Here is a 144,179-nt window from a genome sequence, read left to right as displayed (position 1 = left end):
GTATCTGCATCACTTGACTGTTACCACAATGAACTGGAATAAAAAAATATGCTCTTTACACAACAGTCTCAGCTGATACAATAAGTTACATTAACAATATTTCCTCACTTTTATTGTGTCCTTGAAAATTAAATTCAAACATTCAAGAGTTTTCATCCTTCCACTACTTTGTTTTGAAAAGTTTGTTAACTTTGTGAGCTAAAAAAGGAAGCTGGGAATTTTTTTGCTATGCGTACAGAAACCATTGATATGTCAGTGTGCAATGATTAGAATGACATAGGATGGCATAGGCAACAAAGAACAATTACTTTCATGTTCATGTGAAAAAAATATATTTAAGATGAGGCTTAAAAGCACATGATGGGATAGCGTATGTGGAGCACAACCAGCGTGCAATAGTATTTATAACTTATGCTTCTTTATGCTTCTTTGAAACAATTTTGTTTCTGAAAATCCAAACAAGTCACTTCAAAATTTCACAATCATTTGTCAAGGTCAGGGGATTTTCAAAATCATCACATTTCTTGGATCAGACTTTAATTTCCTCTTATTTATATATTGCAAGTTTAATCTATTGTTCTTTATAGATATAGGTATATTCTAAATTTGAACTGTAACGTCAAAATGTGATTAGTGAACATAACAAGTGATCTTTCATGTTTGGCAATGTCATAACTCTTTCTAGCACGGATACTGCCAATTCTTTTGAACATTTTTGTATACAACTCTTTGTTATTAATATTTTCTATAGACCTCAGCATTCTGGATGAAGCCAGGAAAAGCATGGCTTGTGACTGACTTTTCATATTTTATGAGAAATCTCTAGATTTTAGTTTTATTTATTCATCTGTGGTATAGCTCATTTTCTTCTGTGCACATTTGTCTGCCATGAGGTGTCCTTTTCTGATCCCTGCCTTTTAATCAAAGCTATATTCTACCTCTGCCCAGGTCTATGGTAGTCAGGCCACGAGGTCTTTGCCAGTAGAAAGTCGAGAGTAACCGGCAACACAGCTCTAACTTCATGGAGCAAAATGAGGAAGGTTTCTTTGTCAGTACTAGGGTTTCTTGGGCAACTGCTTTGTACCACCCTCCCTGTAAAGCTGATTGACTCATTCTCAGACTTGTCATTTAATTCAGCTAATAGCCATTCACTGCTTTATATATGGCACAATAGTATTTTTTTTCTTGATTTTGATCCCTTAATCTAAACCAACCAGCCATCATTCATAATGGCCACTAGCATTTAAATCTATGCACACCACACACACAAAAAAATCACTCTTGAAACCATCCCAAGCTATAAAGAAAGTTATGAATTTGTTGTGATCATGGGAAACTGGCAGGCTTATTTAGGTAGAACAAGTTTCACCTGAATTACTAAAGTCTTTTCCTTCAGGGAAATGTGACCTACAGAAATGTTTCACATTATCCCAGGAAAAAAAGAACCATGCTGAAAAGATTAGAAGCCATCCCATGCACACATACACACATATGCTTGCATGCACGCACACCCTCCAACCCCTTGCAGTACTGTGGGCAGCAGAAGGAGCAGTGCCCTTTCACAGACTCCTGCCTTGTGCTCAAAGGAAATACAGCAGACATTTAAATATTTCCAAACCAAACAAGACATCCTGAAGGATTCTCCTCCTGTGACCTCATTATCTGCTTACATCTGTGTTTTTAAAATCAGAAGAATGACTGAAGCAATCAGACTCACCCTGGACAGGAGCAGAAAGGGGAAGTGGAGATGCAAGGAGAAAAAGTTTAAGACCTTAACTCAGCAGCCCTCACTTTTCGAGGAGACTGAGTTTAAAACATGATGGTTGAAAATTAAAATAATCTTTAGAAAAAGCATCTTTCATTTCTAAGGTGTCACATCTAAGTGTATAGTTGTTAAATATATAGGGAAGACTGATCTTACAAAGACAGTGACAAGACTTCTTGGTGAGTATTTGGTCATTCCTCCAGAGTTTAGGGGCCAACTCTTCCCTAAAGCTGCACCTTGCATTTGTTTTCCTGTAGGAAGATCTGAGGCAGTAGCTCTTCTTCCTGTATAACCCTGGGGCCTCAGCAGAACCTGAGGCTGACGTGATGAGCAAGTTGTTGTGAGTAATAGGCTGATTCAGAGATCTTTTTCAGTGAGTGCCAAACTGTGTCATCTGAGCCCCATCCAAGCCTGAGGAGGACCTTCCAAAGGGTGCTCCACACATCACTTACCTTCACAGTGTCTTCTCTTGTCCCTAATCCTCCCTAGATTTTTGCTTTAGTTTTGAATATCTTTACATCAAATGGAAATACAGCTTACCCCATTCTCTCTGATGGTCTTGTGCACCTACTAACCTGAAAGGGTACTCACTGAACAATTTCCAATTGTTTTCAGTATGTGGGGAAGGAACTGCAATAATGTCTGAGCATTTTGGACTTGCTGCCTGTAAACATTCAACTTTGGGGAAAAAAGAATAATCAGTGAGGAATTTGGCTTCAGAGTCAATGGCATGATACTGTGTGGTCAGGCTGCATTCCCCAAAGCCAGCTGAGTAGTTCTGGAGGGAGGGATTGTGCTTTGCTGCAGCAAAGTGTTTGGTAAGCATCTCCAGAACATTTACTCCAAAGATCATCTTGCCTATAAAGCAGGTTAGTCACAACCTGTGAGTTGGGCCAGCTGGAGTAGCACAGCTACCACCAGTGTCACTGTCACCCCTGGGAAAGGGCTGTGGGTTGAATGTGTGGTTCAGCCCCGTTTCTCATCCCCTCCCCAGCACTGCTGAGAAGCTTTAGTATTGGGACTGGTACAGAACTCACAGAGAAAGGAAACAGAGGGAAGGGTTTCAAATTTGCTGAGCACGAGGTGGAGAGAGAAAGAAAAGAAGCAGAGGAAATGAGAAATGAGAAAATGAGGAAAAGAATAGCATCCTTGTTCCTTGCTCCAGACATTTTCCTCCCACTGGACATGTGTTGTTTTTTCACTTTGAAAACATGGATAACCTCTAAATAAATTCTTTTTATTTTTAAACGTAAAAAGCATCTTTACCTAAGACATGTTTGTAGGTATTTACTTTAGCAAAACCATGAGCAGCTCTTAATGCTGTAATATCACGGCCTTCCTTGTTAGATGTGTGCATATGAGTCAGCCAAGGTAGACTTTTTTGGCAGGTTGTATTAAATGCAGTACAAGCTGGACCAGCTTTGGTATTGCTTTATGTCATGAATAAACCTCCTGTCTTGCATCTGAATTACCCTCCTGCTGAGGCAAAGAATGTTCCAGGCATGCCAGAGAACATGCTGAAGTAAGGGCAGAGGCAGAGCTAAGGATAAAGGCATGCAAGAGGCCATGGGCACAACGACTCTGCTCCCTTAGGCTGGAGAAAGTGTGGGTGAAATATGTTGGCCTAATCAAATAAAAAAAATAAACTACACAAAGAATCAGCCCAAGAGGCAGAAACTGGCTAGTCACTTGGAAACGCTGTTTGCCTTTCCCTGCTCTTCTTCCTGCATCTCTGCTCCCAACAGTCATGCTGAATTCAAATGAGATCCCTCTTCTCTGAACTGGGTGCCTCAAGATATTGTGGATCCCTAAAGTCTTGGGAGTGGTGAGTGATGAACAACTTTCAATTTTTAAGCAACTGGCTTCTGTTGTCTTGCTGAAGTAGCACATAGTTTCCATAGCAAAGTTGTCTTGGGTTTCCCAGATGAGAGCTGAAGTTCTTCGTAAGAGACAACAGGTAGTGTCCCATGTTGGCCACCCTGCTGTGCTGCTGTTGATGGTTGTTGCTGTGACACTAAATCCTAATGGGAATCTGTCACACTTGAGTCTGTTTCTATGGCTGGGAGGCAGTTTCTGGGCACTGACTGTCCCAAGGCTACAGATGAGCCATTTTACAGCCTCAAACTAAACACTCTGTCTTTCCTGCTAGGAGAGTTGCCATCACTGAAGTCCAGGATCTATTGGTTGCTGACATTTACATGAGAATTTATGGCTGTAATAAATCATGCTTTGGATTTTCCTTATTTGGAATAATTTTGGAGTATCTTTTCCTCACATTTTTATGGCAATATAAGAGACTACTTTTTAAAGGACCAGTAAGATGCTAGTGTTACCTTCACTGCATAAAGACCTTAGATACAAAGCTTTCCAAGAATGGAGTTTTTGGACAATGCAATGTTATTTATTTACTTTAGCTATTTTATAATAATCTGGCAGTGTAAAAATGGTGAGGACCCAGGGAACTTGCATTCTCTAATTATTTTTTTTAGTCTCTGTGCACAGGATGTACTTATTTCACTGATAAGACAAAAATAAGTAAATCTATATTCTTTTTCATTGACTTTATCTCTGCAGACAGACTACAGTTATAAGGGAAACAGGAATACTGAGACAGTTATGATACCTAAAGTTCATCTTGAAGGAATCTGCAAATGTTATCCATATGCAAGCTAAATGCATTTTCATGTGGTAGCAAATGGTTTTGATAGGAGAAACCATATATTGAGATCCCCATGTCCCTTTGTGCAGAGAAACCATGTGAGCTTCAGTAACGATCTGATATACTTGTAGTACCCTAGAAACGTCTTAGAGAGAGGGAATTAAAAAGTCCAAGGGGACAAGCAGCAAACGACCTATTCGGGATAAATGAAAAGTCATTTTCACTCCCATGCAGATTTGTCTTTTTCCCAACCTCCTCCTCCTTTCTGTTGTATGCATGTCTGTGGTTCCTTGTCTGTGGTTCCTTTCATGGGCTGAGTTTTCAGGGACTAATAGCTGTTTGTTCTAGTTTGGGCAGCCAGGACCAGCTTAGTACTGTGTGAGTGTAACCAAAACTGTGTATTCTATACCCTCCATGGCATTTCTAATGAACTGTTAGTAATGGATCGTTTGCAGCAGCTGCCCAGGGCACAACTGACCCCTCAGGTTACAAGCTGGGTGTTAGAGAACCCTGTGAGATTGGGTCTTCACACCAATGACTCAGGTGTGAAACCTCTCCTCTGGGGAGGCAATAGCACCTTCACACGCAGCCTGAGGGGTCATGTCTGTTAATGGGCCATCAAGGATTCCAAAAATATCCAATGACTCACAGAGTTAAATCACTCACTGCGGAACTCCCCACCCTGGGGAAGGTACTAGGCATTCCCACCTGAAAACAAGAGTATATAATCTTGGTGTCTGTGGACTTCTGGTACCACTCATTGAATCCAGAGGAGGACCAGAACCTCGACAGGACTGCGACCACCACTCTCGACCAGACTTTGACCATCATCTGCACCAAGAGTTTTTCCTTTCCCTTTTACTTTGGACTCAGAGGATCAGTGGGGCTCAGCACAGGGGCCAACAAACACCATCCTGTTTGTGCCCTTGGATGCTGGGTTATACTTCTGAGTTTTGTGGGTTAAAACCAATTTTACTTTGTATCATTTAATTTATTGTAATATTTTTATTAAATTGTAGCTCTGATTTATAATCTCTTCTTGGTTGGGTTAATTTCTCCTTCTGGTTCTTTAAACCAGCACACTGTTCCTCACTTGTAGTGTACGAAATGGGAAGGACTTCCCCCAGCAGGTTAGCCAGCTTATCTTCCCTGTCATTTGGAAAGGCCTTCCCAGCATTATCATTTTATTCAGCCCTTCCAGCCTCCTCGGCTTCCCTCTGTCCTAGACTGGCTTTTAATGCTGCTTTCCTTTATTTGTCTTTCCTACTCTCTTTCCTTATCTGACCACTTCTCTTCTGGTCTCTTTTATTCATACCTGTTTCCCAGCCCTAACCTCATATATGTTTCCCCATCCTATAGGTCAAAGGTCTTTCTTTGTAGGCATGTTTTTGTAAAGCCACTCTCCTCCTCCTCTCAGGGCTTTCTTGCTTTCTAAAACCACTATATTGGTGACACATGCCCTGGGTGTTACCTCTCAGGACTAAGTGGATGTCATGCTTTCTCCAGGCAATTTTGGATCTGCAAAGTGTAGAACAGCAAGTGAAAAAAGTAAAAGCCCTGTCAGCTGTGATGGACTTGGTCATGCCACTGTCCCATAGCACCAAGTTATGAGGAGAACCTGTATCTATCTGCCCGTATCAACATGATGCCTCTATGGCCAACATGCCTGCTGCCCTCCCATGCCTCTGGAGCCTCTCCACGAGCACCCCTTCCCTGTGTTCTCCATCATTTCAGGCTGGGACCATCCCTTTCAGGTTAGATCTCTGCATTCAGAGCCCCATGTCTTCCCATTACTCATTTTGCTGAGCTGGTTTGTCTTGGACCTTGGCTGGAAGTTCCCCCCTCTTAGGAGCTCTGCAACCAGACAATGCATCCAGTGACGCAGTTTGGCCTTTTCAAAACAAAATAGGGTTTAAAAATCAACAGGAACTGGGTTAAAATAACAAAAGAAGGCCTGCACGTGTGAATATGACTTAAGCTTCATTCTTCCCTCCCACATTCTGGGCAAGTTCCACGTTGTCTTGGCACCTCTGCATTTGGACTGGGAGAGGCAGGACACAACTCTCTGTCTTTCTGTCAGAAATCGTGTTAGATGGAAATGTCTGTCAGCTCTGGGTCTGGACGCGGCTTGTGCCATGCCAGCTTATTGGCCAAACAAGTTAGTGCTGGGATGACCAGCTGCTGCCCCATTCCCTGGGCATTGCTCAGTATTTCAGAGGGCATCTTACAACCCCCCTTATTCCAGTTCCTATGTGTTTCCTCTTACCCACCTTCTTTGTATTACATTGTACAGAAAATAATGGCAAGAAAAGGCACAGTGACAGATCTCATCGAAAGTATGTTTTTTTATTTTCTCTGCGTTCTTCATATTTGCTGGTTTTCTTTCTCATTTCATCTCTTCTTACTGGGTTCTCCAGGTCACTGTTAGTGCATTAACGTGTATTTAGCAACAAAATACTGGTATCTGCAAGTATCTAATGTTCCCATAACACTGAACTAGGTGATTTTATAAATAAAATTGTTATTGATCAAACTAGTTTATTATGTTTATAATACAGTATCTGATCAGATTGTAAATGTCTTAAAACTCTTCCAGTAGGTTTTTCTTTCAGTTACACTGAGTGTGCTGAAGTAATTAGCCAAAACTAATGAAGCCTTTGCTTGCTTGCTTAGTTTGCACTGGTGCAACTAAGATGAGAAGTTTATTCATGGACTTGAAAAACACTATGTACAACCTGGGAACTGATCTTCCAATTGCAACTATATATGTCCAACCTGATTTCTGTAACAAAAAAATGTTAAAAGAAAACAACAAAACCCACCAAACCAAAACTCCAGCACCTAAAATCCTTCCATTAAAGAACTTGATTAAGTGTCTGCTAAAGAAATTAAGTTGGTCATCTGATAAGAAGCTGAGAACCAAAAGGTATGTAAGAATTTGAAGGCAAAAAGTATGAAAAAATTACAGATTTTGGTCTTTGAAAAAAAATGTTAATAGAGAAGTGCCGAGGTCTGGTATTGTTTAACATAGATACTGGCAGCCTGAAAAGGGTAGTGGAAGTAAAGAAGTGAAATTGATAAAGTTATTTATTTTAGTCAAAGCCTGGTACTTCAATGGGGACAGAATGTCAGTGGTACTTCAGGAAAGTGGGTGAAGGCCCAACACAATGGCAGATAGAACTAAATTGGTGGCACATGCAAAATAAGACATATTAGTGGGGAAGGGAAAACTTTTTTGTTACTAGGAACACCTGATATGAGCTCTGAAAAAAGACTTGGATCTTATTGAAGGCACCTTAATATAAACTCCAGTTCCCTGTACAGCTGAGAGCTGCACTTGGGGAGTGATGGGGACTGTGTAGCATCACCCTAGAAGCCAACAGTGCAATCTTGCCTATTACTTGTTGATCAGGACCTGGCATCTTGGCCAGGATTCATCTCAACTACAGAGAAGTTAACTGCACCTGAGCCCATCGTCTGAACTCTTTTACAGTCAATGGAGAGGAGCATGCATGCAGAGTCCTGCTTTCCTAAAGAGGAGATCTCCAAGAGATCCAACCTCTGATGCCTATTTTGACATGTAAAAGGAGTTTTGACAACTAGCTTTAATAGGTATGCTATAGCAAAATGCAGTCTTCTGCCCAAGCATTTTTCAATTCTTGTGAGGTGGGAATTAAAGGAATCACAGTAAGACACTAGGAGCCATGATAGTTGATGAAAATATAATGGTTAACTGCCTCAGGAAGAGGATGAGTGTAGATGTGGTAAAATCACTTAAAAATAGCAAAAAACTAATTCAGATGAATCAAGAACTTCTGTCTTGGAATTAAGGTTAAAATAAACACAGACAAAATGCACAGAAAGAAAGATGTCATTAAAATACCACCTAAGCAGCCTCTGGTATCCCCCAGCACAGGATGCTAGAGAGGCCAAAAGCTAAGTTCAAATCTGAGTGCAAATTTCACGCTCAGAGTCGTTGGTGTGGATGTATATTTGCCTGCTGCATAATTTCTTGCATTTTCTGAAGTACCTGGAGGTGGTAGAATATGCTGAAGATGTTTAAAGAATATCTTATCTGTGTGCAGCATTCACCTATGGGCCTGGAAAAGAAATCAGTGTTGAGTTTGATAGGCAGCTCTTAGACTGCCAAGTGGGTATTTTGAAAAATGAACACCCTGGCAAAATGAGGTGTGATGACTGATCATCTTAAAACAAGAAATGACATTCATAATGTGGATCACACCCTCCGGAGACACTTACCACATGAAAAGACACAAAAGCATGTGCACTTTATGGACAGATGGTTTTTATAGGCTTCTATCCACTGCCTTTGTCTATAAGGATGTGAGAGAGCTATGTCAGGTCTTCTTTCTGGTGGAAAAAAGTGACCTTGTGAATGACAGCTGTGCAGACAAGAGTCAAATTTATTAACATCTTCATAGAGAAGACTATGCAGAACATATGCTATAAGTGGGGGCTTTCCCAGCTCTGGGGGGTCCTCTGTCTGCTCTCCCTGTGCTCAAGTGCCTCCTGAAGTGCTGAGCTTGGAACTTTTGCAACTGCATGTTTCTTCTTCTGTTTTTATTTTACTCTGCATTCAAAGGACTAAATAGTGAGAAAGGGCTCTGGCCGCTTCAAACAGTGTACAGGAAATGAACAAGCTGAATAGCATGTTTGCCAGCACATGGATCTTTTTGGCACACTTAGAGTCTATCTGGACTATGGATTTGTCTCATTTTCAGCCATTACTAGCCAACCATCAAAGGCTTTTCCATATAGAAAGAGAGCCATATTTTGCTGTGGTGCATGCTCCTAACTAATAAATATGTCCTGAGATGCCCCTAGATGGGATGGTCTGTTTCACATGACCATCTGTTTTCTGTTTCTTACCCTTGGAGTGTGGCTCCTGTCTGGGGACCCTGGGGGTACTTAAATCTAGAACCAACTACAGACAGGTGGAAACAACTTAGATGTTTCTTGCCCTCCTGTAGAGTTTTTAGATACATCCCTGGGGAGGCAGCAGCTCCAGGTAATGGGTAGTGGTGGCTGAAAAGACAGGGCTCTCCTGAAACAGACAAATATCAGCTGCTTACAGCAAATGCTTTTCTACTCCATGAGAACATGGCCTTTTGATCACTTTTCCCTCTAAGGCAGAAGGATGGGACCAAGAAGATCTAACCCTACTACTGACTGGTAGAAGAACTAGCCCACTTCTGCTGGGCTAAATTTCATGTTTCTCCTTTTCTAGCTCTTCACCATGCCTTCTGTGGGTCTGATTTGCTGAGTTACTATGCCTGCCCTCATCTATTCTTGCCGTCTTCTCATTTGACCTCTTCTTTCAGAAGCTGAGTTGGAGAGTTCCTGGTATTTCCTTTAGGGAGTGGGAACTTAGAGAATCAGAGAATTCAGAATCAGCAGGCTACAGTAAAAAAAAAAATTGTTTTGGGAATCCTAGTTCTTCTCTTCAGATTTGGGAAACAAGTACATGTGGATGTCTTTGTTTCACTGAGAGATATCTTTAAACCTGGCCCTGTAGCAGGACTGCAGTACAAGCAATTCATCAGTAACAATAAGGAGGAAATCAGTGGGGAAAAGTAAAGGAAATGTCAAGGGCTTGCAGATATCTGCATATCTGGTGCTATAATATTAGAACAGAAAGAGTAATGGATGAATCACTCACAGTCATTCCTTTCCCTCATGGTTTTGGCAACAAAGACCACTGTCTGAAGTAGTATGGGATCAAGGCTTGTGTCCCAGGACTGAAATAAAGCTCACTTGGCAATGAAGAAATCTTCTGGGGTAATCAGTGGGCATGAAAAGGTGAGAGGGGACAGCAAAATAAGGTTGAAAAGATCAGAGTTCTAAGGCTAAAGCATGCTGGGGGAATACCTCTGTGTACTCTGTTGGCCATATTAGGCTTTTGCTGCTGTCATCACTTCTGTTACCATCATAAACACACTGACATCAGGCATGAAGTGCTCCAGCTGAGATTCACCCTTGTCCTCATTATGATCTTCCTGAAAGCAAGCACAGAGCTGTGACGCTTTCCTCTCTTGGGTGCAAGATCAGGCTTCACTGTCTGGAGGCTGCAGTGGGATGCAGTGTGCCCTTCATGCTTCCCTGGATGCCTGGAGGGCTGAGCATTTGCCATCTTTAGGGAAGCCTGAAATTACAAGTATCCAGGGATATAGTAGTCTTCTGAAATTCAGACCATTTGTTGATTTTCATGGAAGAAATAGTGCATTTAGAAAGAAGATATTTAAAAAAGCTACCAGCTCTGCTCATCTCTCCATGCTTCTTATTGCTGGGAGCTTGAGCAAGGCTGGGCTGCTTCACATGTGCCTGTGTCTAAAACAGGTTCCACTAAACACTTTCTACTGCTTTATTGACAGAGCCTTTGAGCCTGCTGAGTAACTTGGCGGAGTCCTGTACCCTGGTTGTGCATGTTCAGTCTACTTTGGACACTTTCAATGGGTAGTCAAGCCAGAATCCTCCTACCCCCTGCTCCTCTGCTGTCCTGGAACAAGCCTCTGTTTGTTTAGAGGAGATCACTTATTTTGAGCCATTGCTTTTTTCCTGTCCGCTTCTCCTTGCTGCCTCATACTAAGCAAAACCAACATATTGATGTATTTAAATGTTCCCAGTTCCAGACACAGTTTTATTTCTACTTCAGAAAGCAAAAATGGATGCACTGCAATGAGGGGAGCTGCTCATGCGTGAAAGGAGTATTAGGTGCATGATGCAAGGAGTCGAACTCGTCTATTTTTAAGGGACCTAGTAATTCTGCCTTTCATAATTACATAGTGGAGCTTCCCATGATGGCTGAAGAAGTCATTCCTGTTCTTGCACCTCTTTTATCAATGACTACCCTGACTTGATAACATTCACATCACTCACTGGAATCTGTACACTCTCTACAATTGCTCTGTACCTGGAATCAACATACACTTCCTTCAGTGCTTTTCTGAAATTTTCCTGTTGCTCTCCAGTGAACTGCTTTGCTCTCCCTTCAGTAACTGCCAAGAGACCATCTAGCTTTACCAGCACTAAGAGATCATGTGCCAAAGGACAGGAGGCAGAATGTGGAAACATTTCTGTGTTCTGCAGTTTTGATATTGAAGGCTCTTTATTCCTGGCTTTAAAAAGAGTGAACCATGTTGCTGACTCTAATCTTCACTGCATCTTCCCCTTCCCATTTGTTCATATTGTCTCCAACACAAAGGATGAGAAGCACGTTGTAACCAAATAGCTTCCTCTAAGCCAGTGGCAAATGCCCTGCAAAACACCAGTGGTCAGCAAATCTCTCTCAGGGGAACCTCCAGATGAAAAACAAACAAACAAACTATGAATTCAAGAAGGCCCAAGGCCTGATTTTAAGGTCTTGATTCCGTAAGTAAAATTGTCCAGGAATTTCTAGTACTGACCATACTTTAGATCCAGTTTCTAACATTCAGCTATCTCACAGGGAAAAGTTACAGCCCTTTAACATAAGGATTTCCTAGTCACAGACACCGTCGTGTTTAATTTCAGTGAGCTTTGGGGAGTTGATACCACTTTAAAATTGGTTGCATTGGCATAGTTTGCAGCTGTACATGTATAAACAAGATATTACAGTGATGGAGTGTCCATAAACACCAGTTATACAGTTTGAACTAAATCACACTTTTCATCATATCAGAAAACAGTTGTGCATGAGACCCACTCTCAGAGAATAATTTTAAACTAGTTTGAAGGGATCCAAAAATAAAACTGAGATATTTTTCATCAAGTAAAATGTGTTTGGTATATGTTAATCAGGACAGGTATAAACCAATCCAAAGAGGATCTCTGAAAATGAGATAAGATTGTGTACATAAGGGATTTCAGTAGCTCAGCTAAATCAGTTATAAAACTTCTAATTTAAACTAATGCTACCTATATTTGGACAGTAAGAATTAATGGGCTGCAACTCTACTGCAAAGAAAATGTTACCAGTGGGGATCCAGTCCAAGAAATCCTGTTCCTCAAAAGCAGCTCAGTCTCTTTGAACTACCCTGAAAACACCAAATTACCTGGGAACCCAATGGTTCTTTGCACACCACCACAAATTCATTTTGCAATACTTAAAATAATTGATGTAATGCAGTTAACATTTCTCCATAATCTCCTAAATAAATCTAAATCCACTGTTAAAATACCTCTAATTTCCAGCTGCAGTTTGGTAGCCGTGTCCCAACAAATTTTAAAACCTCCTCCTCCTCCCTGCATATTTCTTTTTAGAAAGACCTGTGGAGAAGCCAATAGATTTCTATAAATCACTGTTGGATGAAAACAAGCATAAAAAGGAGGCTTGAAGTTGTTTAATATTACAGATGTTTTGGAGCTCTATTCAGTAGTTGGCAAGTCACACGAAGCTGCTCTGAATTCTTTATAATCTAGACACAAAGATCATTGAACTCTGAAAGAACATCTGGGCTTTTATTCAAAAATATGTTGGCTTCTATTTACCTCTTTCTTCATTTGTATCTATCAAATGGCTCAATCTATAAATAAAGCCCGGGTGTTCTTATTAGCTAGGGCAGTATTTCATGCAGATTAATGCTAGTAGGTTTTGTAAAATACATCTCTATTCAAAGCTGGAGTATGTTTTGAATTAATTTTCATCCTGTATATGAATCAGGTATATTCTACTCCTCTTTTTATACAGAGCTCAGCTGCAGAATATAGGAGGAACCTGTAGTGTTTAACTCTAGTCCAATCATCCATCTTCAGCAAAGCACTTTTAACCCTAAGTGTCTGCATAATCCCATTGACTTTAATGGGAATACTCACGTGCTCAGGTATATTAAAATTGTAATTGAAAACAGCACCTTGCTTTCTTGGGGCCTAAGTGACATACCTAGCATTTTATTGAACAGCCTTATTTAAATATTACCTCATGTATAGGTTATGAGCAAATCTTTCTAGTTCAATAAAATCAGGCTTATTGTTATTGAGTTAAAAAAAATCTTCTCTTTGCCTCCAAAGAAGGCTAAAACTCTCACACTAAACTGAAAATATTGTGTTGGCTAAAAGTACTTTGCCAGCTGAGCCAAAACACAGCAAGATATTCATCTGATGTTGGTCTTAATAGAATAATGGGCAAGAAGATTTAATGGGATTGATAAACTGACTGTTTTAAAGAATGCTTTGGTCAACTACCAGCTAGAAATTCAACATGCCACATAAGATATCTCAGCATTTGGCTAATTTTGTCAATGTTAAAATAATTGTTCAAATGATCCCAGCTTTCAAGTGGTTGAGTGGGGATTTTTTCTATGTAATATAAACACCCTCACAAGCAAAATCCCTCCACTGAGGCAGTAAGACTGTGATGAAACCAGAGAATGGAGAAAATATATATATAAGATTATAGCAGGTCACACGCAAACTGTTTGAGGCACTCCAGTGTGATTTCATTCCCATCCCACAGAGACTCTGACTAGTGTGCTCTAATAATGGAAATGTTTGGATTAGTCTGTGTTCAATCCATTTGCCTCAGCACCTCACCAAATGTGAGCTACACCATCAGTCTACATGACTAAGTATTTGTAATTTAATTGTAACTTTCTTGTAGCTGTAGCAGTCCGAGGTCATTAGGGAGGTGAGGTTTGTGGAGACGCATTACTGAGGCATTAGACCAACAGATCTGGTTGGAAAAGCTAATGCAGCTTTCTGAACACACAAGTTTTTTATTGGGATAGACCAGAAATGTACCTAGAGTCTCCCTGCTCTCATCCTCCTTTGTGTTCACCTACAAGGACAAAGTGATTGTACGGGCTGAAGCCCTAGGCTGGAAGTCAGCAGTGACTATTTTCAGACACAGTGGAGGTGTGTGTCTGTTGCTACTTGGACTATAGCACTGCAAAACAGAAAAGGATATCTCACTTAGGCCTTATAATCCAAATATAGACAACAAAGCAGCCAGGGACCTGTTAGCATGCAAAGAATGAAGAGACAAAGAGGAATAGAAGGGGCTATTGCCAGAGAAGAGCAATAACTGAGAGCTGTAGAGACATAGACCTTCCCATGCTTTATATGTCCTGATGCTCATTTCTGCATAGCAACTACAGGTTTCCCTACAAGGTGACTAGCAAATGCATGCTCAGCTTCAGGTCTTCCCTCCTGGACTCTCTCACAATGCTCAGACTAAATATCATATCTAGATTTCTGATTTTGTTGTAACACTAGAAATTTCAGCTTTCTCATACTTCCACTGATACTGTAAGTCTCTGTAAGTCTCAGAGATGATACTGCATCACTACTGTTATGATTAGAAGTTTCAGTGTGCTGGATCTCTAATAGAGAATTTCTTTTTCTGGAATGTGTACTTGAGCATGTTCAATGGCTGTTAGCAAACGTTAAAAGATGCAGAGAATTTTTAACTGTATGTCTGAAATGTAAATACCTCGTCCTCACAGTGGCATAGCTCTTGGTCTTGACTCTCACTGGCTCTGTGGCCACTGGAGTTCTTTAGACTAAACAAGAGCTGAATTCCTAGGGTAGAAGGTACTATAATAAAATCAAATATCAAAACAAAATCAGATCAAATTAACTTAAAAGTCTGTTCAATTTTTTCCCTCCCTGTCATTTAAGTCACCCTTAAATTCAGAAGAATTCAGCCTGAGTTCGTTTTATTGACTGCACTCAGAAACATACTGATGTCTAAAGAGTACTGCTTCTGAAATTTCCTTTGGTTGGGAAGCTTTAATGGGGAAAGGGAACCTTAATAATCTTAAATCACAAGGCAGAACATAGAAGCTCAAAACAGTAGGATGCCCTAGCAAATCCTTTCCCTTCCTTAGAACAGTCACTGGGAGTATTCCTCGCGTTTTCTGGGATATAACAGCACTCAAAAGGCGAGAAAGGATATAACTAAAAAGAAAATAAAATCGCAATGACAACACTGGATGAAGCCGCGGTGCTGAGGGGGCTGCCCGAGCCCGGTGGCCAAGGAGCCGCTGCGGGCCAGGGCCGCTGGAGGGCACTGGCGCCCCACGGCTGGCCGTCGGGGAGGGAAAGGCAGTTTTTTTCTCTTTGAGGTCCTGTCATTCCTGTGTAAACAAGTTACGTTCAAGTGTTTAGGATATAAATTACGACCATGCAGGCTTGCCTCGGAAAGAATGTAAACACAGCACTGTGGTCGGAGCAAACTCTGAAACTGACTTTATAATTTATCACAGGCCCTGAGAAGCTCGGGGAAGAAAAGGGCATGTCTGAGCATAAACGTGTATTTAAAAAGATAAAGAGTTTTATCTCTATGTATATTTACATAGATATAATTTTATACTGTGTATATGTGTTTACACACACACACACACACACACATATACATATTTATATATAGATACACACATACACGTGTGTGTGCACATATGAATGTAGCATTTTTATGAAACTCTCCCGCTTTTCTGCGTTCGGGCGCGGGGCCGGACTGAGTCCGGCGGGGGGACCCGTCGGGGCAATTCTGTCCCCGCCGTAGGACGGGACGGGCTGCGCGGGCTGGAGGCGGCGAGGGGCACCCCACACCCCACAGTCGCGCAGAGCTGTCCCCGGGCCATGCTCATGAAGAAGCGGGCATTGCCGTGCAGTGCGGGGTGCTTTCGGTGGGCATCCCCCAGCCGTGGGGTCGGCATGACGGTGGGCCTCTGCAAGATGCACGGGCCAGCATCTCCCGGCGCTCGGCTCGGACTCGGCCACTCGCCGTTCACGGGGCACGGCGGCATCGTAAGGACAAGGGTTGCTTTGCTTGGAGTGCTTCGGGGACCCTTTTAAATTTTTCTTTTGTTACTTTTTTTTCCTTTTTCTCTACTCTGGCTCCGTTCGCTGGACACACCATTCTCGGTGCTTCCCCATCCCGTATCAAGCCAAGATTTTATCGCGGATCCCTCTAGCCGCCCACCCGTGTCATGCCTTCCCGGCTCCAACCCTCTGCTCCTGCTACCGCACCTGGAGAAGTCCCGTCGGGCACAGAGGGACTTCCAGGGAGCTACATGGAATGGGGACACGGGGTCACCTGGATGCACCCCTAAACAGCGGGGAGGGCATTTCGAACCTGAAGGAGTCCTCGAAAAGAGAAGCATGCAATCTGGACCCTCCTGCTTTTGTGTCCTCTACCGCGGCTATTTCAAAGCCTATACAGCAGCGGGGAAAGCAGAGTAGGAAGTGAGTGAGGGCAGGATTTGCAGACCAGAAATCATGGCACTGGCCTTCTCGGGTCAACCACTCACTCCCCTCCTCCACTTCCAGCGGCTGGAGGATTTGGGATACCAGCTTTAATGATCTCGGATGCTGGGGTGGAAGTTTTCTTAGAAGGAACCGAGGGAAAATAAGTGCCCGTCCAGTGATAGTCGTTTATATACATTTTATTGGAAAAAATTTTTACATCAAAATATTTTGGCAAACTGTAAAAAGTATACATAAGTGCAAATATATTCTCCTTTTAAAGCAATAGTGTGTGAGTATACACGAGACTTATTTAAAATAATTTTTTAAAAATATTGTGGTAGAAAACAACTTCTGTAAAAATAAAAACAAAACAAAACAAAACAAAATGTTGTATTGCTGCAATACTGGAAAACCCGAACTTTTCTTAAAGTCTATACACGAAACGGCTAAACAATACGGTTTTAATAATATCAATTGGTCGGTGCTGAAGTCCATACAAAGTGTTCTTGGTGGGGCTCAGAGACAAAACAAAATAAAGAAATAAATTTCCCTCTAATGCAGTAACGGAAAGGGTAGTCCTCGCAGGTGCTGAGCTGAGAGAATTGATTTTCCTATTCAAACACACTTTCTCGTGTAAAAATATATGGAATTGTTCCCTTTCCCAAAGCTCGATCCTTTAGATCACAGAAAGGCGGTTTATGATTAAGTTGGTCAGACTTGGCATAAGGACACTTCCCCTAATGCAAAACATCACACAAGGCATTTTTCTTTTAGTAAGAGCTTTGGAGCATTGTATTGGCTGCACATGTCCTTCAAAGGTTGGAGTGGGACCGAAAACACTGCTTCCTTAGGTAATTTTGCTAAGTGACTCGTGTACTATCAATGCTACCAGAGTGCACAATATATTTAATCTTCGGTGGTCCGTCTATACCTCAGCTCTGTTCAATGCCACCTGATTGTCTCTGTTGAAGCTCTGCCTTCACATCACGCAGGGCTTAATGTCTTGACAGACGCTTTGATGGTGGTGATGGTGGTAGTAAGATCCACTAGCAGACGGGTGAAAAGAAGAAATGCCATTAAAATTGAGGACAAAATCTTTCCTGTCACACACCGGGGAGGGATGATGCTGGTAGCGAGGCAGTCCCACTGCAAGAGAAGGAAATAACAAGAGCTGCTCAGAAGTCGGAGAGCTCTGCCCGGTCGGAGCGCCCTTCCTCCCACACCCGCAGGGAGGAGAGGCTGCCTGTATAAGGGCTGGCACACCGCTTCCTTACCCTGGGTCTCGCCTTCCCCCTGCAAGGTTTGGTAACTCCTCTTTGGCTTTCCTGGCACCTGACTTGGACGTTCCCTCGGGGCAGAGCCTGTCCCGCTTGCAGAGCAGAGAAACATGGAGTCCCATCACCCCGAGGGAGGAGGGGATGTGGATTCCCCCCAGGTCACCCATCGTCCGCGAGTGTGCTCGAAGCTGCCCTGCGGGGAAGTTCTAAACTACACAACCACGTGAAACGCAGGCTGAGAAGAAGACATGAGGAGATGGATGCCCACGGACACGCGCCCGGCCGCGTTCTGGGCGCACGAGTATCTCAGAGCATCCCTCCTGCGTGGACACACACGCACTGCTGTCTGCCTATCCATCTGTTCGCGTAGTTACCAGCGTGTAGGGTTAGTTCAACCTCTGCATGTGGGGTAGATGAGGGAGTGGGTCTCTGCGTATGTGTGTGGGTGTGGGTGTGGGTGTGGGTGTGTGTGTCCGCGAGGAGACTGTGCCGCTTGCGCGTTTTCCTGCAAGCGTAGCAGCCTTTTGAACCTGATTACCATCTTTCCTGGCTCTCCCCCGTCCCTGTCCCTTTCCTGGAAAGTTTTTGCTTTTGACTTGAACGGTTGCAGGTTGAATTCCAATCACGATCCATTTATGTGTTGATAGAGCATGTATTTATTTATGTGTATGTAAGAGCGCACATGCCTTTTCACGTGTATGCTTTCATAAACATAAGATACACTCTATGGTTCGTCAGTAACATCCGTGGCACTGACATGCAAATGACCTTGCAGATTCTCATTTTAATTTCCCACAGCCTAAGGCAGCCTTTCGGGGACCGCATGGGAGACATCACCCCACCCCCAACACCCTGCGCCGGAGGACCGTGTTGGGATCTTTAGTCTGGCAGGGTTCCTACTGAATCCAGCATGAACAACGCCCGCAGGGTAGAGCCAGAGAGGGTTTTGGTTTGGCGTGTGGATGTCAAACTCGGCTAGCGACATCCTGTCAAATATGACCGAGGGTCAAGGGAAGGGAAGAAAAAAAAGTCAGCAAAAGAAAAAGAAGGAGGGGGCAGGAGGAGAAAAAAACCGAACCCACACACACAGAAAAAAAAAATCCCCCAACCAAATCCAGGAGCGAAACGTCCCAGGTTTTCCTCAGGATGATGGAGCCGAACCTTTGGGCAGTGGCGGCGGCCGGCGGCGCGCACAGTCCGTCTCCTCCGGCATTGTCCCTTCCTTCACCCCGCAGAGCTCACTTTATAAAAGTGATTATTTCGCTGGATTTCCTCGGCTTTCTAATAACCCTGCTGGTATGCTCACCATAAACTGGGGCACTTTATTACAATCCTGATTCAATCATTTAGCAGGATTTAATAGTGTGCGAAAAAAATCCAGCTCCCCCAACCCCCCAGCTTCAAAATCCTTTCAGCAGAACCAAGCCTCCTGTTTCCAATTTTTTCCTCCTATACTTGGGTCTGATGTAAATTCGAGGTTTTAAGTCTGCCCTGACGCTGTCATGGGTAGAGGGTTATTGACCGATCAACAGCGATTGCCGTCGAATGTGCTTTGCATTTAACTAAGAGAAAGGGAAAAGCGAAAATCACTTGTTACTGCTTTTGTAAGGAGAGGAAAAGAAAGATTATTGCTGGTTATAATTATAAATGAAAGAGCTCGGATCCTTTTTCCGCATCTCCTTTCACTCATCTACAATGTTTACGCCGCAGAGATTTTATGTATCAAGCACTAATAAGGACTGGATCCACAGAAGAAAGATTTGTGTTTGCTTTTTTTTTTTCCTTTTCAGTCAATCTAGGACTGGGAATGGCTTTCACTAAAGTCCTGGGCCCAGATACCGAAGCTGTAGAAAATAAGCGAACAAACCCCGTTTTGCAAAGTGGTGGCATTAAATCTGAGTTGCTGGAAACAGACGCTCATCGTCGGCATTAAGAAAGCACCCAGTGGTCCGCCTGCATCTATATCCGTCCTTGAACAGAAACAATTCCTATTTAAACTGCCCCGGCCTCGAAAAACATAGTGGAAGCTCTGGGGAGACCAGAACCCTTGTTCTCTCTCCCTCTGCATTTTGTTTCGAAGAGGTATTCTTGGACAGTTTCTGGATGAAAATCTCTCTTCCAGGAATCGGCTTTCTTACCTCAGATGTCTGGCAGGAGGAGGAGGCAGCTGCCTCCCAGCCACGCTGCCCCTGCCAGTCCCACTCCTGAGCCACGCGTGGGCCCGATGGGCCCTGCATGGTAGACTATGTGGCCGCAAATAGTAAAACAAACAGAGGAAAAAAGATCCAAAGAAAGAAAAAGAAAAGAAAAGTCCAAGCAAAACCAGCAAACCAAAACAAAAATTCCTGACGACGAAAGTAAGTAGTTCGGTGGGGGATGCCCTTGTGAACCCGTCGGCCTCTGGCCTCGGCACTAAAACGCACATGGAGGAGGACCTCTATCTCCGAAAAGTTGCTTTAAACCTCAGCAGTAGAGCACCGTAGGCACGGAGGAGTCCACCTGGGGATGCACTTCATCTCCGCACTCCTCTGCTCTGAAATGCTGGTAGGAGAGTGACCGACTTTGCAGCTGTCTCTCCCCAGACGCCGCATCAAGGCTATGTAGAGGTTTGGGTCTTTTCTTTTTCCTTTTTTTTCCCTTTTTTTTTTTTTAATAAAGAAGGAAAATTTGCAACCAGTTGGTTTCCCCTGACAGCCCACGTTCCTTCTGCGGTGATGGTAAAGTGACTTGCTCAGGGGGTCGCCCTCCCCACGGCGCAGCAGACTGTGAGGAGGCCAGGGTAGACTCCAGCGCTCGCAGAAGGACAGGAAAGTGATTGACAGGCTCCCAAGGAGGGGGCGGGAGGGGACCCAGAGCTGAGGGTCGCCTGTATTTGTTACTTGTTGAAATTCCCATAAAATTGAACAAGACCTCGCTCTCATAGGGGTTAAGTCAGGCTAAAATCCTCTTCGGTGTGGTCCAGCCCAGACTGTCTTTGTTTGCTTAACCTCTGGGACCCACGTTTAAAAGGGCTATTTGGAAAAATTCCCCGTAAGAGCCCAACATCTTTTACCCATTTTTGAGCTCAGATTTTTCTGAGCAGACTTTGTAATCACGGGCCGGGAGGGGGATGAGGGGGTGGGAGACAGAGACCAGAAAACTCTTTCCCTGCTGTTGCAGAAATATACTCGAGCCGCTTTAATCTCTCTAGCATTTTTAAGATAAGCGGCTGGTTTTTGTGTTAGGGATTGGGGTTTCTTACTTTTTTTTTCTCCCGTAGGGTTTAGAGGGTAATATTTGACGCCTTATTTGATTACTCCCGCGACGCGTCTCCGCGGAGCGCGGTTTACCGAGGCGGCGGAGATGCCCGGCGGCGCTCACCGCTAATTGAAGCCGCAGCCCGGGGCGTCAGGGCGAACTCCGCTCCCGCCGCCGTGAACATGTCGCCGGCATCGGGAGAGGGTTGTGCGAGCCGGGAAGGAGCCGGCACGAAGCCGGCATGGAGCCCGGCTTTCCTCGGAGTGTTCCTTCTTGGCTCGGGGCAAGAAGGAGGAATGCTCGCAGTCGTACCCACCGCTCCCCGTCCCAGACAGCCACCCTGTCCCGAAACAGAACAGCTACAACCCACGCGTATTTTTTCCCTTCCGCAGACAATGCATCTCCTTTTCCGACACCTTGGTGGTCTGGGGTTCCCCGTGCGAAACTTTTGTCGCCGGCGAAAACCACCTCCGGCGCCGCGCTCCCCTCCGCCCCCGCCCCTCCGGGCCCCTACCTGAGAGGTCGTCACGGGGGCTCTGGTGCAGGTATCCCTGCTCCAGGGAGTAGGAGGGCACGCTGGAGTGGATGCCGGAGGAAGCAGCGTTGGCGGCGGGGAGGCCCTGCTGCTTTATGTAGGGCGAGGCCCCCGAGGCTGTCCAGTGAGCCGAAGGGCTCGTGTAGGGCGAGTGGCACTCGATGGCGCTCGCCATGGCCGGCGAGGAGGGCACGGGGCTGCTGCTGCTGTCGGGGCCGTAGTCCCCGTTCGCAGTCACCGGGCAGCTGGCCATGTAGGTCGAGCCGGGGTTAGGAGACATGTGTGGAACGTGGTGGCCGCCACTGAGTCCCTCGTAGCCGCTGGCCATGGCGTTAGGCATCATGTCGAGGTTGTAGCCGTTGGAGTGGCAGGCGAGGGAGGCTGGGGGCGCCTGGAAGTCGAAGCCCTGCGGAAGGATGGAGGCGCCGAAGCCCAGCCCGTTCATCATGCGGTACATGGGCTTCAGAGCCTGGCATTTCCTCCTGAAGCCGCGAGGCCGTCGTCGGAAGGAGCCCTCCTCAAACATGAACTCACTGGCCGGGTCAATGGTCCAGTAGTGGCCTTTGCCCGGGCGGCCCAGGCCCTTGGGCAGCTTGATGAAGCACTCGTTGAGGGAGAGGTTGTGGCGCACCGAGTTCTTCCAGCCCTGATAGGAGCCGCGGAAGAAGGGGAAGCGGGCCTGCAGGAACTGGTAGATCTCGCTGAGGGTCAGGCGCTTGGAGGGCGAGCTCTGAATGGCCATGACGATGAGGGCGATGTAGGAGTAAGGGGGCTTCTCGGGCCGCCGCAGCCCCGAGCTGGCTTTCTTGCTCTTGGAGGACGCCGCCGCCGCCGAGGAGGAGGAGGAGGAGGTGGAGGTAGAGGAAGAGGAGGTGGAGGTCTCCAGGGCGGAGGAGGGCGGCCGGCTCATCTGGAGAGCTCCGGGAGCCGGGCTGCAGGAGCGGAGAGGGACGGGGGGCTCCAGCCGCTGCTGCCCGCTCTCGGTGGTCATCTGGCGGAGGGAGGGGAATGGGGCAGGGTGGGGTGAGGCTGGGAGGGAAGGGGGGGAGCCGGGCGGGGTGGGTACTGGGGCGGGGGTGCCCCGCAGGGGGAGCGTGGGGGGGTGGTGGGAGCCGCTGTCCTCCGGGCACCTCCTCAGCGCGGCGGGCGGCAGTGGGGCGGCGGCAGCGCCCTGCGCATCCCTCTCCACGGTCTCTTGCGCAATGGCTTCTCTGCTTTCCGCTGGAGCCAGGCACTGGGCGGGATGGACGGGCCCGGCCCCGGCCCTTGTCCGGCCCCCTCCCTGCCTGCGCCGCGCCGCCCGCGGAGGCTCCGCTCAGCGCCGCTCCGCTTCCTCCTCTGACCCCCACCTGGGGACCATTCCACTGCCTAATCCGGCAAGGAGAGGAAGCAAAAGAGCCCCCTCTCCAATCCCTTCCCCACTGTTTCTCTTTAGTATATAGTTCTTTCCTTGCGTAAAAGGCTCAGCGCAACCGCCTATCAGTTCCTTCAACCTACCTATTATTTTTTCCCTTTCCCCTCAACCCCCCTGAATGTGGCCGAGAAATCAGCAAAGATAGAGAGAGGGAGAGGGGGGAGAAAGAAGCCACCTCCTTTCCAGCTGGCCTCTGTCCACCCGTCATCTGGGCAGGAGGCGCTGCTGCTGCTGCTGCTGCTGCTCCTGCCGCTGCGGCACCATCCCCAGCTCGCTCCCGCTGCCGGCTCCGCACCGGTCTGGCTTACTGCCGCCCTGGCTTTCCCTCGGCGCCACAGGCACCGGTTTGCCCACTGGTTCCCGGGGCGAGGCGAGCGGCTGCCAGCCCGAAGCTCCACCGCTGCGCCCGGGGACACACGGGCGCTGATGAAGTCGTGCGCGATTGTAGATGCGCGTCAGGGGGTCGCCCACCCTGCGGAGCTCGAGGCAGCAGGTTTTGCTGCCCCTCAAGCCTGCTAGACATCTGTTTTTAAAGACTATTCGCTACCCCTTGCCACTCTCCACCGCTCTATAAGATGCTATTCATTTCATGGGGCAAGAAAGATAGAGTCCGAGGGAGAGGGATGCGCCCTCCCTCCGGCCCCCGGGGACGTCTCCCCGGTGCAAAGGGGGGGTCACGCGTGCTGGCAAACGCCGTTTGCCGAAGGAAACGGGGCGCCGGAGGGGGCAGGGAGGAGAAGGGCCAGCGGAGTACCAGTCCTGCTCTCGAATGACGGAGGAGGCTCCAGGATCAAACTGGAGGCGCAAGAAGGACGGCGACAGGACGAGAGGCAGAGTAGACAGGGATGCTGCACAAAAGTCACAGGGGTGGGAAGGACGCGGGTAGAGCGGGACGCCGTGTCAACGTGCCTGCAGTGTTCTGTGTGTGTCTGTGTGTGTGTCCGTCTGTCTCCAGCGCAGCTCCGTGCTGAGAGCTCGCTGGTGGGTACGGGCAGGGAGGGGGTGGGGCTGGTCCCAGACAGTGACCTGCAGTTGAGTGGAAGCAGGCTTTTTCCATCAAACTCTGCCTGGATACCACACACAGAGCCCAAGTGTCAGTTTACTGCCCTGAGCCCGGCTCCTTTTCCCTAAGCTCCACAGTAATTAGACAAAGAAAACCTAAATTAACTGAACAGGCGTCGACAGCTTCCTCCAGATCACCACTGCTACATACATGGGAATGTGTCCGAAAATGGCTTGATTGTATCTGAGGATCAGCTAAGAAAAACACTACCAAGCTCGGCAAAGTTTACGACACATTTTTAATAGAAAAAATAATCGCCCGGTCGATAGACCACGTTTACCTTTCCTGAGGCATTGATTTAAATTGTTTCCATAATAAAAAAAAAAGAAAAAAAAAGGAAAAAAGTAATTAAAAAAAAGGAGAATAAATCTCTCTCTCTCTCTTTCTCTCTCTCTCTCTCTCTCTCTCTTTATCTATCTATTATCTTTTTTTTTCCTATTGTTCCCTGGAAGGGCAGGGAGGCCAACATGCAGTTCCTGATCTTATTGTAATGATCTATTCTGACTTTTTTTATAAATATCCGTGGTTTTATATAAACATCTTTCCTTGCTCTAGATCGGCAAGCGAGGGTGCTTTTTCGCCTTCCTCGGCGGGATGTCTGTCTAAATGTCACCTTTGGATGACATGTCCAAGTAATTTTTGCGATCTTTAGGACACCGAAGGCATTAAAGGCAAGGGGGAAGGTCCTTGCCAGTAAATCACTCTGACCTGCCTCCGTTTCAGACAGTTCGTTTTGATCATCAATACTAGTCGAATGGGAAGAATCATTTACTCCCAGCACAAGATGTCACGATAGGCTAGGGTGTCATTGGTTTCTCGGCGGTGCGAGACAGGACAGACAATGAAGCAAAGCCGGGAAGGGCAGCCCTGTGGCAGAGAGCTGACTGCTGCTTCAGTCGCGACTTGACACAGTCCTGGTACCAGAATCGGGAATAACGTTCAATCAGCCACCTTCTACCTGTTAGCAACCTCATTTTCTTTGCAACAGATGCTTGTTTGAAACATAGCATTAAGAAGTCTCCAATTCATGATCCTGAGACTTTAAAAGTTCGTTTAAATTGCCCATGATTAAACAGAAGTGCATTTGCTGTTTGGTGGATATGTTTATTTTGGTTGGTGTATCCATTTCTGAGCTGATCCCAGTTTCGGAGCACAACTGGTTTGTTTTACCAGAGTATACGGAAATTAAACTTTTTGGCAGATTTGGTTACTCAGATGTTGTTCTATAATCATAGTTTTTATTCTAGGAAATCTCTTCATTATTGCGGTTTCAGTTTCATGTTCATAACACAGTCCCCTCTGCTTCATGGGCTAAATTAAATAAGTTAAACTAAACCAGTTAAGAAAATGGGAGACAAATATGAAAGATAAATGTTTACGGTTATCTTGGAGTCCTTTTTTTGCTCCTCTTTTTGTTCTTTTTCTGTCCTTTTCCTCTCTTTTTTAACTGCGTCCTTCAGGCTCTTTCCTCTCCTCTGAGGTCCTACAGATGAGAAGCGTTTTTTCAATTAAAGCCGAGACTGAAACTTAAACAAATCCCTCCAGTATTGTAAAAGTGCGTTTTCTTAAGCCCTGAAGGATTTTCCTCCAACTGTCAGTTTCAGGGTGCCTGGATTTAGATCTCGATCTACAGCGACTGACAGAGATCCCTTTAGCATGAGGGGCATGCGGGCATTTTAACGAGCTGGAAGGAGCTGAGCGGCCGCAGTGGAACGCCCGGCCCCGACGGCCCGGGGCGACCACCTTGGGGGTGGGGGGTTTGGCAGTCCCGCCGCGGCGGAGGGAGCAGAAAGGCCGGGATGGGAAGGGACTCGCAGCGGTCTTGTCCCGCCCTTTGTGCTGCTCCCGGGACCTCTTGACTTCTCGGGACCTCTGGCAGTAGCCGTGCGATTCCGATGTTTGTTTGGAGAGGTTTTTCCGCCTTTTTTTTTTACGCCCCCCCCCCTCCCCTTTTTTTTCTGTTTTTTTTTTTTTTTTTTTTCTTTGCGTATGCAATGGGTAGCAGGCATGAATCTTTTTATAGATGTCTCTCTGACGGCTGCCATGAGGACCCTTCTTCCCAGCTCCTGTTAAAGAGTCGGTCTCTCCCTGCTTTCCCGAGGCAGGGGAAAAGGGGAGATGAACACGGCAACCCGAGGGGTTGAGAAATCTCACATCTCAAGGGCAGATAAGGACATTCAGCGCAAACGTAGGGGCCTAACTCACCTTACTGGAAAAAAAACAAAACCAGCCCGACCCCAGAAGCATCACCAGAAATGCTCACTGCACATAAAAAGCACCTCTCGTGACATTTTTCAGGGAATTACCTGGGGTATCGCCACATGGGTTTGGCTGACTTTCCGTGAGGACACCTTAGGAATTTTTTCAGCAGGGTCTGGACGTGGTGGGAAGCTAAGCCTGGGTCAGGACACCTCCATGAATGTGGTGATCATAAAGTAGGGCCGCACCTTTCCCTTTCCTCTCTGATACACAACTCTCACGGCCGTGGCAGCTTTGTTCGGTGCCCGAGAATGGAAAGACCAGGTGAGAGACAGTTTAGGCTAGAAGGAGCCGAAGGGCAGAATCGATTTGCCTTTGGGAAAGTGTTTGCAGGGCAAAAATCGGGCTCAGCAGGTGGGAGAAGAGTCTCCATTCAACTCTCCCACGCTGGGCGCTCAGAACCCTGGCTCCTGGGGGCGTCCCGCAGGGAGCCGGTGCTCCGCGGGCTTCAAGGGCCGGAGGATTCCGTGGAGGAGAAATGCGAGCTCTAAACAAGAGGGACGAGAAGATATCCTCCCCCCGCGCCCTCTTCCCCGCTTCTCCGGACAGGTCCTGCTTTCACAGGCGTTTGGTCTCTTCAGCGGGCTGAAAGAGTTTTTCCGAGGGGCACCTACACCTAGGATTTTATTACAATGTTAACCTGCCAGCCCTCCCAGCCCTCCGCCCCCAAGACTGCCTGCATCTCCTGCATCCCACCCCAGCTTCTTCACGACACGGGAACAGTCAGACAGACAGACATCCTGCGAGCCTGAAGCTCCCGCGCTCCGTACGAGTTCTCTAAACCCAGGGGTTAGCAAAGTGGTGTGCTACCCAGCCGCGGGGCTGTGCTGTGGGTACCGACGATGGTCTGCCAGGCCCCAGCGGGCAGCCTGCCCCGAACGCCCTTCCGTGCTTTCCCCGAGGTCTCGGGCTGGTGGGACACAGGAGAAGGGTCGTCCTCAGGTGTGGGATAAAACAGGGGCTCCGACTGATGGAGTGGACCCGGACCCTCTGCAGATAACGTGGGTGTTGCAACAGACCGCCGGAGCTGCATGGGCGTCGCGGAGAATAAACCTGCACAAAGACACGCTCCGCGTGCAATAATAGAGTCGGTCTTCTAAGTGTCAGCCCCCGAGTACTTCCACCAAGTGTTTTTGTGGGTAGACTTTGCGTTTCCTACACCAGATGACAACGTTAAAGATTTTATCCCCTCCCAGCTCTGCATAGCTCCGACTGAACTTCCCGGAGCATCAAAATAAACCCCCTACAGCGGTCAGGATACAGGTCACCTCTCTAAAAGGAAACACAACCCTTCCAAAAATATAAAACATCTTTGACGTAGAGAAAAAAAATACTCTTTTGTCTCCGAGCATCCTCTGTCGGTGTAAATAAAACGTGACAAGCGCGGGGTAAAGTAAGAAGTGGGATGTTTCGAGATCAGAGCACAGGCGAGATTCCGGCGCAGAGCTGGCAGCCGGGTGGCGGCAGTGGAGCAGGCAGCTCCAGACAGGTGGAGGTTGTGCTGCGCTCCCGGGATGGAGGCAGGCTGAGGGCTCGGGCAGACCTCCGAGGGAACGCTGCAAAAGAGACGGGTGTCGGAGCCGATACTCTCCGCCCCTGCACATCCCGATCGGTTCTCAGTGGAAAAGGTCGCTCAAGTGCCAGCAGCGCCAGTACAAAAATATTAGCGGCAGCCCTGGTAGGGATTCATCGTGTCTCTGCAAGGCTGTAGGAAAAGCGCCCCCCGGCTCCAAATTCTGCTCTGCATACCCCATTGACAGCCGCGAATTAGGGCAAACACGCTTTGGCCCGAGATCTGAACACACGGTACCTTTTTGACTGGCTTCTCCCCCGCCCAAGTTTACATTCCGATCAAATGAGATTTCTGACTTTACACGTTGTCAATAATTTTCATACGTGCGCCGACCTTAATTACTTTCCATACCATTTGCAGTAGACAAATAGTTTCAGTGGGGCGAGGGAGCCAGCGGTGCCCCCGGCTCTGGCGGAGGGCTGCGCTTTTCTCCCTGCTCCCCGACGCCCTCCCCCAGGAATCGCGTCCCACCCCGAGCCCTTCGGCCGACACTACTCCCGGCAGGGCGGCATCCCCTTCCCGCAGAAACCCGCGTGAAAAGCTCCGCGGGACGCCCCCGGCGCCAGAAAGCGGTGCTCATCGGGTGGGCAGCGAGAGGGGAGCCCTCACAAGGGCTGGCTGGGACGATAGGCATATCGGTAGCATCGAAGGAGTTGGGGGTTTGTTTGAATTTCGGAGGAAGAAGGGTTCGGAGCAATGCGCGAAGCCACCAGCGCGGCCCCGCCGGGAGACCCTGCGCGCCTCTCACACGCGTCGCGGCCGTGCCCGCGGGCGGCGGAGCGGGGCTCGCCCGCAGCCCCTGCCCCGCTGCAGGGGAAGGCGCTAATCAGGAGCAGGTTTTCCCGTTCTCTCCTTTCCTCCTCCTCGCCTACACCCCTCAGTACCCCCCTCTCTTTTCGTGAGAGGTTTGCATTAATTTTTAAGTAAAGCCCATAAAACATAACGATCCAGTCAAAGGTAGGGCCGAGGTACCGAGTGCCGGATTATTACATGATTTACGAACATAGTTTGGAAAAAAGTAATAATCCAAGATCACACCTCAGTAGCGAGCCTGCCAGGGCCGGGCACAGCTGCTGCGGCCGCGGCCCCGCCACTGCGACCTTCAGTAAGGCCAGTTCGAGGTGCGGGGGCCGGAAACCGTAAAGCCGATTTTATTTTTTTTCCCAATGTGTGTGTGTGCGGTTTTACAGGCTGCGTCTTCCCGACTCTCCCCTCTCCATACACACCTTTTCCCACTGTTGTCTCCAAAGCTTTGTGTCTGCTACGATCCCCCACCAGATCAAAGGGGAAGGAGAGAGCGGTGGTGCCTCCGGGGTCCATGTTCCCCCCATTCCCATCACCCTTTCTCTCTTTTTCTCCTCCATCCGGGAGGCTTTTATTGATGAGCTGCCTCCGAGCCCCCGCAAGAAACGACTCTGAAGGGTTTAGACAGTTCATCAGCCCTCACTTTCGGTATCTGCTTCCTCCCTTTCAAATACAATCCTCGCACACCACGATGGGAGGGGAGCAGACTTGAGACCAGAACCGCTACATAATCAAAGTCAAAGTCATACCACTGACCTTTCGGAATCATGGAGTCCGGGTCAACAAAACCCCCTCATGATTTTTTTCCCCCCAAACTTTCACTGCTGCAGCATATACACCATTATTGCTTGCTTTCCCAAATTCATTGGGACTGCGCGGTATGGCAGATCGAGCTCTCCCACGGCAGTAGAGGTGCAAAATAAAGGAAAAGTGAGGTTTTAAAACGATTCCCCTTGCAAACTGTTCACCACCTTCCCTCAGCATCTCCGAACGAGGAGGGGAGATTCAGGGGGCCGCCGGGGCTCCCGCTCCTCCCCGGGGGGAACTCCTGGTCCCTGCGGCGCCGGCCCGGGCTCTCCGCTGGGTGGCGCTGGGATCCTGGGAATGGGGGCTCTGGCAGCACCTCACCTGCCGGGACAGGGCGGCCGAGACCCCCTACACCCACTGCTACCAGCTTCACTCCCACTGTGTGCCTTCCTCCAACAGTTCCGGAGCCGGATATTTTTAAAGATATTTCTACATCGATATTTTTAGCCCCCTATTCGGATGAATTATGCCACTTGGGTTGAGAGGATGAGGGGGGATCCCTTCGAATTCAAAGGCCCCCTTGTTTGGCTCTCGTGTCATCCATATGGATAACGCCAGCCATGCCTGCTTCTTGACACGAAAATAAATTCCCAGGATGACAGGCGGAGAGGAGCTACCCCCGCCCCATTCTCGGTCCTCCCAGCCACAAGGCTGGCTTTAAACATCATTCCAGAAGTGAAAACTCTCACCTCAGATTTGTCCCAGAGCAGAGTAATATCCTTTGCTTATAAAGACCTGCAATGTCTTTTAAACACGAGGCTGACATCACACTTATGTTATATGTTTGTCTTTATTAAAACTTCGAGAAGAGGCTTTTAATGTTTGGACCAAAGTGAGAGGAAGGGTAAGATTCGTTGCAAGGGATGCTGTGGGTTACATGGACCTAAATAAACCCCTCCCTCAGGGCCTGGGCGATGGATGGGGAGCCAGGGACTCCTTCTGACATCGCCAAAGGGGCAGCTTGGGAGCCAGACCTCCCGGAGTGGTGCATGGCCAGGGCACAGGAAACTTCTCCCCCGAGGTCTCTCCGAGGCAACCGGCTTTGGCTGGAAGGGAAAAATGCTTGTGGCTGTTTGAGTGTGAAAAGCCATTAGAACAGCACCAGAGAAGAGGCAGAAAATGTCCAAGTCGATGCAGTCACAAAGGTGTTTTACTCCTCCTCTTCTGCAAAGCCAAATAGCCTTTAGGGCTGTATGTGACACTCAAAGCAATGGATCTCTTCCAGCACCAGATATAATTTAATCCCCTTCTCTTCCTTGTCTTCAGAAAAACACAAAATGCAAATAGAAATTGAATAAAATGGATTCAAGGGAGAAATTTTATTTACCCTTTATTTTTGCTTTTACATTGTCCTCGTTCTTCTCCTTGATAAGAAAATATTTTCATTTTCCCATTCAGAGAACCTTATCCTTTCTTTCCCAGTGCATGTGAAGATGTATGTTTTCTTAGTGACACTGCATGCAATAGTGGTTTACCTGGCTGCTGTAGTAGCTCGTTATTAGCAGGTGAGTTGCCTTAAACACTCTGTCTGTAAGCTGGGGCTTTTAGACTGCTAGACAAAAAGGTGGTCCATGAAGGAAGAGTGGAGACCTGCACAAGCAGAACACAGTTTTGGGACAGGGATTGAAGTCATACGGGTGAAACAGTGAGTTCCTAGTGTGTGGACCTGGGCTAGATGTGGGCTCCTCTCTGCAGGTGTCTCCCTTGGTTACTGGTTGAGGGTTACTGATGAGGGAGATTGCAGGGCATGAAGACAGACCTTCCCAGAAGCAAAGTAAGGTCGACATTAGAAGGGAGCTGCTGTGCAGTCAGACAAGGGTAACAAGGTGGGCACCCCTAGTTATGCTGACTGGGGAAACATGTCAGGCTGAGTGACACAAGGGGGTGGCCAGAGATGCATGAAGGAGGTCTGGCCAGCGGGTCTCGGGGTGAAAGAATTGTTCTCCTAGTCAGAATCTGGCTCTATCTCAAGCTATCGGCCCAGAAATCCAAGTATCATGCATGAAAGATGCTAGGATAGCAAATTAATGCTCTGGGAGCTTACTGCTTTCTGGATCTTATCCCAGCACTTGCCAAGCTGTATCCAAGGACATACACTCTACAATCACTATATAAAAGATTCCTCTCCTAGTTGTATGTCCAGCCACTGGACATGCAGCAAGGATTGACAGATGCTTTTGTAGTAGAACAAATACACAGTGGGGAATATTGTGTGGAGTCTCTGAGTCAGTCTGCACTTGAAAACAGATTTCTGTCCTGTCCTCCCCTTTATTAGAGGTTCTGTTTGGAAACAACAGTGTGCACCTTCATGGGATAGAGGCTTCATTTCCTGCATTCTGGGAAGACATTAACTAAAGTCTCAGAGCCTATCTTACAGGTAGCCTACAGCTTTTATGGCTAACCATGAATATGATTATTTCAGCAGACCAGACATAGCAGCTTGAAGCCTCTAAAGACATCTAAGGAAGAGTCAAAAAAGAAATGAAACAACAGCTTTGAAGAGGATGAGAGGGAAAGCCTTCCCACAGGGAAGGCAGTGCAGCTCTGCTGCCTCACATGGTACAGATGATACAAGGCCCTGTACTTGTTAAAATCCTGTTATTTTAATCAGGCTTCCCTGCCCTGCCCTCCCCTGCCCCCTGCCCTTCTACTCCTCCTGTACTTACAAAAAAATACTGGGGGGGGGGGGGGGGGGAAGAAAAAAAAAGAAAGAAAAGTTTGTGTGCCTTAACAGACCAGGAGTGTATCTGTTTAACAGAACACATCACATTTTTTGCCCTCCAAATTGAATCTTATTACAAACTCACTCCAAGAAATATCAGACCCAAGAGGACATGCCCTATTCTCCAGGACAGAAGAATGTTAGTGAAGCAAGTGATTGGAAGATTATCTGTTGCCAAAGTTGTCCTGCCAGTAACTAATTTATCCTCCAAAGCACAACTTGTTCCAACTCCTGAAATCTGCAGTGTGGATCCAAGGGGAAATTTGGCTCACAGGAGGTAGCACATTCAAGTCTCTGAGTTTCATGTAGAAATATGATTCTGATGCTAGGGCTGAAGACATGTCATTTTCTTTAAAAGTTTGAGCGCTTGTAGCATTCTTGTCCATTCATCTCACTAGGACATCTGAGTGTAAAAATAACTAGCAGTGATACTTTGTGCATATTCAGATTACTTCTCAATGGCTATCTGCCTTTTCAACCCATCTCTATTTTTTTTTTAAATTATTCCTCCTCGGATACCAGATCTATCCCTGCAAAGTGTCATATTCCTGGCTGGAAGTTAGGAGCAACAGGATTGCTATCAATTACTTAGCTCCTAAATGGGAAACCAGAAAAGATTTTACATATATTGGTAAAAACATACATATTTACACACACATACAACCTTTGCATCTTTATATAGTCATACATATAGCATATAAATAAAACATTTACATAAAGTTGCTAGCAAGTGCAGTACAGACTGGCTAGCTATGTGTTAAAGGAACAAGTGCCACGTACAATTTTTATTTCTCTTGTGGTTTCCTCACCTGAGGCTTGCTGCAGTTCCAGCAGAGCTACTATGTGATGTCAGGGGGACAAACACCGAGGTGAAATCTCTGCCTTCCCATTTTGAAAATTATATTTTTGTATGAGGTCGGTCAGATGTAACTGCGTTTGTCTTGGCAGAGTGGATATATTGGTGATTCTGCTACAGGTGAAAAGGATGTGGCAGGATAAGTATTTTCCATATAGATGAATGGGTGATGCCTTTGGTTTACAGAGGTGGAGGGATGCAAGAGAAACTTGCCTGATTTGTGCCTTGATCACCTTCTCCTTGCATACTGTTGCCTTTTGAGACTTGCATGTTGTGATGGAACAGAGAATTTCTCAGATTTGAAGGACTTCTGTCATCTTGACTTTCGTTATCAGTTGCTATTTGAGTACACCGCTAAGTACCTTGAATTGCTGACAAATTGTCCCCTGCCCCTGGCTAGATATGGCAAAGAAGCAAGCCCAGTAGCAGAAGGAGAGAGGAGAGATGAAAGACTGAGAGAAGAGTAGACACACCAAAATTGCTGTGGAGAGCAAGAAAAGGTGTAAAATTTTATGTGACCAAAGAAGCCAATGTTAAAACTAAACCTCATCTCTAAAACCAGACCAATCTTGCCGGACAGGATAATAGGATTATTTCTCATCCCTTTGGCCTTGATTTTCCACTCACTTCCACTGCAATAAACAAGAAGTAATTCAGCAAAGTTAACGAAACTGTGCTAGTGCTAGTCTGGTATACAGGGCTTATTGAAGCCAATGAAAATTTTACTGAGAACTTGAGTAAAACCAGGAAAAACCCCACAAAACCTGAAAGCTTTCCTCCATTTTGCATGTTATTTGTATAGCAGCATTAATCAGTAGTGATATCTCAGTGCTATTGGAACAATGCAGGCACATTTAAAAAAGTGGAAGTGGTGCAGTTATTTTTGGGCTCATGCCATTGGTGAAGTCCATTTCTGATGCTGTGAGCTGGTTCCCCATGAAACCACAATGAGAGGGTGTTCGATTGGCCTTGCTGTCAGAAGTTGGGGTGGAGTTTGAAGTAGCTGACAAGTGCACTAGAAAAAATAAATATAACTGGAATGCTTTGGAAATTAGCTCATCCAGAGCTAGAAAATCATTTGACTTGCGAGAAGGAATACTTGGAAAAAAAAAAGATTCAGTAGGAAAATGCTTAGTTTGTATTAATCCCCAGTGCTGAGCACATTTTTCTATATTTCTGTAATTATATTATTGCCAGCTACTGTGGGACAATTGACAAAAAACATCTGGTCACAAAGCCTTTTCAGAGTGACAGAAAAATCACTATAGCAGCAATTAAAATGCTTAGAGCCAACGAATAAAACAGCATGGAGCAATCAAGTGAAACAGAGCATACTCTGCAGTCAAAAGTTTTTCTCCCCCAGGTTTAAATACAGCAGTGTCAGTCTTGGCTGTAACAGACCCAGAGTAACTGCTTTCTCAAGTGGTTCCTGCAGACTCTCATGACCGATTAAATTAAGCACCATTTTTGCATCAAACTTTGCATTATGGCATGAGGTTTCATGCATCCACAGCTGCTGCTCTGTTAAAAAAATTACATATTTCTGCTAATGCTTCAGTTTTTTTGATAAAATACCTTTATATTTAGAAAGCTGAAAATATATTTGTTTGTTTCTGGGTTTAATTCTTTTCTGTCTCCCTCTTTTCTTGATTTTCTGACTTTTTCTTTTTTTTTTTTTTAGTATCAGAATGGGGAGTGAAAAGAGGGCATAAAACTTGCTCTAAGTTTGACTTATTTCTGAACACCTTATGCATATGCTTAATTAATAGGTTCTCCTAGACAACTTTTGAATAAAATAAAGACCCCACATTTACCCCATAGATATATTTAATTCTATACCCAACACATATAAAGAAGCAAGAGTGGATGTTTACAAGTCAAGCCATATGATTTTTTCAGTTTACACGGAACTATTTAAAAGATCTGTTCAATAGCTGAGGTGCATACATCAGTAGAATGATTACCTTTAAACTTTTGAAACAATATTTCAGCAACAATTTCCTTGTCTACAACTTTACAAGGCTGTAAATAGCCCCTGTGTGCATAATGAATTCTGACATCATAGGCCAGGGCTCTAATACACAGCAGGTTTTCCAGCACTTTTATGAGCAAGTTACACCTTGAGGCAAATCTAAACCCCCCAACTTCTATTATAAATGTTACAATAAAATGTTCCTTTGAGTTTTCCTAGAGCTCAATGTTACGTCTTTCTTCCCGTTCCAAGTCATTCTTTCTGTGCCGAATACGTATTCAAGAGTCAGATGACATGAAAAATGTGTTTTGCTGCAGACATACTGGATATTAGGTACTGTTACAAGGTGTTCTTTATGGCTAGGCTTGCAAGACCAATGTAACAAGGTGATAAAGAACAAAATCTCTTGCTCTTACAATACTGTACTCATGGCTGTTGCTGTTCCTATGTGCTGCATGTGTGGTGATTTTATTTATCCAAGTGCTGGGTGTAGTGAAGCTCCAGTATGTCACAACCAAAGACTGGGAGGAGAAAGAGTCAAATAATTTTTTTTAAAAAATTGAATAGAGACAGGCAGAGATAGGCTTCTAATAAAACTACTCCTTGTAGCCTGCCATCATTTATTTTTGCCCACTGCTGTAGCTAGCCCACCTAACAGTGCTGTTCTAGGTTTCTATATACACCACCAAGCTGATGCAGCTGTAAAGGTCTTTCTCCTCAGCTTTCCCACAGTAAGTCCAGGTTAGGAGAACACAAACATATAGAACTAGATAAAATAGCGATGCACGTGGGATTTCCTTTTGATCACTAGAGCCAATTGTCAACAGTTAAAAATGATCCTGATTAGAGAAAACGAAGAGGCATCCCTTCTGGCCTCTACATTGTAGTCACTAAGCAAGTAATTTCAATGTCGATTTCTAGGAAGTAGACTAGCTATGGTGATGGAAATACTTAAATTAGTCAAGAAAGCACTTCAAAAGATGTTGGCAGACTGCATACCCAGATGAAAAATGCAAATTATGTCACATCCTCGCTGTATAACCCCCCTCAAAGCTATTGCTGTACAGAAAGGATTTAGTGAGGGTGCGACCAACACCTGACTGTGCACCAGAGAAAGAAACCTGGGCAAGGTGAGTTGAAGGTATACAGGCAACTGCTTACTGAACACATGATGCTGTTAAATAGCTATACAAACAGCCCCTGCTCCTGTTAATGACCTTAATTTCCCCTTAATTTTCAATTCTGTGTCTGTGATTGTACTTTTGGGTCTCTCCTTGCATGAATTATCATATTCTATGCTGAGACTATACATCTAAGGCAAAAGAGCTCAATTTGCACACTTCCTCCTTGCCTTCAGGTTGAAAAGCTTGGACAATGTGGGGCTACTTTCTCTTTGGATTCCATTTCACCTCAGTCTGTGGAAAAGCAAAGTTCTCAGGCAAGGGGATCAAGGCAAGTGTAGGCAGCACAACGTCTCAGTGATAGTGCTTGGATTCCTACAGGACAGGAAAATTCACTGCAAATCTCTGTCAGGAAAGTTTTTCTAGCAAGTTGATACTCTTCTCCTTTTACAGACTCATCAAACAAACATCAAAATGATGACAAGAGTTTTCCTTGGCCCATTTCCTATGGTAGCAAAGTATCTTCCCAGCGCTGCCCCTCCACCTCCTCAGCATACTGTAAGTTTCATTGTTGTTAATGTAGGTTATCTAGAGGTCAGTAGGCTAACAGGGTGTTTGGATTTCCTAAAATTGTGCCTGTCCTTAAATGTGGCAAATCGGATTGTTTACACACCACTCTGTGAACCTGGACCCCACACTAAAAGCTGCTTACAATGCTGCTATTTCTGCTTCTCTGCTCCCTTCCCCCTAAATGCAGGTATTTCAGCTTTCTGTGGGGGGGCTCATTAAGGTTCATAAAACACAGTAAAGAAGCTGGCTGGAGACACTCATAATTCTACAGGTCCACCATGTGGGATATGCAATAAAAACAATTGTATAGCTGGAAAGAGATGTCTTCAATAAGACATCAATAAGATGTCTTAATTGGAAGCAGTTCTGATGGTCAAAATGGTATCAAGAGGAAGGAACTACCATGACACTCAGGTTTGCATTTGTTTCCTCTGACACTGATTTCCTGTATGGCTTTGAGCAAGGCACTTAATTTCTTCAGAGCTCTGTTTCCTACCCATAAAATGGGGATAAGAAAATTGCTTTGATTTTATTGCATTTTGTACTGTGAGTCCTTCTGCACAGAACCTGTCTCTAGCTAGCTAACACTATCTGTGTGGATGGCTGTTTAAGGTACCAGCACTACACTGTCAAAAGCCAGGCAATATCTCTGTCCTTTTCTGCTATTTTGGAGTTCAAGAGGGTTTTATTATGAAGGGCAGAAGTGTGTGCTACATTCTGCTCTTCTTCCTAGACCACCAAAAAAGCCCCTTTGCAAGAGTTCACTTGAATTGCTGGAGGCCCTATTGGGGCTTAATTAAGAACTATTTTACTCTTATTTACCTCAGTGTACTTCCACTGAGATAATTTCACAGGTTTCATAGTTTTTTTACCTTCTGTGTTTTCTCAATAAAAATATAATTGTAAAAAGATCAGCCCAATTCCTATTCTAAACTGGAAACTTTTCACTAATGTCAACAGCTTTGGACTGAGTATGAGAAACAAGAAAAAATCTTCAAAAATAACTTTGACTTCTAAAGTAGTAATGATCACAAAAAATTGCTAATTGCAGGGAGTGATACATCTATGGCTTTTACTCATTTAAATTCAATATTCAAACTCAATCTTTGTCTCTTTTTCCTTGACAGTACAGCATAGCATGAACACTTAATATTCCAACCATGTTTGTTGGCCCATTTGTGTCATACATCTAATATTAAAATCATGCATGAATTCACTTAAAGATTGAAAGACAAACATTATATGTTTGAGGTAAGACTTCAGATACATGGTGAAATTTTGGGACAGAAGAGGACAGTTTTGAAGATGCTGAAAAATCACAGCAATTTTTGAAACTTCTGTGTATATCTCCGGGGTGCAGAAAGATAAAGAACTCTTTCTGGAATATTGAAACACATAAAATAAATTGAAATTCTGAGGTTCACACCATTCTGTCTTTTTGCTGTGGTTTCACATTCTTTCCTTCCTTCTGTGTATGCCTTGCACTCAGCTGGGGACCATTCAAGGTCAGTGTCATGAGCAGCAAGTACTGCAAGGGATCTAACTTCATCTACATGTAGAAGAAGTAGACAAAATGTCCAAGTAGAAACCATTTCAATAGTTTTTGTCCATCACATTACTTCTGATTGTGCCTGTGTCAGACAGGTGCAGGAGAGATGCTATGACGTTAGGAACTACACTGGGGACAAAGGTCCTAACATCCACCCCAGAGTCATGCTTGTATAATAAACATGAGAGACCACTCAAAGCGTAACCATCACCTGCTGTGCTAAAGAAACTGGGCTGAGGGAATGTAAGGCCAAGGTGAGTGTATGCAAATGCTCTAAGCCTGAGCAGCACAGCTTTTTTCAATATACTGCTCATTAAGACAACCATAAAAATGAGGTGAGCCCATAGGCTAGGGTAGTGATAATAAATGGGTGTACTCTGTGCTTTGTAAACAGGAAGGTTGTTGTAGTGCTTCTGGGTGGGTTTTAGAACAAATCAATGTCTGGTGAGTAGATGCAGTGTGTGTTGTTCTGATCCCCTTTGGGTAACCTGGGAGACAGAAAAAAGGGGTTGTCATCTGTAGCCAAAGTGGCCTAATGTATGTTTGCACCTCATTGCTGTTTGGCTTTTGTAGAAGAGAAATCACTGGTGGTCAGAGAGGTTGTTGGTGATCAGTAGCTGGCTTTTGAAGGACACAGGAATGGTCCTCAGACTGTTTCTGCTATTGTTCTGTGTAGTAGGATGTGTTTAAGCCACATTTGGAAATATGGGAAGATGAACTGTAATAGTGTTTCTCTGAATGCTTTTTGTTAATATAGAGGCACCATAGCCAGGTGTGACCCTGACCAGACTGGAAATAAGTCTGGGGGAGTCACAGATTCTGCCATGACCCTAAGTAGAGAGTCAGGCAGGGACAGGAAGGTGTCAGATGGGAATGTGTAGCTGAGCAAAGGGATCCGATACAGTTGATCTGTGTCCGCTAGTCATGAACTTTGTGTGCTTTGAGAAAGAAGAAATAAAAGATAATGTCCAGTTAATTAAGCAGTGGAAAAATATTTCTAGGCTGAAGACTGAACTAGGCTTGAAGAGACAAGAGCCCACAGATGAGTGTTCTGACACCTGTTGAAAGCAGAATAAGGAGTGGTACAAAAGTAATAAGAGAAACAGAACAGAGAATAATAGGGCAGTGAGCTGAGCTCTTGGGATCTCTGTACAGGAATGCCAAGGGTATAGCAATAAACAAAAAATAGTCAAATCCTTAGAACACAGCTAAAGTTATGTTATAAGAGGTATTGCAGAAACCTGGCAGATGGACTGTATGATGGCTATATCAGAGTAAGTTGCCTTGGAAGGGAGACATGGAAACAGAAGGGAAGGATTGCACCATTTGCCAAGAATGCATACACTTTCATCAGAGAAGAAGAGATGAGCAGCTAGTTTACTGGACGCTTCTGGGAAATGAAAGTAAAGATCCAGAAGCCTTCTGAGGTCAGAAAACTGAGTGGAAGAGTTAAAGCAGAATCTGTTTGCGAGTAACTGCTAGAGGGATTTAAAAGGCGGGTCATGGAGAACTTTTAATAGAAGATAGAACTAACTAAAATCTTGGAGTATGCTGAGAATATTTAACTGTAGGAATGTGGAGAAAGCAGTAAAAGAAAATTGTATTTCTGACTCTTATTTAGAGAAACTGACAAGGGATCTGAAGTTCTGAGATAATTTAAGTGAAGAGGATCACCTAAAATAGCTTGAAAATGTTGATGGTGATGCACTTGAGCTCCGAGAAAAGGAATATGTTAAAGTGATGGAAGGGGATAATAGACTTGAAAAAATGTTTGCCTCAACAGGCTGCTAAGTGGGATGTTTAGAAGGTATCTTGTTTTGAAATCAAAGAAGGTAATGAGAGCGTTAGTTGAATTGGTCCCCACTTGTGTGTTCCTTTTCAGTTCCAAGTCTCTATTTTTCCCTTATGTTCCCAGTTCTGTGCAGTTGCATTTGTTTGTCATCTTCAGGTTTTTAGGATTTCCCAAATACATAAACTTCCAAGGTTAAATAAATAATTCTACAAATAGCCTTCACAAAGTCATTCAGTTATTAAGAATGGGGAGAAGGGGACAGGAAAGGTATATCATAATTTCCTTATACCTATGAACAGTCTGAAAAATTTATTTTGGTTTAAATACATAGCCCATTAAAGTGACTTCAGAAGATTCTCTAGCCTGTCATTGCCAGCGTGTTGTGCTCTGGGAGTGGAAGAGTATCCAGGTGTGTCCTGGTGTTATCTTAGAAGACACCTGCAGGCTGCAGTGTTGTCTTGGTTATCTGCACACCTCTACAGAAGCTCTGCTTCATTTCTGTTTTTAATGGGTATGCTGATCGCCACTTGAAGAAACTGGAGTCAAGAGAAAGCCAGCAAACTGGCTTCAAACTAAGATACTACTTAGACTCTCTGATTAGTGTCACTCAGGCTAGGGGGAAGAAATAATATGGGTGTTAATTCTAGTAGTAGCGTGTTTATTCCTACCAAATAGACTTAAGAAACACAAGGTTTGTAGGGGCTGCTGATGTTCCTATTGAAAGGTAAACTCATCTTGCTTAGTATCTATAAAATTCCCTTTGATTGGAAGATGTTTAGCTTTGTGTCCAAGAAGTAATATCAAATTCTGTCTTATCCTTTCATTTGAAAGCATGTGTCTGAAGAATAGAACGGGGGCTAAATATGTTCTGTAAGAATAGTTCCTGCTGTTGTAAGGGTGGATAATAGGAAAGAGTTTTGAATCTGAGATTTCCAGTTTGTGTAGAAAAGTGTTAACATGTCCAGAGACTGCTGCTGAAGAACATGAAAGACTGAGTATTCTGGGAAAGGCAAACTGGCACACTAATTATTTGGGTAGGTGTTGGAATTTTATATGGTATTTCACCTAAAAAGCAAGCCATATGCTAAACTGCCTATGTAAATTAGTGCTGTAGCCTTAAGAACTAATTAATGAAATCAGAAATGGCTGCTGCCGACTTTCTCAGCAGATGTGCATGGTCAGCCAATTATGAAGGGCTTCGTAATATAACAACATTGTTAGCCAATAATCAGTGCCAAAGTGTCAACACCTGCGGAAGGTTACAGTCTTAAAGATGTATATAAGTGTGTGTGCGTATGAATAAAGTGGCCTGTTGCAGTAACTTCTGTGAAGTCGTCTCTCAGGTCCAAAAACCCATCTCCCACGGTTACAGGTAGGGGGAAGAGAAGAATCCCCTCTTAACTGGTGTATGTGTGAGTGTCAAGTTTTTAGTTTTGATCCCTGGTTGCAGTGTGACTTTTCCTTGCACAAGTATCACACTTGCTGGGGAAGATTTGGGCATCACTGAACCAGAAGATGGGGCACTTCCGGTGTCTCTGTGGTGATGAGCTCCCGGGCAAGTCCTTGGTAGGTTCTGTCCCCAGATCTAGTGCAGTCATAGCCCAAGGCATGCAGACCAGCACCTCACTGTGCTCTACTGGTCTCTGCTCTGCTGAGTGGGAACCAAAAAGATTTAGAAATGGAGTTTGGATGCTTTGGCAGGGGCCTGGGCTGTTCAGCACTATGAACCCTTCTATCTAGAAAGCAGTTGAACAAGAAGAAATTATGCTTTACTGAGAGGTACCCTCTGCTACTGTGGACCTGGTTAATTTGCCAGACAGTGTGTCTGTCTTTGGAAAGACAGAGTATGTTGGTGAAGCACTGTGCAGCCCTGGGTTGAAGCTAGGTTTAGGACTTTCAAACTGCATTGAGTTGAGCTATGGGCTAAAGGAGAAGTTATAATCTGTGGAGACCAAGAGGGCTCATTGGTTCTGAGCGGTGTTACTGTCAGAGAGGGATCTGGAGATGTGGATGTTGCAACCAAGTTACAGATTCAGAAATCAAGCAAAATTCCAGATTAGTTTATCCAGTGAGGCTGACCTGTTCAGTTGCAAGGAGATTTTTCTGCGACCTATACAACTTTTATTTTTTCTGTAACAAAACAAAGCATCTGGATCCTACAACCTTCATTTAATGGCCTTTAGGTTATTAGAAAAAAGCAGTTAACAACTGAGCCCTGTCTACTTTCACCCCAATTTCCAAGATTCTGTAGATTTGTTGTATTATGAGGTGATTTTTCTTCCCCAACCCCGGTGCATTGACTCTGACTGTATTATGGTTAGCTGCTGCAGAATAGTGTTTCCACACTGGGATATTTTTTAACCTTATCCTGCAGATTGTTTCCTATCAAGTCAATTTGAAGTCTTTGTTTTGCTTCTTATGCAGAAGTCTTGTGTTTTCTAGATCAACATATATGACCATATGAAGGGTAATGTGTTTTTTCTTTCTTCTCATAGTACTTCTCCACTGACTGGTGTGTTTTCCACAGCCCTTAATGTGCCAGAAGAAAGGAAACAAGTAGAGTCCTCACCTGCAAGCTTACAGGTAAACTGTCTCACTGGGGTATCCACTCTTATCCAAAGGAACTTCCTGATGGATAGAGCTGGACTTACAGCTGTGCACTCTATTTCCATGCTACAGATGTCATCTTCCTGTTGTAACAGTATAGCTGGTCATATTTTTTGCACTTTTCTTGACATAAAATTGCATAAGGATAGATATATCCAGGTAGATCTGCACTGCCTCAGATGCTGTCTGCAGCTTTTGCTAGAGGTGTCTGTGTAGGTCAGTGGTTCCAGAACTGAACTACCTAGAAAGCATTTGAACCCATATTTGGGAATCTGAATTGGTGGCCAGTTGTTGGGTTTCTTTTTTTTTCCCTCCTGAGAGGATGTAAAACAGATGCTACTACTACCAAAATCAGTGCCAGCTTAGATTTCTCAGCTCTGACAGGAGAACATGCCTGCTTATATTTCCTCCACAGCTCCAGTCTTTAAGTTCCACCAAAAAAAAAAAGGAATTCTACAACATGGGAAAAACTGAATGTCTGATCCAAAGCATGTTGAAATGTATGCAAATCACTATCATGGGCTTTGGATCAGGTCCTAAGTAAACTAATTCTTGGATTGTCACCTCTGGTCATAATGACCCTTTGTTCTGTCTTTTCAATGATAAATGATTATGTTATAATAAGCCTTATGTAATTTCTGGCATGAGACATCATATGAGAGGTGTAATCTTAGAAATACTCCAGCTAGTTTCTTGGGTTGTGTAACAAAAAATTATGGAATCTTGCTGAGTCTTGCTTTATTATTTTACAGCTCCAGGCTCTTACCCGTAGTAGCTTTACATGCTTGTTAATATTTAAGCTATCTTGTAGCTTGGGTAATTTGTAATAAGTTTTGTTTGGGCATTTCCTTTTCTTTTCCTTACTTTTTTTTATTTTTAAGTTTTTGTTTGTTTTCTTGTTACTGGAGCTTATATTAAACAAAAGTAGTTGTTGGGGCAAAAGGGGAAAGGTATGATGGATATTTTGTTCTTCTGAAAATGCTTTTCCTTGTTTTAATGACTTTTGACTGATAGAAAAACACGAATGTGAAATAGAAAGCTCTTCCAAAGCCCTCCTTGTGTGCGTCTCTAGTTAACTGGGAACATGCGGAACTGTTTTTCTCAGCAGATTGTACAGTGGGAGACATGTAGGTTTGCCATAAAGAATACTTTTATATAAAATACAGGTCACTCTTAAAGAGGTGGTTTTGCCTACTAAGACTAAAGATCTAGACAAGGTTTATTGAAACAAACAAGGTCTTCTTACTACAGAAAGGCCTCTAGAAAGGGCCCAAGGAATTTGGCCAATCTTTGCTGTAAGAAAGGTGGACAAGATATCCCTTGTTCCTGATTGTTTTGTCCTAACCTGCTTAACCATGAAATCTTTCTTTGCCTGCTAGTTAAGAAATAGGATTTTTCTAGTTCTATAATCAAGACATCTGTGTTCTGTCTTCAGGGACAGAAGAACAGCTCAAAATTAGAAAATTTTTGTGTAAAACTGGAGTTTTGGCAGGCCAGTGCTTCTGCTTATAGAGGTGGTAGGTGAGTCTTCAGGAATGGAATGTGGAGCTAGGAAAGATTCTGATATGGATGGTGTTGTCAAAGATCACCTGGAGAGGTTTCAAATATGACTTATTGCTAACCCCACCTTGTTCCACTAGCTTTCATGGTCTTCAGGGGGACCCAGACAGCCTGTGCTACAAGATCTACCAAATCCTGAGCTGCTTGCTTAAAGACAAAGGGTCAGCGTTACACATCTAATACTGATGACATACTCAGGTCCAACTTACCTGCCAAAGCTGGATTATGTCTGGCTTTCTGATATATAGCAAGTTTAAAGGCAAAAAACCTTTTAAGTAGGATCTGAAACAACACCACACAAGAGTGCTGCTTTGATTTTTCTAACGAAAACTAAAGGTCTGTATTCAGTTGCAATTGAAAAAAAACCAGTAGCAACAAGTAAAGATAATTTGGTCATGACTACCAATTCACTCTATTTGTATAATATGGGGTTGTGGTATACTCAGCTCTGAAACCCTGTATGTGGTTTTACACCCCTGTATATTTGCCACCACCTCTACCTCTCAAAACAACCATGTCCTGGTGGGCATCAGGCACAGCATCACCAGCTGGTTGAGGAAGGTGATTGTCCTGCTCTGCTCACCTTGAATATTGTGTGCAGTTTTGGGCACTGCACTATAAAAAAGATATTAAGCTGTTAGAGAGTGTCCAAAGGAGGGCAATGAAGGTGGTGAAGGGCCTTGAGGAGAAACCATATGAGGAGCAGCTGAGGTCACTTGGTCTGTTCAAGCTGGAGAAGAGGAGACTGAGAAGAGACCTCATCACTGTCTTCAACTTCCTTGTGAGGGGGAGAGGAGGAGCAGGCACTGATCTCTTCTCTGTGGTGACCTGTGACAGGACACAGGGAATAAAGTTGTGTCAGAGAAGGTTTGCATTAGATATTAGAAAAAGGTTCTTCACCGAAAGGTGGTTGGGCACTGGCACAGGTTCCCCAGAACAGTGGTCACAGCACCGAGCCTGACAGAGCTCAAGAAGTGTTTGGGTGATACTCTCAGGCATATGGTACGACTCTTAGGCAAGACTGAGAGTTGAACTTGATGATTGTTGTGGGTCTCTTCCAACTCAGCACATTCTGTGACTCTATGCAACAAGGTACAGTAAAGATAGAACAGCCTCACAAGTATGATCAAAATGAGGAGTTAATTTATTATAACTCTTCAAGAGATTTCTCATAAGGGGATTTAACACAGGTCTCAAGTTGTGAGAGAAGCTTTTAAGGGAATGGTAGCAAACATTTCCCAGATGACAACTATTGATCCTGTAGTCTGTTAACAGGTGGCATTTTCAGAGCAAAATAGCAAGGCATGCTTCTTTACATGAAACAAATCTGACTGTGAAATTGAACTGAAAAAGTTGGCATGGGCTCAAAAACCTGACAGGACAAACTTGTGAAGGAAAAGTTCTTCAAGGCCATTAAGAATAAGGATCCTGTTTGGGCTCAGAAATATACTAATCTTCATGCAGGATTAGGAAATACTGTTGTTGACCTTTCCCTAGCTATGGAGAGTAGATGTACTGGAAACAGGATCTTGTGCTAAGCAAACCTTTGCTTTGATGTAGATCAGGTGGATTTTTATATTGGACATACTTTAAGAGATTTCAGAATAACATAGCTTCCTATAAAATAATGCATAACAATTCTAACAATCTACCTTGGTGTTTCTCATGACATTTTCCACCAGTTACAGGTCAAGTGTAAAGATCTACATAGATTGGATGTAAATTTGGCCTTTAAATGAGATGTATTTGAGCTACACGTCATGTGCTGGAGTTCTCTTGGACCGAGCTGCCAGGGAAGAGGTAATTTGCCTGGCAGGACATGCTGGTCCTGATCTAGCAAACCTGTTTGCCCTGCTTGGGTCATTCAGCATCCCATACAGGTACAGGTTGGAAGATGTTGCCAGAGCTTGCAGGCTGAAGTGAAACAAATGGGACCCTGGGGTGCTGAACAGCACAATGACCTGTGCTACTCATGGTGCAGGTGCACGCTACTGTCCAGAAAGAGACATTCCCTTGCTTTCCCACATCAAAAGGATGGATTCCTTCTTTGTAGTGTCTGGGCTTTTCTCTGATTGCAGAATAAGAAACTGGCTCTACAAGTCTTTTTCCATACAAAACCTTATTTTTTTCATGGTCTGATTTACGTCAGTGAAACTTGGAGGTTTAAGATCAGATTTTTTGTAGCCATGAGCCCCATGCTCATAATTCAAATGTGACCAAATTTAACCCATATTTCTACTCTGTCATATTATGTGGCTTTTAACCAAGACAAACTTGTTTTTTCAGTGAATACAAAGGGGTATTTATTTGTGCAACCATAAACCCATGATATTCATGCTTTTTTGTCATGTAAGTGTAAAAGGTTTTATGAGTTGCCAAATAATTGAGTCTTTCATTTGTAGATAAAATTTTGGTATATTATTCAGATTGTATGTATGGATGGGCCCTTTGTTAATACTTTCATCCGATGATAATTGTAAAAATATTCGTGAGGTATTTTTCCTTATTTTGTGGGGAGTTCCTAAGTAAAGCAGGTACTGGAGTAAATAAAGCAAATGAAAAGCAGCACTATTTGTCGGCATTGCTCAGGTCTCTGAAAAATAAACCAAATTATAGTTGAAATGGAATAATTTCAAGTAAGATTTTCCCCCCTTATTAAAAATATAATTCTGGACCTGTTCTCCCTATTATTCTATGTTAATAAAAAAACCCCCAACACTGAGTTTTATTTAAACACTAAGTTTTTCTGTATGTTTGGTCTGTAGAACTAACAGAGGAAGGAGAGAGAGAGCGACTTATGCAAATAGGTTCACCAGTCAAATTTCTCTACTAGTCTCTATGTATAAATGTCTGAGTTCAGGTATGTTTTCAACCTGATATGGATGATCAACACTGTATAGTTATCACATATCAGTGTAACTTGAACAGTAGTAGAGTTTACGTGATACAAAATGATAACATATCTTGCATTGATGGGTAGAAGGGAACCCTTAGGGCAATACACTCAGAGTTGCACATGGTGATAAGAGTGTTTAGGTTGGAAACTTAGAAACCTCATGACTTGTGACTGATATGGTGTCAGGCAGAGCTGCAACAAGGCCTTCGGGAGACTAAGTTGTTCCCTTCTCCTTTCTCTGACTCCTTCCAGTTGCTTCTGTGTTTAGTAATTGGTTGTCCTGAGAGGCAGGAGTGGTTGGGCAAAGCTGGTATCTCTGCAGACATCCTGTGGAGTAGCTCTGGTTAGAAAAACATGAATCCATGACTCTCTGGACCTCGGGATTGTCTCCAAGGTCTCAGTCTTTATATATGATGGAGCAACTTTCCCCTATTTAGCTAAAGAATGATGAATCCCTGTCCATTGGTATCTGACTAAATCCTGCCTATTGTGATTCTTCCTGATGAATACATGTGTATTTTGAAGGTTTAGGGTTTTTTATTCTACCCATTGGAAGACCTGGTCTGTCAGATCTTCCAAGTGTTGCTCATTGGTTTCACCTCCCATTGGAGTCAAAGTTCTTCCTTTATTTATGGTAAGGATGGCATTATATGGACTTCTGGGTGGCATTGTATGAGGTGGAGACTTTGTTGCCTGTTAGGGGCAAACTTTGCAGAGTCTGTGGATGGGCTGTTAATGCACAAAAGTAGGCATGTTGTTTAACATATTCTTCATGGCATGTTGAGAACTTTAGAAGAATTGAATGCAGCCTGGCTCATGGCAAGCTCAGCACCTTGAAATCCCACTGGTTCCTCACAACCTACTGCAGTTGTGGCCTTAAGGGTTTTTTGCAAGAAGATGAAGATCCAGGAAAATAGTTACTATGCAAGTAATCAGCCTGTTCAGCACCTTAAGATCTCAAATTTGGCTCTTATAAGGTAAGTTTAAAGAAATGCAGCATAAAAATATGAAAACATATAACAAACTATCAGGTGAAAATGAGTTTTATGATTTTTTGGCTTTTTGCCAAAATGAGCCTCTTGCTCAAAATACAGTTTGATGTTAGTGTTTGAGCCTTCTTATTTGAATACTTATTTGGGCTTTTACTAATGCAGGGGACACAAAAATACCCCTTCTTGACACTGGTTGCTCAGTTTGGCTGGGGTTTCCCATTACCTTCTTTCCCAGACTATTTATAGAATGGCAATTAAGATTAATGTATAGCTGCTCACATTTAGATCCTGGCTCAGCTGGGTTTTCAGCCACTCCCAACAAGAGCTTAATGACTGAGATATGTAGTGCCCATGAGAACTCCTGCTGAAATCAGCTGGAGCTATCTGTTATGTAGATATGTGTTTATCTTGAAAAGAAATGTGGTTTTTGGTTTTTTGTTTGTTTTTTTTTTTTGAGCATCAAGTCTTTTTTCCTCATTTTGAAATGAAATTTTGAGGCTGGAGTCAAACAGAACACACTTCTCAGTCAATATATGGAAATATATTTTCAGTTTTTCTGTCTGTTCTTGCCATTGAATGGGAAATTTATCAAATAAATAATTTATGTACATTATGGGCATTCATTCCTAACATTCATTTTGAGGGGAAATATCCACACAATTCAAGTGTTTTACAGTTATTAGGAAGTGACAAAATACAATGATTGGTTTGTGCAGTTCATCATTGCTTACTAGCACTTGTGGTGTGTGTATGTGGGCTCAGCTGTGACTGGTATTGGTAGAAACCAAGTACATACAGCAGGCTGAGTACTGCATCTGTCATTTTGAGGAATGTACTCTAGCAATAAGTTTACAGTACCAACCTTCTTTTCATGTTGCAGATCCTTGTGATACTCCTGTGCTGCACTTGGAATAGTGATGTTTGATAGGTCCTGGTTATAGGCACAGTCTCTAGTTGTAGGATGCTACTTGTTGGCCTTGTGACAGGCTATGGATGGATGGTGCTTACAAAGGCAACCAACCAAAATAAATTGAACACAAACAGTGTTCAATCCTGTTTTGCAATCAATTAAATAAGAATGAGTACAACAATACGGTTTTGTCAGAGCTCATCACATCTGGAAGACCTGTAGGCACCAGCCTGCTAAGCTGGGCTTCTTGTTCTGGTGAGGAAGAGCAGAGCCATGCCAAAGGGAAGGGTCCCACAGCTTAGAGTATTATCTGAGTTACATTCAAGTCTGTGTGCATGTGACTGTTCAGAAATTGCAAAACCTCATTTCTTAAAGGACCCTGCAACAGGGTGTGGAAGACATTACAAGGAGCCTGACTTTTTAATTGCAATGTCCCCTGTACTAGAAAAGCTGCTGGTAAAGTAACATCTGCCTATGTTCCTAATAAAGCTAAATGCCACAAGTAGTTCAGCTGCAAAAAAAAACCCCAAATATGTCTTAATTTACAATAGGTTTTTATATATCCTCTCAAACTGGCTGCAAAGATTTAATGACTTTAGTTCTCCTATGTACATCTATAATACCATGACTTAAATATTTAAAACATCCATTCTCTTTCAGAGGTTCCTTTTCTCTCTTGGAATAAACCTCTTGGCTTCCACTGACTCAGGTCCCTGAGAGCAATATTCCTTTTAATTGCACAAGACTGTTTCTTTTCCACAACAATACTGGACAATGCAGGAATCCTACAGGAAGAAAGAGTGTGGTCCTTTAATTTAAATAGTGCACTGAATTAAAAGGTGCTAAAATAATGGTGTGCGACTGTCCAGGTTTTAAGTTATTAGCTTGAAGATGTTTTGTTGTAGGGGCTTTTATTAATATAACACACATTTATATGAAACTAGAATAGTTACTAATTGCTGATACCGCACTGTGACCTGAAAATGGCTTTTATGGTACTTCAGAGTAAGATAGTAAACTACAACGGATGTTAGCACACACACTATCTTTAGAATTGTATCCCATGTTCTTCTCTCTTATACAGACTCACTCATCCTACTAACAGGGCTTTTGGCATTGTTCCAGTGTTCATAAACCTGTGGGTGACCTGATTGATTTCTACCTTCTTCAGCTGCTTCCCACTTTGAGGACTTACCTCCACCCTGTAGGAGAACCCAGTATAATTTCCCAACATTCAGATCAAGTTATGAAAATTTACACCTTTCATATCTTTTCAGGCTAGCTAGACAAGCTTTTTGTCTTGAGCTTTCATCTGCAGAAGGAACAGAATGGTGTCTAACATAAATTTTACTGGTGCAAACATTAATTAAAGTTTGGGGTTTATATAGTTTGGGTAGTCTTACATATTTCCTCTGGTTGTTTGCAGTGGAGAGGAAGAAGTTATGACAGCAAGATGATAGATATCCTGGGCTTGTCAGGTCACCCGGACAGATTTGAACCTCTCATCCATGGTGAAAGAAACAATAATGTACAGAGGAAATTCTCCCTTGCTACCAGGAACAGTATGGGATGATGGAAAATTATTCCAAACAAAAAAAATCAATCTCTTTTGTATAGAGTAAAGAAATGGGAAGGAATGCCTAGTTCATGTGAAATAGAAAAATTCTAACCTGGATGTTTCTGAAGAGCTCTGACAAATGTTTTATTTTGTTATCTACAGAAGACACAAAAATACTCCACACTTCATTCAGGAACTGTCACAACTAGTGGCATACTTTAATTTTGCTTTGGCCAAGGTCTCAGCAGTGACTTTGCTGCAGAAAGGATGGGCTTTGGTTTAGGAAATCTGGGAAATACAGAGACCAGGTAAAATACAGTTTTACATACCTTATCCTCCCAATTCAGGGTCTAGAAGGAGAGATGGTCTCTGTAAGAGACTTGGGACAAAGTCATCTTACTAAACAACATTAAGGCATCAGAAGAGTCTAAGAAAGTTCTTTCTTTTTCTGCTCAATGTTTTATGGACTAGATTCAAGGGCAAAATTGCTTCACCTTCCTTAAGGATAGCCCTGGATAAGAGTGAGTAAGATAAGGGGGCAGAGGGAGGTGAGAGGGCAAGGCTGATTTTTTTGACTGAACACAACTATTGAAGTGTTACACTGAAGGTTTTTTTTTTTTTAGTTTTTGTGGTTATTGCTGAGAAGGTTGTGTAACTGCAGTCTGTACTCTGGATGCTTGGAATGTAATTTATAACTGCTTTGTCCTTCCTTAACCTGCTTCTTCTGGAGCTGGGGGGCGTGGGAAGAACCTGACATGACTCCAGGTATTGTGACACAGAAAGTTATGCCTTCACTGTGTTCTTATGACTAGTCAGAAAAAGATGCTTCAGAGAAGTTCAGAGAAACACAGAAATGACTAGGGGGCTTCCTGGACTGACTTATGAGGAATAAATTGGGAAAGTTGCTGCTGTACATCTGTACAGTTCTGCTAAGTGATTAATGGGGAATGTGATGATAACATACAGCTAATTGAGGCTTGTACATGTTAAAGCAAGGGGAGTAACTTTGGTGTTGCATGAGGATAAGTAATGAGCACATACCACTGTATTGAAGATGGCTGTGTGAAGTACCCAGCGCAATAGCAGTTGCTTGATATTTGTTAAGGAATAATACCAAAAGTTTGCTACTACCTGGTTGTGTAACTTAACTTTTCTAATGCAGAAAACCACATCTTAGTAGGATTTCTTTGTCATTGCTTAAGATGTTTTAAACAAAGCTACTAGATACTGCCTTATAAGTTATTAAAAATAAACTGAAAGAGACTATGCTGGATGGACAGTAAATTGGGCAATTTTAGAAGACTTTCATATCCACATTTTGGTAGATCCTTATTAGAAACCTTGGGAAACTATTTCTGTAGTAAGATGCTATGATTTTCAACAGTAAATGGTATGGAAGGAATTGAGATAAATAGTTTGGTGTCATATGTCTTTTGAAAAGCTGTAGGTAAACTCTGAGGTTTTACAGAAAAATGTCTTTTCAAAAATTTTTGCTTGGAATATTGAAGTCTATCTGCTTATTCGTAACAGCTGTTGATAAAAATATCAGATTAGGAAATTGGAGTCCCAGGTTTCTGCTGAAATTTTAAGATCTCTTAGCCAGGTAACTAAAAGATCTAGCAAATAAAAAATTAACTTCACAGAAGTAGTTTTGCTTAAGAGTCTTCTGTCCAGTGAATTAGCCTGGGCTACCACATGGAGCCACACAATGCCAGTAGTGAAGCCTAGGTTGACTCTGGTATGGTACTAATTAACATTGTTTCTCTACAGAGGACTAAAAATACTTTAGTAATAGTAAGGATAAACATGAAATACACTATTTATGTGAAGGGTTACTAGCTGACTGCCAGATTAGAGTTATACTCCAGTACCAAATTATTACTTTAAAAAACAACAGCAATTCAAACAGCTGAAATAAACCCATAGGACCCTAAATCAGCTAAATTATACTTATTAAAACATTTATGAACACATAAATACTGATTATAAACATGTACTCCATGAATAGTTATGATCGGGAAGCAACTACAGTGGAATTTTGAAAATCAGGTCAGCATATTTTTCTTATTTTTTCCCCCTCCCATATTTTTCCACCTTGTGGTCCTTGGTGCCACATATTCTGCTCGAGACATACTGAAGAGTAGAATTGTCTTGCTACATCTTGAATATTGTCTGCTATTAAGGAGAGAAAAGACCACACAAAAGCATTGCTTCTCCCTATAGCAAAGGAGTCTATTAGTAGGCCACGCTGCTTTAAAGAGCTCTGAAATTTTGAAATAGTTCATAACAAAGAAAACAATACCATGGTGCAAGAGCACAAATATGACAGTGTGTTCTCTCAATTCTTCCTCATACTCTTCCCCTCTGGTGCTGGAAAAGAGGACAAAGGCCTAGTCCATCCAGATCTATGAGGACATAACTTTCTGAAGGCAATAGTAATGTCTGACTACTGTGCAGGGCTGGAATCTATGCAGATTTGTGGCCTTCTGAAGCTGAAAATACATAACCTAAAGAATGATGCATTAATATAGGTTTGAATGTTTGGAAAAGACTAGATGCTCTGTAGCTATTTGTGTGATTTTATGATGGGGTATTGGGGCTTCATAATGTCTTTCCTGAAGCTGGTTATGAGATTTCTGAGTGTGTCAATGAAGCTAGGAGAATTTATTTAAGAGGAAAAGATTTCCTCTCCAGGATGTGAAGGAAAGATGGAACCCTCTTCACCCCATCATTAAAGAGATACTGTAGAGCTCAGCAAAGTTGGAATAGGATACAAACACGGTTATCAAAATCACAACTTAGTGTCCTGAATTTGTCTGGAGGTGGATTTCAACTTTGTTTTTATGTCTACTTCAGCAAAAAGCCTGGCACAACAAAATGACTGACTCTCTTGCCTGTTATTAAATGAAACACCTCCTCCAGCTCAATAAGTTGTGCAAAATCGAAGTTTGATTCCGAGGCACTACCCTTGTATGTAAGGCTGTGGTTGCTCTTATGTGGGCTTCTTAAGGCATGGTGTGAAAGATGAAGAGCCTATGAACCTGAGTCCTTTATATGTGCCTTTTTCTGTGGTGAAACTTCTCTTTGCTAAGGGTCTTCTGTGCCTGATACATCCTGCCCTTAAGCATCACCCTTTTGGAAAAGAGTTTACAGTAGAAAAATCTGACTAAATCCCAAGACTTAATCCTGTTCAACCTCTTTCACTCTTCTCAACATCTACGGTTGCACTTTTATGCTTAGAAACTTTCACTGAAGGTCTGTGTTGAACCAAGTCTTGTACTTCTGTGCTGAGATGGCTTTTGAATAAAATGACTAATTCAATTGTTTTCTTCCTGAATAAGTGTTAGGGATACTGGTGAACTACATATCCGATCATTGGAAGGGTAAGCTGAAAGCAAGTTTCAGGCTTCATCAGATCTTGTTGGTGAAAAATGGGGTTAATTAATCTGATGGGAAAATAACACCATCAAAATGCTATCACACTGGCATATCTCCACTAAGATACAAGAGTAACACACTTGGTCTCCACTATAGAGGAGAATAGGTACAGTATTACTGTATTATCCTGCTCCATGGACTCTAGGCAAGCAGTTACCTACTGATCACTTTTGCAAGCTTATTTCTTCTGTGAGTTCATGTTTGGCAGCTATTAATTCCTGAAGTGCACAAACTTCTTAGAAATCTCCTTTATATTAATTCAATCTTAATCCATGAAGAAGTTTATGCAGTTCTTCTGCTCACTAGGTTAAAATCTTAAGAGGTTTAGGACTAACATTATTCAGGGTAACCATTTTATCATTATCTGCCATGGAGTGTGTGGGGGGACAGGATAGGGAGAAGCTGCCCAAAGTATTTGATGAAAATATTTTAATTATCAGGTATGATTTTTGTCTTTAAAGCAAGTTAAAACATTCAAAGCCCCAAAGACTGATGAAACAGTTAGAGTGGGGTAAAAAAAGTCTCAGGAACAAAAAATATTTATTTGGAAAGCTAAATCCCTTTTCAAAAATGCACTTAAAACCAGAGGCCAGTTTGACTCTGAATTTGTATGCAATCCTGCTCAGGCTGGGGTTTTCACCAAGTGCACAAAGAAACTGCAGAGGGGTTGAAGGAGCCAGCATGGGATGTTTTCAGGTCCTCTCTCGTGCTGATGAAAAGGCGGTTTTGCTCCCTATTCCAGCCAGGCTTTCTGTGCCACTGATCTAACTTTTGCCTATGCAGCATGTAAAATCTCTCAAGTATCACAAACTACACCCATCCAACAGATGCTCTGGGTGATGCAGACAGTTGTAGGGCTGAAAGAACAGCGTGCCAAAGTATTGGCTTGCTGCTGGTGTGTCAAATATCACAAGGAAAAAGGCTTTGTCTCTTCTGTCATGCTGATTTATTACACATTTAGAAAGACAAAGTACCTAGGCACACAAACATCGCTGTTTTGGGAAGGTTTGCGAAATGGTTAATGCGCTTGTTTCACACAAAAATGTAAAGTGTTGGTTCTCTGATTACCTACTGCGGGAAAGTGTTTGGACAGGTGCTGTGTTTCACCAGCCGTCTGTCACAGCTGACAGCTCGGATTTATGGCTGTGCACCAGGGCTGGCCGTCCCCCTTCGCCGGCTCCACTCCGGGTCCCGGGCGGGGGCTGCTGGCCGGTCCCTCCCGCCCCTCTGGCCGCTCGGGAGCGGCGTGTGACCGCCTCTGCCGTGTGCCCGGGGCGGAGTGACAGAGACACAGGCGGGTTTTTCCTTCCCGTATGTTCACCTGCGTTTGGATTAACTGCTCCCGTCCCCCTGCTCGGGAAACCCGGTCATGGGCTGAGCAGTATTGCAAATGGGGCAATTTCCACCCAAAGGTCAACAGGAGGAAACTCGTCTCTTGTCTTCGCTTTGGAGGATGATGCTCAAACAGGAGGAGGCAGATAATGCTATATCTTTCAGCAAGCGAAAGCCCTGCAGCCCCGCCGCCGAGCAGGCTCCGGAAAGCGGGCGGTACCTGACCGCTCTCCCAGCGCCCCGCCTCGGAACCCCTCAAATCGTCATGTCGACCTTCTGAGGAAATACAAACATGGACTAAGAAGGGACCGCGAGGACACAGATACCCCTGATAATGCACTGTTGACGTGCGCTTCTCGATATATCAAAAAAATCGAATTTCATAGAAAAATACAAAACACTTATTAGCAAGGCACATCTCGAACTCTGTGGGCTTTTAAAATTTTTTTAATGCTCTAAATTTTTAATGGAAAATGGACTTTTTTAAAAGTAAAAAGCCCAGTGTCATCCTATTAAACATACGTTTACACACAAATTCATCGCTATTTGCACTTAAATACATCCGATTAAAATACCCACTTGTGGTTGTAATAACAAATTCCACTTTCCGCCAAGGTGCTTTTAACATACCCTGAAATCTGATCTTTACAGATCGACAAAATCAAAAGATACTGCTAGTTGCATACTGACAGGTCATGTGGACTCCTATGAAAAAAGAGAAGGTAAAATACAAGCTAGAGGAAAGGGTAGATTATAGAAGGGTACATTAATATTTGCACAGAGCCTTGAAGGCAGAATGATGTCGAAATAGCGTGTGTGTGTATGTGTGCATGTGCGTGTGTACATAAAAACCAATTCCTTCAAGGGCTGGATTACTTCATACATTAGTCACGAATCTCTCGCAATGTTCTGATGAATGTTATGGTCTGAGCTAAACACACCGTGAAATCTGCTTGAGCTGTATTGAAACAAGTCAGTGTTTTCAGCCGCAGATTGTTCTATTAGAAGCTTTCCCTTCATAACACACCTTCGCTATTCAGAACTACTTTTGTGAATAGGATAGAACCTATTCAGTGGCTGAGCCTCGGTGCTGAGGGAAGGAGAGAGAGAAAGTCCAGGGTCCGAAATAAGTGTAATTCAAAAAAGAACAACCAGCACCTAAAATTCTGCTTGTCATCCTTTGTTTAGGTGATCTGTGATTACAGAAGACATGAAGAGGAAAAAGCCTGCCGATTTTCATACCTTTTAAAAGTTTAATTAAAACAAACAACCAAACAAAAGAGCCCTAAATTATCATTTCGGAACTCATATAAATTCTTCGAGCCCTGGGACGCCACTAATTTATAATAAGTGCAGTTAGACCCCTAACCTTTCCTTTTTCAGACTTAACCTTTCTGAGGCTTTCCTGATCACTTCAGACAATATGAATCAGCCTTAACATAATACCCGTCGGAAGAAGGTAAAGTGTGCACACTTCTTATTACGAGCAAATACTCCCTAGTCTTCAGCCCGCCGAGGTTTTGCCCGCTATAGGTGCCAGTGGGGCTGCCTCCATCAGAAGCAGCCGGAGCCCCGTAGTACCAATGACCTTCCTGAAGAGCGTTTTCTTTGGACCGAAAGATAACAACAGGATTACATGTCGACTGCTGTCCTTTGTGGGGGGAAAGAAAAGGAAAATAAAAAAGAAGAAAACAAAGAGGCAGATGATCAGTATTTTCACAGGCTGCCCACCCAAGTCGGGCAGTCTGGCTGCAAATCTACCTGCCTGCAAAACGCCAGCTTTTCTGGAAGGCTGAGCTCCGGCGCGAAAAGCTAATCTTACTCGAGGAATTGCAGAGGACTTCCAAACCTGGCATCAGCCCAAGAGGAGAACCTTTCTCACGTCCCGTGACCAAAATAAGGCGGGTCCGTACGTGGCATCTCTACCCGCCGGCAGGGATGGGGATGAAAGGCCGGGCAGTCCGGCTGCCCCCGGAGCCCGGGCCAAGCTTCTCGGCTAAGGCTGTCTCACGACAGGCTTCCCTCCCTCCTCACCAGCACAGACATCACGCTCGTGTCCTTATTACCGTCTTTATTTGGGGGCAGCTTTTATTCAGGGTAAGGAGAAAGGAAAAAAAATTGAAAAAACCACGATGGCCGAGCGTCAATAAAATGCACACGCACATATATTATATACAAACACAGAAATAAAATAAGAAAAAAATTACTCTTCTCTTTCCGGTAGCAGTGGTCTCGACCATAAATCTAGAACGCCAGCCAGTACAGAAAACAACTGACATTTCCTTGAGCTCTTTCCCCTCTCCCATCCCGCCCCCTCCCACCCCAATAATTAATTAAAAAAACTGCACTTTCTTTGTGTTAAAAACACTGCTTTTATAAATAATTTAATGTCCTGCCTTCCCACGAAATGCTAGTTGCCGAACAGGAGAAAAGATTTCTTTTGGCACAGTGATGCATTGCTTTGCAGTACAGACCTACGGTTCCAAGGCAGCCCCCGGCCCCCTCCCTTCCTCTCTCCCTGCTCTTCCCGGCAGGCTCCCCGGGCCCTGTCCCTCCACCCCACCCTCCCAAGCGCACAGCGCATCCCCCGTACCCCTCCGCGGGGCACCCCTCGCTCTTCTACCCAAGGCTTCGGTAGCAGGAGATGTGGGAACAAGAGGAGGGGACAGAAAGGAGATGGCGAGGGACTGGCTGAAGTCAAGTAGTCTCAATGAACAGTAAGAAGCACTTGAGGCTCATGGCTATGTCCAATCTGACAGCTGATTTTTTTCTTTTTTTTTTTTCCTTTTGGTTTAAGTTAAACCCACTGTCTTTTCACTAAGGCACAGTCACCGAGGCTTTTGCTTGGAGGCTTTGGTCGCCTCTGGAGTTAAAGTGCGGGATCCAGAGCCTCCTCCTTTCCCCCTCCACGCCTCCCCGGGCAGGTCCCTCGCAGGGGAGGAGGGGGGCTCCATTAAGCTCGCGGGGTCTCCACGGCGTACGGATGGAAAGAGGCCGAGCCCCTCGCCGCCAGCGGCAGCGGCCCGGCCAGCCGGAGGGGGCCGTAGAGCGCGGAGCCAGGCGGCGGCCCCCGCCCGCCCTTGGCGAGGGTGGCCGGGAAGAGCGGCGCCCGCGGTCGCTCCGCCGCCGGTGGCGGCGGCTCCCCCGGGGACAGCGCCTGCCGCCCGCCCCCCAGCAGCAGCGGCGACGGCTCCCCCAGCCCGTAGGAGCAGAGCTGCAGGAGGCCGCCGCCGTAGAGCGCGGCGGCGGGCGGGGGTTGCGCGGCAGGTGGGTAGGGCAGCAGCGGGTAGGGGCCGGGCAGCAGGTGCGGGGGCGCGGGCGGCGCCGGCCAGAGGAGGCGGGCGTGCGGTGTTGGCGGCGGCTGCGGGGCGGCGCGGGGTCCCGCCGGCCGCTGGAGGAGGCTCTCGATGGCGAAGGAGCTGGAGAACTTGGCGCTGCCGCTCGCCGCCCTCGCCCCGCTGCCCCCCGCCGCTGCCTCCTTGGCACCCGGCGCGCAGTTGCAGGGCGAGGAGGCGCAGCAGCACCGCGGGGAACCGCCGGGGGACGCGGCGCTCGCTCCGACCGCATCCTGCGGCGCTTGCGGCGGGGCGGCGGCGGCGGGGCGGGCGGGCTGCGGCGGCGGGGCGGCGCGGCTGAGGCGCTTGCGGCGGCGGCGGAAGACGCCGTCGGCGAAGGTGTACTCGCTGCTGGGGTTGAGCATCCAGTAGTTGTCCTTGCCCCAGGGCCGCGCCGGGTCGCGCAGCACCTTGACGAAGCAGTCGTTGAGGGAGAGGTTATGGCGCACCGAGTTGCGCCAGCCCGTGTAGGCGCCGCGGAAGAAGGGGAAGCGGCTCATCAGGTAGTCGTTGATCTCGGCCAGGGTCAGACGGCCGCCGGCCGAGTCGCGGATGGCCATAGCGATCAGCGCGATGTAGGAGTAGGGAGGTTTCGGCCGCCGTGTGTAGGGTTTCCCCTTGGCGCTCTCAGCCGGCGGCGGCGGCGGCGGCTGCGGGGTCGAGGGCGGCGGGGGAGGCTGCCCTGGGCGCCCGACCCCGCCGCCCGGGCTATTGGCCGCGCAGTCGCCGTCCGAGCCCAGTTCGCTCTCAGCCGGAGCCGGGGAGAGCGAGCCGCTGCCTTCCTGGTCGCTGCCGGAGCTCAGTTTGTCCTCATAGTGCTGCGAGAATACCTCCAGCTTCATGGCGGCGGCGCCGGCGGCCCCCCCGCACCCCGCGGCTCCTCTGGGCGGGCGCGACCCCTGCCCCTCGGCGCGGCCTCAGGGGAGGCGGCGAGGAGACCCAGTCGCTTTCTGCCTCCGCGGCGGCTTGGACAGCTCCGCGGTGACTGGCAAGGCGGGCAGGGTAGCGGGGCTCTGCGCCCGCCTCAGTCAGCCGGCCCGGGGTCGCTGGCCCCTTCCCGGCCGCTGGGCGCCCAAGGACGGGCAGTGGTGCCCTGCCGCCCGATTCCTCCGGCTTTCTACCTCTTTCTCCCCCAGCGGGGCGCTCGCTCTCTTTTCTCCCCCCTTTTTTCTCCTCGCTCTTTACTCTCGCTGCTCCATGGGACTGAAGGAGAGGGACGAGGTGGCCCCCGTGGAGCCGGCGCGAGAGGACGGGCGGGCGGGCAGCTGTCGGAGCCGGGTCTTCTCCGCGTTCGCCCGAGCCCGGTCCTTGTCGGGGGCGCTGCCGCTGTTACCGTTCGGCGCTCCCCGGGCGCGGCGAGAAGCTCTCGAGGGCCGTCGGGGTTACTCCGCTTTCTCCGGCTTCGACCCGCGTCAGTGCCTGGACGTCGGGCTGGCTCTTCGCTGCGACGCGGGCAGCAGCCGGGTTATTAGGGTTATTAATGTTAATGTCATTATCTCTCCCTTCCCCTGTGGTTCTGTGTCTCTCCACCACTTTCAGACCAGCCCATTATAACGCCGGGGAGAGGCGGAGCCAGGACAAAGATCTGAAAGGGTGGTGGGTGGAGAAGCAAGGTAGCAAAGGTGGGTATGCCCTAATAAGCCGTATCAGAGCCATAATTAGCCAAGATGACAGCGAGGTCTTGTTGGAAAGTTATTTTACGAAACTTGATTGTATTTTCTCCTGCCAGGTCCCTCCCCTTCCTGGGTATTTCGAACGAAGGCGCAGTTCGGCGCGATTTCGCAGAGCCGGCCCGTCTACCAGGTGTAAAATGCAGAACGACTTATAGGTGGCAGAGCTGAACCTGTTACGTACAGTGATTTATTTTAATAACGCTGTGTAAAGCAACAAGTTGTAATATGACAGCTCAACAACCTGCTGGAAAATAATACATGGCTTCGCAGTTGTGAATTCCTAATGATTTATGTAGCCTGACAAAATAGTTTCAGTCCTGATCCGTCTTTTCCTTCTGTCATAACACACCTGGTACAGAGGTATAATGGGAACAGGTAGGCAATGCTTTGGGGTTTTGCTACAAGAGATTTAGTCAAAACTTTAACCTTAGTTTTAGATGTGTTACTGTCCATATTAGTAGCATTACTTGATCTCTTCCGAATGGTGTGTTTGCAGCCTCTCTTACAATTGTCACTCTCCAGTTAAACCTTCTATTGTGTGTGTGTTTTTTTGTCTTTTTTTTAATAGTAATTTTAACTTTTTTTTAACACTGTGGATCTATAAAATTTCTGTAAAACCTGAGTCAAAAAGTATTTAGTAGTTTTATCCAGACACTTATCTTTCTAGAAAAATCAGTTGTTGTTTTTGGGTTTGTTTTTAGGTTTAAGTTATCAGGATTTTGCTTTCCTTCAGATGTTTTTCTCCTTCAACATTATGCTAGACAGAACATCTTGACGAAGAGAACTATATGGCAGTAGCTTCTCTGAAAACTCCCTGTTCAAAGTCAATTGCAAAACATCATTTGACTTCATTCGGCAGTAGCACCAGTCTACAAAACAATAACAGAAACATCAGCAGAAATCTAGTGTGGTGCTTATGTTTTATTTCTCATATATACACTTTGAATTCTGTGCCCTGGAGTAAGAGTTGGATTGCTCCATATTTTCCAAAAGTAGTCTTTCCAAATCTGACCTTATTTTAGAATGAATACGTGATGCAGAGTCACTCTGGTTAGGACAATGCCATTGCCATTGTGGTCTGGCTGTCAAGAAGTATTGCAGATGATGAAAAAAGACAGGTTTAAGAGACTAAGAGTAGGAACAAACAGTGCTTCTTTCTATCTCAATCTTTCTTGAATAGAATATATGTCCACACACACACACCTGCATTTTGTTTCAAAGCTTTGCCATTTTTTCAGTCTTCGTGAGTCTTACATGGTAAATACTAAACACTGAGAGGTTCCTCTGTCCTTCTGGCTGTACTCTTGACAACGTTGATAGTAACAATACATTTGATACCTTATTGTTCTCACTAAAGCTGTACCAACTCAGAAAACCAGGCAATTCAGAAAGGCAAAAATAAGAGGAGGGAGACCTCTCTTGGCTCCTTGTTGTTGTTGTCTCCATGTAATGTAAACCTAAATCTTTCAGTAAAGTGTTGTCTTAACTGTAGGTGCCAATGTTTGTGTTTAAGGGTATGGGAAAAAGGTATCATTCCTTCCAAAACTCATATTTTCTAAGATGATGCCAGTGGCAAGGGTAGGTTTTTTTCCTCTTCCTGCTTTTGTTGTAAATAGCACTGAAGTAGCGATGATTTGCTAACTTGCCTTTGATGTTTATTTTATTACCGTTCCACTATTTGTGTGGAAAATGTACACATTGTCTCTTATCTTTATTCAAAGAACTTAAAAAGTCATTCAAATGCTGTAGGTAAACACGTCAGACATAACAGAAGCTTTTTCACAGCCATACTTCAAGACTAGGAGTGGATGGCAAAGCTGGTTTTGCAAGATTTAAGAGGGGACAGAAGCTTGTACTCAAAATAATACAAAGATAGCTATTAATGGCTGGGAGGAGGAAACCTTTCTAAGATCAGCACACATTCTTGTTGTGGCTCAAGTCCTCTTTGGCTTCTCTGAGCCAGTGCATGTTGTAAACTGTGCCTTGAAATCTGTGGTGGCTCTCACCTGAGAAAACATGTGAAGATGCTTGAGAAAGGGCTGTACGTGGTTTCAACAGAGCCTTCTTGGCGTGAGTGAGAGCAATGTCAAGCCCATTGCTGTTGCTGCCCATGAAACTACAAGCAAAGTTGTAAGAAGTGGTGAAATAGGTCCAACTACTCCTGTCTCTCACCACTGAGAGTATATGTAACCTCAAGTCTTTTCCTGCTATAGTTTTTTAAAAGGCACAATATCGCCTTCAGGTTTATAAAGATTAACACAATCATCGGAAAAACTGATTCTGTTAAGTAAACTTCACATCAAAAGCACTTTGATGTGCTGTATTATAGCAAAGCCAAACACCCCACCTCCACCACCCCAAGAAAAACCTCCAAAAACCTCCAGTGAAGCACTGTAAAGAAAATCTAATTCTTTGTTCTAAAATGAAATGTCTCTTCCTCTTTAGATCAACAGAGCAGGACTTTTTGATGCATGACCCCCTCTTTTCCTACCCAAAACAGTACCCGGTCAAAGACAAATGAAGAAATGTGAATGGTTGCTTGAAAATCACACACTTAGCTTTGCTTTCCATTTTCTGTAGTATTTGGCCCATTGAATTCAGAAATATTGAGAGTGTTCCAATAGATATTTGGAAATAAGGTAGTGTAGTGCTTTGCAGTTTGCTCAAGCTAGGAATTATAAAAATATTCCTAACTAAATGTAGCAAAATGCTACACTCTCTGGTCGTTGTGGGTATATTTTTGGTTAACCCAGTTATGTAGTCTCCATGGTATTTTGAACCATGGAGACATAGGTTTCTCAGTTCAGCAAACATGCAAAGGTGTATCACAATAAGGTCTTGCTTCTCAATTTTTTTAAAAAAATATTTATTTTAAATTCTTTTCACCCCATCCTTTCCTACGGTCTTTTCTGCCTTCTGTCTCTCCAGACCACTGACTAGATTAGAGAGGGTTTCCTTATAAGATCAAAAGGGCATAACTTGTCAATAAAGGTCTCTGTGGTGACTGAGAAAGTCCTATAGTTAGTGGTAGGCAAGCTTATTTGTGCATCTGAGATGTCCAGCACACCAGCTGGAAAAAGTGCTTCATCATCTCTTCTCCTTCTCCTGTGGCAAAGCTGCAAGAGTGTACTGCCTTGCCAGGAATGATGAAATTGGACAATGCAATACACTACATGAGCAACAACAGACCAGTTCAAAGAGCTTGCTTTGGATGGGCTGCTCACAGCAGATGTGCCTAGCATGCATAAATGAACTACAGAGTCTGTGAAGGTTGGCTAATTGCACTATGTATATTTCTATAGTTGAAGGAAATCCAGCTAGAGACTGAGCTGTAAGAAAGGAGGTTAGTGGAAATTCCTTTAGACCTTGAGAGGAAGAGTTTGATCACTGAAGCAGAATGCATGTCTGTGTGAATTCCCTTATTGGGAAAGATTGGCACTTTTTCATAAGGACAGCCATACCCTGTGGGTAGAGATTTTCTCATGTCTTTGGCAGGTACTGAGAGCTGAATTTACAATGGGGAGTTCCATGTCAACTTCATTTCATGCCGTCTTTATTTTCTTGGAAGCTGTTGCTCAGAATAAAATTTTCCCATGCCGAAAGCTTAGTATCACTTCCTCCCTGTGTGTACTTCATGTTCCATTAAAAAAGTGCATTTAAGCAATTTTTTTTCCTACAGAGTCCTAGATTTTGACAGAATGGGCAGGGACAGATTTTCTCCTATGAAGACAGTGACTTTATTGCTCTTGATACTAATGCTTAGTGCTGGAGAAATAATTCCAGGTTCCTACACTATTCTTTTCATTAAGAGGTCTCAGAGCTCTCCTCTTTTACAGGCAATGAAGAATGAAGGAGGGTCCTACTGAAAATATTTTGGTAAGTTGGTTGCTACCTTGTCTGTAGAACTGAGCTCTTTGGAGCCTTTGTCCTGCACAGTATCTGCTGAGGAATCCACCACAAGGCCTCATCAGAAAGCATTGTACCATGGTGCAAGGAGCTGTCAAAAGGGAGGTTGTTCTGTCCTAAGACTTAGATAATTTATAGCTAATTCTCTTTTTTCTAGTGCTATGTTAGGCATCAGGGGCTTGAAGGGGGTTCCACACCAGCATAAGAGGAACCTCTCTGGATTATATTGAAGCTGTGCAGTCTGAGAAAGTGCATAACATAAAAGAGTGCAGGGTAAGGTTAAATCAAAACAGTATTTACAACATATTTTGTGAGGTCTTAATTCAGTAACTGTCCCCATAGGCTTTTCTCATAGCTGATTGCCTGGTTTCACATAACTGCATCGAGAGAGAAAATCCAGATGATGCTGGATTCATAAGTCCATAGACTTGAACGTCTCTTCAAGGAGATTTTTCTTACAATAAAAAAGAAACTGATATTGGAAGGCAGCACACATTTTGATAAGCCTGGGTGCCACTGTCAGAACAGAATTGCTTACAAAGAGACAGACTCCACAACAATTAGAAGTTTTGCTGTGTTATGTTTGTTGTGAAGTTATGATGCAGAAGCCATTTGGTGAAATTCTGTGGCTCTCTGCCAGGAATAGTGAATGTTTTTTGCTACTGGTGCCAAACAAACTTAAAAAGAAACCATCATAGCTTGTTATTGTTGGTGCCAGACCAAATATCTGCTGGCGCCAAACTTGGTATTGATGCCAGAGGCTTGCTATCACTGGCCCATGATATGAGGAAACACCAGCTGAGCTGTTACAATAGTCTCTTATTGCCTTCAAGTCCATGCATCGATGGAGTGGAATGAACAACTTCGTAAGAGAAGTACAGCATAATTAACCAAGAGATGAAGGACTTCGAATATGTGAGAGAGAGTAATTGAACTTTGCTAGCCCTTTCTGGAATACACCTAAGCCAGCTCAAACCCACATATATTTTACATGGGCAAACAGTGACTAGAGATATGAAGGATATGTTTCAATTCAACTAAGTTAAGGAACTATTTATAGCACTGTGGAACAACAAATTAGTCACCTTGCCAATAATATTCCGTTTGAACAGCAATAAGTATTTAACATTCTTACTTCTGGGGTGGATTTCTTTTGTTGTTTCTTTGTTTTCAAAAAAGCTATTTCTGTGTGGAATCCCATGATTTATATAAGCATTAGCCAAATCCATAAATAAACAATGATGTACAAGTCTTCTTGATTTTCTTTTCTCCCCAACCAAGTCAACTGCAATGTAATGGAGCTACTTGGGAGCAGGTTGCTGACAGCCAGACCTTCCTGTGCCAGGCAGGATTTGGCAGTATTGCCACTAAATTATATCTCTCTCGTGCATTTTCTGTCCCCTGATTTCTATGTTCCGTCTTCCTTCCCTTCAACTCCCTGGAGAGCTCCAGAACACCATTGGTATCTTTGAAAATCGGGTCCATTTTGCTGCTTGCTTACTCCTGGAACATGTAACATAATTACAGGGTACATCCATTACTGTACCTCAGGCGGTGGGGGATGGGGATTTATATTCCCCAAACTGTGTTCCAGAAACTGGATATGTTTTCAGCCCTTTTCAGATGGCAAAGAAATTCAGTAAAACTTGGGGAGCTGTTTCTTCAGTCGCTGCATATCTAACAAAATCATTGGTTTGTTTGAGTTGCACGCACTGTGTATCTGATTTTCAGGTCCTAGGTGAGTTCTTAAGGGATTAGTTGAGTTTCAGGCTCTTGAAGGTGTGAATAAACATCCTGTTGCCTCACACCCATGAAATTTCTTCCCTAAAGATGTCAAAGTGCTTTGTGCGGAATGTTGCTGTTTTGATTCTGTATGTAAAGATTTTGAATGCGTTGGCCAAACTTATATGATCTAACATGGGAATAGGACATGGGTTTTCTAATTCCTCCACAACTGTTCTACCCACTAACCCTGTTGTTTCCCTGAATCTTAACATATACTTGACTAGATTAATAATTAACCTCCAAGTGGGGCACTTTGAAGCACATGTAAAATGAAACCAAACACTTGTCATGGTTTTTAGTCATACCAGATTTGCAAGTAGGGTGTGTTTAAATGATCCAGGTAGATAAAGTCTTGTTAATTTAGATTAGAGTAAAAGTCAGTGCCTTATCAAAGCAAGTGACTAATTAGGAAAACTATTATCTTTTGGAAAAGAAACAGTTGAACTATCACTCAAAATTATTTTAGCTAATTGAACAGTACTAGTATATATGCTGAATAAAGACTCATGCTGCCTCTGGGAAAGGAGGAAGACAGAGAGCTTTTCCCAGGAATTGCTGGTGTTTTGGGTTTGGTTTTTTTTTTTTTTTTATAATTTTCCTTTTAGAAACTTAACAGTAATTGTCATCATTGGGTAAACATGGGGAAGGGAGGAGAGTCCTGTGAGTCATCAGGGAGCCAAATTTAAGGAATTTAAGTAAAGGGCTGGAACTTTTGTATTAAATATACTGCCTTGGGTCTCTTCACCTTACCAAGTTAACAGGACAGCAAAGTGCTTGTGAGTGTTTTGAAATGATGCAGTGAATCTCAGGTCTGTAATAACAGACACTGGGCATTTGAGAACCTGCAAGTGTGGAAACACTAGGACAAATTCATGGTGTGAAAAGAAAGATTATGATCAGACTGTATTTATGTTCAGACAGATACATACAATTGTGAAGAATCATTAAATAACTGTTAGCCACACCTGCACAGAGCCTCTGGCAATGCTGGCTTATACAGAATCTCAAGAACTGCCATGTGCCTGACATCATACCTTTGCAAGGAAAGAAAAGTCCTGGGTGTTAGCCCAAGACTGGTAAGTAAAACACAAACTTGTGCCAGTTTAATGTCTGTAAGTGTTTTTCTGGTGTGTCACACCCAGTACCTTCTGCCCTGTAAACCTGTCACTAGTTGTGATTTGTTTGCTTATGACCATGTCTTACTAAACATCTCCAAATTTGCTTTAATACAATGGCTACTTAGCTCTAACTCAGTCAGAACTGTGAGGAGGGAGTAAGTGCCCATGTATATAGGGAATGTAACACAAGCATTATCTTGACTTCTCTAGGATTGTAATTGCTGCTCTTACACACAGATGCATGTTTGGGTTTCTTTTTACACGGATCATTTTCCCTTTTAAAAACATTGGGAGGTTTTGACACCTTTTCTGGTCGAAATGACATTTTAGAATGTTTTTATTTTTACTGTAAAAAATAATTAAATGGAAGCCTTACAGGGATGGGAAGCAAGCACGGCAAAGGTAGCAGAGGAAAAGGAAGAGGGAACTGGAGCAAAGCTGAGATGGAGAGATGGAAATATGGAGAAAGTTGAAGTAAATAGCTCCAACTGAGAACACATTACAGAGCAGTTCCTTTTAGACTGTAGAATATTTTCAGAATGCCCAACAATATCTAATTTGACTGCTTCTGCTGGTGAAATCTTTTGGACTGCTCACCTCTATAGCTTTCCTCAGGCTAGGGAGTTCTCTGGCTTTTCATTTCCCATGGTGCTTTTGGAAGCAATTATCTTTCATCTGCGTTTTCTCTCTTGGAGTATATTTTTCCTGTTGTTCATGGCTAGGGGTGGTTGAGAAGTGAGGGTTTTTGTGGTGGTTTTTTGTTTTGTTTTGTTTTAAATTGAATAAAATTTATCAAGAAATGCAAAAATGAAAGTTGTACATCAGTGTGGAATTCCTGAAAGGGGCTGGATGCATTAGTTTGATATCTCTTTCTACTTGCATTTTCTGTACAAAATATTTCCTCCTTTTATTTTTTTTCCCTAACTAAAATCTCTAGTAACTGTGAAGAACATAGGAGAGTATGAAACAGAAACAGAGCAGGATAGATGCAAAGATTTGCAGACTTCAGTATTCATATCTGAGAAGTGTAAGCTCTGGCACTTGACATTGATGGATCAGGCAATGGAGATATTTACTCATCGTTTACGAGAGTCCTTATTCATAACTTGATTTATTTCTGCCATAAGGGTTTGGAAGACAGTCCATTTTTACTTTCTCTAGCTCTCATGGAATCAATGCCAAGATACTTAGCAAAGCATTAATGCATTGTTTAAGAGTTATCAAAGTAGTTTTGAAAAAAATGTCTTGTCGCAGTTCTATTTTTAAAACTAGTAATCTCTCCATAAGTAAATCATGGTGATTTGGACAGTTTATTTAGAATGCAGGATATGACACCTTGTACCCTGTTACCCCTATTTTGGCCTTTAAATGTATTATCATTAAAAGTTGGCCCCTTGAGGAAGATGGGTGTAGTCAGGTGGGGAATTTGCTCCAGTGGGCCTCCATTCAAACCTTCAAAACTTTGGCCAGACTCATGACTATTCCCAGTTGAGACTTTAATTAAATGGTGTTGGATATGAGCATTAAATGTGGAAACCGTATTCTATTATACTAGCTCGTGTTGCTGAAAGAAATAGAGTCATGCTTCTTGATTGAAGAGACAGAGTTAAGTGAATAATTCGCAACAAATAATTAATCTAAATGTTTCTAAATGATTCTTGCAGAATCTGATTATGGTTGAGAAAGATCCCTATTTATTAATGCCATGGAACTCCCTTTCACAAGGGGAAAGTTTATTTATATAAGATGAATGAGTTAAGGTATAGACTTGCAAGCTCTTCCTGAGTCATCAGACCCAGAAAACATGTCTTTTATATTAAGGTTAATACAATCTTTCAAACAAAAACATTTATGAGTGTACTTTAACTGATGTGTATATGATGACTGACATTCCAAAACCTCTTCTGCACACACCTACGCTGGCATACTTTTATGCATAGGAGTAATCCTAATTAATTTGAGAAAATTACTCTTGTGCATGAATGTATTCATTAGTATTTGAAGCATCATGGTATGGCAAGTCTTCTAGATACAATCTTGACCTTACACTTAAAGATGCCCACAACGTCCCATCCGGTCTTTATGGCTACCTTAGCACTAGTAAAAATAGGCCAGCACCCAGTCCCTGCCCCTGAGGGCTTGTGTCCACATGGCTAAATTCCCTTCCTTACAAAGAAGTGGCCTCACCTGTACTGTCTAGAGGCAACTGTCCTTTGTCCATGTTACCTCCTAAATATAGGCATCTGTGTTGCATGACACAGTACTGGGTTACAGGGGAAAGCCCATGTCAGGAAGTTTGCTGCTCATTAAATAGTGTGTCACACTGGCCAGCATCCATGTCCTGGCTCTTTTATGCTTGCATGTGCGAAATATAACTTAAATGAATATTTGTGTTCATTTCACATCTTGAAGCTTTGATAAGTTATTATTGTTCTCACCTGTTCTTTACAGGACTTTCATTGTCTGGGTTTCTGTCCTGGTAATGCAGAAGAGTTTTGCCCGAGAACATTGCAGGAAATCTGTCTTTCTCAGTGTTATGAGTCTTCACTTTCAGTGGTAAGCTTTGATGCAGCCTAAAGAATATTTTTTTTTATATAAATACACCATTTCAATTTGTCACAAGGAAACTATTAGCTAGGGCACTGAAAGATTAGAAAGTTATAGCAGCAAGGAGAGTGGTTGTACTTTGCATAGTGGAGAAGGCTGAGAATTTCAAAGGCAAGGAGAAAACAAAACATATGGACCAAAGACATAATAGTGAGTTTGCACTGAAAATATTTACCTTTAACAATTTCTAAATATGTAGGTTCCACTTTGCAGATAGTGAGGTCTCAGGCTGCTGCTTGAAATTTTAAATGTCTGCATATGTTGTTACACCAACATAATCTCACCCCACAACAGGTGCCTGTAGTACATGAAGTGATTTTCACCTTGCAGTGCCTGTTTCTGTTAGATGAAAGGTGGCCTAAGGCTTCCCAGGTGATGACCTGGGAGGTATAACAGAGCTCTAAAAACAAGGTGGATTCAATTCTGTCTCTCTTCTCCTAAGAAGCACCTAAAATGCAATTGCCCCAATTTTTAATGTTTGAGGCACTTGGCTTATTTTTGAAGAGATTATTTATTAAGAGAGTATTTATGTAAGATAATTGATCATGTAAAGAAAAGCTACTTTCCTCATTAATCAAACTTCATCCTGAAGTTAAGATAGGATTTAATATAGTGAGCTGAACCAAAACATTGTGTAAGGTGAGAGGGATTGCCTCTCAAAATTTAGTTCCTGCTCAGAAGTCTCACACTGTGTTCCACCTTGAGCAATGCAGTTACTCTTGTCCTTTACCTGTCTACCACTTATCCTTCTGATATGCCTCGCGCAGAAGGGCATTTCACATTGAGCTGTTTTGTAACATCTTTCTGTGAAATGCTAGAACATTAGTGCTTGCTCCAGGAAAAGGTGAGTTAATATGTGGGTTTTGTGTCCGGATAGTTGCCTTACTTAATCAATACTGGAAAAGGATGTCTTTATTGACACTGCATGCTTTCCAAAAGTGTTCTTTCCACCCTTAGTGATATGTTGCTTAATAGAGCCAGCTTAAGCTTGCCACACTGAGTTTTGTGTTGTTTGCATTGCATTGGTTGGTTACCTTTTTCTGTTAACTTTCCATGTACAATTTAATTAAGCTGTGAATAATAGGATGTGTTATCAGATGGTATGGCATTATTAACTTCACTGAAGTGTTTTGTGATGAACCAGCTACAGATCTGGACAATAATTTATACATTCTTCATATTTAACTGTCTGTGCATTTTGGATGAAGAATTACCAGCATAAGTGATTGCAACCCTGCTGCCGAAAGAGGTGTGTCTGTTTATGCCAGTGAAGAGCTTGACTGTTGTTATAAATATAATGGCATGGTAATTACTGGTTATAGATACAGTAAAGATCAAACTTCTTTTTCTTTTTCTTTTTTTTTTTTTCATTTAGAATGCTTTTTATTCTCCTGGAAGCATGCTTCTTATCTTTTCATGTAAAGAATGATAACCAAGAGTATGATATTTCAGAGTTAGAAAACTGAGTGAAAAAAAGTAATTATTTCTGCAAATATTTTCCATGTATTAATTGCCCATGAGCTGTGAACAGTATTCTCAGGTGTTCTATTACACACTTTAGTCATACTTATTTTTAGACAAAAACCCAACAACTAAAAGAACCCTTTTTTAATGCTTGTAATGCTCATACTTGCTATTTGTAAAAGCAAATGGTTTCTTTTCTGTGGTTAGGTAACTAACTTATGGAATAAATGAATCTAATGCATGCATGAATAATAGGGAAAATTGTAAATATGCCAATATCTAGTTTTAAATTTGCTTTTCTTATGTATCTGAAAATGTAAATAAATCTAGTCTGATTTCTTAGCCAAGCAAATAAAATATACATATTGATAGAAATCAAACTGTTCACAAATGTTTTCAGATGGAAATTGGCTTTCAGCAGCAAATGGTAATTCAAAGTTTTCCTACTCTATTCAGTTCACACTTCTCACTGAAAGGTGTATGCACTATAACACAACATGTTGTGACTTCTCTGCAAAATGTTGCAATTCGTGTTGGTCAAAGTATGTAGTATTTCAGAGCTATGCATAATTTGTGATTGCAACAATCTCAAATAGGATTCAAGCAATGGGAGCATAAAATGTGTTCAGTGTTACCGTCTCATTCATAATTTTGACTCAGCAGTTCCAGCTGATTATTAACAGTTTCTCTAATGAGCCTGGGTCGACTGAGGGAGTTCACTTTAACATGCTAAAGTGTTTTCATTAACCTTGGCCTATGCAAAAGTGGCTTTCTAAATTGGATTCACTGCACATAGCTTGGTGCCTGTGCTATTTTGTATTGCATCAGGCAACAAAATAAGCAAGAAACAAAGTGGTAAAAAATATTATTTCAACTAGAAGTGAGGCAGAATTCATTAAAAGGAGAATATGGACTATGCTCATTATAGGACTTGCCAATGCTCACAAGTTCTTCCAGCTAAATTTGATGTATGCAAATGGTTATTTACAAGCAGTTATTATCAACAATACTAATAACTTCACTAGTACTAATAATAGTGATCTGGACTAATTAACTGTTTTAAATTGAATTTTGTAACATTTGCAATTTTTCTCAGTTTTATGGGAACTAAATAAAATCAGCCCCATTGTTTAACGTAAAAGTCCATCTCATACAATATGATTCTGGGTTTGGAGACAAGATTTGAAGCAGAATAAAGTGGGGTTAAGAAAGTTTCTGCTTGTTCCAAGAAAATAGAGGAATAGATTCAATGTAAATACATTAAGAATGTTTTCTCTGTATAAAACCAATTCATTCTAGTCAAGTGCAAAAGTCTCACTTGAGAGTTTTGTACTGGAACCACTGGGTTTGGATGGTTAAAAATAGTGTGGGGCAATGCTGTTCTTGTGTTGGTTCTTTTCTGTTTTTTTCTGATTAGAAAATTGTTTTATGATCTATAGGAAGGGGTTTTTTCATTCTTTCCTGGCTGTAAGGAAAAAAAAATAGAAAAGAGAAGAAAAGAAAAATCTTGACCTCATTATAAACAGAAAGTAGAAGGCAAGTTCATGGGAGCACAGAAAAGGGGATCTCCTGGCTTTTACGATGACCTGTTCGAAATGGTTTAAGGATGGCAGTATTGTGTGTTAGTTTGCAGATTCCGTGGGACCTTGTTCTGTCTATTTGGGCAATGAGGTATGAGCCCTATGTAAGGCATAAAAATAAGTGTGAAGGATAGCAATGCAGACAATATTGCTTCTTATAAATAATAATTAATGCTAATTAATGTTGACTCTGTATGTAGTGGCTTGGATGAAACTCTGGCAGGAATTGGCAGACAAGCTGATATGAAATCTCCACCCACAAAGATCTGCTGAAAGAGCAGTATCTGGTATCAGGGGATCTGCCCTTGTAAGTGCAAAGAATACAAAGTTTTTCTAATTGTTTTTCCTTTCTACAGAGAAAACAGGTTTATAGCTATAGAATCGGTCTGCATGCATGTCTCCAGAAGCTACAGATAGGGTACAAATGCAAGATAGTGTTTCACATTCACCAAAAATGGCACATGTAATACCACATTCTCCAAAAATACTGTCCCCTTCCCATGTGAAGATATAGATATCGATGTTCAGGACTGGCAATGCACTTGCCTGACTCAGGTGGGAGGCTGCTGAGCCCTGCTGTGGTGTGGCTGTACCACAGGGTGCAGGAAGGCATGCTACACAGACTGGTGCTGACGCCTCCTCACTAGGCTTTGGTAAATCTATATCTGCATGCGTGACCGCTGCATATATGCATACAATTTTTCCTCTGCCACTTCCCTCCCACTCTGAACTGCCTTCCTTTCCACACTGCCCTTGAGCCAAGAGGTCACTTCTTTTTGCCAGTCATGCTTTCCTTTCTGTATTTTTTCCTCTAGTTTTTACTTCCCTTCTTTCCAGCCATTTGTCTGATTTAATGTTTTTCTGGGAAGGAAAGGATAAGACTTAGGAAAATAGGATGCTGATTTTTGCGTTAAGGCAAAATATGTAGGGGGGACATTCTTTCTCATGAGGGTGGAGATTTTTATTGTAAGAGAGGTAATTCACCTCAACAGAGCTAATCTACCTGAGATAGAGGAGTCAGGAGTCTATGTGCTGTTGGTGTCATGGGGGATCTGGAGCTAAATGACCAGTTGCCGTCACAAAATAATCCATCTTCCCAGGGGGAGAGAAAGGGGTTGTGTGTGGCCTTGAAAGGAAGAGGAGGGGAGGAAGGGCTTGGTTGTTTCTGTCTTGATGGGGAGAGTTGCAAGGTCCCTGGTCACTGTGTGACCTGCAAACGTCATTGCTGAGAGCTGTAGATCAGGCTTCTAGAGCAGCTCTGTGAGTCCATCAGCTGCCTCACGGGGCGTATATGCTAGAGAAGAACTGGGCCTATGGAGCTATATTAACTGGCATTTCAAAGGTGAGATATTCTGTTTTCTTGTTTGTTTATTTGCTTCCCACTGGGGGATCAGTTACATGTTGAGATGCCTTGACTTGATACACAGCTCCTTAGCAAATATGTTGATTCAACGTTTAGAGGATCATGTTTCTTTGTGGTGCAGAGTTATTCATTACAATATTTGTGGTAGGCTGATGACACTTGTGATGATCAAAAAGAATAAGCTGTGTATTTTTTTAAGAATGTGTTAAACCAGTTCTGTCAAAATAGAGATAATAAATACTAGCAATTGTTCAGTCAGTTGAAAAGGAATGATTCCCCACAATTTTTGAAAACTTTGTGGGTAATGATTTGGCTAAATGTGTATGAAGAACCTATACTTTCCTCTACATTTCTGAAGCTGAGTGTGGAGTACTATACTTGTTTTGTAAAAAGTCTGAAAAACTAGAATTTTTCCCTGATCATGAGAAAGAATGTCCACAGAAAGTAGGCTAATTTTAAATATTCAGATTTCATCTGCTAAACTGCTTTAGCAGGAGTGAAAGGCTAGGATAACAAAGATAGACTACAACTTCCTTCTTAAACTGAGGAAGCTAGTAAGAAGGTGGGTAGGGACCAGAGAGATGGCACAGGTTCTGCCAGTTTGGTGGAAGGTTATTAGTGGAAATCCTAACAGACCAGCCCGTGACTGATCTTACTTAACATTTTCCTTAATGCCTTGGGTGTAGAAGGATGGAACTGACTGATGAAATTCTCTGCTGACACAAGACAAGAAGGCATTGTCAAAGTAGAGATAATGTCCTATTCTTCCCATACTGGGAGTGTGAGGGCAGAAACAATGAAAACAGGTTAATAGCTGAGGGCTTCTGCCTTTAGTGGAAATTGTTGGTCCCTAGAAGACAAGCAGCATGAGGTGGGAAAGAAAGTGGGAGAGAAAGATTAGGATATGATAACTCACTACAGAATAACTGTGAGCTTCTGGTGTGATACGGGAAAAGTCAAATGGAAACAAAGTGGTCATTAATGGATTAGGTTTGCACTTAGGAGGTTCTTAAAAATGAGATTCTGTAATAATCTTCCAGCTGGAGTAGGAAGAGCAGCAAACCTAACTGGAACTTCATGAACTGATGAGCAGGGCACCTGATTCAGCTGTTAACAGTATCAAGGGATAGTCTAATGACACAAGGCTAATCCAGACCTTACTGCCAATCAAATAAGCTTGTGTACTTTATTTAGCTACACAGTGCATACAGAAAGGGAAATTATTGTAGATGTTACTGATTAAAATTCTGCAATTCAATAAATACTATTGAATGATGATGTACCATTTTATTCATTTTAACTTTCATTAATTTCTCCATGTATTTTAGACTTTATGGAACTTATTATTTATAATTAGTCTTGTGTCAACAAGCAGTGAAGATCAGGCTGTCTGCCTCTACTGACAGTTGGCTTAATTTAGTAATAGTACTTAGCAGTTCTGTGGTGCTTTAAAATTTCAAATATTAGCTAATTAGTCATCACACCAATTGCTTTTAATATTATCAGGCTTCTATAAAGATGGGTAAATAGCTGTTGTTACCCATATTTCAGAGATGAGGAAATTGAGACACAGATGGGGTAGTTATGTCCCTGTGCATATTTATATATAGGTATTTCAAAGGTACATATCGTTTCAAAGTCCAACAAGTCTATCAACTTGTTAGACCTGATTTGGCATCCACTGGAGCCAAGGGCAATGATTCTAGCAACTTCAAAGGTTCCTCATGCTGCCTAATTGAACTACTCTGCAAAATCCAGCCTCCTAATATTACCTAGACAGTGTGGTACACTTTGAGATTGTTTGATGAAAAGTACATCTGCCCTGGCAGTCAGCACCCTCAGTGTAGCTGTAGGGGACAAACAAACACCAAAAATGGTGAGGTTTACTCAGCACCCAGTGAGTGAGTCCCAGAGATGACTGTTGGATTCTTGAGGGCTCTGTTTTCTAGGAAAATAATTTAAGAGTTTGAAAATATTGATTATACAATGATGAGATTTTTTCAAATGTTCCTAAGAAAGCACCACCGGTTGATTTTTGGAAGAAGCAGCCACTTATTTTGACATTCCAAACATAATTTCTCAGTCTATTCAGTCATCCAGATGACTTTAAAAACTTATCCCTACGCTTCAGTTCTATGTGGGAGTTAAAACTTAGATAGACATGTGGGTTGAGCTTTTCCTGAAAGATCCAAAACTCAGCAACATGTTTTTTATATTCCTTTTTAAAACCTGAAGTTCTGTGGAGAAGAAAAAAGGATGGGAAAAAAAATCTTAACCCCAAGTGTAATGTTGAAGAATCATAGAAATCATTTATGAAGTGACTGACAGCTTTGCAGTATCACCTAAATGTGACATACCTAGTCAAAGTTCAACCAGTTATGTGTAGTCATATAGTTTAGCTGTGTTCTTTGAAAGATGGAAATAACCCTTCACAGATTCAGGAACATGTTGTCATGTGTATTAATTCAGAATTTTCATTCCTTGAGCATGTATTATGCTTTATGTAAGAACTATTTGTTTCTGTGAATGGTTCTGCCTTTAAACTTGTTAGTGTTTGTGACAGATAGCATAAAGCAAGAGTAAAAGCATATGGAAAACAGGCTTTTATAAAAATATATTAATTTATTTTAATGTTAACGTTTACTTAAGCCTGCTAGTCAATAGTGTAGTATAGCCTAAGCTTTGAAATATGAGCTTAGGGTGGGAAAGCAGCACAGACAGCATTTTCTTCGCTTTTTTGCCCCATGCTGCTAAATACATGCTGCTTTTTCCTGCTTTCCCAGCCAGAAATGTCTTAGTATATGAAAAATATTCCAGGAGCGAGAATATATAGAACAGTGCTCTCTCTGGGTACAAGCCCTGTGCTGTGCTCTTAAATAAAGCTTTTCAGATTTGTTACTTGTTACTCAACAGCAATCAGGAAATGACAGGCATTGTAAGGAAGATCCCTCCTTAGGCTTATTTCTGTAAGAAAAACTTATGAGATATGTGTTCCTCAACATGCTTCAAGTTGTCAAATATTATTGGGGCATTGCAGTCAAACCAGTGTGTCTACAGCAGATCAAAGAGGTGATATGAGCCAGAGAGATGAAGGTTGCTGAACTGAACTCCTACTTGCTGCTGGCATGTTAGCCACACAGGTTGTCAGGTTTTGCACTTGGCAGTGTGCGATCAATACTAATGCAGCAACATGGTAGCTGTTATGTTCAGTTTCTGTTATCAGGAACCTTCTGCATATGAGGGTTTGTTTCTTCCTGACCTTGGGAATCTTGTTAAGTATAATTGTATCATAAGGCTAGAAGGGATCTTAGAGATCGTCTAGTTCCAAGCCACCTGCCATGGGGAGGGATACCTTCCACTGGACCAAGTTGCTCAAAGCCCCATCACACCTGTCCTTGAATACTTCCAGGAATGGTGCACCCACACTTTCTCTGGGCAACCTGTTCCAGTACTTCATCACACTTGCAGTAAAGCCTTATTCCCTAATATCTAGTCTAAACCTACTCTCAGTTTGAAGCCATTCCTCTCACTCTATCACTAAATGCTCTTGTAAAGTCCCTCTCCACCTGTCTTATAGGCTCCTTTCAGGTACTAGAAGGCTGCAATTAGGTCAGCCCTAATTCTTCTCTTCTCCTGACTGAACAATCCCAGTTCTCTTAGGCTGTCCTCGTAGGAGAGGTGCTCCTTCTCTTTTGGCCCTCCTCTGGACTCACTCCTGCAGTTTGATGTCATTCCTGTGCTGGGGACCCCAGAGCTGGCTGCAGTACCAGGTTGGTACTGCTAGATGTGGACCCCCAGATAGGATCTCACCAGAGTGGAGTGGAGGGGGATCACCTTCATTGACCTACTGGCCACACTGCTTTTGATGCAGCCCAGGATACATTTGGCTTTCTGGGCTGTGAGTGCACATTGTTGGCCTCATTTCCAACCTCTCATCCACCAGCACCCTCAAGTCTTTCTTATCAGGCCTCCTCTCAATCAGTTCATCCCCCAGCGTGTATTGACATCTGGAGTTGTCCTGACCCAGCTGCAGCACCTTGCACTTGATGTTGTTGAACCTCATGGGGTTCCCATGGGCCTACTTCTTGAGCTTGTCCAGGTCCCTCTTGATGGCATCCCATTCTTTAGGTGAGTGAACTGCACCGCTCAGCTTGGTGTTATCTGCAAACTTGCTGTGAGTGACTCAGTCCCTCTATGTCATTAATGAAGATATTAAACAGTACTGGTCCCAGTACGGACCCCTGAGGAGCACCACTTGTCACTGATGTCCATTGGGACTCTGAGCTACCCTCTGGATGTGACCATCCAATATCCACCTAACAGTCCATCTCTTTAATTTAGAGATAAATTTTGATCAGCTGCATCTCCCAAAAAAGAAATCTGAGTTGGATCCAGGATCTGCAGGGCCACTGGCACCAGCCTCCAGCATGGGAGCAGAGGAAGGCCTGGATCTCTTCACCAGCATAGCTGCTTCTTCTCCAGCACAGCTGATTTCCCTGTTTCCCTTTATATCTGGCTATGATGTTCTTGTTTCTTGCCTCGTGTTCTAGAGGGGATCATTCAGTGGAAATTCAGAATGACAGACATTTTACTTAGTTTCTGATAGAAGAGTGGCAGTTTTGGTCTGGCCAAGCTGGTAGTTTCATAGGTTGCTTTACCACTTCTTGCTCTAAGCCCTGGAGAGGAGGTCCCTCTTCATCCTTTTGAGTCCACTCAATACCAAAATTCTTCCACATATCTTTACATTCTTTCCTGATAACTTGTATATATTTAAGCATTTTTTTTTCTGAATGGTTCAGGTATAAATTAGATTAAAGTTTCATTTCCTCTCTCCTGCATTCTGCTTTTTTAAAGCCACATGGAATTTGTTTTTCCTCATGTGTTTTCTCCATTAGCAATATTGTTGCTTTTTGACTAAAGGATATTTACCAGGACAATCTCGCTCCTGCCACCAAGATACAATATATGTTTCAGACACTACAACCTTCTTCCACAATTCTTCTCTTCCCTTGTCTTCCTGCTCCTGTGATAAAAGGTTTGTCCTGACAGAACACTAGAAAGCAGTTGTAGTGGAGAGGCTATTTTTAATTTGACAGTGTGGTGGAGTACAGATGACATAAGACCAAAACATGGCTTCAGAACATGGCTAGGGCACAAGAATTTGTTTCCTAAAGCTGACTTCTCGTTTCTCCCACTCCTTGAACTGAGCACATAGTTTAACTCTGTGCCCCATATATCCAACATGCTACCTGAGGATAATGGTAGGGATTCATGTCTCATAAGGCTTAGAATGAAATGGCAGAATAGATGGCTCCATTTCCAAATAAAAAGGAGGTCCCAATCATCTGGTCTTTCTAATGGCCAATTTTTTACCATTAAAACTATTAAAATAAGGTTTATTTTTACTATGAGACCAAAGTCACATCATGAATTGTAGGGAAATGAATGAAAAATCAGGTGGAGTTCTTGTTCCGGAATATTGTGACATTTGCAATTTTTTTTTAATTGGTTATTATTCCAAACTGTGCAAAAATTGTAAATGGATAATAATTTCTCTGTTTTCTTGGAATGAAGCTTGCTAAGGGCAGTCTCAGGCTGTCTTTTGTAGTCAAGCAAATTTCTTATTAAAAATCAATAGAACTTTATTGCAATTATTAGATTGGAGTCATCAGTTCTTTCTTTTCTGGTAGCCCTTCAATTCCTCTCTCCACAGTGCCTGAAGTCATGCCTAAATTTCATGAATCTACATATGCAGAGAGAGAAATGAGACTATTGTGCTAAAGATCACTGTCTCCATAGAATACCAAAGAAATCATACACACATACTCTGGTATGAATATATGGATAAAGAAAGAAAAGATGATGGCTTACTGTAAATTAGTGTAGCTTAATTGAAGTCAATCAAACTGCTAATTTGATTTTGTCAAACTGTAGTAATTTACACCAGCAGCTGAGATTTTGGCCCTTACTGCTTTAATTTCATACTAATCTGTTTATAACTTTCAAATATTTGGAGCCAGTTGATTGCTAAACTGTTTATTGGGTGTGGTTCCAGGATTACAACAGTAATTATTTTACTGAAGCCCTTTATTTTCAAAAATGCATGTTTCAGATTTACATAATAGGACTAGACAATGACTAAGGGGCAAATTATACCAAGATTATTGCATGCACTTACGCATGTGTTATGTTTTTATGACTCAGAATGGAGCTTGTTTGTGTTCCACCTTTGGACACAGGTCTTTTAGTTGGGGGGTGGGAGGGAAACAACACTGTAGAGCACAGAATTACAAAAGAAAGAGTCTCAGCCTGTGGAATTCTGTGCCAAGACACGATGCTAGACGATAAAATATTACTTAAGTGTGAAGGTGGGGGACTTGGTTATGAAATGCCAAACGGTTTTCCATAGCTCTGCTCCCTCAGTATGGTGTTTATTCCTTCCTGAAAACTGAGGCCTTCAGTGCTGATCCTGACACCTCTGCTACCTGATTTCAAGTGTTGGCACAGGAGCATTCAGAATGGTATTTTGGGTGATATTTACCTGGAATTACCTGCTCTGAGTGCCTTTCCCCATACCGAAGTGGGATAAATGTTGATAGTGGCATAGTGCTTTGAACAGGCTTTAAAATACTTTTCATCCTTTTCCTTTCATGTGCTTCACAGAATAGTTTGCATCCATTTGGTAGGCAGGAAAGCTGCCAGCAATCTTGTCTGAAGAACCATTGCAGCAAGAAGAGCTTCAGTTCAGCACAGTTCCCAGTGCCTGCAATGGGACTAATGGATCCCACTGCTCCCTTCTTCTGGGGTGATCAGGCTTAGTCCTTCCCTTCCCTGTGGAGCCTTGTCAGTCAGTGAGCCAGTTACCATTTACTAGGGTCTGAGGGATGCTGATGGTGGTGAGGACACCTTAGTGTAGGTTGGATACTTGAATGGACCTGCTCAGCCTGGTTGTTGGTAGGATCTGTAGTCTGAGGGTGAAAGGCTTTAGACTCTTATCTTTTGAGCTGTGTAGCTTCTCTCCTGGCTTCTTGGTGTTTACAATAATTACCTTAATGAAACCATTGACTGTCATCTGCTTGCTGTTATCAAGGGTGCAAAGTGTTCCTTGGAGAGTTCAAGACTGCAAGATTTGCTTTCTTGCAGTCAGACAAGAAATTAATGAAAACATTGGTCTAATAATCACTATTCCTGACCTCTTTAATGCATCCTCAAAACTAAATGCATATAAATAATCATCTAGGTTTTGTAAACAGAGCTAAGTAGGAAGATACAACCCACTTTGGGTTCACCAACTTTGACAGCACTTCTTAAAAAAAGAAGTGTCTGTGAAACACCTTACTGTAACTCTTGTAAGTTTACAAAATGACCTCAATCTTCATAAATGCTTGTTAAAGGATTTTCTAAAAAGAGCAGCAACAGCTGGAGACTCATTTATCACTGTCTCTGCCTACTGGCAATCCCACCTACACACTGAAGAATGACTGTTAACATAATATTTATGCAATAAACCAGCTGAAATGTGTAAAAAAAAGTCTTCTTTAGGGATGGTAGAGATTAAAGAGGTATTTGAAGTCATTGGTTATTTTTTTTCTGCTTGATAAACAGGGAGGATTCTTTGGCTTCATGGCACAGTTCTCTTGAAAAGAAAAAACTTTTTGGTATTCATTCTGATACAGGAAGGCCACCTAAGACCAAGAAGAGTTTCCTGTTATGAAAAAGGTTCTGTTTTTCCCCCTCATCTTTATGCTTATAAATGATACTTTCATCTTCTATAACTCAACTATGGAGAGGGGCCACTGAAAATTTCTTGAAGCTCTTTGTTGCCTCTCAAGTCTCTTCAATAACATCCAAAGGCATCCACTGTGCAAATACCAGTATCATAAATCCTAGAGATCTTAAACTTCATAACTGAAAAATGCAATGAACATTCTGCCCAAGACCCAGGTGTCTAAAGTGTCCAGTAATAGAGGTGCAAGGCTTACAGAGGAATCAAAGCAACAGGCAGAACTTAAGCCCTAGAGGTGCATTTAGTAAGCATAGGCTCAGCCTGAAACCTACAGAGTTGGGTGAAATGATCTTGTATTAACTTCAGTCAGTCCAGCAACTTTAGTTATGAATGACAACTGGGTCTGTAAAGTAGTTCTGTCTTTCTGCTTGCAAGCATAAGGCTTCTCTGCCTTCTGTGCAGTGGACTTGTGCATTGAAATTCAGGAATGTTCATGGGAACCAAATTTTATCTTAAATCTCTGGGTCATCAACCCATGTAGTTCTTAAACAATGAATCTGTCAGTGGTAGTACAAAGTCTACAGTAGCTATGTTGGTCAGTATAAATGAAGGGAACTATCACTTCAGATCATGTTGGTCAGTCTAAACTATGTTGGTCAGTCTAAATAAAAACAACTTTCTCTTCAGATCTAGGAAGCTGGTCACCACAGGACTATCACTTTAAACCCATGTATAATAACTCTGTTAGGCCATATGTTCATGCCCAGTACAAATACATGGATTGTACAAGGGAGGAGCAATTTGTATGCAAATGGTCAGCAAAAAATAGCTCTGTCAGAGCACAGGGAACATAACCACCAAAGATGAGCTGAGGAACACAGTCCTCATGGCCTCATGAAAGTGTTAGTCACTGACTACACTGCAGCTGAGCAAGTATGTTGTAGTCAGCAAGAACACTTACTGATTGGCACGATCCTTCTGTATGTATCTTCTCCCTGCCCACCAGCTTTTTTAAAAATACACAAACACAAAAGCCAATAAAACTAAAACAAAGCACAAAAAAGCAAACAAAAGTAAGCAAAGAAACCTCCCAGAACACACAGAAGAGTGTTAGATCTCTGCATCAGGGTTTCAACCAGGGGTAGTTTGCCCTTTAGTTATGTCACTTTAGTAGGGTTCGTTAGTGAAGAATGTCATCAAGTCATGAGTTGGCATGAATAAGTGTCTGGGAAATACTTCATCAGAAAAAGGCTCTGCAGCTTGTAGTGGTTCACATGTGTGAACATGAGTTGGGAATGTTGTTTAAAAAGGAGAAATAAAAATAATTGCCAGCCTGGGACATACAAACAGGAATACAGCTGACAAGACACATGAAGTAATCTGACTTCACTCAATGCTGATAAGGCATCAGCTGGAGCACTGGAACTGATTTTGGGCTCTGCCTTCCAAATAGAATATGAGCTCATTGGAAAGAATCCAAAGGGAAAAGGGAATGACCAAAAATCTGTGAAACCTAATGGTAAGAAGAGATTGAATGAATTGAATGGCCCAAAGAATGAAGGTTTTCAAAGGGAAAGAGGCAAAGAGGGGACTAATCAGAATATAATTGTACCTAGTATAATCCTACACTGTTATTGTTCATATCAGGCTAACTGGCTCTAATTAAATGATCTTAAACAGTAGAGTAGATATTCAGGAATACTTTGTAGCAATAAGGATTGTGATTGCCTCAAGAAGTAGCAGAGTTGCTATAAGTGGAAGGAGATATTTTAGAAAAGGTGTGTAAGTATCTCTGGAGAAGTATGTAGGAGCAGATGCTTTTGCCTTGGCACACAAAAATGAAGAAGTTTCATAAATCATTTTTAGGGCTAGTTTTTCTATTATTTTATGGGAAAGTGAAATAACAGAGAAGAACAAGACTGCCACAGTCTTATGATGATTTGTGCAAATTTTAAGGTGCAATTCTAATGCAGTGCCATGTATATAGACAGCTTCATCATCATGTTACATGATGGCAATCCACATAGACCTATCTCCCTGATATACCCTGCTGTCTGTATGGGTTGGTAAAGGAGGAGTATCACACGGTGGGACCTGGCACAGCACAGAAGGTGTGGTTTGGGTTACTCTCAGAATGTTGTAGCTCAGCCAGTTTTGTCTATTGCATCTCCATGTGGTATAACTCAAGGGATTTACTTTTTCCTCATAAGAAAATAGATAAGGCTTCAAGTGAAACTGGTAGAGAAGAGATTGTGCATAAGATGCTACTTGCAAGTGCCACAGGGACTTGTGTTAAATACATAGAAGCCATCAATTTAATACTTAGTGTCATCAAATAAGGGAAAGACAGAACTTGAAACAAAGCAGCCTTCTTGGTAGTTGGCATTTAGCTAAGGCTGCTCTTTGGAAGCCTATCTTCACTTCTTTTTTCTTGCTAGAGTGGGATTAAGAAGAAGAAGAAGGTAATTAAAGTCAGGTTTTGATTAAAATAGAAAGAATTGAAAATTTTCAGAAAAAAAATAAAAAGTTTAAAAAACACCCCTAGGAAATTACTGGAGTTTTCATTTTCAGATAATAACAGCAAATTGACTGAACTTGGAAAATATGATGTCACAGTCCTCAGGAAAGATGAGAACAGGTACCTCAACGTGCCCTGTAATACGTTGGAGTTGAAGTTTCTGCACAAATGTTTCTCTCCTATGATAAACTACTGTATGTGAACAGCAAGTGAGACCATCACATATTACAAGAGAGGGAGCCTGACCAGCCAGTCTGATTGCTAAAAGAAAATGTATACAAGTACCAGGAAGTTTAACCATAAAGCTCAATGTCAAAAAGTCAAAATCTTCAGTGTTCAGACACAAATTGGAAGGGTTTTTTTAAAGATCTTATTTCCTGTAAGGAAAACATTTCTTTAGTTAGCTCTACTTGAGAAGAAAAAGTGTAAATGATGTAGGGCAAAAGGGTCCTCCTACATGTCTGACCAACTCTAGTTTTCTTGGGGAGACCGTAAAAATGGACACAGTGCTGTACAACAGTTGTCCACTGTTTTGTTTGTCTTGAAAAGCATACAGAGGTCAGAGTGAGCTGTTCAATTTTTTTCAGGTTTTTAACTTATTCTGTATCATGCACTGCTGACAGTGGAAAATGTCTACATGTCACCTTTAGATGTCTGCTTTGCTGTCCTGAAGTGGGTCATTTGCCTAGCCTCAGAGAAAACATCAGACAGATCACACCAATTGCATGGGTCCTGTGGTGGGTCAACCCTGGCCAGCAGCCCAGCTCTCACCCTTCCTCTTTCTCACTCCTCTCTCAGCTATAATAGGAAGAAAAAATGAAAGAATGTGAAAAGACTTGTACATTGAGATAATGACAGCTTAATAAGGAAAGCAGAAACCAAGTGTGCAGTACAAGGAGAAAGAGGAATTCATTCACTACTTCCTGTCCAGTATCTTCCTGGGAAGCAGATTCTCAGCACAAGTAACAACAGCTTGAGAAGGAAAACACCACAATAGTGAATGAGCCCCATTCCTCCTTTTCTCTGAGCTTTTATATGCTGACCACAATGTCATAAGTAGGGAATATCCCTTTGTTCAGTTGGTGTCAGCTGTCCTGCCTACATCCCTATCCCAACCTTTTACCCACCCCCAGTCTACTTGCTTTGTGGGGAAGAGAGAAAGCTTTGATGCTGCGCAAGCACAACCAAAGCACTGGTGCAGATGCAAAAGCATGGCACCACGAGAGGAGCTCTGAGGGAAGTTAACTCCATTCCAGCCAGAATCAGTACAGATCCTAAGAAGAGCCACTGGTTCTGTGGCTACATATCTCCTTGCAGCATTTGTGTCACTGTTTCACTTGTTTGATACCATTTAATTTTATCCATTTTTTTTGACAAGATGTGGGTGGAGAGGCCTTGAATGCGTGCTGAAAATCTACACATAGAGTTGTGTATAAAAATGTATTTGCAGGAAGTTCTAAATGTGATGAAATGACAGACAAAAGAAAACCTGCTGCAGAACTTGTCTTTTAAATAAACAATTGGGAAATGCCAGATATTGAAACACTTATTTTCTTCAGAGATTAGAATAACTTTTTAAAATACAGAAATTTGGAATTTTTTGTTTGTTTGTTTTAATAATGAAACAGTTTGCTTTTCAATTATCTTCATGCAAAAAGAGAAAGGAGCTTAGATTTAACTTCAGTTTCTCCAGCAACACTGCTAGCTTTTCAAATTGCTTGAGCTGTGAACATTACGAATTACAATGATACAAAGGGAAACAAAATCATTCCAGGAAAGATGATGTATAAATATTTCCACTTGTATGGCAGAGTGAAGGTGTACTCAGCATTACACACCAGCAATATCATGAGGTTATCCTTTAAAATTAAGTGGTTATGGTGCTAATTACAAGGATTTACTGTTTTGTTATTGTTTTGGCCTGTCTAAACCAACATCACTACTGGGCTGACATGAACCAGTTTATCATAATTTGCCAAAAATCAGCAGAAACAACCATATTTTCTTCAAAAGGCAGGTTTCGATAAAACACCTGAGCGTTTCAAATGCTTTTTTCTTTCATTTGTTCTCCTAACCTTTCTCTGAAGTTACAGCATGTATTTTAGCCCTTGTCTAGAGTTTTTGAAAATCAATTACAAAATAAGACATCTTTCAATAAATTCTGAGAGCTACATACAGAGGGGGAAAAAGGCTGGTGGATGCTTATAGAGCTAGTTTAGAACTTCAGAGCCTCAATGCAGAGCCTCTGCTCTGCCCCATGCTTCACCTGAGAGCTTTGTCAGTGAATTTAATTTTCCCATGCCTCCGTGCTCCATCTGTAGATGGGATAACAGTTTTGTTGCCTCACAAACATCATTACCTGAGTGTTTCAAGGGGTGATGACTAGAAAATCTCACTTGTCCCCCTGAAACTGCTACATTGCACGAAGATATCAAAACAGTGGAAATATCTGAAGACTGTACTCACCTGTGTGAAAAATGGGATCCTTCTTTTAGAGCAATTTCGCTTTGGTAATTGGCCCTTTCTTCATTGCGTGATTTACAATTTGCAGCAATAACAATGGGTATTCACAGGCCATTATTTCTGATGGAAGTATAAATGGGGATGTAGTTTTAATCTCATAATGAAATGATGACAGATATACATAAACATATAGTAACACATTAAAAATTCCCACAGAATTGTAAGTCAAGTGTCATCCAGAAGAGGCCAGGAGACTGAGCTACCATGTTATTACAGGCAGACCTGGTAATGACACAGACAATTAAGACTGACTAACTTTTTTCATTATATGATTTTTGTTGTGATTGCTGATAACACTGCCAAAGTTTAAGCCACTTGTACTCAGATTTTCTCTGCCAGCTAAGATAAATTTTTGTGGTAATTTTTGAGGAACACTTAGTAAAAAATGATTCAGGTATTCTGAGAATGAAGTAAGGAGGAAAATATACTGCTTTTGAGCAAAGGCTTGAATCTTAACTTGGGAAGCTGTCCTGAGCTGAGATACAGACATTTAACTGATCTTGTAAGAAGACCAGGTAGAAGAACAGGGATTAAGACAACATGCAGTTGAATGCTAAGGTTAGAGAGTCTGAAGTGAAAGAAAAGGAAAGAAAAGTTTGCAAAAATTAGACTCTGCCAAACTTGTCATAGTTCTCTGTTATCCTTTGGTAGCTGTGTAATGTGCCTGCAGAGGGATGGCTAGACCAGCCCTTACTGAGGACAGCAAACAGCTATCAGTTATCCATAAGTCCCTGTTAGAGTTGTAAAGGTTTGAGCTGCAGACTGCAGAAACTTGACAGATATGTGGGCTAAAAGTTTATAAATTCCTATTTATGTCTACAGAGTCACAGTCTCTACACAGAGAAGAATGTACCAAAAAAACCTTGAACAAAAAATGCCCCCCTGTATTAAAAGGATGGAGAATTACCAAGTTAAGTGCTGAGAAGTCAGGGCATGTTTGATTAAGGGTTATCAGTGCAATGCTACAGGAGCACCATGACATATGTGCCTTCCAAGTGGTTTCTAATCGCATGACTGCACACTGTTGTCTTCTAGTGAGTGTCACATTTAGAACAGAGACAAACCATGAGACAAGGTGTGTAGAGGTCCATGTAATTGAATGCTGCCCTGGAGTACTTCATATGTTAGTGAACATAAGCTTCAAACACAGAAAACCTTGCAAAAATATGGAAAAAAAATAATTAAAAAAAGTTTGAGTAGGGAGTGCAAAATTAGGAACACTTTCAGATACACCAGTATCTCAGCTCTAGTTCATATGATGGGGTTAGGACAGCTCTTCCTTTCTCAAAGGAAAGACGTTTTGTGGTTATAAATTTATCAACATTTAGTTGCCACTTTTTTTTTCCTATGGAAGCACTTAGATGCTCAAATGACAAATACGACAGAGAAGCCTATAAATCCATTCATGAATGCTGGATTTAGTGTTAAGAGGTTGGGCTGGCAGTTCTAGGGGCTGAATGAAACAGATGTCATGGGCAAAATCAGGTATTATGTCACTGCAGAATGTACACATGCAAGGAAGGCTTATATGAATTTGCACAAAGAAACAGTAAGCCTGATGCTCTCAATTCTATTCATTTTTGCAACCTCATCTTTCCTTTAATGCATTTTATCATTCATTGTAGGAGGGCTGTGTGAAGTTTTCAACTTAAGGCTGTAAAGTCAAACACCTAAAAAGTTCTCATGTTTAGGATTAATAGAATAACATTAATGTAGCCCTAAGTGTGGCTTTTCAGCCTGCAAGTGATCCAGCTATGACTGAACTGCGGTCTAAGTTGCATGTTTTGGGGGATAGAATTTTGGAGTGTCTCTACTGAGTCCACTTATTACATTCAGTGGCTTTGTGTTATATTATTCAACATATTAGACACATGTTTGGTTATAATGCACCCACTGGTGGATTCCCATCCATGTGTGTGAGATCAGAATAAAACCTCACAGAAAGCCTATGAAAGTTATTCAAAGGCCTACCTCTTTACTTGCTGCCTTTATTACAGAAGTTTGCTCCTATGGCTTGTACTATGCCTGGTAAAAAACAGTGCATGGCAGTCCTTCTCTCAAAGATTTTACAATAGAAGCAAAAGACAGAGGAAGATAGGTGGGGTGGACACAGATCAGATGAAAAGGGAGGAGAATAAGCAGAAAATAAGGCAATTTGGCTAATATGGTTGGTAGTCTGAAGGCAATTTAGTAGCATCACTACCAAAGCCTTATCAATGTTTTTACAGCTTTTGCAAGCAAGTGAAGAGCAGAGGACAGCTGTGGAGAAATAAAATGAAGTAGCCATTGCAAACATTAGAGAAACCCACTTAGAAAAATACAGCAACATGAGAAAGCCCTAAATTACTGGTTTGAAAACTTGCCAAATACAATTATGGGGTCCAACCTCCTGGGCTAACGTCAGGTGGAGTCCCTCTGCATGAGGGTAGTGAGAACTCTGTGGTGAAGCTTTCACAACCTTCTAGTAGCTTGCTCCATGAAAAAGAAAGGGTCTCTAAGAGAAATAGCTTCTTTTCTATTTCCTTTTGAAGTTCTTTGACCTGGCTACAGGAGGCTAAATCCTTCTGCTGGTATGAAGCATGTAGTAGTGGCACTGTTTTTCAGGAGCAGTGATATGACAGACCTTGAGCACTATTGGTTTTGAAACAGAGCAACACTGAATTGTGTTCCAAGAGAAATGGAGAATTGTTTGCAAAAGAGGTGGCAAGCAGAAAAAAAAAAGAAAATATATGAAAAAGGAACAAACATAGAAAGATAATAAAGGGGAAAACAGAAAGATAGAAAGGAGTGTGTCAGATCTTCAAAGAGTACCATGCATTGTGGAAGTTTAGCTTCTGGAGCTAACAGAGGTAGATAATTTCTTTTTATTTACTTTGATGTCTTTGACATAGGAAAATGTTGATTTTTCTCTTCCCCTTTTAATTGAACCAATGTTGCAAAAAATACAGGATTAAGTTACAAAAATAAGGCCTGTTGTAGTCAAACAAGTTTTGCAGACAGAAATATTACTCAGAAGCTTGCAAAACCTGGAACTGTGAGAGATTCATATGTTCTAAGAGCTTTGCAGTATCTTTCTGAATACAGTTTCAACTCCTCTGGATGATTTTATTGTCATTATCCTGGAGAAGGAAAAGTCTCTTTATATGTTGTCTCAAGGTATGATGAACTTATTTTTTTGAACAATCACCTGCACTGTCTGCTCTGAAATAGTTGCAAGTATTAAAAATAGTTTTAATGAGCATTAACTTTAGCAGCCCTTAAGTGCATGGGTTGCTTGGAATCTTAGACCTTGTTTTGCAGCCCCAATTATTCCTTTATTGTTCTGTTTTGAGTAGCCTGATTGAATCAGACCTATGCCAATTATCAGGCACCCAGCACTTATCAATGTCAAGGGGATTTAGTTTCCAGTATACTTCTGAGATCAGCACCTTTTTCTGCACACAGGAGGACTGACAGGTATTTGTAAATATTTTAAATTGAGTTGACCCTGCTTCTGTTCCACAGAAATCAGTGGCCAGTCTCATGACTTTCATGCACTTAGATGCTCACATGAAAAAGTTTGTGTTTGATTTACTTCCATGTCCCATATGCTGTCTAGAGACAATGAAAAAGCGAGAGCTTATGCAAGTGAATTTTATGACACACCTGGCTATCACTGAACTGTATGTTGTTGTGCAAGCATTCATTTGTCCCTTTAGCACATTCTAGAAGCTTGACATACAACCTAACTTCTGGAGTCCTGCAAAAGTTACCTCTTAAAGTGGCTGTAGGAGGAGAGCTGAAGCAAATAGTTTTGTGCTCCTGTTTGAGACTGAAATAGAAGAGGGTAGAGGAGGGAGGGAGATTTAATTAAATTAGGCCTGATTTTTATGAAACTTTACATTTAATTTAATTAGTTGTAATGTGAGAGGCTGGGAAGTGAAAAAGAATAATTTCTTTTTTTAACTTCTTGTGCTTTAAAATGAGTACATGGAATTCTGTATGTACAAACTCTAGGATAATTTTAAACAGTGTATCAAACTGGATAAATATGTCATATTGCCATGACAGGTGTAACCAGAATATTATATTGAATTAGAATTAACTGGACTAGTCACATGTAAGAAGTAAATTCAAGAGCTGGGAGCAGAGCTAAATAGAAGGATGGATGGAGGCACCTCATGTGAAGATCCAAGAAAGAAGAGGCAGGGGAATTATAAATTTGTCCATTCACAGTAATGATCTCATGCTTGCCTTAATAATACATGTAATGTGCCTTTGTTTTTCTCTTCAGATATGTTATCACTAACAATAGACTGAAAATGGTCTCAGTCGACTAACAGGATTGGAAAAGTATTTTTGCTTAAGATTCTTTCTGCCAACACATCTTTGCATATGGCTTATTTGATGGGAACATGGGGAGTGAAGCATCCTGGATCTAATTCACCCCAACTATAAATCTGGTTGACATTAAGTGATTTACAGCATGGGTGTTCTTGATTCAGTATAGCTACTGGAAGGAAATTATTTGTTTATTTTAGTCTTATTTTTCTAAGGGCTACAGAAATGCAACAACCTGATCCCAACAGGGGGAGGGAAAGCACGATTCTCTACCCACATAAGTCAAATGCCTGGTTTGGTTTTAGTAGGTACTAACTTGGATTTAATTTCTTAGAAGAAGAAATTTCTTTGTAACCTAGATTGGTTCATTGGTTTGTTCAGAGAAAAGGTTTTTTTCAAAATGAAATGCTGTCTGCTTTCCTTCACTAACATACTCTGCTGTATCTCTAAACAGTTCTTTAATTTCAACCATCTGTTCTTCTGTCACTACATCAACAGACAAGGAGAGGAAATTACTTCAGATTTTCAGCTATATGTATTTTTTGATTAGTATGACTTTGTAAGCAGCTATTAAAAGAAATAAAGAATATAGAAATATTAGTATAAAGAAGCTAATACAATTTAACTAGGTCATCAAAAGAGATGAGTTTTCCCTTAGCCACAAAGCTACCTAAAAGTCCTTTTTCATTTTAGAAGTAAACAAAAGATGTGTAAGTTGCTTATGTTTGACTTTGTGAGACATTAATATCCTATATATGAAGAATGGGTCTAAAGACATTTATTTATATTCACTAAGATGCTAGGGACTTGCACACTAGAAACTTCAACTGGTGGTAGAATATTTCATATCTGCTGCTTAGCTTCTGAGAGATTATTTGATTATTATTATCACATTGTACATTCTCCTTTTATTATTTCCATGTACATGTAAAGTACATGTGTAGAATCTCATGCTGCCCAGAAGGGGAAAATAAATGGAATCAAATGAGTGTGTGAGCTCTATGAACAGTCAGGATGTGCAGTGATGTCTGTTTCTTCCTTTGACAGTGAGCTCTCCTAGCACTTTCTCAGTGCATAGATCAAGTAATCAAGACTTTTGTCTCACCCCTTGAGTCTCATCTGAAGTTACTAGCTTTTTATTTGTACCTAATTTTTGGAAATTTATTAATTCATCTAGTTAGTTTACGGGAGTAATACATTCATTGGCTATTTTCCTTTGAGTACAGCAGGAATGACTGTTTGCAAAATCAGTATTAGACAAAGTAAGACCTCTTTAGCTCAGTCAAACTTCTATCTGGAAATGCAGCAACCCTTCTTGGTGCTGCATGCCTGCTCTCCACATTGATTCTAATGGAGGTCACAGGTAGTTAGTTTGGGAGATCAATATTAGGAAGCAAATTGAGTCGTTTGAATTGATTTGTAAAAACTAAATTTTATTTGGGTTTATTTGAGAAAGTCAGCAGGGTTTCCTACCTGGCCCATAGATCAGTCTACTGTTTGTCATCTGTTTCTTTTGAGGAAAGTGCAAGTTAAAGAATTTCAACTGTGACTGCTGCTGCTGATCCCTATTGGACTTGTGAATTTACTGGTTTTGCTTATAGATCTGTGGGAAGAAGCCAAAAGACAGGAGACCATACTTTTTCAAGGTACCATACAAAAATCTTTGGACTTAACTAAGCAATATTACCTCACTAAGTCTTTGGAGGTAAAGTAAGGTGAACCTCAGAGACCAATGACTTGCATACACAATTAAAGTAAAGTGTTTGCAGCCAAAAATAAAGAGTGTCATCTGTGGTGACTAGCACAATATACCAATATATATGCAGAGTCAGTTTTGGAGATGAGCAATCAGAACAGTTGCTGAAGGCCCTGAAACCTGAGGACATCCCTTCAGGTTGACTTAAGAAATTATAAGTCATCTAATGTGGGAATGAAAACAAGGGTAGCCTAGCCTCTGCCTGGAGCCCCAACAGGTAAATGGCTCTGCATAAATGTCTGGATCAATTAAATTGCTTAACAATAACTATTGTGGCATTGTTGCTTTTGTTAGACCAGAGTCAGTTGTTACAGTAATGAGCATCACATAGGATTTTAAATCCTGACATTATAAATTACCTCTGGTAGCAGCCTCAGGCTTGATCCAAAGTGAGACTTTGATGCTGCAACACTGAGTGTTATATTGCCGAGCTTTTATGTGGCTGGCCCAAGGTAAGCAGACACCTCTCTTAAGTGCCTTGGCCCCAAACAGGAATGTGGGAAGAGTGAGGTACATTAGAATCAAGTAGTCAGCTTTCTATTAGGAAATGCTGAGGATACTGTGGGATCTTCATCAGCACGTAGCTACCTGTTGTACCCTTTATTCCAAAAACAGAGCTTGTCTCTCTGTGCTTCTAAAAACATGGCAGAAGAGTAGGTGGGGGTGGCCTTTTGAACAGCAGCCTAGTGATTAAAGCACTCCCCCAGGTTGTGGGAAATCTCTCTCTGTTACTGCTTTTGCCTGAGGGAACTCAAACTCACCTCCCAGAGAGTTTCCTAAATAGTATGTCTATCTGCTCTCTCCAGTGCAGATACTGACCCTGCGGTGGAATTCAAGAGAACTCAAGGTGAACTAGGCTAGAAACCAAAAATAAGACAGTGCTTCCAAGGAGCACAATGACTTTCCCCTCTAAGGGCCATTTCAATCAAAACACCTTTGCTGTGCACAGTAGGAACCCAACTTCAAGATTGTCTCCCTGTAGGAGGAAAGAGAGGGCTTTCACTTCTGTCCAGTGAGAGTAGCATCTGCTTCAGAGACTGGGGGTGTTCCAAGGCAGATGCTTTATGTCTGTTTGAACTCTCTAGGGCTGGCTGTGGCATGGTGGTGGCAGGCAAGTTTCTTCCATGCAACAAGCGTGATCTGCCAATTGAACTAAGAATGATACGGTGGCTGCACTGAGAAAGAAAAAGCTTGCTGCTGTTGTGTGTTATGTGATGCCTTGTGTGTAGGGTTGCTCTGCAGACTCCTGATGAATCAAAGCAGTGAAGAGCAGCAGAAGAATGAGCAACTTTTGGATTTTGCTTGGTTTAGGTAGGAGATACTCAGTGCTATTGAGGCTGGGATGCTTCATGGCACATGGAAAAGCAGAACTTTAGGTTTCCTAACTACTGGAAGTTTATATATGGAGGCACCTGTAGAATACAGGTAGCAGCTGAACTGGGGTTTATGGGTCCACAGTCTTGAATATGAGTGGAATGTATGTATTTCAATCCTTTTTGGATCTATATTCTTGTCCCATATCTCATAATTTTAGTTACTACTGTGTAAGCAAAATGGTTATGCCATGAGAGACTTTGGACCATAATATTTGGGCCATGTGAAGCAGTGTAAGCTAACATTTGGTCATGATGTCATGATTCATTTCTCCACGCACTCTAGAGTCCTTAGAGCAGCCAGTGTTGACAATGGTAAATGTGAACACAGCAAGAGTTACTAGATCAATGTGTCTTTAGGCAGTCTTGGCAGGATGATTATTCTTGTCTGTAATTCAGTTGCTTCAGTAATTTTCAGCTCAAAGTCCACTGAAAGTTGCATCATGCTGGTGCTATGAATTTAGCATTCTGTCCTTGTCACTTGGCTGTGTTAAGGCATTCCCAATGCTTTCAAGCCAGCATCTGAAAGCAACCCAAATGAAGGCAATGACATCTCCAAAGAGAATGGGCTGGTCAGTATATTTAATAATGAATAATGCTATAGCCAGAACCAAACAGTGAAGGTTAAATCCACACTTTTGGCCTTGTCTGTGTGTTGTTACGTGATAATGTGCCATCACATATTTTATTTACATTCTCGGTACAGTGGCATCTTGGAAAGTAGAGAAATTTAGATAATGTTCCAAATATCAGTGCTATCTGGAAGGAATTTTTTTTTCGTTTACAGCCACTAGAAATTTGTACTGATTTTATAAGCTAAGCCTTTAAATGGCATTTAAAGCATAGCTGGATGAACAATTGTTTACAAGTAGGGCTGAACAAAATTAAGAATAGTTTCTCCTTTTGAAAATTTACATAGTCTGAGCTGGGGCAAAATAAAAAATATTCACAAGTTCTCAAGGAACAAAAGAACCCAGGAAATGACAGTTCAAAATGTTATGTTGCTGGTAAAGAAATTACAGTTTTTCAAGTGTTGAAAGGACACAAGGGAGTTGCAGAACATTCAGCTGTCTGGAATTCAACTGACCAAATGTCTGATCTTATGATGTAGACAAACTCACCTGAGTAGTCATTCTGGGATCCCTTTTAGTCACTGTAGAGAAAGAGACATTTCTTCAATGGCATTCACTTCATGCTAAAGCAAGATTTTAAATAGGTCAGATGAATCACACTCTAGAAGTATAGTTGTCCAAGGTGGTCTGAGACAAGGTTATCTTCTATTAGGAAAGCACTCCTAAATCCACCTTGATCCTGCCCACCCCATCAACTCACCATACCAATTATCAGACTACAGGCCACTAGCTAAGGTGATTTTCAAACTATTGCTCTTTGCATTACATTTTGGGTCACACCACATTTTTTTTTGTTGTCCTTTGTTTTGGGTGGGTTTTTTTAACTTTTTTTTGGGGGGAGAGGGGAAGTGTTGTTGGTTTGTTTGTTGTTGTTGCTGTTGATTTGGTTTAAAGGATAACAATGAATAGCAAATGAGACTCTTCTGGTGGAAATTTTCTGAAAAACTGTAATTCATGATAAAATTCATGAAACTTTTTAAAAAATACTTGGTAGTTGTCCAAATACTTTTAGAAAGAGGTAAAAAAGAGTAACGTGATCTCAAAAATTATTGTTGAACTGAAGTCAGCATTCTGGAGTTGATTTGAATATTTTTTTCCCCACCCAGATTATTAGACCTACATTACCTTGCATCTGCTTGTGGTAAAGATTCCAACTCCCTCCTTTCTAGTGATTCTTATATTTCCAAATTAGCAAACAGCTGCCAGGTACACACATGTGTGTTTGTGTGAGTCCTCGGTAACTATAATTAACAAATGTATTTGAAATATAGAATAAGTTCATCAACAAATACCCTGTTAGTTCTGTTAGCTTCTTTTAACCCAAAAATTGCTTTTGAAGGTAGGATCGTCTGTAATATAATATTGTTTGTGAGTTTATTAGTAGCTAGATGTGAATGCATGTTGGACAGTAACAAGGTTATGATTATGCCTTGCATCCTTGGAATAGTAGCTTTCCATTCACTTGAAGAACAACCTTGGATTAGAAGTAAGTCTTCAAATGATCTGCACACTGATAATACATAGACAATTACAGTGATGCTTCTTGTCCAGACTACATAGTCAGGAATATTCAGGTACAAATTTAACAGTGGAGAGAGTACCACGTCCTAGCGTCGTAGACAGGCAGAAAAAATCATCCAACCTGGGTGGCTCAAGTTAGCCAGGACCATATGTAGACTACTCTTGATCAAGTGCATTATTATTAAAAATAATAAAACACAAACACATTTTTATAGCATCTTGTATGCAAAAGCCTTTGGGTATTTTATAAAGTACAACCAAACACAAGATTTGTTTTCCATTAAAAGCTGCAACATATCTGAATGAAATTGGAAACTGGCAAGAGAGCAAAAAATGCCTCCTAAACAGCTAACAAGGCACAAAAAATAGAACAATCACCCACAGTTCATAAGATTTTTCTACATGCCAACCCCTCCTGGTCATACTGACATCAGGGGGAGATCTTTCATGACATCAGTGGGAGAAAGATCAAGCTTAAAGTGAACTGTAGGAGGGGTCTCACTGAGGGAATAGAGACAGCAGTGCACTCAGCTGTGCTTGCTCATGTTGAAATGAAAGATGACTTTCTGGGAGCCAGGAGAAACTGGAATAATGATATTGCCACCTTTTAAAATTTAAACTTCCCTTCTGCTGGAGGATGATGATGAGATGGGAGCCCTCTGTGCTGAGGTTTAAACCTAGGTTGAAGACTGAGATTTGTATTCAAAATATCTTGTGGTGTAAAAGAATTCTGCACTACCTCTTTATGGTTTTCCTTGATGTTTTGCTCTTTGTACATATTCTGGCAAACTCTTCTTATCTCAGCCAAAAGGTGATCAAAATAAGCTTTGATTCTTTTAAGGGAGTTCTTTTAAAATCTGCAGAGTTGATAAAAATGCTGTTTTTTCAAAAGGGTTGGCACACTGGAGATATAACTACTTTTTGGGTTGAATTGAAAGGGAGCTAAACTGCTTAAAAAACATTGTGTTACTTTCAAAATGTCTGCAATTCTTCCTTGGGCTTGTAAATCCTCATTTATGTAAACCACAGACTTTTGTGGTGAAACTGCTCTCTAACAGAGTTTTTCAGCTTTGTAATACGCTGTTTCTCTCCTAGTTGTTTTGGGTAAGGACATGGTCTGTATTATTGTGTTATCAAAAAGCACCCTCACAAATAGCTTTCATTTCCAGCAATCATAAACTGAGTAGTTTTTCCTATTTTGGCAGACAGTACCTTCACAGCATTACATACTGGATCAGATCAAAGCTAAAGAACCTCATCGCTGCCATGAAATGAAAAGGAACAGGTATCACAAAGCTGCATTTGTTCAATTCAGGAAGGGAGAATAAAGATTCCAAATGAATTGGAGAATTAAAACATGATCATTAAGTAAGGTGGCCTTTGGTGTGGTCACCTCTGTTAAGATTCAGTCTAACAGAACGTTGTTGCCTCTACATGTTCTGTAATGGCCCCACCCTATTCATTTCTGTAGAAGAATGGATCAAAGTGTGCTTGAAGATAGACAAAGTTTATAAAAACAGAAAACTCATTTTCCCATATGTTCTTTGGTGCCTGAGGCAAAGGTATTGATTGTAAGGCAACCGAAACAAGTTAAGCTATTCTTGCCTCTTATATGTTTGAACACTTGTAGTTGTGCAATATGCAGTGAAACAACCCAGAATGACACACAAAATGCAGTACAAATGAGAGACAAAAGAAGCTGAATTGTTTAAATAAGGCAAGGCTGTGAAACCGAGATTCAGATGGGATTTTGTCTTGCAGATGCTTCACAGAAAGGAAAAAAAAATCATTAACTTGCTGAGTGTTTTTGTCTTAACTGTCAACTCTATGGCAACTCTATACTATATAAATAGAAGTATGTTTTGGATTTTATTTTAATGTGAAAAGTCAGTGCACTTTGCACAGACCCATTAACTTGTTTATTACAAAACTGGCTTGTGCTAGATCCAGGTGTAGAATGTTAAGGGGAAAATGAAAAGGATCTTTCATTATAGAGTGTGACTCTTTTGCTCTGCTTAGGGCCAGTGTGAATCTCTTAGGCACAATTGAAGGCTAAAAGAGGGACTTTGGAAATTTGGAGGACTCTAAATAAATAGGTTCTCTGCATTGGGTAATTGTATTTCCCTTGAGGAGGTGTAGTTCAAGCTTGTTTGCAGAATCAGTTGCACTTAAATTTTATGTGGCTGATCCAATGATGTATGTATTACCTAATCCTAATTGATTTTCACAGTTGTGTCTCTGTTTGCCTGCACACCATCTTAACTGTGGCAGCACGTGTCTACTGCTCAGCCCGTGTCCTCAGGACTGGTTTGTGGACAGCCTGTCAGACATGTCTGACGGTCCGCTAACCTCCTTCATGTGTCCAGGCATGCTCAGGTCTAGGTGTTTCAGCTGTGTCAGCACCTCTGTGTACTGGTTTGCTGCTTGTATGGTCATGAAGCTGGTTTTGAAGAGGGCTTTGAGGTCACCCTCTGCGGGATGAATAGTATACACATGGTGGACAGGTCTGTCCAGAGATGAAAGTGCCTCTCCTGGGATATCTTATTCTGTCTGAGGGAGTGGAATAAGTTCTCTCTGTGTGAGAAGCCCTGATTTTGGTGTAACTGTATCCTTGCTAGAATTGGTGTGTTTCTGCTCCTGGTTTTCTGGTATGGACCTACAGTAAAGTGACTTGCATTGCTGTGGCAGCATAAAGGAGCTGCAGTGAGGGGATAAATGCTGTTCACACCCAGCTGAAGGCTCCTGTTTAATCCTAATACAGCAGAGAGCAGTTGGAGCATAAGGAGGAATAAGGCTCCCAACTTGTGCAAAAAGGGTTCCTTACCAAGACTCTCCAGCTCATTACCAAGCCTTTCCAGACCTTCCCTTGGATTCACCTGAACACGTGCTTCTTCAGTAAGATAAATTGTCTTCACTTTCCAAGTGCTGACTTTGGGGTACAGGGGAAAAACAGTCAAATCAGATATGTTCTTTTTTATTTTAATTAAGTCATCTGTATTTGAAGGTGGTGACAACTCAGCTTCAGGCTCTTCTTGCTCATCTTGTATTCTGGGAAAAGTTCCAGTCTGATTTTAGCTTTGCTCATAACAGAAAGTTTGTATTGGTTTCCTAGCCCTATAATAAATTGTGAATTCTGTCATCAGCTCTAATAGTATAATGAAATTTCAACAGCTACACAATATGCAATGTTCTTGTCTTCCAAGGTCCCCAGCTGAATGGCCAGCTACTTTTGGGAAGTGCAGTGTTCCATACAACACAGAAACCTTCCTTTGGATGACAGTGGATTTGCTGTTATTGAGAATTCCCATTGGGCCTCAAGGTGCTCTCCTCTGCTCTTTGCTTTCCCTAGCAATGTGAATTCTGCCACTTCAGTACAGATCATTAAGATTTCAAGCCTGGTATCCTGCCTGTAGAGAAATTTAAAGCACTGTGGTTCATAGACAGCTGAAGTCCTACTTGTTCAAACTTCCACGCCTCTACCACTGCTGTAGTTAACTCTGTCAATGTGTTTTCCACTCTTCCGTGGTCACTGAATGTGCAGGGGCAGCTGATTCAAATGTTGCTGAGAATAAGGGGAGGAATATGCAAATTATTTGTTCATGACTGTGGACATGAGGAACAGCCCTTTCGAAGCTTTCTTGAGGGGGCGATTGCTTTACACCCTGGGATAAGAAGCCTAAATTCTCCCTGCAGATCCAGTCCATAGAATGGTTTGTCCCTTTCTTAAGTCCAGTAGAATATATCTTCACATCCATGATTGTAGTGAGCATCCTGACAAACTCTGGATAAATGTCTGTTGATTTTACTGTCTTGTGTTTCCCAGCTATCTTACTGAATTAATCTGATTAATGTTGTTTAATGCAACAGGATGATCAGATTTTGCATCTTGATGCTTTTACTTAGGATTAACAGCATTAGGCACTGTTCTCTCTTCCAGTTCTGTCACCTTGCAACAGTGTGAAGCACAATGTAAAGTTGACTAAAAAAAAGTTGTTCTTGCATAAATGGATGTAGACGTATATTCCATTTCTGTGAAGCTCTCAGGAGGTACAGAGAAGATAGTCACAGCCTTACACTCCAGTGGTGCTCAGATGCTGGAGTAGAAGTAACTTTACCAGCTGGTCAAGTGACTTAATCCTGTGCTGTGAATCAACCCACAAGATTCCATAGCTGCAATGAAAATATAACAGCCTTTCTATCCTTTTACCCATATTCTGCAGCTAAGAAGCAAAACTATCCTTGTGCTGACTTTTCTTAACATTATCTCTACTTTTCATTGCTGACATTTAATTAAATCCCTTAGGACTAGTAGAAATCATCTAGTCAACATTGCAATACTGCTTAATAGGACAAGCAGCAGGTAATGTGGATAGATAAAGCATTCAAATTGTAATGAAGTAGAGTTTGAAAACATGCTAGGCTTTTTTTCAGCCGTCAGAGCTTCTACCTGAGTTTATGGGGATCAGGGACAGGAATAAGTCAAGATTTGCCATTGTAACAAGATTGCCAGCAAATATTTATTGTCACAAAGAATAAAGAGTGTAGCACAAATGTCCTTAGTCTGAAAAAGTAAAGGAGAACCTCTGATTCTGATGGAGATGGCTGTAAGCTTTGATGATCTTAGTTTGCAACCATTCTGTACCCTTCTCTGATGACGCATATGCTGTATGTAATACAGTAGTACCCAGAAACTGGATCTCATCATGCTGGATACTGTATAGAAAGCAAAAAGCAACACCAGAAGGTAATAAATTGAAACCTCAAAGTATCTTTCTGCTGCTGATTGATAGACTGCTAGAATTGTGTTTTGTCACCTTCCATTTTTATACTTTCTATAGGGGATATTCTAGCAAGAAATTCACAGTTTTCTTTTAAAGAAACTTGATCTGTGGTTTCTGATGGGTGGTGCAGATCATGTTGGATCCTGTCAAATTTGTGGGTGTAAAGCACCTTCCTCAGTTAAATCCTTGCTGACTAGGTCTTCTCCATTTTTTCTTTTGCCATCTGGAAAGTGCTGTGCATGATGCTCAGTCAGAAGAAAATCCACTAACACTTGGCAGGGACCTGGCAACAAGAAACTTTTGTTGCCGGAATCCATGTTCTCTGTGGGGGTGGCTCAGATGGCACTGAATTAACTCAGAGATATAAAATGAAAAGTATTTATGAAAATTTTTATTGATGGTAAGTTACTAACTCTACCTCTAGGGCAAGTAAACAAATTATCTTTAAGAATAAGAAAATGGACTTCTCTGAATAGCCCTTAGACTTTATTTTTATGAAGACATTTATTTGTCCATGCCACAGTAATTCTTCTTCAGCTTACATAACTTATGGTTCCTAGGAGTCAAGACTTTATGACAAAATGCATATCTCTATTTCTTCTATACAATTTTTTAATTCCTTGGCCTAATTAGGGGATAAGAGTCTTGGGGCAATAGAGAAAAAGATTGTGGGTGTCTATAGTTTTAATGAATGTCAATAGCTGCTTGGAAAAGAGGGGCTCCTAATAATGTCTTATTCATACTAGAGTGCTTTATTCCTTCCTATAAAAGTGAAGGAATAATGTTAATGATCAATCTCTTACCTAGCCTGAACCACAGCCCACTGACCAGTCAGCACGTGGAGCTTCAAATCAGACGCAACATGCACTACTGCTTGTGCAGGCTAACAGATGAGCTCAGAAAGGGATCTGAGGGGTACTGTAATTACAAAGGAAAGCAGTTTAAGTAGGGGATATGGGGCCTACATCTGCAGGAAACTCAGCTTCATCAGTTGCGTTGCTCATAGAACAGCTCATTGACCTTATGCCTATTAGTTCCCTAATTCTCCACCGCCTCCTGTGAGGGCTCAAAGGAAAAATAGGGAAAATATCAACCTAGTGAATCACTGTTGACTGTGCCCTCCACATTCCCCTTATTTGGGCAGTCATTTCTGCTCAGGTATGCTATACATCCACAGAGTGACTAGGTACTAAGCCCTCAGACACTAAGGCAGGTGTCTCAAAAGATGTTTTGGAGACTTACTCCAAGGTTCATGAACTAGATTTTTAAATAAGTCTAGAGAATTTGGATGTGGGATTTGGAACCAAACTCCCTCAGGCTTCTTTACTCTCTGAAGGCAAGATATTCAAATAAACTTGACCAAATTAGGATAATTAGAGTCCTTCATCTTACCCCTGCAGCATATCTATTATACTTGTCTAGTGAGAGTACTCTCCAACCATGTCAGGGATCTTTGTTAATTTGATGGAAAAAAAGAATTAATCATCAGTATCTCTTCTAAGAAGTTTGTGTTTACCATCAACAAGCCAAATAGATGTGCAGATGGTAGCCTGATGTGAAATTATAGTTACACATCGTCTTCCACTTGGTCAGTTCATTAACCCATGTCTTATAGGCCTTTGCAACTGCATTTGGCATAGTTAGAGATTTCAAGATAAGCTAGTATTTGTTTACTGTATGTGTTTGGGATAACATACCAAGGACAGAAGCTTAATTTGTGCTTCAGTTTACTTATGGACTTGTAGCTTTTAGATACCCTTTTGGTAAAACTATTCTCTTGAGCACCATGAAGCCTCACCTTTCACTTATATATTTGGGACAAAGTCCTGTGTCAGGTGATGCAGCATTGCCAGACAGCTCTTCCAGTTGAAGAACTGGGTAAACTGGGATTCCTTGGTTTACTGTTGAGTTACTCAACAGCCAGAACAACCTTAAGGCCTGAAGTTCACTCAGGCCCTTTTTACAGGAAGATTTGAAAAAGTCAGAGGACTGCTTATTTTCTTCATTTGTCATTGTTATTCCCAGATCCAGCTGACAGCAGGAATACACAGTGAAGTGCCAAACTGGACAAAGCAGTTGTTTATAGTGTGTGTGCATGTGTTATAACACACACTTTAAAAAAGCATGAAAAACAAACCAAAACCCAAACACCTTCTCAGTTGTATGTTCCATGTTTGTCTTTGGGGAAGTGTATGAATGAATTACACTGTTGATTTTCCACTCAGCTCTTTTTCAGTTGATTATATTTGAAAAGCTTTTTGGAAGAGATACTTCTGTTTTGCTTAAATGTTTGTGTTCTACTTTTGTTTGCCAAGTGCCAACATCTCATCCAGATCCAAGAGGCTAATAAACAAATCCTGACTATTCTGTGGCAAGAGCTCCAAGACGAGCAGAAGCCAAGGAAGTCTTGGGATTATTAGCAATGTTTAACAGTGCTTTCAACACCTTTTTCAATTGAAAAAGTCAGCTGAAAATATTTCTGTCGTGGTTTGTGAGAAATTATGATAGTTGGTAGTTAACATCTGAATATATAGCTTTTTATTTGAGGGGCAAAAGACGCAGAACACCTGACCTAATAGCCCATCTCTGAATATTTGCTCAGTGGTTTATTATACGAGACATAGAGATGTTATATGGATTTTTTTTGTCCCCTAAAAAGGTGTTTCTTCATCAGTGGCACAGTTACTCATAGGTATTGAAACAATATTCTGGAACAACATAATCTGAAGACAGATAATCCATCAGATTAATGAAAAGGTTGAGGGTGTAAAACCTCTTTGCTGCTTTGAAATGTCATTTTACAAGACACTGGCAGCTGTGCCCTTCATGCTGTTTGGGTTTTTGACTGGTTTCTTCATGTTGCTTTATATGAACTAAATAAAAGGCTCAGATATTTTCAGCCTTGGGTAGTCAGTCACATCCATCACAGGTCTTACACTTACCTTCCTCAGGATTCATTTACTAATGTCAGTGGGGTTACAGTGCTGTGACGTGAGTTGGTGCAAGAGCTGATTCAGGTCTGAGGTGTGCAGAGCACAGATTTGGTCACAAAAAGCATGCCATCGGTTTCAGAAATGAACTCTTCTCTTTCCATCTCTACTGTCCCACTGAGCATTTCTTCATGAGACATCTTTAGGTTTGTAAGCCAGTTTGCTTCTGGTATAATGATGCAGTTACACCAAGAAGAGACTTAGGACCTTTTAACTGTACTCGGCCATATGAGCCAGGTAAAGACAGCCTTCCCACGCAGAGCATTTGCACAATGCTTTCCTGGAATTTTAGGATGAAACACATCTTGCCAGTTATGCTTCAGGCATTTCACCCAATGAGACAGAGCCCTACTTGCTCGATCACATTAGTTGGATTAGATCAGGAGTGACAGTCCTTCAACTGTATTGCTATGAGTTTGTCTTCATCTTGTACCTGTTGACTGTCATCGAAGACAAGTTATTGATGTGGATGTACTTTTGCTTGACCCAGATAAACCATTTTTTTTTTTGAGCAGCTGATATGCTTTCAAATAGAACATTTGAGGATATGCCAGGAAAATTGACTAGGAGGTGTCTGAAAAGGGTTGTGAAGAAAATTCCTGAAATGCAACTGCTGCCAATAACTTGTGATGACAATTATCACTGTCTGAGTAATGTCACTGTGGTCAGTTTCTATGTGGTCCATTGGGCTGAATGGACATAAGCAGTTTCCTCCCTAGCTATGTTTCCTGAGATTGCTTTTATTGACCCTTTATTTCCCCTGAGCTAAACCAGGTTGCTGAAGGACTGCTTTGTCTCCTTGCTTTTGCTCTTAACGTGTGCAGTGCTAGAGATGTTTCTATAGAAGTGTGGTGGAGCGACTCATCCTCTTCCCCTGCTTGGTGTGGAACTTGGCTTGGAAGCTCCCCAGAGGTTTTGCCTGTTTGTTATTGAGGTCACAATTGTTACTTATCAGCTGTTTAAATCTGGACTGATCCACAGCATAAACAAGGATGAAGTGTCTTCACCTCTTAAGAAATGGAGGTCTACCATTTTTTTAATAGGCTATTCATCCACAGTTTGAAAGCAGTAACTGATATAATTCTTTTTTCATTGTACCTATTCTGAGCGCTGGGAAACCATACTATGGGGGTTTGTTTTCCACTGTGTTGTCTCCCTGAGTATTTTAAATGGATGTCTTAATTCTAAATTATCTGGTAAAGGGAATTCCATCTTCCTAGTTTCTCCTGAAGTCAAGTCCCATCTTTGTCCTTTCATAATCAGATGCTGAACCAAAATCTATTTGGAGGCTGATGGGGAGCTGTTTAGTTTGAAGCATAATCAGGGGATATTAGTGCCCAGAAAGGAAATAAATGGGTCATGAGTCTAGAACACATTCAACACTCTTAATATCTTTCAGTTATGTGAGAACATGAGAGAGAATCACAATGCAAACTGCTGACAAATAGAGATGATAAAAGACGAGGTGTCTATTTATCTTATACCTGACTTACCTATTTACTTGCTTCATCCGTACAGAAGATATATTTTGGTGATAAATTGAGCTAAAAATTCCCCAGCTATCTGCCTTGGGCAGTATCGTGTGGATTGCTGGTGGTCAAAATTTTTTACTCCCTGGGTAAAGTTGGTGGAATGTCACAGGCCCCAAGGGGCTTTGTTGTTTGGAGATTTATTATTTTTTTTGGTTGGTTGGTTGGTTGGTTGGTTGGCTTGGTTATTTTGTTTTTCCGACTAGGTTGTGGCAGTGAAATTAGTATAGACTACTACATTCAGTGTTTTTGATTGATAAGGTCCACAGATACTATTTGTCTGTATAGTGCTCTTCCCAATGTGTGCAGTTAGTTTGGTCAGAGAGAAGTCCTGTCCTCTATATGAACTATACTTTCTCTCTAATAGAGTATTATTTTCGCTTATAAAACACATGCAGTCACACAATTTATACTTCCTAGCATTCTCTTTTTTCTCCCCAGTGAAGCTTTTGGGTTAGTTAGGCCTAAAACTATGAAACTCACAAGATTGTCTATTTATACAGGTCTATCTTTGGTTTTGCTTTCGATTTTAGGAAGAAACCAGAGCTGTAAGTACTCATTGCAATCTGCCAAAAGCATAGGAATAGCCCTGCAATCCTGGAACGTCCATCTACTCTTCTTTGAAGTGTTTTGAGGTATCTAGCTTACTATCCAAGTTATTAAATACATCAGATCAGTATGATGAATTTTAAGTGGATTTGCATGTTGTGATAATTGGTCAACCTTTAAACAGAGGGAGAATTCCATTAACAAAAATTCTGATAAACTATAGCTAGCAGGTGTACCTATGAGTCTGAGGTGCAGTCCAGAGCTCTGAATGACATTGGTAATGAATATTAACAACTTCATTTGAAAAAATACATTTAATTGCACATATAATCAGTGAGGGAAGAAACAGCCCTACCTAATATTTATGAATTAAGTACACGTGCTGGAAAGATTCATACCTCAGACATGAAAGAAAACACACACAAAATAAGTAGAGGGAAAGAACAACGAGTAGTCATCTTAATACAGGCTGCTTTAGAATGGCTAGTGTACAAGAGGGACACATTAACATTGCAATGCTGTCATTTAGGACCTTAAATCATAACTTTACCAGCTGAAAATATTTATTTGTTTTGAACATCAAGAATTATAGCAAAAAATTGGCTTGTATTTTGAGGTATAATAGAGAGACAAAAATGCTGCAATGTGATAGAATGGTACTCTCCCGTGGTTAATCCAGGGTAATTCTGTATTCTAGCCTTTGTTGTCACGTGCATCTCAACTCCCAGTAATGCTAGACTATGTTCTACATCCCCTCCTTTTCTCCCCCACTGCCTGGTTCCTCACTGTGACCTCTGCCCAGCTCCTCCTCCCCTGTGTTTGGTGTAGCATATTCCTTCTACCAGCTAACCTGATTCTGGTCATGTCTTTTTCTTTACTGCATTCCAACACATCTCTTTGCCCAAGTGCTCCCAGCTTCCCTTTCTCTCACTCTTCTGCTATTTCTTTTCCTCCCCTTTCATTTTATTTGGGTGCTGCTCTATTTGGGTACTTCCCCCCTCTCCATGTTCTTGTCTAAAGCTGCTTCTTCCAAAAGATGCCTGGCAGGAAGCAAGTGCTAACATGGTTAATGGAGGATATTGAGTCCTATGCAATGGCTGTCTGTGTTTCCAAGTTAACCAGGAGCTTCAGCTGTGAAGAAAAAGAAATAATAGTAATAATTAAAACAAATCTGTATTTTTTCTGTGTACCTAGACTGAAGAATTTGAATTTGTTCTTTGTGACAAGGTCATGAATAGTCTGAACACAATAGGGCTCCATTAGGTTGGAAGATGCTTGATGAAATTGCACCAGAGGGATATAATTATTCAGTGTATTCAGCTAGCAGCTTTACTAAAAATACAGGAAAGATAGAAGGCAAAATTAATTATGTAGAGCACAGTAAATCTTCTCTTACTCAACACCTCCATAGCCTATATATGGCTCCCTTTTTAGGATTCAGCGTGGGCCTGTTGTAGAACTTAATGGCTGAGTTACCCAATCATAATGAGCCACTCTGTGCAACAGCTGAGCATGATAAAGCACTCCTAATGCGTCTACAATGCAAGGTATTTTAATTCCGACATGAATGCTGCAGGAAGACACGACACTTTTCCACACAAACACATGGACAGACTTAGGTGGGTGGTAGTGCTGTTGGTGAAATCAAACTCCTCACAAGTGGTGACATTTTTCTCACTGGTCCTAAATATAATGTCTGAAAAATCTAAATTATATTTGTCTGGCCTTACAAAAGGGTCAGTTCTTATTTATATTAGAAAATATGTTAAATAGATTTTTATTACCTTAGCAAAATACATAATTCTTTGCTCCTTTTTAGGGTCTCTCCTTTTTAGGGTCTTTCTTTAGTGAAGAAAGTGTATCTGTTCTGCTTATAAGCTAAGAACTGCAAACTTACAGCATGAGTCAATTCTTCAGAGTAAGTACCAAGGCACTTGTTTAATTTTTGTCATGAGAAGCAGCTTCTCAGATTTCAGTGATGTGTGAGCAGACCCTTGACTCCAGAACTATTCAGGTGTCTTACATCATTTTGGCCCCTTTATATTTGTAAGGATCTTACTTTTACCAGGTGCTTTCTAATTCCCTCTTCCCAGGGAGAGCATACATATTTAGCACAGGTCTGCCTTCTCTGGGCCACATCCCTTCTGGCACTCTTTGCATCTTCTTTTCCTACCCTATTGTTATTCTTCTGGGTCTCAGGCATTGGAGACAGCCAGAGTAATACCACGAAAAATTATTATGGAAATGGGACTGGGGCCTCATTCCCCCAAGTCTCTAAGCCTAGAATAAAACTTGTTGCTGTCCAGCAGGACTGGTCTAGTTTGTGAAAGGTATTTCTTCTGTGCTCACCACTGCAATACCTGTGTGTTACCAATCAGAAGAGGGAGATGAGACATGGAGGATGCTCAGGGGAAAAAAACTGATGTAGTTTCCTAAATCATGTAGTTACAAGAAACCTGTTAGATTGTTTAGACTGAGGCTTGCAGAAGTGACAACTGAAAGGATGCTGGGAAGAATAGCCACAGCTCATTGTCTGGGTGAAACTGCTGGCACCATCCTTGGCTCTAGGAATGACTATCCATCTCTTTGCTCCTTATGCATCTGTTTGCCTCCTTTCACAACCTTCTTCTGCCCAGTCATAGATTTAATGACTGTTCTAGGAAAGGAGACGTATATAATCTTTGGCTTCTGAGCCTCTCAGGTTACCTGGGGCCTTTGTCCATTGTTTCTGGTGCTCCTTTGTCCTGTGGTAGCTCTTCTTGAGCAACTTGTAAATACCTATACATTTGTAAAGGTCCTATTTCTCAGCCTTATAGTTTATAATGTAAATGGGGATGCAAGAGGATGTAAAGGGGCTGGCGGTTATCACCTATAATGGTGAGCTTGCTGGAGGGAGGGCCTGTGATCCAGGCCAGGCAGAATGAAATGTGTTCCACTTAGTATGAGGAAACTCTCTGGGGCAGCATGAGACTGAGGTTGAGGCTACCACAGGTGTATCCCTCAGTAAATTTAATCCCACTTTCACAAGTTCAGCGCTGTTTACATGCATGGCAAATATGTTCCCTCTGGAGCTGGTGGAGGGGAGAAAATCCATGATTACTGATAAAGAAGTACAAAACAACGTAGGAGCAATGATTTCTGAATCTATTTAGGACTCCTATCGTACACTGTTATAATAAGATAACGGGAAGATAGTAATTTTGTACTTGATGGAAAAACATATTGTAGAGCTTAATGAAATTTCATCATGCACTTTTAATTGATTTCAGCAAGAGAGACCTTTACAAAGCAAATATAGCTATTAATCTCATTAGTGTTTCAGCTAATATACTGAAATTACATTTGTATATCAGTATATCAGACAAATATTTGTATGAGATAGGCATTTCAATGACTGCACAGCTGAAAGGAACAAATTAATTTCTTCGATTATATGGGCCTTGTTTCCTACAGGTGTACTTTGCAGTTCATTTTACACTGTGAATGCTTAAATTAGGCTGTTAAATCCACAGCTAATCTGAAATAATTGGATTTTCATTTTTTGCCCAAGTGATCTGTGCAATGGGAGAACTGAGCAGTATTGCTTGTTGACTCTGCAGCCCAGTTTTCATGGGGGCCATGCTAATGAGTCTGTGTCACTGTGTCAATGCAGAGTATGGCAAAAGCCTTTTGGAATGGGGCATTAGCTCATATCATACTATCCTTTCTGGAAAAGATGAAACTGAGTGCACAGCATGATATACTCTGTTATTCTGTTCTTCTGACTGTCCAGCACATGAAACAAATCTTTTCTTCTTTGAAGCAACCATGATGGTGTCAGGTGGTGGATATTGCTGCTAGATGAGGCCAGGATGAGGCTGAGACCTGGATGCTCAAAAGCATTCCAGGGTTTGCTGCTTTGGCCACAGTAACTATTTCTACCAATCTCAACTGCTACTGGTCAGCTTTCAGTGGACACAAACACAAGTTAAAATAACCATAAGCAACAAAACACAATCCTCACTTGGTTGTTGTGTTGACCTCTGTGGTGTGTACCAAGAGCTTCATTGAGACTGGAATGAGTTTTGTTTCCATGCCCATTAAAATCTGTGGCAAAGCTTTCAGTGGAGTGCAGGATCAGGCACAGAATCACCCTGAGTGTAATCCAGACTTTTGGTGTATGGTCTTTTAGAGTCCTATATAGGAATTAAGGACAGTTAGACTCTTCACAATGAGATCCAAAACAGACAGCAGGCTTGAGATGTGCCACATACCAACTAAGAAAAAAAAATACTGAAAAAAAGAATATGTCTGAAATCTTATCACTCTCTTGGTCTAGGCACGAGACACAGTGCTCCAGTTAAACATGACTCTGTGCACCCACCTGATATCCTGAAGTCTCTCCTGCTGATGGATATTCACAGTTTTGGTCCAAACTTGCTGAACAAGACTCATTCCTCCCTCTTATACAGCTATTTCAGTCGAATTTTTCGCACCACAGTGGCTGGAGCTCATCCTAGATCTGTGAGAACCAAGTCCAGTTTCCCACTTTGAGGTGTTCTTACCATTGTCTCCCATCTCCAAGAGAAGTCTGGGAATGTTCTTCACTGCTCCTGCAAAAACTATTCCACTAGTCAGGCAATAATTCAAGCGAGTCATTGAGGGCATGTAGTGAAGTTTGTGCATGTAACCTTAAGGTTAGGGAACTCATACAAAGAGGAGTCTAGGATTTTAGTCCCTGATTTTCGGACTGTCCATGTATTTTTATTGCTTAATGTAAAACTTGGGAGCAAAGGCCAAATCTCAGGGCTCTCATTCTCGTTCTCAAAAATGTAAAATTCTTCTTTGATACTCAAATCTGTTATCAGAGCTCTAACAATTATGGAATTCAAAGATTTCTCACAAGGCTATGGGCCTTCCCTGTACTTCTGCCAGGTGTACCTCCTGGAAATTAATGGGTTCCATCTTTAGACAGAAAGACTACTTAAATTTTTCTACTTGAACTCAACTTCATTTTGAATCTTCCTTTGAGTTCTGTGTGAAGTCATTCTACCTCAGAGGGCATTAACTGTTTTCTTGAACTTTAGTGTAGTTATGGCAGTTCTCACGGGTCCCCCATTATGACTCATAGTATCATGTTCTTTGTTTTGTGTCTAGTAAGTAGTTGGCAAATTCTCCTCAGCTACAACATAAAAAACTCTTAAATGCTCTACTTAAGTTGGGCAGAATTTAAGATCCACAGCTGCTTGTGATTGAGGTTTCTGCCATCACAGAATACACTGGATAGTGTAAAGAGGAGCACCTGATGACAATGTTGAATAGAAATTGGGATTAAAGTAGGTGAATAAAAGGAATGAAAACACAAATGTGAAGTGAAAATATCTTTACAGGAGCCTAAAAGAAACAAGCCATGCTGGGACTTCTATTCCTTTTCATTGTGAGAGGTTATTTGTTATTTCTTCTGAGAAAGGTTAGAGACACAATTTTCTGGCATGATGTAAATAAAGGAACTTCTGTGGATGATGAGGGTCTTGCAGTGGTGTTTCAGGTAGCAGTTGCTTGAATTATTGATATCATAACTCTTTACTCTGGTGTACATTATAGAAAACACAGGTCACAAGAAAGAAAATGGGCATTAGCCATCTGATCTTGTAATAAGTTCTAACACCACAGATTGCTCTTTATTTTTAGCAATGTCAAATTACATTTATCTGTAGGGTTTCTTACTTCCCTCATTTCAGCATGTGAAGCAAAAGGTAATACCAATAGTAGTTTTCAGTCATGGCATGGTAGGGATGCTGTTCCGAAGTCAGAGATGCTTTTAATGCTCTTCATTTTGTTTCTTAAGAAAGAAAACACTGCAGTTGGAGAAAAGGGGTGGAAATATTTTTCTAGTCTTATATTTTGCTGGTTTCATAAAAGCCTACATTTTGACTTGAGGATATGGACCTTTAAATGGAGTAAACTACTGCCATTATTAAAAACACCTTCCTGGAAAGATTTCAGAGATGTGCAAGACTATTCTTTTTTCCCCCGCTGGCACAGTATTCTAATTAACTCTTAGCCATTTCTTGTGTAATGTTTTTAAGGTCACTAGCTTTGCTGGGTATTTGGTAATAAAAATTACACCCCATGTCTGCAATAGGACCACTAATTTAAAATAGCCATTTGATTCAAACTGACTTCATAACTAATGAAGTGTCACTTTAATATTTAAAGTACTGTTCTTTCAAGGTAATTGCTATTTACTGGTAATTCTTCTTCATTTGATGGTTTATTAGGTACCTATAGGAATTTAAATTGGGCAACTGAAAAACTGTAATTGTCTAACTAGTGTAATTCTTTGCTATAAATAAGCCTGGGCACCTGTTTAAGGAAGGTCTTCTGCTTCTGTTTTTAAGGAAGTTTTCTGTTTCTGTTTTTCATGCCATGAAAGAATGGGGGAGGCTGATTTGAGAAAGAGATTTTACCTATTAATAAGATATTAGGAAAGAGCCAGTAGAAGGTGCTGACATCCAAAGGAATGCAGGGACTTGTTTTGGCTAATTCTGCACCCACTTACGTGGGCGTCAACATTCCACTCAAACGTGGCAGGACTTTGCCTCTCCTCATGGCAGGCGGTATAGATTTGGAGGAGGAGGGAGAGGGAGAACAGCCAGAAAAGTATTGATCTTGAAAATAATTGCAGAAAAGGCATAAAACCTGCACTGTCTTAGAAAAGAAAAATTGTACTTGGAAAAAAATTAGCGTACCTGGTAAAATAAATAAATCACTTACTTGTTCCTTTTCTGTTCTGGCTTGTTAGTGAATATCTTCTTTTGCCCTCAACGCATCATAATGCTTTATTTTATCCACAGATCATAGCTATTTAAATTAACCTTCTTGCTAAAGAGATGTGGAGTTTTGTCCTCCACAATCTGATAAATGCATTTGAAAAAAAACCAAAAACCAAAACAGGAAACACCTCTTTCTGAGAAACTCCTGCTTACTTTTGTTGATACTTGCCTCTTAACAAAAGAGCTTTCTGAGTGGCCATTGCAGGTTACTGTCTTATTAACCTTTTCTTTCTCCCTACTTTCAACTAGTTCTTTTTGTTAAAGGTAGAATTCACAGCCCAGTTCTTTCATAATTTTTAGGATCATTTTTATAGTATCTGTATTTTGTTGTTAGCCTTTCCTAGTAATAGCTGTTGAACAAGGTTTAGAGTACATGACCACAGAAGACAGAATTCTTGTATCTGCCTTCAGATTTTCTTTGTGTAATGTGAGTGCTTCAGTTATTAGTGGATTTATCATTTTTGTAGCTGTAGATTGGGAGCTAAGAACCAAAGCAGCCTGTGTCTCATTAGCTGATGCAGACTTTTTAATGAAGTGGTTATCTCAACTTCCCAAGATTAAGAGGTGATTTGTTTATACCATCTTAATTTGAAAGAAATAGTTTAAAGCAGATCCTGCCATGGAAATTTCAGACCTGATAGCTTACATTTAGTCAATTTACAGCTGACTAAAAGGAAGTACTTAGAATAGGAGATGCTGGACAACCTTGGCTTTTGGTAGATTTACCAGTACTTTTTTTTTTTTTTTGCTAGAATTTAAAATTAAGAAAGATATCAGTAGTGTTCCCTCCTCTACAGATACGGGATACTGGGTTTGATTTGTGACTTGTCTATGCTTGGGCAATAGGGATCATTGAAATGTCTGTCTGCACCTGAATTCCAGTCCAGTGGTGTATCCAGTGGGTGGTGTGAATATGCTATGTCATTTGCTCCTCAGTGCATCACCCTGTGGAGATTTGCCAGATGACTTCATCATCCCACTCAATCATGCTACTGTATTCTATATTTTTTCAGCAAGGAGACAGCACAATATCCTGGCAATCTGTGCATGCATTAATGAAGTGTCTGCCCACACTTCGTAACGTAGGGTTAGTAACGATGATTGCTAACATAATGCACTATTTAAATAGCCTGTGCAGTCTAATGTATGTATATACATGCATAAACCACAAATTATTTTGTCATGGCTGCTATGCTTTGTGCAAACATTTAATGAAAAGCACTGTTGCAATGCATTGAATACTGACTTATATTTTTTGTGACTAAAGAACTTAATTCTTCATAGCTGTGTTATGACTGTTTTGGCCCTCAAGTTTCATGAGTTAATACTGTCAGGTTTCTGATATATGACGGATCCATAAGATGCCCAGACACAGTACCTTTTGTGGTCAGATTCAGGAGAGGATTGAACTCGAATTCAGTTTTGCTGCTCAGGCCAATTAGTAATTTAGATCCAGTGCTTGAAAACTGATTCAAAAGTGGATGTTCTTACTGAAAAGTGCTGTTCTCAATAGTACAGAAGAAACTCCCGTAGAAAGAGTGGTAGTCACTGCCTCTGGGCGTGTGCATACGTGAAGGAGTATGTGTGTTTACGTACATGTTCATGCATGTGAACACACATTGCTTTTGTGTGATGGGTCTTGTGTCAATTCACAGCAAAAGCTGTATATTTGGTTTTTCTGATGCAGAAGCTTTTCTATATGCTAGTAGAAACTCTGTGAAGAATGAAAAGTTATTTTCTTTCATTATTATTTCCCCCTCTTCTCCGTTCTTCTACATCAGGAAAACCCTCTTTCAGAATAAGAGGGGAACAACGGTGTAAAGTAAACCACTGTGAAAGAAGCCCATGATATCCAAAACTGTTGTGGTGTTTGTTTTTTCTCCAGTCATGGCGTGAGCTCACAAATACCATTCTGAGCTTGAGGCTCTCTGTTGACTTACCTTTTTTTTATTTTTAATGTGCAGAGTCAATGGGAAACCTTGTGAAAGCTTAAATAAATACATATATTCAAATTGAAACCAAACTGGCTTCCAACAGTCAGGGTTCCCATTATCTCATCTTGTTTCAATCAAAACCCTTGTATGAAGCAATCCAATTGTATCAGAGTAAACATAGTTGCATACAAATTTATAAATACTCTGCCTTGCCCGCAACAGTTCTATGCTTGAATAGAACTTGCCTTGAATGGATACTGTGTCCCAGAGTATTGAATAGGTGCCACTGTTCTTACATAGGTAGTTTTATCTGTTGTGGAAGCTACTGAGGGAAGGTGCTGAGAGAAACCACTTGTGTCCATCCTTGGTTGATATCATGTCTGTGTTGAGGGAAAGAAAAAGATATTTCCTAGGACGATAAATAGTAGCATGATGGGCTACTGGGAGATGGTTCCCAGGAGCATGTTCTTCTCATGCTGAATAGTGCAAAGGTCAGGGTTTCTCTCTTGCCAGGGGGTGAGTTCATGAAGGAAATTTATCTTTACCTTTCCTTTTTCTCTTGTAGACCCTTGGAGCTTTGTACAATTTCCTAATGGCTTCCCTTTATGTAATCTCATGTGTCAGAGGTCTGTGCAATCTTGTCTTGTAACATGGAAGACTGGCACAGCTACATTCCTGCAATGTTTAGTTTCTGGTAAGTGGAAAGCTGAGATGTGGAAGGCTTAGTAAACAGGAAGCTGGATGAGGGGTCTGCTGATCATGGAGGCTGGTGTCAATAGTTCTCCTGATAGTAACTCCTAAGGAAAGTTTATGCTCTGGACTTGCCCATTGGCATCTAAATATGTACTAGAAGAAGATAGAACATGCTTATTGCTAGCTGTGTGTTCGATGTTAGAGGTTTTCCTGTGAAGCACCTGTTGACTTCTGCTTGCTAACTACTCTCTAGTTCTGGGCTTCTCTGCTCTCTTGCAGAGGGAATGAAAGGTGCTATAAATATTGGTAAGCCATTGTTTAGTTTTACTTTTCCTTTACCTAAGCACCTGGACCCTTTTTTCACAGGATTTCCATGCTTTGATTTCCCACCATTCCTCACACTTGTAGAAGTCAATTTTGTGTCACAGATGTTCAGCAGGTCTTTGTGTCCTGCCATCTCCCTCTAATCCTACTCAGAAAACAGATCTTTTAAATGTCAGTTCCAGTTCCCCATACTCAGTATCAAATTAACCCAACTTGAAAGAGTTTGAGGTTTTTTGGCTTGTACACATAGCACCATCTCCCAAACCTGTGACACAGGCAAGTTTCCATTGCAGTGTTTGCTCACAGCAGGAGCATGTGAAAGGAGCGCATTTTGAGAATGACTAAACATCAAAGTGGTTGTACATGAGCTGCCCTGAGAAGTGTAATGCTTATCCTGGAATATGGAAGAAGTGTTTATGTTATGGTAATGGCCAGAGGTCTCAATTCACTTTTCGTTTCCTCTCTACCACAGTTAATAGAAATAGAGATGATAAACCTTTCATATGCAGACACAGATTTGTTGATCTCTCCCTGCCTAATTACAGTAAAGAGAAGTCAGAAGTATCTGTGATCATCATTCCTGGCTGGTTACACTCTGTCATCTCTTAGAGAACTGCATTTTTGCAACTCTAGAGAGAAAAGGCGCTTTTTTTTTTTCTATTTTTTCCCCCCTATGGGCTTGTCTAGGAAGATACCCATCTTTAATATGAAGCTTTGAAGCATTATTATGGTAATGTCAGGTAACTGCTCTTCAACATAGATTGACAGCTAGCTATTAAATAAGGGTAGGGAAGAATGTAGCATCTGTGTAGTGAATGATGTATGTGGTTATTTTAAAATGCTTTTTTATAAGTAGAGACACGGCAATTGCAGGTTTTCTTTGCCTTTTTGATTTAACAGCATTTCATAGTCTTTTGCCAAACCACAAGTAAAAGCAACATTCAGATCAAACTGCAGTCTCAAAATATTTTCCCCACCCTGATTCTAGCACAAAGACTTTAATTTCTAATCAATTGCAAAATGGGCTACTGAAAGATAGTATCTTTTCCATGTGCCCATTTGAGCCTCTGAAAAAAGCAAATATGTTTTACTCTCTAAAGTCACTCAATTTCTGACCCATTTTCACTAAGGTTTAAACTCTCTGGTAGCTGACAGCTGTAATGGATTCATCTTCAATAACAAGCTGAGCTCTGAACTGCTACTAGTTGGCACTGGCAGGGAAACCAAGATGAGCTCACAGAACTCAGTACATGTACTCCTTTTCACAGTCAAAATGACATGTTCTGCCAACCCAAAGAAAATTGCCAGTAGCAAAAATAACATTTTCCTCTGTGCCATGAGTTTGGGGGCCAGCATCCTTTTCCCATGCCTAGTTAACATACTTCTTTTTTTCTCTTCTTCTTTTTTTTCATGTAGGACTGGACCATTAAAATATTGGGCACCTGCAGACTGAATACTGAAAACAAGATAGTGAGAGCTGTGGGACAAGCATTTCCTATGCCTCTCTCCTTTAGTTCCAGAAGACTCCTCTGAAGAACCAGCTACTGCTCAGATATCATTTGCATACCCTGGTGTAAGTGCTCTAAGCAGAGGAAAGTAAATTCTGTTCTCATTATTTGGCTAAGAAAATGGTGAACTCCTGAACCTTCTTCTCTTACAATTTTAACAGAACTTGAACTAATTGTAAAGGTTGAAAGTTGCATTAACTTCTTCTTTCCTGTAGTTGTGGTCGAGAAAGGGAAGGCAGAAATATCAGACTGACTGCTTGTTCTTGCAGCTTGTCCAGCCTGACATGCTGGTGGGAATGCTCATTGGTCTCCCACCCAGCTTGCTGGTTCCCTGGGGCAGAATATGAAGCGGGTCTAATGTGGTGTAACTTGCATTCCAACCAGTGAGCAATTGCTTACTAAAGTACTCCTGAAGTTGTTTGTTGAGTTTTCCTTGTTTGCAGCAACTTTAACAAAGCTTGCAAAGTCTTCTTTCAAGTCTGTAAGTCATACCTTTTCAGGTTCCACTGCAGAACTAGATAGCTATAAAGCATCACTAAGGGGGTCTCCCTTCCTTTTTAGATTGAGATTTTTTGAAGCGTGTGAGTATAATTAAGTATCACTGCATATAATCAGGGCTGAGTCTGGTTTAAGAGAATGGCTCATGAGAGACCTCAGGATCATTGCAGTCAAGACTTCTTTCCACAGGTTTCTTTGATTTTTTTGGCGTTGCCCATGGATATGGCACTTTCAAATAGTTACAGATCTAAAGAGAAGGAGTACGTTGAGAAGTTTTAAAAACACAAAAAATCAGAGAATTTGTTTTAGGTTGTTGGGTTTTTTTTTTCCTCAGGAGAAGAAGATAAATATGACCATGATTAAAAAGTCATTATGAAGAGGACGGTGATCAATCTGTGTTCACTGAGGAGAGATTGACTTTGCTAGCAAGAAAGTTAATTGACATTGGCTCTTAGGAGAAATAGTCCCATACTGGGAGATGCTCAAGTATTGCAGCAGGCTACTTGCACAAGCGGTTGGTGCTCTCCCTCATGAGAGAATTTAAGGAGAATTTAGATAAACCTTTGCTTGGAATGGTCTAGGAGTATTTTTTCCTGTTTCCTGAAACTTTTTCAGTTTTCTTTTGGGCTGTTATTCCTGTGGGCTTCAGCTTTAACTCTGTAACTTCTGAAAAGGAATCATCCACATATGACAATAGAAGATTGCCCTAATAAATACCATTAACACAACAGGGCATTTAAAAGACCTCCCATGAATCCTCATCCTTGTATGGTGAAAAGCATATCAATGTGTACCCACAATGCTTAGAACACCTCTAGAGTTTATTGGAAAATAAAGCAGTGATAGTATCTAATCTGTTAACCCTAACAGAGAAATCTGTTCCTCTGCCTCAGATTGCAGGCATACCATCAAGTGCTGAGATTGGCACAAGCAGAGTGCATTTTTATTTGAGAGGAACATAAATCCTAAGTATCTTGTTTGTGTATAATTATTCTTGCCCTGAGGTTGCAGCATCTTGCGCGCACAGCTGCATTGTGAACATTTTTCCAAGTTTATTTAGCACTGAGTGCAAGTACTTTACATGTCAGAGCTGGGAACGCTCCTGTTTCAGCTGACTCCACTCCTTTGGGCTGTTGTAGAGTGCTTAGGTGACTAAGCGAGAGGCAGTTGCACAAGCCTGGAGAGACAAGGAGCTTATTTAATCGCATTAGAGAAAGAGAGAGTAGGCGCCTGGGAGCAGACAGAACTAATCTGCGAGGAGAAGCGAGAGTGAGCAAGTATGTCTTATGGAAAGGATTTGGAGGTCAGTGGATTGGCAAAGTCGGTGCACCTTTAATAGAAGATTTCAACGTACTTTTTCAGTTCACATATGCCCATGATTAAGAACTTAGCTAAGGGCCTCAACTCCTTTCAATGCACAGCAGCCAATGGCTTATGAGCTAAAACTCTATTCCAAAAGGAGAGTTTATTCCTTGTTTGCTTTTGCTCCTCACCCACCTCAGTTTTAAGGAGGTTAGCAAAATGTATTGGTGGCAGTGGCCTGTGATTTGATTAACCAAGTATCTTGGTGTTTTCCTGTCTTTTTTAAATTGCTCTGTTCTTGTTAAATGGTTCAGAGGGCAAAGCAAGCCTGCTATGTGGCAGGGGTGCCACCTGGAAACAGAGATCCCAGCAGTAGCATGAGGATTTTTGAGGCTCTCTAGCCTCAGTTTTACTGGGGATATAATGAACAGTTTGGGGGGCTGGGATGTTACTTTATAGAATCAATGTGTACTGTCTGTCCTTTATGGAAACAGACACAGTGTAGAGATATAATCTCTGTGATTCTGACTAAATGTCAGAAACAGAGCACATGGGAAATGCCTATACATATATTGTAGAATCATCTAGGCAGTCGCTTCTTATGGCCCTTGTAGCTTCCAATTTTTATGTTGTTGGGGTTTTTTTTAATATTTCCAGGAGTAATATTTCAGAGTAACTGACAAATTAATTTTATTCTTCATTCAGGCCTTTTATAAAATGTTATTAATGGAAGTACATAAGATGGCAAGTCCAGGTGTACCCATAGACCAGGTCCCTGTGCAGTTCTGTATTTCCATTGCAGGCAAAGATGGCCAGTGAAGAACACAGGAGGAAGAGAACAAGGAGAAAATATTGATCATATGCACAAACCCTTAGCAATGCTTCTGGTTATAGTTTGTTCTCATCTTTGTTTTAAGTCACATATTGGACCTAACCTATACATTAACTCCATCTTTCAGTTTCTTTTCAGTGTAGAGCACTGAGGAAATAAATTTTTTATGTGTATAGTGTGTATTACTTCTTGACCTGCAACCTGCAGGCAGTCCAGGAATAGTGTAATTGATTTAAATTTGTTTTGGGAATTTGGGCATCGTTTGATTTTATGAGGTGACTGATCTGTTGAATGATGCCAGCTTGCCATGAGGCCAGCCACATGAGCAAGATTGCATGTTTTAATATGGCTTTGGAAGTAGAGGGAGTGGTCAGACCTGTGTTGGAAACAATGTCATTAGAGCAGGTATGAAACTGAGTCACACGGGGAATTCAAAGAGCTGAAACTAGGAATCTGACTTGTGGCTCCTTACAAACCAGCAGCAGTTACTTGTAAAAAAGAAATATGGATGGCTGCAATGATAACTGGAGTGTAACACATGGTTCTTTCCAAGTTGCAATGCAATTTTCTCCAGATGACATTATTGGAAAATCCTGTTGCTTTTTTTCAGGGTATCAGAAGGACCAAGGAGATAACTGTGTAAAGCAATTGTCATAAACATTCAAACGAGATGAATCTCCATGTCAGCTTTCGTTGCAGCCTTGCAATTTGGGCTAGGTTTTCTGAACTTTGCTAACCTTGGCAGATCTACAGGGAAAACCTGCAAAATCCTTGAGTTCAAAGCAGGCAAAATACATGACACCTTTTGAAAGTTTGGCTTTGAGTGCTGAGTTTATTTGAACTTATATTAACCAAAGCCAATAAAAAAATGGTTTGCATGAGCTCCTGCAAGGTGAAATTCCAGCAAGCAGAGTGAATAAGAATAGACAGCCTGTTTGCCAAACACAGTTGTTTTAATTTGTGTTAAAGGAAGAAAGTTGATAAGAATTTAAGTACTTTTATATTTGATTTAAAGTGGGAATAAGGAAGATTATAGCTTAAGGATATTATGCAAAAAAGTATTATCCTTCTGTGAAGATATCTCAAGCAACCTGGACTGTATCTATTAGATTATAACATAAATACGTCCTCTTTCTGGGCAGTTTATATTTCATTATGTTAATACCTGGGAGTACTGAGGAAGACAATAAAACACAAGGCAGAGATCAAAATATGAATAGTTAATAGCTGTATTACAAAAAAATTAAATTAAATAGAAATAAAATCTGGTCAAAATACATTGCAGTTTGCCTTGGCAGAATCAATGTGTGGACATCATGCTTAAATGCAGGTCTAAGGTTTTTCTAGGTAAGAAATGATCTTGAATAGCAAAGAGCTAAGGGTAGAAAGAGATTCTGTGGGTACAAAATTAAAGGTTGTACACCTGGGGCTGAGAAGGATTCTTTTATTTTTTTAAATTATTTTTACTAAAAGTTCTGGCAAGGAATGATAGATGAGGATCAATACTGAGGTGTAACAGAGATAGCAAAACAATTATGAATATAACTAAGAAGCTTGTTGGTTGCATGTTATCCTCGAGTAGGTACTTCACATAAACTATTCAGGTATGAGGTATCAATGAACGTATGTCCCATAAGGGTAAATCACAGGACTGAAGTTTCACCTGGAGATGGTGGGAGGAGTTTAAGTGAGTATTTAAGGATATGAAAAAGGAGATGTATGTATTTGTAGATTTAGAAACAGTTACTGAAGAAGAGGATGGGGAAAGAGAGGAATAGCTGGAGTAGAAGTACTGGAGCATACCTAACTTGTGAAAGACAGAAGCAAAGGTAAACAGTCTGATGTTCCTGTAAGCCTTTAATGAGATAAATAAGGAAAGATAATATGAGTTAAATAATCAACTTAATAGAGCCAAAGATATTCTGGGGAAGTATGATTGCAGAGGCAGTGTGGTTTATCTGCCAATGACCTCAAAAACTGGATTTGGTAGATACAGATCTTGGTTGTTAGAGGGCTATCATTATGAGAGGCTTTGACTTCCTGGATTATACAGGGGAACAAATAGCTAAATTCAGACATTGCTGAATGCAATAACCAGCAGAGCTCTTCACCAGCCACTGAAACAGCAAAAGGTAATACTTTTCTAGATCTGATACTAACTTATAAAATGAAGTAGAAGATAACCTTGCTTTGGGGATTTCAGTTTCAATTAAAATGAAAGGTAAACAAATCCAGGTCTATAGTTGAGCTTTTCAGCTTCAGATGGATGGCATTTAATACATTTAGGTAACTAGCTAAAGCCTGAAGAGCTCAAGAGGACTGGATTGTAAAGCAAGGTTGGCCCTTCTTTGAATCAAAGGTGCAAAAAATATCTGGAACAGGCATCTATTGTAAAGTGAAAAACATGGAAGAAAAGTTATCAGATATGACTTAATAAGGAGTAGAAAAATGAGCAGGTCAGCAAAGAAAGCCACTTATGAGAGGTCAGGAAATGTGTGGGTAAAATGAGAATTGGCATGAGTCAAGCTGAGTTTGACTCCGCAAAGGAAATTAAAACAAATAGCAAGAAGTCCTTCAGCCAGATAAATAAAAGGTAAAAAAGAAAGCCGTTGGGCATGGCCTAATAATCTATCAGATATTTTGTTTGTTTCAGTTAGGATGCTGATTCTGAATATTCAGGCATAGGAGATTTTTAGTGGCTATGAAAACCTGGAAATTGAAATGACTTCAGCCAAAGTGGAAGAAAAAACTCGAGTTGAATGTTGGAGAAAAGCTGGATCATTGTTATCTTGGTGTCTGGAAGTAACCGACACATGTAATTGAAGGCTCAAGAACATTTTCAATAGGACTTAACAGTGGAAGGAAGACACCATTCAGCTGAAGAATGTGTCTGTCTTTGACTAATGGGCAAGGACAGTCCTCTTGGAATGCATGCTATTTGTAGCAGCTGCTCTACTCTTTTGAAAGTGGGAATAGGGCATAAGGTAACAGCAAAAGGGAAGAAAACTAAAGAGGGTAGATCTAGCATGATCTAGGTGAACTGTGACAAAAGCACTGGTGTTTCCAGGTGTGGAAATGCAGTCCTCCCTGCTTAGCTTCTAGTATGGTGTACCATGTGAAACTGAGAGACGCACTGGCTAATGGCAGACAAATTGTGATTAATAGGTAAGCTAAAAGGCAGAGTTAAGTGAAAAGAGATCTTTCCAACTAGAGGAAAGTTGTTACTGAAAGCTCTTAATGATTGATTTTGGGACCAGTCTTCTGCACTGATTTTACTAGAGACTGTTGCCTAGAAAGTGGAAGTGTGCTAGTGAAACTGGCTGCAACAGAGTTGGGAGGTAAGGGTAGAAGGACTAAACACCTGGAAAACACATCAAGGCATAAGATGAGAGATGCAGAAATAGGTGTGAGATCAGTTATAGTAAACATAAATGCAAGGCCCTTGCTAAAAGAATTTCTGCTGTCACTGGGGGTTCACCAATCTTCAGTTATTTTTGGGAGGCACATGTAAAAATGCTACTATGGTATGTAGTACTATGTTACACAGTCTGACTCCTAGGGTAGGATACCAACTGAGGGATTTATTTAATGGCAGGCTTTTTTTGTTTGTGTTCAAATATGAATGCAGCCATTTGCATGCATTACTCACCCTGTTCCTTCTCCTTTGATGCCGATCCTGGGATTTGGAAGAGCACAGACCTGTCCAATGTTTCTTAATCCAAAATTTGGTATTGACTGTCATTGGCAGATTGTACTTTTAAGAAGCCTGCTTCAAAATGTCAGATCTTATTCTAATTGAAATCCTCTTACCTGTTATGGGATTTGTCAGAGAAATTCACTCAGGATGTCTTGGCATGAGCAGATGTACCACTGTTGCCAATGGAGAGGAGTTCCTTGGGCTCCAGCTAGAGGCAGATGAAGATTAATTAGCTTTACTGTTGTACCCATTCCTCTTCTCTGCTTTTTTTTCATAGAACATTTATTTTCCTTTCCAGGAGTAACTGTCTAGATAGTATGCAAGACTGATTGTATCTAGAGTTTATCTTTTCAGTGTTTCATCACATTTTGAGATACTGCAATAGCAACTGTCTCTACCTCTCTCTCTCACTGCTGGACAGCAGTCCCTCCCCTTGGGCTAAAGACAGTGTTTTATACTTGGAGGTTTACAACATCAGTTGCAAAAACAGATTTTGCCGCATGCTGGGAATTAGTTTCCATTTGCACCCCTTTTCTCTTGGATGTGGATGATGTGCAGCATGGTAAATCTGGCCATGGCTTTGCTGCTGGTTTTGATTTTTCGTCTAGATAAGAGATTGATTATGTTTACCACAAATATTCTGTGTTTGAGCAAGAGTGGTTTCTTCAATAGGATGATGAAAGTGATCAAACCTGGGTTGTGATGAAAGGGGAGAATTCTGAGTCGATTTTTGATCCTCTTGTGCTTTTGAGAGAGAAAGAGTGTTTTCTGCTTTGGCTGAGATGGTGCCTAGAAGTGTTTGTCACTTTATATTTTGTAGCAGGCCTGTTTTTTCCCAGCCTGATCTGCTGCCATTACATGCAGAGTACATACAGCTGAGAGGAATGCAGAGGATTTTGGTTGTTTGAGAAGAGGTGGGTGGGGGCCTTCAGAGTCCGTGAATTCATTAAGATGCCACGTTGTGTTGCAGTGTAAATGCGTGGGCCTTAATATGCAGGGCTCCAACAGGTAAATACTCGAATGTTGGATACAAGACATAGCAAGTTTTTACCTGCCCTTCATCCAAAACGCTCACCAAGTACTCTACCCACCCAAAAGGCAGTGTTCACCGCTACCTGAATATAATGCAAACTGATAGACACAAGCACAGATTAGGGCCAGCAATTCACCTTTAGATGGATATCTGCCACAAGAGTGTACATAGTTTACCCTTAACAAAACTTGTTCTCTGTTTTGAAGAAATCAGACTCACTTTTTTGTTGCTGTTCTCTTTGAACACACCTCACTTTGCTGACAGCATCCATTTGTGCTGTGGATTGTATAAACAACTCTCAGTACCTCAAGCTGCTTTCTCAAACCCCAAAAATCACAAAGTATCCACTGGGCAAGTAATCTCATGGATCAGAAGCACAAAGAATAGAGGCCAAAACCCGCCTGCAGGCTCCCTGCCTTTGTGAACTCTAGTTGAACCCTGTGAGGTAATTTGGCCCTTTTTGGGCACAGTCTACTCCATATGCTGCGCTCCTCTCATACTGAAGCTGGTAACTTTGCTCAGAGCAATTTAGCTGTAGACTTGACTCTGCAGTCACCGAGCCCACGGCATTGCTTCTAGCAGCAGGTGTGTGACTGAAGGAGCTGTGATGTTCTCCATACAGCCTCATCATCCAGGTGCAGTAAAATAATTTGGGACTGAATTTGTTCTTCTCATCAAAGGTGGCTCCTGAACCTGTGATGGCATAAAAAAGGGACTAGGTACCCTCAGGATCTGTGACCCCAGTAGCTCTCACCAGCTCATCTGTAGCTGCAGTTCTCCTCAACTTGAGGGGTATCTGGAGCCTGATCCTTCAGTCAGCATTCCTCTTTTCTAGTTAGTTGCTCCTTTCAGTGTGCAAGTCAACTGGGGGATGTGAAATCACACAGCTTTAGATTTCTTTCATTTATTTCCCTTTTTAAAAATAAAATACTAAAAGAGAGCTGTGGTCACATGAAAAAAATAATTTCTCTACTGTAACAAGGGAATGAAAACATCTGCATGAAGAGAAAACACTGAAAGCAGAGAGCTGTGTTATTCTTTGGAGAAAATGTTGGGATTAAGGTTTAAAAAAACTTTTTTTCTTTTTAAAGTTTCCAGTTTCTACAGCTCTCAGTTACTTCAGGGATCAGACACTTAAAGGATATTTTCTTGATCTGACTTTTTTTTGCAGGACCTGAGTATTTTGAAAGACTTCCTGCACATACATGCCAGTTATTTGATCTGATCATTGTTTAATAAAACTATTATTTAACTAACCACGAGTTAATTTCTTTGGCCCTCTGGGAGCCAGCCACAAATAGTAGCAAGTTATTGTGTAACCTGGCTAAAGCTGAGCTCCTTGTCTTCCTTGCCAACTCCCACCATTGACAAAACCACTTACAACTGGATTCTTTTTTTCCATAATGGAGTTAGACTACCATGAAAAAAAAAATCTTACAAGATCCTCAAAATTTGACTTCGTGAAACCTTTTTCTAATCTCTTGTAATTTGATTTTTTTGGCATGCGTATGTGTCCAGGGAGGTAAATATATGCTCTGTAATGACAGAAGGGATTGTCTGAGGTCTGTTGTGTGGAATAGCTGGCACAGAGAAACACTAACCATAACTGGAACTTGCCTGGCCTCTACTTCAGTGAGAGGCTATTAGAAAACTCACTGAAATTGATTGGTTCTGATAACCTGCAAACTGAGCTAACTTTCAAGGAATTTTCCAAGAGGGGAAAAAGATTAATCAAAATGAAAGGATGCTTTATTTAAACTATTCCAGAAAATTTCAGAATTTTTGTTCAAGAGTGGGTAATTTTATTTTGAATTCCCTTTGCCATCATGTTTTCATGAATGTGTCCACCTGTGACAGACCAGGACCTGGCAGCAGAGTCTATGAACAGCAGATAAGGTGACAGCCACAGCCTCTCTGTTGCACCCATGACAGGCATGTGCCACTGACAGGGACAGACCAGGGGTCAGCAGCTGGAAGCTCTTCCATTCTCAAATCAGTAAGAGTAGCTGCTGCTGTGCACAGACAGTCACAGTGATATGGTTTCAAAACTTCCTTCTCTTTTACTCATGAAACTTTGAAACCAAAAAGATGCCTGTACAAATAAGCCAGTGAGAGAAGAGCAATGTTTATTGGGACTGATTGTGAGACTATTAAATTCCATAGAGTTGTGTTAGTAAAATACGCCTGACATACACAAGAGGCTCTGTTTCTAGCAAACATATTCCCCTGCACACAAGCATTGGCTGTGATGTTTAGTGCTCACTGAGTCAGAACAATCCTAGGCTACAGCTTAATTTCATTGGGACGTCATAGTCATTTCTCCAGTGTCATGGAGACCTATGCTGGCTTAGATAGTTAGTCTAAATGCAAAATAAACTAATCATTTCCAAAATTATGAGGCAACTGTTGTGTGTAGTGTAGCATAGGTAGCTGTGGCTTTATTTTAAGGAGGACAAGGTGCAGAGAATCACCAAGACCCCCTGGGATGTAGCAGCCTTGAACTTGACTACAAGCAAATGCAAATGGATGCATCTGGGAAAAAGAAGTGCTGAGCCATGCCTATGAAGGAGGCTTGGGATTGCAGAAGGAGTGACACAAATCCTGGAGGACAAGGATTCTGCAAAGGATTTCAGATCAGCAGGTAACTGACTTCAGAGGCAATCCTAGGTTGGTATCGTGGCCTAAAGGATGAAGGCAGTCTTTGAATGTAAAAACCAGGTAGGAGCAGTAAACAAAGCCTAAGGCTTGCTTTTACTGGGGTGAAGAGCACCTCACTGGTGCAGACCACATGGAATGTGAAGTCTTCTTCTGCAGCTCGCATGAAAAATAAAGTTGGGAAACAGGAAGGGGGCAGACAAGACCAAGAGAAGACCTGTTGGGATGGGGAGGTGGGAAATATTCGGGAAATACTTTTTAAATTTCTCTGTAGTTGAGGTAATCTGATGATCAAAAATTTTCAGAATAGTGCTGAACTCTTCATCTCCAGAGACAGTCAAATCAAGACCAGGAGATCAGCTGTTTCCCAGAGATGTGTTGCAGTTGAACACAGCACTTAAGCTTAGTCCAGTGACAACAGAGTAAAATTCCCAGTCTTTCCTAGAAAATGCCATTTGCAATAAATGCATTTCCCACTATAAATGGAGCTAGTAGATTTATTTATGCTAGCTTTTGTCAGGGTGCATCTTTTGCAAAAGTAGCCTGGAAGTATTTTCAGGTAACTGAGTGATAAGACATTCACTAGCCTTGTAGCTGACCTAGTCATACGCAGAGGAAGGACTTTCATGTTACCTTTGTCAAAGCTACACAGACCTTCCTGGTTCAGTGCAGTAGATGAAGCTGATCAAGGAAATGCAAAAAAAAAAAAACACTGCTATACAACTTGTCCCAGTACCACTGGGCTTTAAGTAAACCATAAGCATTCTCAGGAGTGGCTTATGAGTAGGCAAATGAAACAGAAACAATTTAAAGGTGATAAAACTCTGTTGACGTGAATACCATTCAGGTAAACCACCTTGGACACATTTAAAGCAGAAGCCAGCATTTAATTACCTTTATCCCAGGTGAGTGAAACTGTTCACACAGGAGGCTTTGCAAGTACAGAAGGTCTAATTCACTTGCAGACTCTCCTGCCTGGCAACTGGCCTTGAAAACAAACCTATGTTTTTTCAAATCAGTTCGGAAAGCTCTGCTTCCATGGAGGTTGGTGTTGAGCCTCAGTTAGGAGGGAGATTTTCAGAGCACTACAGCCTCCACACACATATTGTCTGGAGCCAGTGTATAGCTTAGGTGCTGGAGGGATCTCTGCCACTGGACCAGCTCTCATCAATGTCCCTGAAAGCTTTGTTTGGATTGAGAGACAGAAGTAAGATTTTTTTTGACAGACAAATAGTCCATATTAGAAGAAAGGAGCCAACCTTGTCATAACTCTATTTGACGGTCTTCCAAGGGCTGGTTGGGGGACTGAAATCTTTCCAGGTTTACTATCACTTTCAGGTATTGCTTCTTTGTCACAGAAGTACAGAGGAAGAAAGCAGGGATGAAGATGCCCTTTCTGGGTCCTTCAGCTCTAAGGAGAAGTCCCATCACAGTGACAATGTCTGTAAGTTCTCTCTCTTAGTAGGTTAGAGCTGCCAGAGGATTTTCACACTCTGAAGGAGCAATGGTATTTGATTTACAGCAGAATTCAATGCATTGCTCTGGTCTTCAAGTGAGGCTGCTTCTCTGGTGAGTGCATAGTTCCATTTCACACTAACTCCCTACACACTGGGAAGCATTGATATATTTTATTATTTTTTCTCTTGCAGGTAACATGATGGATGGGGGCAGAAGTAAGAGCCTTGTTTTCTGATAATGTCTACTGTTTCCCTGGGTGAATTACAGAATTAACTCGGTTGGGAAAGCCCTCTGAGATCATTGAGTCCAAACTTTGACCTAACATCACCTTGCCTACTAAACCACAGCAGTGAGTGCCACATGCAGTCTCTTTTTAAACACATCCGGGGACTGTGAATCTACCACCTCCCTGGGCAGCCCATTCCATAGTCTGATCACTCTCTCTGTAAAGAATTTCTTCCTAATGTCCAACCTAAACCTCCCTTGGCACAGCTTAAGCCTGTGCCTTCTTGTCCTACTGCTGATTGCCTGGAAGAAGAGACTGACCACTACCTGACTACAGCCTCGTTTCAGGGAGTTGAAGAGTGATGAGGTCACACCTGCACCTCCTCTTCTCCAGGATAAACACCCCCAGCTCCCCCAACCTCTCCTCACAGGACTTGTGCTCCAATCCCTTCAACAGCCATGTTGCCCTTCTTTGGACACATTCCAGCACCTCAATATCCTTCCCAAACTGGGAGGCCCAGAACTGGACACAGCACTCAAGCTGTGGCCTCACCAGTGCCAAGTCCCTGGTCCTGCTGGCCACACTGTTCTTGATACAGGCCAGGATGTCACTGACCTTCTTGGCCCCTGGGCACACTGCTGGCTCATGTTCAGCTGCTGTCAATTAGAAGTAGCTTCAATGCTGCTGGGGAATGTCTGCAACTCATATCCAGGTAAATGAGTTTGTCTTAGGATGCTTTACTCTGAAAAAGGTGCTCATACTAAAAGGACAGGATGATGAATAAATAGTCTGTAGACCATACACAGTGGACTTTGCACCCATTACTCTGATCTCACTGGTATAAACCCCAGATAAACAACCAAGAATTCACCATCCTTTTAGGTACCATGAAAAATTAAGAACAGCAAAAGCACAGTTTCCTGGATATACAGAAATTCCCAGCTAATTATTCCTCAGAGACAGGAGTGACTGAAGGGTGAAGTTTAAGACTGAAAGGGCAAGTACATTTTTAGACAATGAAAAAATTCATTTGTCTAGTTCACAGAGAGCTTGCTTGTGTTCCTCTTTTTGGGCCTGCTCACCAGTTCATTTTTTGTCGTGTTTTGAAGGGATAAAAACCAGCCCCTGGGAAGACATGCACCTTTTCAAAGAAACCTAGAAATTTAAGTGAATGCAGAATTTGCAAATACACCTACTATAAAAAATAATGGTACTGATGCACTGGAACGTGTTTGGCTATGGGAGAAATTAAGAGGTCTTTAGGCAGACAGAGAGAAATACATCCAGGAAATTAGCCCACTGTGGGGTACTGAAATGGCCTGTATGATTTCTGGGGGTCCTCTGAAGATCTATTCCTCTACAACTAATAGTAGAATTGTCCAGTGATCTCAGTAAGTGAAACTCTCAACCTAAGGTAAGGAGGTGGCTCCTGTCCTCATAATAAAGCCTTTTGTCCTTGCATACTTTATTTCCTCATCTATACAAGAGGGAGGGATATTTACAGCACTTTCCCAAACAGCTTGGTCTGATGTCCTAGAAGAGTGTCAGTATTCCAGCTGTGTGAGGATTAGTGTCCTGCTCACAGGCTGTGGTTGCTGCTGTCCAAAACAGAGTCAGGGAGAGAGCTCTGGGCTGCTGATCACTCATGTTGCTCCCCTCTTCAGCTCCTCCTGGGTTCACACAACCCAGCTGGGACCCTCTGGGACAAGTCCCTGACTGCAGTCCTAACTGCATTGCCTCTGCTTATCTCTCACTGAACTCATCTTGGGCTTGGTACATAAGTGTGCTAGTATAGTTCAAATTTAGTACAGGTCTGCTGTAGTCACTGATTTGGAGAAATGTACTACAGAACAAAATTTTTAGCAAGTTTGCTTATGATTCTGGTCAATACTTTCCAGGACAAATATTTGTCAACAAATTTTATCTGTGAATAGCTAGCCACAAATAATTCTGATGGTAGTGTATTCTGGATTTCTGTTGCTATCTCTCTAGTGTTGGTGACATATTCAGTCCAGACATTTCTAATAAGGTCTGGTGTACCCTGTGCACAATACTAAACTAAATGGAGAGACTGGAAATTATTTGGCTAAAAAAGTGTGCCTAACACAGCTTGCAGTGAAAGCAATGCAGCCAAAGCTGTATAGCTGGTCATCTAAATCCCTTGGCAATGTAGTAATGTTTTGGAGGATTTATGCTAAAACCTTTTTTTCTCTCATTTTCTCATTTGATTTGATACATTCCAAAATCTACAAGAGGTAGTAGGACAGTAGGCAAAATATTGTTAGCATAACACATTTAGATGTGCTTAAACATAATAAAATATATATTCTTTTGTGGACAAATATATCAAAATATGTTACATTTATGTTGAAGGCATTTAAAATATACATGCAATCCAAGATAGTGATTGTAAATTGTATATAAACAGAAACATACACACTTATGTATTTGCCTACCTGCCTATATAAAAATGTCTGCAAATTTACAGGTGAGGAAAAAATATAAATAGCAGCATGCATGTGAATAGAAGATATGAAGGGTGTCATGCCAAGCTATGTTGCAAATTTATTAGTTTTTATTTTGTGCAACTTGGAAAATAGTAGCTACAATGCACCTATTATATAGTCTTTATATAATATAATCCCAATCTGCTGGTGTAATATAGGATCTGGGTTCATGGATAGGTTTCTTGTTCCATTCTGCTACTATAAGGGGATATGGCTGGATAATTCTCCATAATTTCTGTCTGGATTTCAAATACTAATGAACATGACTGCTTATATAATTTGTGTGTGCAGGAGTGTCCTAAAGTTTTGATCTTGCATATTACAGGGAGAGAAGGTGGGATCTGCAGATATGAAAAGGGGATGGGCAGAAGGCAGGAAGAAAGTGAGCTATCTCTCTTCCTACTTAAACAAGACTGCTGTGAACACAAGATGCTATATATGCAGATCAAGGTTACCAAGGGACATAGACACCTCTGGCTTATTTTCCTTATTAAACTGGCAATGGAAGAAGTAAGTGCTGTAAAATTCTCTAGATCAACTCCAAAGCACTGAAAGATCATCCGTGCCATAGAAAATTAAATTGGCTTTATGGTCAGACAATGCCCAGCAGTGTAATCCTGAGACACAAGAGGATTTGGGTTTTAAAGTACTCAAATTAAAGGAGTGTTTGTATTCTGGGAGTTTGATTCTTCCCACCACAAATGGTGTTTGGTTCTGGGATTTTTGTTTGGACGTGCCTGTGCCTCTTACAAAACCAAAACTAGCAAGCTGTCATTTTTACAAAAGCCCAGACATTTTGTTATTTTTTGCAAAGACAGAAAAATATCAATACTAAAGTATTAAAAACCATAGCTGCTAAAATGTGTCACAATTTTTCCTGTTTGTTTCCCCCCTTTCTACATTTGTCTGCTTTTTTATGCCATTCAACTTGTTTGCTTGTAAAATCTTCCTTGAAGCCATATTCGTGCAGACAGACTAAAACATTTTTGACTCTGAATGAATCCCCTGAGGTAAAATTTACTCAGATAATATCTTGGTTACTACCTAACCTGTTTGGGTTATTTTTGAACACTATAAAGTGGTAGCACCAACAAAGACAAACTCTGCATGGTACATACCAGTAGCAGCTCACATTAAGCAACTTGGGATCTCTGCTTTTGCACAAAATACCTACATTTTGTGTCTTTCTGTACATATCAGAAATTAGAAACTGAAGTGTTTAAGGGGATCCCTCCCATCCAACATTTTAATTCCTTTGCACAAAAGCAAGGGAGACATTTAGATTTACCTGATCACAGACATAACAGGTAAAGAATGCCAAGTATACACAACAGCACAGAAGGCAGAGGCTGCAAGATGAATGAACTGGACAAGCAATGCTGAGTAATCACTTTATAACTAGCTGTGATTAGACACAGGGCCCAAAACAAAAGCCAGGCTCTGAACAGGCCTGAGTTTCTGATTCAGATCAAAACCTCATGGCTCTTTGTTTCTATACAGCGTTGAAGTAAGTCCCTGGTTCTTCAATTTGGAAACAAATTCAGATTTGGATTCCAAAGCTGTAGCTTAGCTTCTTTTCTAATAATGCTGATGTTCCACAGATTTGGAATTCCAGCTGTTCCTCCAGATGCCTGTGTTAAGATGGATGCTGTTCCAGCAGAGGCTGCCAACCTGGCAGCATTGCTCCTTCTGCTGTGTATCGCACAGGGGCTGAGAACAGCAGCTCTGCTGACCAACTCTGCCAGTGCTCTGTGTTGGAGGAAAAGTGGGGAAAGAGATGTGAGGATTTTTCTGTCTGATGGAGAAAATATATTTTTTCCTCCCTGCTACTGCAAACACAGAAGTTATCACAAATCAAAATTTCTTTGCTTTGGGAGTGCAAGACAGAACCTAAAATGGTGGAAAATATTTTAAAGAGAAAGCAGGTTAAAATAAAAGCTATTAGGCATAAGAAAAGACCACGAAGAACAAGTCTGGACAAGGTCAGAATGAATTGAATTATAGCTATGCAACTCTTAAAAAAATAAATCTCTATTAAGGTCCACAGACCTATTCCCTTACAGGAATTTCTGTTGTGCAGGAGATTTTGTGTTGTGTTAGGAATACTATAAAACATAGTCTTGTCAGTCTCCTCTGTGGTGTTGAGGTCTTTACCCACCTGCTGGCAGAGGAAGAAGCCAAGGCCTGGAGAGCTCAAATGACTTGATGATGTTCATCTGCTGAGTCCTGCTGGGGCAGGTGCTTCTCCTGCAGAACACTCCTAGGGCTCCACACAGCAAACCTCCTCTTTGGGAGCAGCATGGGCACCTTTTATAACACCAAGCACATCCTGTTGTGTAAGGATGGTGCTGGTGAGGATCTTGGGGAGAGCTGCTGTCTTGGCTCTCTCTTTGAACAGTGCTAGCAGAGTTTAGCAGAAAACACATTGCTCCTGCAGCAAGAGAGGTGAGTGACAATTGGGTACCTAAATAGCTGCATGCAATGACAGAAGCTGGCCTGGCCAGGTATGAAGTTATGTCAGTTGGGATATTACTTATTGATGAGTTTTGTGAAAATAGGGGATTGATCCTACTCTTGGTTCCAATAGTTTTTAACTTCTATTGATTGAAAGGTTGGAGAGGCAGCACAATGGACATAGGAATTTAGAGTCAGCTTCAATTTCCTTTCTTTCCTTGTTGTATAAAGACTTTCTTTCAAGTAGAACTGTGGACCAGTTCACACATTAAGAAGCTGTTGCTCCAATAAGTTGCTAGTAAAGATAGGATAAGCTGTACAGTTTTGTATATGAAAAGAATCCTCCAAGGATAAAGTTTACTAAGAGAAATTCAGAGAAATTTCTAGACCAGAGCATTTTTTAAAGCTACTTTATCTATCAAGCCTGTAAGCGGTAATCCTTCCTGGACCAATGCTGGTGCCATTTTTAATATCCTCACTCTATCTCTCCCTAGTCAAATGTAAATTTTTATTTTCTTTTTACATATACGTTCTTTTGCAAAGGTCCTGCAATTGTGTCCTCTCCAATTCCAAAGTGTCTTTTTATGTTTCTTCTTAGGAGTCTAGATTGGCAGGACCAGAACTGCTTTTGGGATTGGAATGTTTTTAGGGTTATTTCAGAGATTCAGAGAATTGTCAAATGTTCCTATTCATTAACCTGTGAATTTAGGGAGTTCAGTTTAGGTGCCCATCATAAAATGAGTGTCAGCACTAGCCAACAGTGTAATTACATCAGTTTTTCAGGCAGACTCAAGCACTCTAAAGTTTCATAGAATATCTTGTTGAAGGCTTACCATGTGATCCAAAACAGAAAAGTAATTTAAAAAAAAAGATATATTTCAGTTGATAAACTGCTTGGTGTAAACACCAAACTATTGTAATTTGCTGAACAATTAAGCTCTAATTCTGTAAAGCAAGTAAGTACATATGTGTTTTAAGTGTCATTGACCTTAGTAAGTACTTACATGCCCTGTGTCTGTTAGTCAATCAAGACCTTATGGTTGTTTTCTGTACTGAAAATGTTAGTTCCCAATTCACTCGATATACTGACAATGGGCACAGGTTCATGCCTTGCTTACTAATCAAAATGGGCTGTTTTGTTTAAAGCTGAATTACATTGCGTGGGTTTGGTTTATGCTTTCAGAAGTACTCTGAGATATGTGCAGAGTGCATTACAGAAATTAACATAGTCTATAATTTTCTGTTCTTTTATTATTTCTATCTACTTAGATAAATTCAGGATAAAGTCCTCCCTCTTGCCGATCTTGAGCAGTTGCTCAGATTACTGTTCCTTGCTTTAGCTGGGCGTGTCTTTAGTTTTTAATTAACGCTGTTAAATAAACAAAACAACCAACAAACAAATCCCGAAGGGAAATAACCACAAGAATGATGTTGAAATACTCATAAGAGCTGAACCCTGAGTCCCAGGAGATGCAATGCTATGGCTACAGCTCTGCCCTTGAGTTGTCCTTTGACTCTAAGAGGAGGTGTTTGTTCCCGAGCAGAGGGGGAAAAGTGGTATCAGATTCAGAGCAGGAAGCAGCAAGAGCTGCACAGTGCTGGTTCAGGTACAGATTGTGTTTTGGGAGACACAGAAAGGTGGCCCCCCACCTTCTCCCCGTGCCCCTCTGCTGTGTCAGCCAGGCAGCACAGTTAGTAGGTGTCATGTTAAAAGTCAGGGAGAGGTGACTCCTCAGGTTTCCATTTCTCTCCAGGTGAATCTGTGTCTCCCACCAGTTCCCTATGTCAACAAATAAGTTCCCAAGGCTGAACTTGTGGCTTGTGCCTGGAGTGGGAATAAACCCTGTTGATAATCTGAGTTTTGATTGTTATTAGGCACACTGAAACTGTGCATCAGAAGCAATAGGCCTGAGCACTGCTGGGGCTTGGTGGCAAAATCCTGGTATAAAGGGGGAGGCTAAAGTTTCCAACTTAATTGAATTTAATTAGTCTGACTTAAAAACTTTAACATGTTGCTTGGGTAGATTTTTCTTTGTTTACCTTCTTTTGGTGTGGCTTAACAAATTTAAACCATCTAAAACTGACTCTTGGTTGGAGGGACCATAGGTGGTACAGCACATATCCTTTAGTGGAATAAAGAAGTGTTTACATTATGCAGTCCTATTGTGAGATCAATCAGACTACAAGGCTGGATATATAAACAGAATCTGCAGGTGGTCCTTGCGTCTCCTTGCCCAGAAGACATGCTTTAATCCTCAGGAAGTAGGCAGAGTAGAGGTTCCAGGAGGCAGCCAGCCCAAGTAAAAATAAAAGAACAAAACCAGCCTGAACAATGCAATGCATGTCATGCTCATAGCGCAATCACTACAAATAGCAGCTGTCAGGAGACTTTATGACAATTCACCCATCAGCTAAAATTGCCAAACTCAGGATCCTGGGATTAATGAGCAGCTTATTCAGGCGGTACAAACATGAAGTATGAGGCAGAAAGTGTAGGCAATGCAACTCACTTGGCCTCTAAATGGTTTGCTCCCTTTCAAGCTGTTTGTTACTGAGCAAGTTCTCTTGTAGAAAATCTCTTGCTCACTCTTTGCTCTTGCTCCGTTTTGCTCAGCTTTTATAACCCCTACGTGTTTCTGCACCTTGATGATGCAAGTAGCATGCTAGTTACTGAGTTACTTGGACCACAGGGTGGGAGGCAAGTAGGAGAACTGAGCATTTGCACATGTTAGTACCTTTGGTGTGGAGATTGTCCTAATAACTCTCAGGCACATAAGCACTCAAGGGGTGTGAGCAAAAGAGCATAGCTCAAGCTGGTTTGAAAAGGCCTCTGAAAAAGTTTCTAGCAATTTTCTTCCAGGACTCTGCAATGGAGGAAGGTTTTGCTGGAGTAAAGGCAGAAGGATCTGACTCACTAAAAAGAGGTAGAAGGTTGTGAGACCACGGAATAATGAAAGAAGTAAATGTCAGCTCAAAGGAAAAGTAATAGTACTGAAAACAAAACCTAAACCCACATAGTTGAATTGGCTTAAATGCAGTTTGCTATAGGGTTGTTTTAATTAGAGTTGTGAAGCAGGGAAATGCCAACTGAGATGTTCTGCAGCAAGAAAAAAAATAGTTTTCAAGCTGAAACATGGCACATAATGGAACAGAGTTGTCCACATGGGTGCATTCCCTTCCTCTTTTTGAAGAGAGCACCTAAATCAGTTGAGTCAGAAACCAGTGAAGGGTAAAGCTCAAGATGTCTGGAACTTTCCTGTCTCTTTAGATTCTTATCTGAAGTGTATTTAAGCCTTTGGAAAAGGCTTGCAACCTCATGAAATCTTGTTTTTTTCACATCCAAGTGTTCACACATTTCCTGATTATGAAACAGCCAGTCATATCTCAGAAATGAGTGGGTGGTGGGAGATGGGGACAGCTTTATTTAGTTATTTATTTATTTTAGCACCTTTGCATTTCATCCTGTCCTAAAGTAGGAGTCAGGCATTTACAGTGTTTGAAAAAGGGGGGAAATGTAAGTCTGTTCCTTTGCTGCTGAACTACCAGGTGAAATTACCTGGGAAGATGTGGGCAGTTTTTCTATTTGCTAAACTAGTCCATTTCAATTGTATGCAGGCGACCTTTCTTATGGGCACAGAGATGATGCCCATACATCTTAGCAAGATCAAACTTGCCTGATTCCTGACGCAGGATTTTTGTTGACAAAATTAAGAATACCAAACTCTACATCAAGACTTATTTCCCCTTTCAGCTACTCCTAGATCTCTGTGCCTAGTTATGTCTCCCTCCTAGTTATGTCTCCCTCCTAGTTTTATTCTGTGTAGCTCAAGAGGTATAATTAGAAGGTAATATCAGTGCAAACTCCACCCCTCATCCAGGGTAACCTTGTGTTTTCTTCTCCCATGCTAACCTATAATCACACTGAGCTATCACATAAAATTTGATCTTTTCAAGACACTTTAGAGGCTTGAAACAGTGAAGTTTACCAGCGATCTCATTAATTTCTAGATCTAATTTCTACATATTTGGATTTTTTTCAAAGTCTGGGGGATGTTTAGATCTGAAATTCTCTAAAATGCAGTCTTTCTTTAAAAAAAAAGCCTGTTAGAAATTCTTAATTACATAGAAGTTAGGGAAACATGGCATGGGTTAACCTGCAAATCACAAATAATTTTGGTGGTGGTGGTGGATTGTTTTTTGGTTTTTTGTTTGATTTTTGGTTTGGAGGTTTTTTGTTTGTTGGTTTGCTTTTTTTTTTTTTTTTGTCCTGTGTAAATTTTTGTCCTTGCTATTTATTTACTTGTAGAAGCCTTTATAGCATCTGAACAACCTTAGGCCAAAAGCTCCATAGGACAAATTTTGAAGACAGTTTCTGTACTGTTTGTGGTCTTCTGCTCTAATCCTTTAGGAGTGTGTGAAATTTGAGCTTTTTTAGCCACTTCGGAGAGACACTTAAAATAAAAATTTGTAAAATGAAGTTCATGCCCTTTCTTTGTGAAGATTTTCTTTAGTTTTTATTCTCCTGTTCACGGAGAGTGTATGCTACTGTGCCTTATGTAAAACTGGTATTAGTGTAATAGTATATCCTGAGCTTGGTTTTAGATAGGTTAGGCATTTCTTTTAGCTATTGTGACCAAAAAGGGAACTGTGTCAGATGAACAGGGTCTCTCAAAAGACTGGCTTTATGGGGATCTCTAAAAATGATCATGCTTAAGAAACTGCCTAATCATCTCTGGAAAATTGTTCTTGTTGCTCACTTTTCTCTCAAGAGAATTTATGTACTGCACTTGCATACTTTCTGCTTGGCTTTTTGTTCCTGGTTGTCCCAGAGCAGATCAGTCGTTTTTGTTCTGATACAGAAGGTCTTTGATGTGTTTGGAATGAATCCATCAATGGTGACATGAGAATATATTCTGAACTAGTGATGTGAACATCATGTACATGCACACCCTTACAAAAATGACAGCATATTATTAACTGAGATCCCAGTTTACCATCTGCCCTACCCATTTGCTGTGTAGTAAGCTCTCGAGGAAGAAGGAATTGTAGATTTAGGGATTTTCTGTAATGGCAGAAGAAGGATATGAAAAAGTTTACATAGAGTAGACAACATCAAGTTAATTTTTCAGGGACTACGCAAGTTAAAGGTCAAGGCAAGAAGGTTGTGTGTGACAGATGAGAAAGTGAGCAGAGGAATGACATGGGCAAAGCTGGGGAAGTGACTGAGGCAACTGTCCTGACAAATGTGAAGCACAGACTGAGAGAGGAGAAAAGGTAGGCTGTGACACAAAAAAGATGCAGGACTAACTAAAACATCCAGTGATGAAGGTTGGGCTTGGTACTCTGTAGAATTACAGATAAAACAGAACAAGATGTGCTGTGGCTGTGATCAGGCTATGGAGCACAAAAGTTTTAGCACGAGGATCTGAATAAAAGGAATAAGGCCATCAGAAAATTAAATTAATGACATGAAGCAGTGGTGGCACTGGTTTGCTTTTTGCAAGAGCTCAGAAAAGAGGATTTAACCGTAGAAAACTAAAACCAGAAATGGTGTAGTACAATGCACCACTTTTCTGAAGTGCTGAATTAAGTTTAATAATTAATCAGCTTCACTTGGGAACTTCAGTGCCATTGGAAAATTTTATTTTGTTTACCTGTTTTGCATTTCTTAACTGTGAAAATCTGAAGATGCTTAGATTGTCTTAGATTAACTCACCTGAAAGCACAGTCATCACTCATCTCTTCCTTTTCCTCACGCCCCTCTGCTTTCTTCTTAATTAAGACACAGAGCAGTTAGGCATTGTTTCACACTATCTTCCAAAGCAAACAACCAAAAAGCCATGCTAGTGTGAAGAGGATATCTTTTCTTAGCAACGTTTTAGTGCTTATGTATTTCTGTCATTTACTTAAAGATTGGAACATCTCGGATCATGAGGAAGAAGTCAGGGACTACTTAACCCAAAAGATGACACACAGCCCATGGATTTGCAAAGTCTCCAAACAGCAGATTTTCAAAACCCAGAAGGATAGCAAAAAGGGTGTATATTGCTGTATATTTGCCTTGTTCTTACGTTTTTTCACAAATAATTGCCACTGGCTATGAGATGCAGTGCTCTGATATCCTGTGCTATCAAATAGAAGTTGGCAGCTGCATGTCATACAGCTTTTGTTTCCATCTGTGTACAGCTAATCCAAACACACCTGACCAAGGAAGCACATTAAGTAACATCACATGTTTTTTCACAGTGCACTGAGGAAATCATCAAATTCTTCCCAACTCCTTTGTATTATGAAGAAAAAGATTAGTGTAGTGGCAGATATGAGTAATTTTAGTCTTAGCAGTTAGCCCCTTCTCCTCCCAAGCAACAAAATGCTTCTCTTTAAGGTGAGATCGTTCAGCAAGGCTTACAGGTGTCATGTAGACGCCCAAACAGAGAAAGGAAAGAAGACGTGTTCTCTGGAGGGATGATCCTTGTGAGGATGTGTGTACCTAATGCAGCACCTGGTTCAGCAGCCTGGAAGCACCACCATGCAATGGAACGACCCCTTTCTAGTTTTTCATGGAGAAACCTGTTTGGGCTGAAGCACTCCCTGGGACATATAAATAGAGGCTGATTAGCTATTGGTTATAAAGCAGTGTTACATGCATTAACAATTCATGAAGAAAAATAGTAAGGATTTGACAGCACATGTTACAGGTGTGGAAACATAAACACATGAAACTGAAATGGCTAACACGAGAGCACAAAGCATATGAATGGTGAAGCTCAGTTTCTGCTCTAGAGCAGTTGGCAAAACCCAAGTAAGTAGAGAATTTTCAGTATGCAGAGAGCCGGAAACACCTATTGCTATTTGACCCATAGTTGGTTTACTATTCTCTGCTTCTCAGTCAGACTGTTTATTTGTTTCCACTGCTTTTCAGGATGACAAATTGTCTAAGAATGTGCTGGTGTTCAGCAGGAAGGGAGGTTGTCTTTTAGCATGACCAGCTACCTGAGAAGTACTGAAAAGTGAACTGCTCACTGAGCTTAAACCTTACCCACAGCCTAATGAGCAAATAGATTTCAAACACTGAGTAGCATCTGATCTTGTATCTGTAGGTGTCATCTGTTATATGACTGCATTGAAAGGGATCACCATGAAATTGAATAGAGTTTGGTAACAGGACTGAGTCAAGGAATTATCGTATTTATATGGGTCCATAATTTTTAGAGTCTGATAACTTTTACTCTTGCAATGATTTTGTTACCTAAATGAAGATGACTACTTGGGCAATGAGGTTTATGAAAATAACAAAAAAAATTATTACTGAGTTGTTAAGAGATAGGCGAGTCAGGCTCTGTAAGTAAGATCTCTTTATGTGTAAGTGGATATTAATCAGAATACAGAAACTAACTCTTCCAACAAAACTCTCTAGCTGAAGAATCAGGAAGAGAATGTATAAATAAAGGTGATTAGGTGTAACCACTTAGACTACTGACTTCTCTGCTTGTCAGTCATACTGTGTTAACTCCCTTTTGCTTTGAGTCTGAGTAGGTTTAGGGGAAGGCGCTGTCAGGAGTGGAGGTCTGTGATCAGTACAGTAGATGTCACAGAGAGTCACCACAACATAAAAGCACTTCTGCATCTGCTATGAAGTGAGAATAGCCTCCCAGTGGTTTCTGTTCTTGTTACTTCTGATTACAAGAACCCTGAAATCCATTTTCATTTTATAGGAAAAGGATTCTCCAGTGCAGAAGGTTTTAATGGCTTCAGGCTATGTTGTATTAATAACTTTGTTCCACCATTCTCCCTGTAAACAGAGCTGCCAAGCCAGCCTTAATCATCAGGTGTACCCGGTTTGTCTCTACCTCCTGCAGCCCCTCCAGAGCACCTACAGAGTGTGTATGAACAGCTGAATGTCCTATGTTTTCTCTGTCTTTGGGTTGTGTCTGGTGTACGGTCAGAAAATGGATGACTCTTGGGGAAAGGTCCTCTGCCCAGGCAACAGCATAGCACTGCATACTTTCCTCCTGCTTGAGGCATGCTATCCAGGAGGGACTCCTGTGAGTGACTCTCAGCATTGGATTTCCCTCATTGACATCCAGAAAGGGTGTGAGATCTGGGTAAAGTCACTGTGCAAAACTGGAGACTATTAGCGTTACTCCTGGCTTTGTAACTTTTAAATGCAGGCTGTGTATAGGGCAGTGGAGTGGATGGGAAATTATAGTTCTCTCTCCCCTTTTCAAAGAAAGTGCCTTTCCAACAGAATTTGTTCCAAGATGTCCTCTGAATTAAAAAGAAAGGAGAAAGAAGGCTTTCTCCCATAAATCATCTTTTAAATGACAGAGAATAACAGATAAATATAACTTAGTTCAAAGATGAGGCAAAAAATAACTATTTTAAGTGTAGTTTCACCTGTGATCATTGCAGATAGGTGAGTACCAATGGGGATACTTCTGTCACTTTAGAATGCTTCACATCCATACAAATAAAGTCTTGTGTTGCAGCAGGTATGACATGCTGGCCACCATGACCTAGCAAAAGAATAGTTATTTTCAGAAATATTTGGAACCTTTCAGAAAAAAATTTTGGATAATTGCTGGTTCAGACATTAGAGCCTCACTTCCATTATTTGTAGATGGAAAAATTTTCTTACAAGATCAGCGGAGTCTGAGAGAAAAAAAAAATCACAGGCCAACCTAAATCTAACCAGTCCACAGGTAGAAGAAATGTATGATTTTCAGTAATCAAAGAAGCCAAATGAGCTGACATGAATCAGCTCATGCTACATTTGATTCTTGAGCATCAAAGTAACCATTTACAGGAGCATTGATTTAAGGTAATTTTGATGTGAACTTATAACGCATCATTTGACTTCCAGTTGCTTAAACTTGTTCTATCTTGATATTTGCTTAAAACACTGGAAAAATTCAGGTCTGATGGTCATTATGATGATTTGCAACAATGCTTGAACTGCTGAGAACAGTGTGTGGAAAACAGGCAGTTTTACTCCTGAAACTACTTCATCTTTTTCTGGTGTAACTATATTATGTACTCTTTGCTGCCTATTTGTATTCTGACTCACTCTGGCAATAAGAAACCTTTTGCAAATCATAAATATATATAAATTAAACACCAACAATTATTTAAATACAGAGGTAAAGGTGTGACTAGAATAATTAGATTCTCCTGTTCTTTCAGCACCATTTGTTCCATTAGCAGTGTATTTTAGCATACACCAAATAATGTGTTTTTCTCTGTCATACCCTTGCCAGGTGGAAAGAAACAAGACCTACCTGGTGTTTTTTAAAAGCAGGAGTGGGTGTGCAGAAGCTCTTTTACAGTTAGGCAAATGTTGTGAACTTTGTCAAACTTCCTTCACGTGTTGTGCCTGAGTTCATGGCTTCTACTGTTAGAGTACAAAGCATTTCTTCTCTGTCCAGTAGATGAATCCAGTAAATGAGTTTTAGAGAATGCTTCAAGATAAGAGCAATGGAACCACCATGAATTTATTTCTGACTTGAACTGAATAAAAAAGTGAAGGCCTGGTTTTAAAACGTAGCAAACCAGAAACAAGCTATTGACATTAAAAACAAACACCCACTCCTAAAGCCCCAACCAAAAAATACACTGTCTTTGTGTTGTGATTAAAAGAATACTCTTTATCCATCCTTTAGGTCTTAGTTTTGGAGTTTAGAAACAACGCATTAGACTTTGTAAACTTACTGAGATCATCACAGAGTTTTTAGACAAAGTTC

At 41.7% G+C, this 144,179-nt stretch overlaps 3 protein-coding genes across 3 annotated transcripts; 1 reads left to right on the top strand and 2 right to left on the bottom strand.

The window, feature by feature from the left end:
* Nucleotides 1-16,874: 16,874 nt before the first annotated feature.
* Nucleotides 16,875-22,838, bottom strand: FOXF2 (forkhead box F2). The gene is given in 4 exon segments (XM_071552983.1): nt 16,875-17,756; nt 21,639-22,746; nt 22,748-22,813; nt 22,815-22,838. Coding segments are annotated over 4 exon segments (1,365 nt in total). The 3' UTR covers nt 16,875-17,589.
* Nucleotides 22,839-57,510: 34,672 nt separating this feature from the next.
* On the bottom strand, nt 57,511-60,360 carry FOXQ1 (forkhead box Q1). Its single transcript, XM_071553345.1, has one exon. It carries the CDS (start codon nt 59,629-59,631, stop codon nt 58,408-58,410), a length of 1,224 nt encoding a protein of 407 aa, XP_071409446.1. The 5' UTR covers nt 59,632-60,360; the 3' UTR covers nt 57,511-58,407.
* LOC139670969 (uncharacterized) lies at nt 59,630-117,706 on the top strand. The gene is made up of 7 exons (XM_071553125.1): nt 59,630-60,411; nt 60,519-60,837; nt 64,299-64,338; nt 67,071-67,229; nt 69,723-69,827; nt 115,818-115,946; nt 117,686-117,706. The coding sequence occupies exon 1, from the start codon at nt 59,630-59,632 to the stop codon at nt 60,341-60,343; it is 714 nt and encodes a 237-aa protein (XP_071409226.1). The 3' UTR covers nt 60,344-60,411; nt 60,519-60,837; nt 64,299-64,338; nt 67,071-67,229; nt 69,723-69,827; nt 115,818-115,946; nt 117,686-117,706.
* Nucleotides 117,707-144,179: the final 26,473 nt, after the last annotated feature.

The sequence above is a fragment of the Pithys albifrons genome, chromosome 4 (assembly GCF_047495875.1).
Source record: "Pithys albifrons albifrons isolate INPA30051 chromosome 4, PitAlb_v1, whole genome shotgun sequence".
In the NCBI taxonomy this organism is placed as follows: Eukaryota; Metazoa; Chordata; class Aves; order Passeriformes; family Thamnophilidae; genus Pithys; species Pithys albifrons.
Note: the sequence above shows the minus strand (reverse complement) of the source record. Positions and strands in the feature narration are given on the sequence as shown.

Excerpts from the sequence above, each read along its gene's own strand:
- FOXQ1 (XM_071553345.1), bottom strand. The coding sequence starts at position 59,631 with ATGAAGCTGGAGGTATTCTCGCAGCACTATGAGGACAAACTGAGCTCC.
- LOC139670969 (XM_071553125.1), top strand. The coding sequence starts at position 59,630 with ATGGCGGCGGCGCCGGCGGCCCCCCCGCACCCCGCGGCTCCTCTGGGC.